At 40.2% G+C, this 144,179-nt stretch overlaps 3 protein-coding genes and 1 long non-coding RNA gene across 6 annotated transcripts in view; 3 read left to right on the top strand and 1 right to left on the bottom strand.

Moving 5' to 3' along the window:
• Positions 1-20,208, top strand: part of fbxo21 (F-box protein 21) — a 42,931-nt gene extending 22,723 nt beyond the window's left edge. For all 3 annotated transcript variants that reach the window (XM_039770940.1, XM_039770939.1, XM_039770938.1), the window contains exons 10-12: positions 4,489-4,670; positions 12,053-12,210; positions 19,543-20,208. In XM_039770940.1, coding sequence (XP_039626874.1) covers positions 4,489-4,670; positions 12,053-12,210; positions 19,543-19,778 — 576 coding nt within the window. In that variant the 3' untranslated portion in view covers positions 19,779-20,208. The remainder of the gene's footprint in view (positions 1-4,488; positions 4,671-12,052; positions 12,211-19,542) is intronic.
• A 7,521-nt stretch (positions 20,209-27,729) lies between these two features.
• Positions 27,730-54,277, top strand: tesca (tescalcin a). Its single transcript, XM_039771136.1, has 8 exons — positions 27,730-27,932; positions 36,656-36,725; positions 37,555-37,635; positions 41,270-41,409; positions 42,898-42,959; positions 45,473-45,586; positions 48,146-48,193; positions 53,547-54,277. The coding sequence occupies exons 1-8, from the start codon at positions 27,869-27,871 to the stop codon at positions 53,622-53,624; spliced, it is 657 nt and encodes a 218-aa protein (XP_039627070.1). The 5' UTR covers positions 27,730-27,868; the 3' UTR covers positions 53,625-54,277.
• Positions 54,278-59,244: 4,967 nt separating this feature from the next.
• fbxw8 (F-box and WD repeat domain containing 8) lies at positions 59,245-127,263 on the bottom strand. The gene is made up of 11 exons (XM_039770963.1): positions 126,863-127,263; positions 119,754-119,858; positions 118,888-119,052; positions 107,499-107,587; positions 91,316-91,473; positions 84,319-84,515; positions 81,998-82,207; positions 67,622-67,749; positions 61,504-61,677; positions 61,298-61,414; positions 59,245-59,977 (listed from the first exon to the last, which is right to left on the bottom strand). Exons 1-11 carry the CDS (start codon positions 127,169-127,171, stop codon positions 59,797-59,799), a joined length of 1,833 nt encoding a protein of 610 aa, XP_039626897.1. The 5' UTR covers positions 127,172-127,263; the 3' UTR covers positions 59,245-59,796.
• A 153-nt stretch (positions 127,264-127,416) lies between these two features.
• On the top strand, positions 127,417-140,268 carry LOC120540312. Its single transcript, XR_005635790.1, has 2 exons — positions 127,417-127,597; positions 139,733-140,268. It is a non-coding gene; the product is annotated as an uncharacterized LOC120540312 (long non-coding RNA).
• The last annotated feature ends 3,911 nt before the right edge of the window (positions 140,269-144,179 follow it).

Below are 144,179 nucleotides of genomic sequence, written 5' to 3'. Positions count from 1 at the left end.
ATTCGGTTGCTACCTATCACTAACTACATCATTGACAAAGAACAATGGGACCACTCCATGTTTGCCTAAACTATAATGTTACACTTATCATGTTTCATCAATGTAGTCATCTGCTGGTTGTTACTTTCACTTTGCTATTACTTTTCAAGAGATTTATCTCATTCTTCTGAAGTGCTTTGTTCCAAAACTACAGTGGTTCATCACAGGAGATTTTTCAGCTTATCGTGTGACTTTTTACGGTTTTTTCTGTTGAAATCTTCAGTAGATTTTTGACATCTTTCACCTTTGCATTATTAAGAGTTGTGATGAACTTGGCATCAGTGGGTTTATCATATTTAGTTGCGGCTCATTTAGCTTGCTATGGAATAATAATTTTCTTACTGTCTTCAAGTTTTGGAATACTGTGATTTGGTACTCTCATGTCTTCTGTTGTGTATGCACTGCACACTAGATCACAGGGTATTGTGACAACTTACTTTGTTACAAAATGTAAATAAAAGCATTGCTTTTTTACCATTATCAAGTTTAGGGAATTTAATATAAATCTGGATAATTTGGTTATATGGCAAATGCTTCAGTGGCTGTACATTTCTTTCATTGTCAATGGAATTGCGATTACAGTTTCATGTGGCAAGTTGTTGTGGTGATGTATGTGCGCTAGCTTAGCATCAGTCAATCACCTGTGATATTACCTGGAGTCTTTAAATGTTTTAAGTCTTTCAAATATCAGACACTTAGCTGAGGGTGATTAAAGCCTCTTTTTGTGCTCCAGCAGTAATATCCCACAAATCTGCTCTCTTGATCCAGAGACATCTAGTGGCTTCCTCTGCAGCTTCTGTGCTATTGCAGGTGGATAGCTCTTTTTAACACTGTGATGCTGATTGCAGAAAATGCCCTGTGGAGAGAGACTACCCTACAAAGCCTCTTCACCCAATTTTCTCTGGAAAACACTCCTTCCATGGTCTAGTAAGCTCTACCATGACCACGCTCCCTGTTGTCCCAGATACCTAGAGTATGTCTGGTCTGAGAGCGGTCTTTGTAATGTACTGTGGGAACTTAAGTTGCCTGCCTAAGTCTATCATCATCTGCCAGTCTTGTGCTGTGTTGAGCAGTCCTGATGGTGTTTTTATCCGCTAGCTGGTACTTCTTCCAACACCATGTCTGCCATTCAGCTAGTCTGCAGGCCTGAGACCACCCGATTCTCATCTGCTCACATTTCCATTCTGGAGGAAAAGGTTGCACAACCTGGTGGCTTTAGGTTCTGTGGAGTGGTTTCAGGCCCAGGTCCTCCTCTGTCTCATCAGGCATTGGACCCACATGTTGTGGTGCTTCTTCTGGCTCATCACATTTCATTCTTGACTCTTTAGGCTTCTCTTGTTCTTGCCCACACAAACACTCAGTACTCCTCTTCATTTGTCTATTGCTGTAAGTCAGTAATCTTGTAGCTGTCCAGCTGGGGTCCCCATCCCCCACCCAGAAACCTGCAATGATTTTCCGGTTGTTTTGGGCCCTTCATCAGTGAACGTGCAGTTAGGGCTGCCAACACACTTAGCCCCAGAAAGAAATCTTCGGAATCTCTGATCATCTTTAACACTAGAATTACCAGAGCCTACGAAAAAACTTGTAGATCCAGCCCACCTTAAATCCGTTCGCACCTCTCCGCCAGTGTCCTTTTGTCCTGTAAATGTGCCGATAAAGACAAGCAGCAAGCAGTGGTCTATTCCATCCCTCCCACTGACTTATAACGTACACGAACTTCTCCCAGCTCATTCCTTGATTGATTATCTGGGAGTGAAGTGGAGTTTTAGAGTGGGAATAATAGATCATTATTTGGAACACAAGCATTTCATGTGTGTTCTGTTTCTACAATAATCTGTGTAAAGGCATTTTTAAAACAGAAATGTTTTTCATATTTTAGTAGTAAATGACAAAATGTAGGCATAAACTGTATAATGTATGAAGCCTGAAGTCCAAAGATCAAATAAAAACTTTCACAAAAGGTTCAAGGAAAAGACAACAGTTTCCGTGGCATAGCGGTAAGATTTGCTGCCTTGTAATCAAGAGTCCCCGGTTCGATTCTGACTCACTCCTATATTTGCCGTTGTCAGTAGTGAGCTGCTCTTATCTATACTAATAAAAGGCAAAGCCCTCACTGACTGACTCACTCACTCACTCACTCATCACTAATTCTCCAACTTCCCGTGTAGGTAGAAGGCTGAAATTTGGCAGGCTCATTCCTTACAGCTTACTTACAAATGTTAAGCAGGTTTCATTTCGAACATTTACACGTAACGGTCGACAACGTCCGCCATGTTGAACTTTCTTATTTATGGCCCCATCTTCACGAAATTTGGTAGGCGGCTTCCCTGCGCTAACCAAAACCAATGTACGTACTTATTTCGGTGGTATGACGCCACTGTCGACCGCCATATTGAACTTTCCAACGGTCTTTGTTACCTATGGGCCCATCTTCAAGAAATTTGGTACGCGGGTTCCCAACGCTAACTGAATCATACTTGCATACATATATACATCCATAGCCTGCAGCTGGGTCCCCCATCCCCATGCCTCCCATGTTGTTGGCTGCCTGCCTATATAAGGCCATCCGTCGCTCCAGTCTCTTCATTCCCTTCCTTGCTTTACCACGGTATTCACGTCTCCCTGCTGATAACTGCAGCCTTTTTATTTAATCCACGGCTTCTCCGCTGTTTTATTGTTCATTTATTACGATTATAGTTATTGTTTAGGTATTTTAGACTTAGTTTACATTGTTCAGGTACCCATTTCCTTTATCATTCCAACCGTACCCCCATTAACATGTCTATCGAGGTGATCACCATCGATCAAAGAACTGTCACTTACTGAGTGGTTTCCATGCCCGGAGATGGCACCTGCCTTTTCCATTCTCTTCATTACATATTGCACGGCCATATCAGGCTGACTGTTGATATCCGGAGGAACATTATGTCTTATGTATTGAATGACTGGGACAGGTTCAAGGTGTGGACTGATGACGGTACAGGAGATAATTATACTACACAGGAGCACTATAAGAATGAAATGCTTAAGCCCTTTACCTATGGTTCTGCATGTGAGTTGATAGCTGCCGCTGAATTGTTCGGGTGTCGCTTTCAAGTGTACCGAAGTGGCCAAATATTTTACACCTTTGGACAACCGTCTATGCCTCTTAAACATCTTAGATTGACAGGTGACGATTTCAGTAGAGGACACTTTGATGTTTATGAATGTTTCAACTCTCAAAATCTGGATGCGAAGTTATCGATGAAACCAGTTGTATGCTTACAATGCTTGACAGATGCCGAATGTCACTTCAACACAAGTCCTACAAATACTGTCGTAATTGAAACAAACCATGAAACTCAAACCGATTATGACAGCAGCAATCCAAGCTGTGAGATTTGAGACAAGATTACTTTTCACATGGCCAACTGTATGTTGCATACTCAAGAGTAAGCTCAGTGCACAGCTTGGTCCTATTAAAACCGAAGGGCCGAAATGAGAACGTGGCATACAAAGAGATCCTTAACAAATAATTATTGGTATATTTTCCCTCAGTTTAAAAAGGTTTACTTTTCTTCTTAATAAAAATTTTAAGGCAGTACTCGGGTATTTTGCTAGTTGTTAAAATTATACAGTACACACACTTAATTTGCGTCTGTAACACACGGTGTACATTTACAGGACTTGTAAAAGTTACAGTTTTTTTCTTTTCAATTTTATTCTCTCTAAATCACGATCACGATACATACATTGCCAGCGTCTGTGTGTCAGCTTTTATCCCTCCAGATGAGAGTATGAAAATCATTTATGTTTTAAAAATGTGTTTACACAGATTATTGTAGAAACGAACACACATGAAATGCGTGTATTCCAAATAACAATCCATTATTTCCACTCTAAAACTCCACTTCACTCCCAGATAATCAATCAAGGCATGAGCAGGGAGAAGTTCATGCACGTTCTAAGTCGGTGGGGTGATGGAATAGCCGGCTGCTTGTCTTTATCTGCACATTTACAGGACAAAGGACGCTGGCGGAGAGGTGCGAATGGATTTAAGGTGGGCTGGATCTACGAGTTTTTTCGTAGGCTCTGGTAATTCTAGTGTTAACTATATATTATAGTTGGTTATACTTGGAAAAAGATGGACAGGCCTGGCAAAACTGAACACACCCTTATTGTCCAAGTGCAATCAATTTTATTATACACTGTAGGAATGATGTGTATTGCATCAACTAAAGCCAAAGTACATAACATAAAATAATAGCTCAAATTAAACAGTGACATAGTATTCGCATGCTTTTGATGACAAAATACATAAAATAAGAATTTTTTAAAATGTAAAGTACTACTGCTACTACTAGTACTTGTGTCTATAGGTACTTTGATTTCCAAATGTTTCTCAAGTTGATCATTGTATGGTGTAAGATGTGCTATGTTAGTGACCATCTCATGGATTGTTTTCTTTAGGTTTTAGATATACTGCAGCACATTCAGGCACTGGATCCATCCCAGCATGGTGCTGTGGGCTACCTGGTCCAACATACCCTGGAGCACATTCAGCACAAAAGACACCCACCCGAGCCTGAAGTGAAAAGCCGGACTGACCAGGAGGTGCTTTATTCTGTTGGACTCCTAATGAGACATAAAAGGTGGGCCAGTACTGTCTCTCAAATATTCCGAGGACATCTTGTTCAGAGAGGCTCATTCTCTATTATGCTTTGAACATAATGGTCCCATTGAAATATATTTTTGCTTTTAGTGTGTTTGGGATCAGAAGCTGATATTGACCCCTTTAGCAGAAGTGACTTCTTGTAGGCAGTCAAGAACAGTTTTGGTGAAATTTTTGATCACTCTGCCATACAAAATTCATTGTTTTGTAAGATGTGTTTTTTTTTTTGCATGTTCTGCCCATTTCAAAACAAAAAAAAATTAAATAGGATTCAAATTAAGGCTTTGATTAGGCCAGTCACATCTTCTGTTCCTTCTGTCTGAGTCATTTCTTGGTTTGATTTGTTACCGTTCTTCAGGTCATTATCATCCTTGAAGATCAATTTCTGGTTCAACTTCACCTTTTGAACAAATGGCCTCACATTCTCCTCCGGCACACTTTGAAATGATGCAGAATTTGTAGTTGAATCAATGACTCCAAGCTGCCCAGGCCCTGAAGCTGCAAAGCAACCCCAAACCGCAACACGTCCACCACCCAACTTTATAGTTGCTGGGGGGTTCTTCTAAAATGCTGACTTCAGTTTGTACCAAACAGGTCTACTGTAACTGTGGCTAAACACTTCTATCTTTGATTCATGTGTTCAGAGTAAATTGTCACATGAGGCCTGGTCTTGGCCTAGATGTTCAATGGCAAAGTGTAATTTTGCTCTAATGACCCTTTTGGCCAACAAATCCAAAGTTTGTTAAATCTCCTTTGGATTATAGATGCATACATTTTGACACCACCTTTTGTAAGAGTTATCTGTAGATCCTGCAGTAGGATTTTGGGGTTCTTGGAGACTTCTTTTAGTATGACATGGTCAGCTCTTAGCTGAATTTGCTGGGCCATGCAGTCCTCGACAAATTAGCAGTTTGGCATGATTTTCATTATAGTGGAATTAATGATTTCAAATAATTTTGTGATCTTCCTAAATTTCTTTTTAAGGCATCGACAACTTTCCTCCTGAGGGCCTTTCAAACCTCTTGTAATCTTAACATAACACCACACATGTCAATAGGAAAGAGAACTCCAGACCCAAGATATCTGCGCTTTAGATAGTCCCTAAGGTCGTTCTAATCTTTGACACCTTGTCTGGATCACCTAATTTTAATTTTATGGATTCAAAGTGGTGACTATTGATAGGAGTATACTTACAAATCTTCATTTTTGTTAATTTATATTATGAGGATGAATATACCATGTCAGTTTTATGTGATTTGTTCAAGTATATCACTTTAATGTGTTGGCACATACTGCACGAAGATCTAATGTTTGCATTTTCAAATACAGTGAACAGTACAGTGAGGAATGGTAGTATTCTACATCCCAGGTGTAAAAAGCAATCTTTTTAATATGAAACAGTAGGTGTGCAGGCTGAGGAAGAACGAAGCTTCATTAGGAAACACATGGATGGGACAAGAGAGAAGGGATTTTTAGGTTAGGATAAGAATTTTGAACTTGCACCTATTAACAAATGTGGAATTCTTTTAAAGAACAAATGAAATATGTATATTATGAGTACTGTGAAGAAAAGAATATAGCAGGTGGGAAGTCGCATCTTGGATGATTTGGAGAGGTCATATAGTAGATTCAGAGAAGTGCAGCAGTGTTAGAGTGAGCAAGACCATGTGTCCCACCAAGCATGTACTGTAGGTGCCAAATGCTGTACATGAGCAGTCTGTTCCCAAGAACAAAGTTTGGCTGTTTTTCATCTATTACAGTTTATCAGTTTACAAATTGCTGTTAATAAGGCAAATTCTACATGAAGTCCTCCCTCAGCCACCTTTCAACATATTGAAAAGGCTTCAGTGTCCTCCATGCAAACCTTTTGATTAGATCCTAATGCAATATGAGTGTTGACCCCGCATTACTGTAAAGGTCATGTAATATTGCTTTTCCCAGGAGAAATTAGACTTAAAGCTGCTATCCTTCAAATACAGTGCATCCGGAAAGTATTCACAGCACATCACATCACTTTTTCCACATTTTGTTATGTTACAGCCTTATTCCAAAATGGATTAAATTCATTTTTTTCCTCAGAATTCCACACACAACACCCCATAATGACAACGTGAAAAAAAGTTTACTTGAAGTTTTTGCAAATTTATTAAAATTAAAAAAACTGAGAAATTACGTGTACATAAGTATTCACAGCCTTTGCTCAATACTTTGTCAGTGCACCTTTGGCATCAATTCCAGCCTCAAGTCTTTTTGAATATGATGCCACAAGCTTGGCACACCTATCCTTGTCCAGTTTCGCCCATTCCTCTTTGCAGCACCTCTCAAGCTCCATCAGGTTGGATGGGAAGTGTCAGTGCACAGCCATTTTAAGATCTCTCCAGAGATGTTCAATCGGATTCAAGTCTGGGCTCTGGCTGGGCCACTCAAGGACATTCACAGAGTTGTCCTGAAGCCACTCCTTTGATATCTTGGCTGTGTGCTTAGGGTCGTTGTCCTGCTGAAAGATGAACCGTCACCCCAGTCTGAGGTCAAGAACGCTCTGGAGCAGGTTTTCATCCAGGATGTCTCTGTACATTGCTGCAGTCATCTTTCCTTTTATCCTGACTAGTCTCCCAGTTCCTGCCACTGAAAAACATCCCCACAGCATGATGGTGCCACCACCATGCTTCAATGTAGGGATGGTATTGGCCTGGTGATGAGCGGTGCCTGGTTTCCTCCAAACGTGACGCCTGGCATTCACACCAAAGAGTTCAATCTTTGTCTCATCAGACCAGAGAATTTTGTTTCTCATGGTCTGAGATTCCTTCAGGTGCCTTTTGGCAAACTCCAGGCGGGCTGCCATGTGCCTTTTACTAAGGAGTGCCTTCCGTCTGGCCACTCTACCATACAGGCCTGATTGGTGGATTGCTGTAGAGATGGTTGTCCTTCTGGAAGGTTCTCCTCTCTCCACAGAGGACCTCTGGAGCTCTGACAGAGTGACCATCAGGTTCTTGGTTACCTCCCTGACTAAGGCCCTTCTCCCCCGATCGCTCAGTTTAGATGGCCGGCAAGCTCTAGGAAGAGTCCTGGGGCCTCATGTATAACGCCGTGCGTAGAACTCGCACTATAACATGACGTAAGCACAAAAGCCGAAATGTGCTTACGCACAGAAAAATCCAGATGCAGAAATCTGTGTGTACTCCAACTTCCACGTTCTTCCGCTACATAAATCCTGATCAGCGTGAAAACTAACGCTCGTGCACGCGCTTTATGAAATGCCCCAACTCCTCCCAGAATTATGCCTTTTTGAATATGCAAAATAATATAAATCGCCCTTAAGCGCAGCCTTCTGTGAAAAGACAATGGGAAAAGCACGGGGGAAAATATAAGAATTTCAGCGAATACCAAGTGGAGGCAAAGGAAAAACATACTATTTGTTCAAATAAACCGTGGTATATTCAACAAAAGGAAGTTGATCGAGTGACATAGCGTGTTGGAGAAACTTGAAAGCTCACATCCACAAAATCGCACAGTGCCGGAAATAAAAAAGAAGTCGCATATCAAAGTCGCCGTGAAAAGCCGAGTTGTAAGCCCACTGTCTGAGTGTCATATGAAAACTTATTAGGGTACAGAGAAAAAAGGCACACGGTGGGGAAAAAGCACGAAATGTCAACTTCAATCTCGACATTTCCACTTTAATCACGTAGTTTATTTTGTCATTAAAGTAGAACATCATAAACTTCATCTTATAATCGTTTAATCAACCAGTTTCTAAAATCACATCGTAATTAAAGTAGCACGTTAAATGCTTTGTTTTGTATTTGATCTTCTATGTGCTCTGTGCGTGTGAATCACTACTTGCTTCTTATACCGGCTCTCTTCCTCCAACTGGACACAGAATCTATTACATTCGTAATATTAGAGTTCTCTGAATAACTAAAATACTGAGATGTATACGTGATATCATTTTCATGATGATAGGAGTTAAAGCACGTTATTAAACATGTGTTTCACTTCGATGAAATAATTTATTGCAGCAGTACTTGGGGGCGGCTCTGGGCTTGTGGTGGCACTGGGCAGAGGAAGAATCGGTGGCCCCTTCGCCCGCCAATCTCATGCACGGTGGATGGCCACGTCCGTGGCAGACACTGCATAGCCGCCTCGTGCTCATGACACAAGCATTTAACTTTTGCCGAAATTTGTCGCTGCGTTTTTTGCTGTGTTGTTATTTTCTCTTTCTATTTTATATTCAATATACTGTATATTGGCGTAGCCGTCACTGCAGTCAGTGCTTTTCTTTCCCCAAGTAACCGATCGCCATACAATCAGCTCTGTAATAGACGTTAAGCCTAATTCTTCAAGTTTAAAGAACATTAAAATATCTTCGTAGTACATGTTTAATTATTCTATCCTTAACGACACTCCCAGTGAAGAATATAGATTATTTAAATGAAGTTAAAGTTTTATCTGTATAATTTAACAAACATATTTTGCTGCATTTCACCTTAAAAATGATATCGTCATCATATGTAAATACGCGCTTTATAAAGTGGCTCAGGTTGTGCGATATTATAACTGTAGTGCAAGTTTACAGTGGGGTGATTGTACTTATAAGTACAAACAGTTCTACAAGGAGCAATTGATTGAGTGCGTTTAAAGTTCTTAGGATTAAACTGTTTCTGAACCGCGAGGTCCGTACAGGAAAGGCTTTAAAACTTTTTGCCGTGGCTGAGGTAGCGTGTGCCTGATGCTGTATACCGATAATTCCCTTTCCGATCAGCTGCTGCTGTGATTTACACTCGGATACAGTGATATAAATACTCTGCGTGGTGCAGTGAGAGTAATATGGAAAAAGATGATCCGCTGTGGCAACTCCTAACAGGAGGAGCTGAAAGAAGAAGAAAAATAAGAAGAAGAGGAAGGTGCAGCGAGAGTAACAAACGCTAAAGCAGTTATGGTATTTGGAATACTATGGCTGTTCCCTGGACCATTATATTGTTACGAGTTAATTACAATCAGATGCATTACACTAATAAACAATATGCAGTTCGTTTCGGTGTATTTATAAAGCCGTCATGAAAATAATGAGTAATCACACAGGAACAGTACCATTGCTTTGACGCTTGGTGCCGCCAGTCTGCAAAACCGAGCGGAGAACTTGCGTACGACAAGGCATGAGGTACCGTGGAAAAGTGTGTGGCTTTACGCCAAGTGTAGGTTTTATACATCGCGATTTGAATGTGGAAAAGTTCTTACGCAACATTTCTGTACGTACGCACCGTTTATACATGAGGCCCCTGGTGGTTTTGAACTTCTTCCACTTACGGACGATGAAGGCCACTGTGCTCATTGTGACCTTCAAACCAGCAGAACTTTTTCTGTAACCTTCCCCAGATTTGTGCCTCGAGACAATCCTGTCACGGAGGTCTACAGACAATTCCTTTGACTTTATGCTTGGTTTGTGCTCTGACATGAACTTTCAACTGTGGGACCTGATATAGATAGGTGTGTGCCTTTCCAAATCATGTCCAATCAACTGAATTTACCACAGGTGGACTCCAATTAAGCTGCAGAAACATCTCAATGATGATCAGGGGAAACAGGATGCACCTGAGCTCAATTTTGAGCTTCATGGCAAAGGCTGTAAATACTTACAGTATGTACATGTGCTTTCTCAGGTTTTTTTTTTTTTAATAAATTTGCAAAAATCTCAAACTTTTTTCACATTGTCATTATGGGATGTTGTGTGTAGAATTCTGAGGAAAAAAATTAATTTAATCCATTTTGGAATAAGGCTGTAACATAAAATGTGGAAAAAGTGATGCGCTGGATGCACTGTAATTTATAGTATGATGTTGTTCCTGAGTATTAACACAGTAATTGCAAAGCTTAAAAGGAAAGTAATTGACTACCTATGAAGAAACAAGAAGAAGAAAAACATAAACCTTGAAGATGGCATATACTGACACAATATTCAAGAAGAGGAATGCTTGAAAGTGCTGAGGACATTACCCAATAATGGTCATGGATATCCGCTTTGCTTAGAATGCTTTTGACCTCAAGTTGGCCCATCATATTTACACCCATAATGCATAACTTTCATTTCTTCTTTATATAGTGTACATTTTATAAGCCCAAATGTCCTTGCACATTTGCAAATATTTTCACTCTGCCTTTTCTTTTGGTAGCAACATGCTAAGCTGGACTGACCTGTTCTAGTGTTTTTTCTGAGAAACATATACAGGTACATGCTGCAAGGACAACTAAGAGATATGGTGAGCCCAGTGCACCGTAGACCTGTCAGGTGCCTTCATCCACAAATTTGCAGAACATAGCTATTCAAGTTTTGACTCACGTGAGGATAGAACCTGTCCTTGTAGAACTGGCCTTAAGGCAGGATTCAAATTTGGGTGAAACACTATCACTCAATCACACACACACGTCCTCGCTCATACTCTGCATGTTTAGAGTTAAAGACATGTATGTTAGGTTAATTATTGACACACTGATGGAAAACCAGAACACCTGAAGAAATCCCACACAGTCTCGGAGAAGGCATGCATGTTCTAAATTGTGAGCAGGCTAGGATTCCATTTATGTATCATGGAGTCTTCATGCAGAAGCATCAAAAATGATTCCACTGTCCCATGCAAAGCAGAACCTAAGATTCCAAAGACAGAATAGGGGAACTCTGAAAATTGTTAATTTCATCGTGGGCAAAACGGGTAATGATCAGTTGCTGCAAGTTTCTCACTAATAGGATAGTAATAAGTTTTATTAATCCTAAGGGGAAATCCAGATGCAACAATAGCAGAAACACACAAAACAAAGTTATAGACTCATGGGACAAATAATACAGCCAATCAATCAATAATATTTGTACTTTTGTCCTTGATCAAAGAAAAATCTAATTAAATTTTCAAGTTCTTAATTCATTTATGAGTCTCAGGAGCCTATCCTAGCAGTGTCAAATGCAAGGCAGGACCTCTCATGGTGTAGAGCAAGGCCTTCTCATGCACATATCCACACTCATGGTCACATAAATCATGCTTTGCATGTCCATTTCTTGTAGTGTGGCAGGAGAACCAGAATAGGCAAAAATAAAAAAACATGGACTAGAGGAGAGAGTGTATACTTCACAAGACCGCATGTTCCCTGAACGTCCACTAGATAGATGGTCTTAGCAGGCCTTTATACCTGTACTGTATATTGGTGGATCACCCCCAAGATGTTTTGTAACCGTTTTATTCCTTGAGGTTTGTTGCTGTTATTTAAACATCTAGTATTCTTTAAGTGCACACAGTAACCTGCAAAATTTGATTTTCCTAGACAATTCAGAAACAGAATTTCGACAGCTTTGACTTCTGTTTGACTTCTCTGTAGATCTGGGTACAACTGTGTGATTTATGGCTGGGATCCAAACTGCACGATGGGTGTGGAGTGGATTACCACTATGAGGGTCCACCAATTACCTAATGGAGCTGGTCAACCGTTCTACAATGTACTAGTCCAGGATGGCACATGTCGTTATGCTGCTCAAGGTAGGAGTTATAGTTTGAATGGGTGTGTGTGTGTGTGTGTGTTAAGTCGTGCAAAATATGAAATATAAATTGCAAAAGGCAAAATGTCAGTGTAATCTTATAGAAACATTAATTTAAAATAAATTACATATTTAATTAAAATTGTTCTTGGCATTTTCTGAATCTTTGCATGTCTTAAATCCTAATAATTGTTTAATTTATTCTCGGACTAAAGCCACATAACATATTGGGTTCCAGGGTAAAAGAAAAGTATTCTGTGCCCATATTAACTAAATGTAACATATTTATGGACAACAGTTACAATCAAATGGCCCCAACAGTGTTGATTGGTCTTTCACACTTTGTTGCAGTTCATACTTTAACACAGACTCTTAAGGGCCTTCTTCCAAGAGCTGATCACTTGACAGTGGTGTCAGTCGCCAATTTATCAAAGCGTTTTTTGCAGTGAATTTGTTTGTTGTGTGGTGGGATTAGGCAAAGTTGACATGCCCCCACGCCATCTTCCTCATGATGTTGTCTGAGGCCAGTGTGACGTCCCAGAACTGTTCCAACCTATACTGGATTCACCATCTCCATTCCGTCCTTACCATCCAGCTTGTTGAGGCCTACCGAATCACCAGCACATGTTCATCAGTGAGCTGCCCATAGCAGCAGCCATAGCCTGGTGGTGGCAATCTGATGGATGTGTGGAGAGAGTTTTTCCAACCTCGGTCACCCAGTCAGACTTACAACTTGATGGAAGCAGCAGTCACTGCCAGCAGCAGGAATACATGGTGGGCAGCAACTACCTGGGGTGCACATGAGTCTGACTCCATTGGGTTCTGGGTAACGAGGCTGAATTTAACCCACAAGCTTGCTCAGTAGGAAGTAGTATTGTCCGCCTTCAAGGCTACTGTGTGAGTAAGCTTTCACTGCTGCAGGCATGGGTCAGTCTGACATTTATAAAACTGAATGAATCCATAGTGATTTCCAGCCCCCTGTTGCTGGGTCCCTTGTCTGTCCCTCTGGTTTTCTGTAATTTGTATGTGCAGTGGGCTTGTGGAAGCCAAGGTTAGGAGAATTCATGCTTCCTGTTCCCATTATCCACAGTACATTTTATTGTTCTGATATTAAGCTTTCTCACTGTTAGCTCAGGTGTATATGTTTGGCCAAACCTCGGTGACTTCGTGCTTCTTGCTCCTGTTGCCACCTTCTAGTTATTTTATCTTGGAGAAACATGGTGCTTGGTGGTTAGCACTGCTTCTTCACATTTCAGGTTATAGTTTTGGCCACAATATTCAAGTCAAGTTGGGGAGCATGTACTGGTATGGTGCATTGCCGCACCCACTACATGACGAAACAACTCTGGATCCCAGTTTGCAACCCCACAGGCAGATGCACGGTCCAGTCCCACCCTCCGGAAATGACCCTCTATCTGCCGCAGCCAGGTGTTACGTGGGTGACCCCTCGGCCTGGTCCAGCCACTCAGGTCCCCAACAATGAGGATCTTATGAGCCGGATCACCCTCGGGGGGGGGGAAACGCACCACATGGCCGTAGTGTCGTAACTGACGCTCCTTCACAATGCAGGTAATGTGCCTCATTCGGGACTCCATGAGCAACCGCTCATTCGACACAAAGTAAAACCAACAGTACCCTAGGATTTTCCGGAGAGAAACCGTACCAAAGGAGTCCAATCTTCGTCTCAGGTCACTGGATAGTGTCCATGTCTTTTAAACAACCCGGTTAAAAACTCCACTGCCATCTCTCTTAAACGCCTCCATGCTTCCACAGGAATGTCATCTGGACCAACGGCTTTTTCCATTCTTCATCCTCTTCATAGCTGTCCTTACTTCCTCCTTGCTAATCAGTTGCACTACATCATTCACTATCTCCACGTCATCCAACCTCTTCTCTCTCTTGTTCTCTTCATTCATCCGCCTCTTAAAGTACTCTTTCCATATGCTCAACACACTCTTCGCTTGTGAGTACGTTTCCATCTTTATCCTTTATTATCCTAACCTGCTACACATCTTTCCCAGCTCGGTCCCTCTGTCTAGCCAATCGGTACAGGTCTTTTTCTCCCTCCTTAGTTTCCAACCTCTCATACAACTCATCATACACCTTTTCTTTAGCCTTCGTTACCACTCTCTTCACCTTGCACCTTATCTCCTTGTACTCTTGTCTACTTTCTGCATCTCTCTGATTATTCCACTTCTTCTTTGCCATCCTCTTCCTCTGTATACTCCCCTGTATTTCCTCATTCCACCACCAGGTTTCCTTTTCCTCCTTCCTCTTTCCAGATGTCACGCCAAGCACCCTTCTTGCTGTCACCCTTACTACATCTGCTGTAGTTTCCCAGCTGTCTGGTAACTCTTCACTGCCACCCAGTGCCTGTCTCACCTTCTCCCTAAACTCAACCATGCAGTCTTCCTTTTTCAACTTCCACCATTTGATCCTTGGCTCTGCCCTCATTCTCGTCCTCTTCTTGACCTCCAATATCATCCTACAGACCACCATCCAATGCTGCTTAACTACACTTTCCCCTGCCACCACTTTGCAGTCTTCAATCTCCTTCAGGATTGACTCTTCTGCATAAGATGTAATCTACCTGTGCAACATCCTCCACTCTTGTACGTAACCCTATGTTCCTCCCTCTTCTTAAAATACATATTCACCACAGCCATGTCCATCCTTTTGGCAAAATCCATTATTCTCTGACCTTCTTCATTCCTCTCCTTGACACCATACCTACCCATCACCTCCTCGTCTCTGTTCCCTTCACCAACATGTCCATTGAAATCCGCTCCAATCACCACTTTCTGTCCCTTGGGTACACTGTTCATCACTTCAACCAACTCGCTACAAAAATCTTCTTTCTCGCCCATTTCACACCCAACTTGCGGGGCATATGCACTGACAACATTAATCATCACACCTCCATTTTCCAGCTTCATAATCATTACTCTGTCTGACACTCTTTTTACCTCCAAAACATTCTTAACATACTGTTCCTTCAGAATAACCCCTACGCCATTTCTCCTGCTATCCAACCATGATGGAACAATTTGAATCCACCTCCGATTTACCTGGCCTTACTCCCCTTTCCATTTAGTCTCTTGCACACATAATATATCAGCCTTCCTTCTCTCTATCATATCTGCTAACTCTGCTTAACAGTCACAATGCCAACATTCAAAGTTCCTACCCTCAGTTCCACTCTCTTTACCTTCCTCCTCTCCTCCTGGATCCAGTCGCAGTACTTTGTATATAAATGCCAGATGAAATGTTATTTACCTATTTACCTTGACTTATTTACTTATCTTTCTACAGCGTAAAGTCACAAGTAGACTGCAGAGCTTCCCGTGTACATAAACAATGTACAGCGATGGCAAAAGTGCGACATACATTCTTTCTCTGATGGAGAATCGTCGTCATCATCTGAGTTCACCCCTGCTCTAGCGCATCTTTATGTGAAAACAGCAGTGTCAGATGGTATCCTTTAATATGGGCACGTAAATAAAGGCGAGCTTCAAAAGGGCAACCTCAATTTGGCGCAGCGAATAAAGGCAAACACAACAAAATTATTACATCAAAATTTATTATTATTGTTGCTTTTCACATATTCCAGAGCCATTTGAACTAAATTATCTATGAACGCCTTTATTCGCCGCGCTCAATTGAGGTCGCCCTTTTGAAGCTCGCCTTTATTTACGTGGGCCTTTATTCGCCGCGCCCAATTGAGGTCGTCCTTTTGAAGCTCGCCTTTTTGTGCGTGCCCTTATTGAATAGTGCCGTGTCAGACAGGGGGGAGTGTGACCATAACTGGGAAAATGAAAACTGAATAATAATAAAAAAAAAACGCCAACCTTTACAAGTCAATTAGTACTAAAACATGAAAAACGTTTCTGTTTTAACGATGTGTTTACATAGATTGTTGTAGACACAGAACACACATGAAATGCGTGTGTTCCAAATAACGATATAATATTTAGTCTAGTCTATACCACGCTAAGCAGCTGACACGCAGGTAAACAGACTTGAGCTGAGAAAACCTTGTGTGGCACTGGGGGGATGTGATAGCAGTATGTCAGACAAAAGACGCTGATGGGGAGGTGCGAAAGGATTTAAGGTGGGACGGATTTACGAGTTTCTTCGTAGGCTTTGGTAATTCTAGTGTTCAAGAGTAAACAATTTATGTGTAGATAGACAGAATCTTTTGTTCCTAGGGGGAAATTTTGGCTTTTTACAGAAGCTCATTAAATAAATAGCTAAATAAATATACACACACTACATTACAGTCTGAAAACACATCAGATTGCCTATGAAGAAAGAAAATTAAAAATGAAAAAAACTTCTGACTTGGTAGTCAGTCACTGTGACGCTTTATGCAGGCATAATGCTGTTGGTATAAAGGAGCCCCCGGAACCATTTCTTGAATAATTTGTTGTCTGAAAGTCCTCTGAGGATGTGCAGCACTGGTCATAATGACACTCAGTCTTGTTTTAATTCTTTCCTTTGCTGTGACCTCCAGGGGGTCCACAGTGCATCTCATAACTGAGCCTGCCTTTTTAATCAGCTTGTTCATTCGGTGGGCCCCTCTTGAAGTGATGTTTCCAGCCCAGTACAACACACTGGCCATCAGAGTTCTAAAAGATGTGAAGGGTATCATTACTTGCATTAAAGGAACTCAGTCTCTTAAGGAAAGAAGAGCCTGATCTGCCCTTTTTTATATAGTTCCTCTGTGTTATGAGACCAGTCCAACTTGTCACATACTTGTAGGAGTGGACCACCTCAACGTCCACTCCATGAATAGTGACCAGACATAGAGGCTGTTTGGGGTGGTGAAGGTGAATAAACTAATTCCTTGGTTTTTTATGTTAAGTTGTAAACAATTCTCAAAGTTCTCCACCTGGCTCCAATACTCCATGCCCCTAACTGATGTATCCCAATGTGCAGATTTATCTGAGAATTTCTCCAAGTGACATGATCTGCTGTTATAATTAAAAGAAAAAGAGACAGGACTGTTTATGGTGGCACCCCATTGTTGTTGTCGTCCCAGTCCTTGATCTTTACACATAGTGGCCTTCTGGACAGGTAGTCCATTACCGAGGACACCACAGGCTCATCCACCTGCGTATCTCTGAGTTTGCCCCTTAACAGGGATGGCGGGGTGCTGTTGATGATATGTTTGATGCAGTTATACATTTATTTATGGGCGTATTTCAGAGTGGGTCATTTTAAAGACAGTTGGAACAAGCAGAAAACTGTGATGGCCTAGTTTATTCAGGCCCACTTTAATTTGATCCCTGTGATACGCAACAAAAAATATGTTAAGATATTGTATTAATTTACAAAAGAAGCTCCATACTAATTCACAGTATGGTAAGAACATTCCAGCCCCAAGCCAACAGTGACCAGTCTGGGATGGGCAGCGTTGTTGCTCACTGTGCCACCCTCCTTGAACTTGAGTCTCGTTTATAAAGAGCTCATTATCTGCTGCAGTGGCACATTGCAAATGTCACCACTTAATCCTGACTCTTTGTGAGAACTCTAATGGCGTTCACAACTCAGACCGGAGCAAAGTGCTTACTCATTCAGACAGGGGCTTGGTTGGTTGGCACAGAGAATGTGTTTGACACAGCCAAGACACCTCTGCCTTTCCCAGATTGTGCACGTGAAATTCGACCAACATTTCAGAAATTTGCAACCATGATTCAGCTAAGCTCTTATTAACTTCATAATATGCGTTAAATCGGTAATAAGCCAGCTTAGAAACTTTTTAATTATAGTACTGTGTTAGACAATGACTAAAGCTGTAATGTAATCAGGCGGTGACGTGACGGTCCGTATGGCACAACGCTGTCCAGCAGGATGCCTAAGCTGTGTTTCTAATTTTAGAACGTGATGGGAAACTAAAGGCATGCTGGGTGACATGTGACCAGAGCAAATCGGCCATCTTGATTATTTGTTTGTTTTTGAGTATTCTAGCAGTGTGTTCAGGTCTGTTGTTTCTTTTAATGACTCCATGAAAATTTCTCTTGAATAGGCCAGGGATAGTGCAGCATGAGCCTCTAATGCTAAAGAAGGAGACCACTGTGTCTGTCGCTCTCTCTGCCAGTTTCTAAACCAGTGAACTGCACCATTTTAAGCCCCTTCTTGAGTCTGACGTGAAACACTTCGTACACCTCAATTTGAGGATTTTCTGCCATTCATCACTGCACATCGTCTCAAGCTGTTGTCAGCTATTTTCAAATCAGTTCAAGCCCAAGCTCTAGCCGGGCCATTTTTTGATATTCCCAGAGTTGAACCTTTGGCCCGGTCTGAGGCCCAAGGGACTCTATAAAGTATGATGGATCTCTCTGTACATTGTGCTGTTTGGCTCCCCCTCAACCCTGACTAGTCCCCTAGCCCCACAGCATGCTGCTCATTGTTCACTGTTGGGATGGCACTGCACAGGTCTCCTCCACACATGATGCTAATCGTGGGTTCACAAGACCACACAGTCTGAGAGTCCTTCAGATGCCTTTGTTGTTTTTTCTTCTATGTGTCTTTTACTGAAACGAGGCTGATTTTTGGCCACACTGTCACAAAGTGTTGTGGTGATGGTTGTCCTCCTAGAACTTTTTCCATCTCCACATATGTTCTCCAGACCTCAGCCAGAGTGATCATTGGGTTCTTGGTCTTACCTGTGGCCCTTCTCCCAGATTTGCTCATTTCTGCTGGGTGGTCAACTGTAGGAAAAGTTCTGAACTCCTTCCATTTAAGACTCATGGAGGCCTCTGTGCTCTTGAGATCCTTCAATGCTGCAGTAATTTCTTTGTGGCCTTCCCCATATCTGTACCTCGACACCTTCCTGTCTCTAAGCACTGCAAGCAATTCCTTCAACCTCATGGCTTGCTTTTGCTCCTCTGTGGGTCCTTCTATAGACGGGCGTTTGACTGACCTAATCACGTCCAGTCAAATGAATTGCCTTCTCCACATGAGGTGTAGAAACCCCTCCATGATGGTCGTATAGAGTGGGAGACACCTGAGCCACACGTGTCCTAGCAAAGGGTTTGAATACTTGTGGCACTTTGAGTTTTCTTTAGCAGAAGGCTGGAACAACATTGCGAAAAGTCTGAAAACGTCCTGAATCTGTGGGGTGTGTGTGTACCTATAAATTATAAGTGTAGGTCTATGTGGGGTCTGTATTTGCTCTTGCATAAATTCTAGTCTGTACACCACAAGTCAAAGAAGGGACATCTGAAAGGTTTCATGAAGTTTGAAGGTGTTGTATTGCCAGTAAAGGCTGAGAAGATGGACTTTGACTTTCAAAATTATCTGCTGCTAATTTTTGTTTATTTTTTCGTAGAAAACCTGGAGCTTCATCCTTCACCTCTGGAAATGGGACATCCTGAAATCGGCCGCTACTTTTCAGCATTTATGGACACCTATTATGTAGCAAATGAAGAGCTACAAGCTCGGTATCCCCTGGACATGCCGCACACCATCCGGACGGTTCAGGAGTTTTACGAGAAGGACACGCAGCAGCAGCAGCAGGAGGACAGGCCAGCAGATGCTCAGTTACACAGGGTGCTCGATGGCTAACAGACACAGACCCACCCTGGGCTGGCTGCCTGCCTGCCCGCCTGTCGCCATCTTAGAATGACCCGTGCCAAGTCAGAGCCAAGAACTGTCTGCACATACAATGAAGCCCCCCGTTTTCCTCTTTGGGAAGAATCTGGACAGGACCGTCCTCTACCTGCACTTACAATGCCGTAGCGTAACCTCAAAGAGGAGTTGACTTTTCTTTTTTTTTTTTTCTTTTCTTTATACGATTCAACAAGGGGGACAAACTAAAGGGCTTTTGTGTATTATTTGCATGGTATTAATTAGAAACGAAGCTAATACACGAAGCACTAGATTATGCCAGTATGATTTCAGATAACACTTGCACTATGCATGCCTTCCTATGGTAATAAAATGTGAAAATATAAAAATGCTACCAAATACTTCTTCCACTATGACTTTTTATCTTTTGTTTTCTTCATTCTTTGCAAAGATTTTAGTTAGATGGGGTATTAAATGGTCTTAATGTTGGATAATTTTTTTTTTTTAATGTATATGATCAGCAGTATACTATTATTTAGTCTTCCTGTCATAATTGTGGGACCAAATTATTCACCGAGTCAAATGATAATGAGAATTAGAAAAACGATATCTTTACGGGGGGAGAGACGGGCGACTCTTGGCATTAGGATACTCGTTTAACACAATTAGAGCGACTACTGGTGGACGGAGGCCTGCGCCTAACAATTGCGTTCACTTTCAGCGTCACTTTGTCTCTCGGGTTTCCCATGATGCACCTCCTGGAAACATTTTTTTTCTTCATTAACTTTTTTAACTGATTAATTAACTGTCAATCCCAATCAAAGTGTTTTTGCTGTAAATTACAAAACTTCATTATGATTTCAGTGTTTCTTCGTAGACACGTTTGCCAGATTCATTCAACTTGACTTCTTTTCTTAATGTGGTTGGCTGCAAAAACAAACCACGGGGTAGCAGCAAAGAAGCGGCCTCATTAATAGCCCTGTTGGTTTTAAAGCATACAGAAGCAACAGCATAATACATTTTATTTATATAGCACCTTACATGATGATAATGCATCTAAATAAAAATAAGCATTTTAAAATGTACTATTTTTAATAATTTTTTAAAATTTGGCTGCAGTGCAAAAACAAGCCACAAGGTGGCACCCTCATTAGTATCCCTGTTGGTTTTAAAGCCTTCAAATATGCAACAATATGTTTTATTTTTTATAGCGCATTACATAATAATACATGTTAATAAAAACATTGTTAATTTAAAATAATTTTAATAATATTAATGTAACGACTTTTTTTAATAATGTACTTGGCTGCCGTGCAAAAACAAGCCACAAAGTGGCAGCAAGTATAACAGTTGGTTTTAAAGCCTACAGATGCAACAGCATAATAATAATGTCTTTTATTTATATAGCGCCTTACACAATAATGCAGTTTAATAAAAATTTAAAACGTTTTAAATTTTAATATTTTTACAATATTAGCAACTTGACTCTTTTTCTTAATTTAGTTGTCTTTTTAGTCTTAATTTAGTTGGCTGCAGTGCAAAAACAAACCACAAGGTGGCAGCAAAAAAAGCACCTTTATTAGTATCCCTGTTGGTTTAAAACCTACAAATGAAACCACATAATACATTTTACTTATAGAGCACCTTACATAATAATAATAGTAATACATTTTATTTATATAGTGCCTTACATAATAATACATTTTAATCAAAACATTAATTTTAAATTTTAATAATGTTAAATAATTTTAATAATTAACTTTGTTTCTTAATGTGGCTGCAGTGCAAAAACAAGCCACAAGGTGGCAGCTAAAAAGCACCCTCATTAGTATGGCTGTTGGTTTTTAAGCCTACAGGCCATCAGCAAAATAATAATACAGTACATTCTATTTATATAGCACAGGGGTGCCCACACTTTTTCGGCTTGCGAGCTACTTTTAAAATGACCAGGTCGAAATGATCTACCTACATTATACTGAGTATACTTTATACATAAAATGTATGTTGTCGTACCTTGTATAACTGAATAACCTTTATGGCACAATAACAATTCAATACATTTATGAACACTACAGTATTTGGATTTAATAATCTTCATGTGGGAAAAGGCTGACTCGCATAAATAAGTAGAGCCGAATAATGCAGTCAAGCAGCTATTTGAATTCAGCCGAGTGAAAAATGACGGCTGTCCGATTAACTGCGATTTTAGTTTCCTCTCCTTTCTCTTTCTCAGATCGATTTTCGGAAGGAAGTCAGTTTCGTAGTTTTAATGAACAGTTTGAAAGTGCCTTTCCACATTTTCCTTCTTTGGAATAGCAATGATAGATTAACAGATCAGACAAACGCACTTCGATTGTGACATTGTGCGAAAAAAAAATCCTCTTCCAATTCCACATCCAGCCCATATCCCCCCCAAACATTTTTTTTTAATCCCTTCTTTAGTCGATCTAAATTGGAAGGCTAACTAGATCACAGCCGGAGTTTTGCAGTAGCTCGCGCGTTTGATCGTGCGTGCGGGATGACCAGCGTGAAAAGAAAAGAGATCTCAGACTGGCCGCCCTGCATGTCAATCAAGTGGCAAATGCCACCGGGAGGATATATGATAGACTAACGTTTAAAAAAAAAAAAAAAGAAAAGATTTTTGAATGCAACGCGATCAACCTGCACTACCTTTGAGATCTACCGGTCAATCACGATCGACGCATTGGGCACCCCTGATATAGCACCTTTATAGAATCATAATAATAATAGTAATACATTTTATTTATATAGCGCCTTACATCATTATAACAATAATACATTTTAATAGAATGTTTAAATAACCTAAAATTTTTATTTTAAGAATTTTAATAATTTAACTTTTTCTTACTGTTGTTGGCTTTCGTGCAAAAACAAGCTACAAGGTGACAGCAAGAAAAGCACCCTTATTAGTACCCCTGTTGGTTTTAAAACCTGCAAATGCAACAACAACATAATAATGCGTTTTGTTTTAGATAGCGCCTTACATAATAATACTACATTTTAATAAAAAATGAATTTTAAATGTTAATAATGTTAAATAATTTTAATAAAATTAGGAAATAGCGGGTTGGACCATGACTGACTGACTTAACTTTTTTCTTAATAATGCATTTGGGTGCAGTGCAAAAACAAGCCACAAGGTGGCAGCAAAAATCATCCTCATTAGTATCACTGCTGGTTTTAAAGCCCACAAACACGACAACATAATAATAATAATAATAATAATACGTTTTATTTACATGGCGCCCTACATAATAATAGTAATACATTATAATAAAAATATATATTTTTATAATTTTAATTATTTAACTTGATTTTCTTTTTATAATGTTCTTGGCTGCAGTGTGAAAACAAGCCACAAGGTGGCAGTAAAAAAGCACTCTTATTAGTATCCCTGTTGGTTTTTAAGTCTACAGACCAACAGCATAATAATAATACATTTGATTTATATAGCACCTTACATCATAATAATAATAATTATAATACATTTTAATAATAATGTTTAATTTTTTTCATTTTAAATTGTATTATTTATATAATGGGGCGGCACGGTGGCCTCGCAGTTAGGACACCTGGGTTCCCTGCGTAGAGTTTGCATGTTCTCCCCGTGTTTGCGTGGGTTTCCTGCGGGTGCTCCGGTTTCCTCACAGTCCAAAGACCTGCAGGTTAGTTGCATTGGCGATTCTAAATTGTCCCTGGTTTGTGTGTGTGTGTGTATGTGCCCTGTGGTGGGCTGGCGCCCTGCCCGGGGTTTGTTTCCTGCCTTGCGCCCTGTGTTGGCTGGGATTGGCTCCAGCAGACCCTTGTGACCTTGTAGTTAGGATATAGCGGGTTGGATAATGAATGAATGGATGGATGGATTTATATAATGCTCAATGCACTTGTTAACATGTTACACAAACTATTTCAAGCCAGCGCTTCTTGACTTTCTTTCCCCGTGCGTGTGTCATGAGAGGTGGCGTGTGCTCTTCCGTTGTTGAGTAATCCAAATGTAAATCTGGCTGTAAGAAGTCGTTTGTAGCGGGTGGCTGGTCCTCGCAGTGTGGCACTGAGCGGTAAGAGTTTGCCTGGACAGGGTGGCGACTGAAGGCAGCTGCTGCCACTTGTGGCCTCGTGTTTTGCACCACCATCACAGAGGGTCTGCCATGATGGCCTGCTCTTTCAGAGTAATAGAGAAGTCACTCACAAAGCATTGCCCTGAGCAAACGGGCACATTCTCAAGTGTCAGGTTGAAATACAAGAACGGTGGCGCGTGTGGCCGCGGCTCAGCCCATGGAGTCGCCACAATGAAGAGCGCTGAACGCTCTGGAGGTTTCAGGGCCGTTGTTGGACGTTTGGAGGTCCGGCCCGTTGTCTCTGCTCCTAATAATGAGAATTCTTTACGTTGCTACTCAAAGCGCTTTGCTCTCCATGTCTTTCAGGTTTATTTATACCACAGGTTCAAAGCGTCTGTGGGCAGGACACGCCAAGGTGGGGGACCGAAATGAAGGCATGGACCCCGACTGTGCAGACACACCGCGTCCATCGGACACACAGGTGAGCAGCTCCACGGCTTTCTGCCGTTCTCTGGTCTTTTCAAACACTGGCAGCTACAGCTGAGATGTTGGACTTTTTCCTGTTTTCCCTGACGTTGTGTTAACGTGACATTAAGTGCAAAGATGATTGATTGGCCATTCATTTGCTTTATCTGAAGTGAGACGTCTTCGTCTTCTAAATGTAAGGCTGCTTTCAATGCTGGGAACGGGTTAGTCAGGTCAGGGGTGGTGAAGCCCCCCATGCGCCAGCCGCAGCTACAATGTCTGCAATGTTGCTCTCTTTTTTTTTTTTTTTTTACAGGCAGGGGACCAACAAATGAAACAAGAATCCATGAGGCCGGACAAAGGAGTCGGTGAACAGTTGACGGCCCAATATCCGGTAAATCGAGTCTTTCACAAACGAAAAGGAGGCCCCCAGGCTCGCCAAGGCGTGTCGCCATTTGACACGTTTGTTGCTAACCAATGGTTTCATCTCGTGGTGTCTTGCAAAGTGGAAAGACGAGCGTTTCTGATATTTGTAGCAACCACCCGGTAACAGGTTTGGAAAGGAAGACCACAGCAGTACAAAGATAACGGGGTCAAAAATGAAGGCGACTGAGCAGAAACCGTTTACATTGGCCTGTCCGCCAGCCCCCTGCATGGAATCCCCCATACCACACCTTCTCGTGGCCCCCCAAACCAGCCAGAAACCCACCCCTTTTCTTCTTTCCAACGCTGATTATTTTCCTGACGCAGTCCGCCCTCCCCGCTGGACTCGGCCCCTCAGCCGCCAGGATACCAATGGTGGCCAATGCTATACAACGACGTCTGAGGTCAAACATGGCCGCTTAAAACACAAACAAACTCTTGCTGTTCGTCTCTCGGGTCACATGTCCACCGTCCAGTTGTGTGCTCGGCCAGGCTGTCATTTTCATTGCACTCCACTCCTGTTTGTCACCCTGTTGCTCCTGTGAGTGACACTGACGAACAATGAAGCCTCAGTCACAGTCATGGCGCTCTACGTCTAGGAAATCAGCTTCAGGGCAAATAATGCTTTGTTGTTTTTTGTATTCCATTTTTTTTTTATTCTTCCTTGGAGGCAAATGTTCGCCTTTAGTGTGTGTGTGTTGAAATATTTCTCTTGTCTCAGTAAATTCAGGACCAGGCCTCGGCGTGTGATTGATTGTTGTTTTGTGGTTGATACAGAAGGCCGAGTAGGATAAGCAATGCTGGGAATTGGAGGGATCCACGAATCGCTGCCAGCATCTTCAGCACTTTCTACAGGACCTGGTGGGCTTTTAGCATCATTTTTGTATTTGCAGCCGCCTTGCAGATCTATGGACGTGGCTTTAATACCCAATCGGGTTACTATGCATGATGGCTTTATGTGATCTTTAGATTCAGCTCTTTCTGAATCCACCACTTGCCTCCAAAAGACACTCGTGTTCAGTTAAGTGGGATTCTCATTTAGCCAGGTGTACGTGGTGGTACCCTCTGAAACCCACCTGCAGCTAAGCCTGCTTGGGCCTGGCCAGCACTCGGATAGGACGCCATTAACAGAAAGCTTGGTGTGGCCATTGGGATGGGGGGCACTTGCCGTGTGGTCTGTGTGTGGCTCCTAATGTCCCAGTGCAGTGATAGAGACCCTGTGCGCCGTCCTTCAGATGAGACGTAAAACTCGGGTGCTGACTCTCTGTGGTCTCAAAAGCTCCCTGGGCATCTTTTGAACAGAGGGGGCTGTACCTCAATATCCTGGATAAATTGGACCCTCTAATCATCCCCTTTCTCTGACCGACTATCTTTCTCACCCTTTCATTACCTCATAGCTAATGTGTGATGGGCATAATAGCACAAGAATGGCAGCCATCATTCATCCAGGTGGATTCTGCAAATTGGTGCTACTTGAAGTGGCTCATTGTCTACGAAGAGCGCTTTGAGTAGTTTAGAAGAGTGCTATAGCTCTGTTTATCGGTCATATAGTGCCTTTCATATCAATATATCTATCATATAGTGCCTTTTACATCTACAGTATCTATCTATTATATAGTGCCTTTCATATCAATATATCTATCATATAGTGCCTTTCATATCTCTCTCTATCTATCTATCATATAGTGCCTTTCATATCAATATATCTGTCATATAGTGCCTTTCATATCTCTATCTATCATATAGTGCCTTTCATATCTCCTATCTATCATATAGATACTGTAGATGTGAAAGGCACTGTCTATCATATAGTGCCTTTCATATCTTTATATCTATTATATAGTGCATTTTATATCTTTATATCTATTATATAGTGCCTTTCACATCAATATATCTATCATATAGTGCCTTTCATATCAATATATCTGTCATATAGTGCCTTTCACATCTATCTATCTATCTATCTATCATATAGTGCCTTTCATATCTACAGTATCTATCTATTATATAGTGCCTTTTATATCTTTATATCTATTATATAGTGCCTTATATCTATTATATAGTGCCTTTAATATCCTGTCTGTCTGTCTATTATATAGTGCCTTTCATATCTATCTATGTATCTATTATATAGTGTCATTCATATATATCTATTATACCTTTCACAACTCTTAATTGATCTATCTGTTATAGTGTCTTTCAGTTCTATCTATTATATAGTGCCCTTCTATCTATCTTAAAGTGCCTTTCATGTCTGTCAATCGATCTATCTATAATATGGTGCATTGTATATCTATCCGTTATATAGTGCCTTTCATATCTATATGCTTATCTATTTATTGTATAGTAACTTCTATATCTGACTATCTATCTAGAATACAAAGACTGTACAGTATATTTGCCTTAAAAGGAGCAGATGCAGGGATAGCTTGCTCAGTTCTGTCCACACGTATGCGTGCCGTCATACTTTTATAAGAGAAAATATTACGAAATACGAGCAAAGCTGTCAAATGTACGCTGAAGGAAACAAATCTGGGGCTTCAAGTAAACACAAAACACCTTCAGCATTCTAAAACCAAAACTATTTGATCTTTTGGAATTAATTTTAAAAAATGGCTTATGTTCACTGAATAGTCCATTTACATGCAGGAATGTGCTACTGACTACTAGACCGATGCCTACGAAAACGAGAAATACAGGATCGCGTGCTCAAACCCTTCCTAACTTCAGAAGTCTTTTTTTTTTTTTCCTCGACAGCTCCTTTGAAAGGCAAGTGTGCATTGCATCACACGTGTTAAAAGTTGAAAGCAAATATTTGAAATGAAACACTTTAAAAAAAAATCGCATATTGTATTGCAGGATCACAGACGCAGAACAAGTGCCTGGCCGGACACGCCTGAGAACACCGCAGACGCCCGCGCTGACGTCCATCGGAGGTTTCTTTGCATGTCGCCGATTCGAACCTGACTGGCACTAGGACCCGGGCGCTGATCGTCTGCTCTCAACTTGCGACTCGGAGAGTCCCAGGGAGCCGTGCAGTTGCGGATCACTCCCTCACGGATTCGCGACGTAGACTGGCATTCTCGTTCGCTGCTGCCGGCCGCCTCACACCCACAGTGTGCAATGGGAGCCTCTCAGTCCGGACCCGATACGAGGGAGCTGCGGGAGCTGTCCGAGAAGACGGGGTGTAAGTAGTCGGAGTGGGTCCGCGGTTACTCGACTTTTGGGTACCACTTTAGGGTGTCCTCAACCTGCCGCGCACCTCTCTTTATCTTGGCCCGTTTTGTGGAGCTGTCCAGTCCGAGTCGGTTCTGAAACGATTGCTGCTCATTATTTGGGAATTAATTGTCGCCCTCCGTTTATCGCTTTTACTTCCTGATTGACTTTAATTTAAATGTCGCAGGTAAACCAGCTGTGAGGTCTAATTCTGGATTTGCGTCCGGCTTTTGTGAAAATGTCAGTAAATGGAGTGTTTAGCTGAGTGGAGGGGAGAGGAGAGATGTTTGTTCCGTCTGAGGCATTTTAAAACCAAAGAGCGCCACAAAAAGCGGGAGTAGATAGCGGAGTCAGGACTTCAAGACATTGTGTTGGATATTCAAACTTTAACTTTCTCTGTCTTGTTTTTTTCCCCACTTCAACTTGCTATTAAAGTTATTTTCATTACTTTTCCAATTAGAGCACCGTCAGGTGAAGTGACTTCCTCATGGTCACACACACTGTCAGTAGTGAGATTTGAACCCAAAGCCTCAGGGTTTGAAGTTGAAAGCCTTAAGCAGTAGGGCACACTGCCAGCCTTAAGCAGTAGGGCACACTGCCAGCCTAATAAGTAAGTAATGAGTCTTGTCCAGTATCCTGGCCCACTCGCTAGCACTGATCACTGGAGAAACACTCACCTGCAGCGGGTGACCTGCCCACCCCTTACACCTGTTGGTGGGCTATTCATCCTTATGGCACAAGTAGAACTGTATTGTGTGTGCAGATCTAGTGTATCGCCATCCTGCTCCCCTCCCTCCATATTTAAAGAGCAAGTCATTTATGTTGATGAAATCAAAGCTGTTTGTTTTGTGGCGTAATTTTTTTTTTTTTTTTTTAGTGAATGGCTTTTTTATTTTTGAACTTTTAAAAGCATCCAGAAAATAAGTTAACATGAAAATTTTCTCGTAAAGGTTGTCTGTTTTGTTCAAATGTTCAATGCCCTCAGTCCTATTGTCGGGTTCAGTCCGATTCAATTTACAGTCAATCGGAAACCCTTTAGCTGGAGCCTGCCAAGTCTAACGGAGCAGAGAAAGTCGGCCATTCTTTAGGAAAGAGCAGCAGATAGACACAAGGACAACGACGGCAGCCTTTTATTTCATTTTATGCTTTGGAGTATTCACTTTTGGGCTGGGGAGACCTCTCTGCGTAGCCTGCATGTTCTCTGGTGTTTCCAGTCTCGCTCCGCTCAGACTTGGTATCATCTGTCTTTGCGCTCTTAAACTGAGTTTGTGTGCCTAGCGATGTGGTCTTATGATCCCCCAAACTTAGGGGTTTGAATGGAAGCACATTTAAATGGCGGTTCACTTTACTCCAATCCTGTTTGTGAGGATGATGAAGGTTATCCCTGTATCCATGGGTCCATTTCAACAAGTTTCCTTAATGAAGGCAAATGATGCCAGGCTTTTTGTTTACGGACCCACCACTCATGCCCTCATATTGTAGAGTTGCAGTAAAGATGGATTTGTAAAATCCTAATGGGACCCTAACTCCCATTCACTCCAACTGCCGGCAAGACTAATAACAATGCATGCAGAACAGGGACAGCGGTGAACACTCGCCAGAACAAGGCCTGGCACCCCAATCGCCTCCAATCATACGGGTGGTCTTCTCTCCTGTTTCTCCACTACCTTGCTAGGCAAGCCCACTGAACTCCCAACTCCAAGATTACCTGGCTGAGGGAAGGAGGTTTCTTTTAAGGCGTAGCTCTCGACTAGCAGTGGTGCTGGGTTATCCCTCCCTTTTGGGAGAGCCTATAGCCATCTCATTGAAGAGGATGGTCCACCCATATTTCACTGGTAACTGGAAGAGCTTCCTACTGCTCCCATGTGGCTGGGAGGACTAATAGTTGCTTTGGCCACCTTTACTACTCCATCCAAGACGACCCCTCCATCTCTCAGATAGGACACTGGGCACGGGTCCCACCCAAGCTACAAACGGATGGAAAGAACTCCTTCAGGACCCTGCTGACCTTCACGCTGCATGATAGAATAGCTTATGCCTGGTGGGACTAAGGGTCTATCATTGAGTTTGAATGAGCAACAAATTGGAAACATTTGGGGAGATCCAAGGAATGTACACTGATGATCTCCCTAAAAACGGAGCAGCTTTAAAGCCCTAGAGCAGAAACTTTGACAGAGTGGGCACTAAATTATAATCAATGGCAACAGTCATGAGCGTTGTTCACTGGTGGTAGGTACCTACTGGCCCATTTGTAAAGAACTGATAAGAACTGATAAGGCGCCGTTGATAACAAGCGTATCGGCTGCCCTTGCAGTTCCCTTTCTTCTCCTCCTCGTACATTAACACGACTGAGAAGGTTCCTGTGTAGGCATTCATATTTAGCAGAAGGGGCTGTTCATGCACTTCTGTTGATGTGGAAAGCCCCCACAGGATGAATTTCAGGTCCTTTAGGACAACTTGCATGACACTCAACAGGTACGCTGAAGTAGTAATGACAATATCCACTCTGTCACACAACAGATGCTTTAGAAGAAGACGGCTGGCTGATTGATTGATTGATTGTACTTTGGCAGGGAGTCGTCGGTTGTGTTTCACTAGACTCGAAGTGTTAACTTCACCCATTACTTTGCTACTTTATTTTATTTTTTAAGAACCGAAAATCACCTGTCACACAATCTCACGTCGATATGCAAGTGTTCCTTAGAACGTAAATGTTTTGATCTAATGGTGTCCAACATTTGTCACCGCTAGAGAGAGACACGTTTGGAGGTGAGCCCTAAAGTGCCCGCACCCATCACGTTTCCCCACAGCCACCTCACATTCATCAGGGTGCAAATCCATTTTAACTGGTGACATGCCCGAGTCCCAAGTGCTGCTGGGAAAGAGTCGTCCTCAGCCCTGGGCCTGTCCCAGTTACCAAGAGATCATACTCTTCCACCCACCTGGTAAAGCTCATGCTAGGATACTGGAACAGACACTCCTTCCAAAAGTTGATCCACGCAAATTGTGTCCTAACAATGAAACCAACTCCTGGATTAACTCATTGTTCTTGCACCGATCCTTGACGGGTCCAGGGGGTTTACGGCCAGGTACCTTCTGGGCTGCTGCTGTTGTTGTGGCATCTGGAGTCTGAATTTGTGGTCGGAGAGTTGTGTTCACATACTTGGTATTAAGTCCGAGCCATTCAGTATGAGTGTTGGACCAAAGGTGCAGCTTGTCTTTTTGCTTCTTTATGACTTTTCCTGTTGAGGACATCAAGGTGTAGCTGAATTTGGGAGGGGATGTCTGAGCTTTGCAGATGATGATGTCAGCAGGGTGTTTATCTCGGGTGTGCACAGTAACCGTGGTCAGCTCCTTCAAATCTGAAATTGTGGTGCCCTCCAGGTCAGGGGTGGGTAGCTGCCCCAAAATGGAGGAGTTTAAGCACCTTGGAAGGGAGTGGGTGTTGTGAGATTGACCAGCAAGTCACGGCAGCTGTAACAGTTTTGCAGATGTTATACTAGACCAGTCTATGAACAAGGCGTTCGATTTACCGTACATCATCAGTCTACGTCCCTAAAGTCACGTACGGTCACCAAAGGAATGAGATCTTGAGTACATGCCACCACATCCAGGTTCCTGCACAGGATTGCTGGACTTGCTGTCCATAATGGAGTGCAATGGGAGGTCCTCAAAGCAGATTGGGAGCAGCCCAGATGATTTGAGCATCTAGTTAGGAATCCTATGGATGCCTCCCTGAGGATGAACAAGGCGCACCCCCCTGGTTGAGCAGGACATGCTTAATGGATTGCTTGTCCCGATGGTCCTGGGCATTTCCCAGTTAGAACTTGCGGAGGATAGGGAAGCCTGGCCAGCCCAGCCTAGCGTGTTGCTGCTGCAGCAAACCTTACTAATGCAAATGGGGATGGTGATATGATGGGCACCAGAACAAGATGGGTACATTGCTAGAGGTTTGTAAATGCGTAGAAGTCGGGACACATTATAGCACCGTTTATTTTGACCGGCATCTCCTTATTGTAGTGGTTATTATTAGAAGAAAAAACTTTTTTTAATAATTGTAATTTTGTTTAGCATACGGCAAAAATATTTTTTACAATTACTCTCATACTGCATTGCCAGAGCATAATAATAATAATAATAAAGTCTGCCCATCATGTGGTGTCTTTTTCTTCCCTGGATCCTCCTTCTTGAGAAATATTCTCGTGGGTTTCGTTTTACATTTTGTCTAGAAATAAAGGTGGGATGAAGTTTATTGCTACGAGGTTACGCAGAATGACTGCGAGTGTCAACTTGTTAAAGTCCGGGGACCATCAAGAGCGAGTGCTAAAATTGCATGATGCCACGTCTGACTCCTAGCTATGCCCTGCCCTGCTTTCCTATCATCATCACGCCAGCTTGTGATGTGCCAGTGCGTGTTTCCTAGTGTAAAGTAAGTTTTTAACTGGCCTTGGTGGCACTACAGCCCTAACCCTGTACTGCGAGGGTAACCGCAGTAATCCTTTGCGTGTCGTCGTCATGATGGAGCGGACGCTTCCAGAACAGACCAGGCGACGAGTGGCGTGCTAGTCCTCCTGTTATACTTGGCTAGCTGCTGCCGCAGGTTAACAGATTTGCTTGGGGTCACGCAGTGTGCCAGGGGCAGCGATCGAACCAGCATCCCTGTGGTTTACAGTGCAGGTCCTTGGGCGTTAAGGCCTGGTGAGAGCTTTGTAATGCAGTAGGCGCGCTTGTGTGTCTTTTATCACACAGACAGCCTTTACTTCGGAGGAGCAGCATGCCCGATCGTCCTTGAATCACAAAGAGCCCCTAATTAGTTTAGAACTGAGAGCCTCCATTAGAGCTGGAGGGCCGCCATTTCATTCTGGAATTCTTCCAGTGCGAATTGGCATTAAGTGGACATGAACAGTAGCAGAACCAAGCAGCTGGCAGTTGGGAGTTAGGCAGACAGTTACGGCTCAGGACAAGTTATGGATGTGTGCTGCTTCTCCGCTGGGCAGGAGAAAGTGGATCACACTGCAGATTTCTGTTTAGGGGTGTCCTAAGATGTTGCGAGGTGGGCTTTATGTGGGGTCTGGTGAGGTTGGTGGCACCAACAAGCTGACCAGGGCTGACAAGACTAAAAGTGACCTCCTTAATCCACTGGCCACTTTTTGAAGCTTCTTGCGCCGGAGTGGTGTCAAGTCTGAGAGGTCTGCACCGCGACCGTCTCCTCCAGTGTTAGCGTGGCGTCCATAAGGCGTGGGCAGCCCTCAGGGATGAAGGAGGTTAGAGGTTGCCAGCTTAGCCCTGCTTCTGATCTGCACAAAGAGTCCCGCTGTGTAACTTTAGGGTGGTGTAGGCTGAGCGAACATTAAAGTTTGTGAGAAAACAAAGTGGTTGCTCCACCAAGATGAGACTCTGGATAACAGCAAGCTGGGGCCTGCCCAAGGCCCCGGGCCACGATGTCCCCTCGCTGGACGCTTAGAGCTTGTAACAAAGGGCAGAGGCGGCAGCACAGCGCGCCTTCAGTGTGGCGTGTGGCCCTTCTTATCTTTCATCTCTGTGCCGTGGGTGCGTCATTTGTTTAGCTGACTACGGGGAGGGTAGGAGGCGTGGTGGTCCCTTAACTGTCCCTTGAGAGCCGCTGTATTTATCACTGCCGTCTTTCCTTTTTCATACTGTATCATGTCACGTGCCGCCATTTTGGTGTAAGATTTCCGACCCACACGTTGCTTTACCACCCTGGTTGAGGTGTTTGTCCACTCCCAGCTCCAGAGTCCAACCTGGTCACTCATTATGTGGAGTCTTTGTTCCCATCTGGTCTCCTTCTTGCAGTTAAAGGAAGATTGAATTGACTCGGTGTGAGCAAGTGTCTCGTGTCCTGCCTTGTGCACAGGGCCATCAGGACAGGTGTATTGTCACGTGAGTGCTCATCAATTAAAAAATAAATAATAATAACCACAACAATAAATCAAATCATTCCAAAAGAAAAGTTCTGGAAAATAAGGAGCTCGAATGTTGAGTGTCACCATTTGGCCGACATGTTTAGCCAGGGTGACTTTCAGCATTTGAGATGCTATTGGTTACATTTCTCTTTTACAGGCAGGTGATGGTGCCAGTAGTGGGATATGAACAGACGACCTCAGTCCAAAGCCTTAACCGCTGCACCACACTGCCTACACACGTTAAGAACGTGAGAAAAAAAACTGGGGAAGTGCCACCAAGCCAGAGGGTGAAGCTGCAAACACCACAACAATGGTGACCAGGGTGGGCTTTGAACCCCATCTAGTGGAGCGAAGTGCTGGGCCGCGGTCATCACAGCCGCAGCAATTTTCACAACTGCTTGTGCTGCACAGACGCACCGTCGCGGAGATTCCCCAGCCGCCTTTATCTTGTCAGAGTTGTTATTGCGCCACACGCTTATCATGTGGTTACTGCAGCTTTCGGTGATTATGAGGAAATCGACTTCCTTCTGGTTTTCTTTTTAGTCTGTGATTTGAAATGTTTTGTAAAGACTGTAATGTTAGCAGACATTTGCCAATAGGTGGAAAACTTAGGCATTTGGATGGCAACTACATTGGTAGCCTCGCCTTGAGGCCAGAGATCTCTGGTGTGTGTTGCTCTGCTTTAGTCAAGTCAGCGTAAAGAGACAGAACGGCCATTTTATGTACACCTTAGGATGCCACATTGTGCACTAATTTGTGCGCTGGCCATTTCTCAATGACACTTCCCAACTGGAAGACTTGGCTGACACACTCAAGGACAAATGCCTTCTGGGAGTTGCCATTTATTTGTTTTCTATAAAATTCTTTCTTGAATTTTCCCCCAGTTTAAATAATGCAAACCTCTTGCCAAATGCATTGGATTGTATTACTACAAATGCTTGTGATGCGCCATCTGGTGGAGTGACAAACACACTACATGTGTCTCTGTTACATGCCATTCATTATGGGAGTCATGTTAGTGTGTGATGCGCCATCTGTTGGAATGTCAGAGACATAAGAGCCGGGCGGACACACAGACACTTATCCCTTTATAAAGGTGGATTGGGCATTCTAAACAAATAATTGCCTTACTACAAATGTTTGATGTGCCATCCGTTGAAATGACAAATTCATTGCATTTTATTACTAGAAATGTATACTATAGAGATACACAGACACTTCTCCTTTCCTTAAGGTGAATTGGGCAATGCAGTGGAAATCCAATAATTATGGAAGATTAAACAGTCTGTGGGCGGTGCGGTGGCGCAGTGGGTAGCGCTGCTGCCTCGCAGTTAGGAGACCCGGGTTTACTTCCCGGGTCCTCCCTGCGTGGAGTTTGCATGTTTTTCGTGTCTACGTGGGTTTCCTCTCACAGTCTAAAGACACGGAGGTGAGGTGCATTGGCGATTCTGAATTGTCCCTACTGTGTGTGCCCTGCATGGGGTTTGTTTCCTGCCTTGTGCCCTGTGTTGACTGGGATTGGCTCCAGCAGACCCCTGTGACCCTGTAGTTAGGATATAGCGGGTTGGATAATGGATGGATGGATAAACAGTCGATTAATACAATAAAACAGAAGCACCCATGGATGTCCATAATAAAAATGAAGAGGTGGGATATCCGCTGTACAGAAAGCATTTTGCAGTAACTTTACCACTGCTGGTTGATGCTTTGTGAACATATATTTTTAATTTTGAAAAAACCAATGCATTAGAAGGAATGTGAAGACACTCCAACTTTAAAACAATGGATTGTTTCTGCTCTGTGAGACAATATGAAGGTTAAAGCCTCTGGCAGAGGTGGTAAGTAAGTGTTTCTTATTTGACTGCCACATTTTAAAATAAATCTGTTTAAAGCACGTGTACATTTAGCCGCAGAGTTTATTGTTTTTTTATGGATGGTTTCTGTGTGAGCAAATTACGTTGTTTTTCACCCAAAGTTTGTAAACGTATTGCTTAGGTTTTGCAGCCTCATTTCTGTTACTGTATAGTGTTGTGTCCACGCTGTTTGTAAAAGGTGAGGGGCTCAATGTCGGTGTCGGTGAAAAGTCTAAACAGCCCAAGCGTTGATTTTCTTACCTTCTGTTCTTTTCAGAGTGGACATAACGCTGTAACTTTGCAGATGCACAGCGACATGACTTTTCAAGGTCTGTTATGCTGTTTTCACCTGAAAAGAAAATCAAAATACAACACATGCAGCCAAACGGGCTCCCTGCGCATTTTCTTTTCTACCATTCAGCATATTTATTTAAAGCTATTTGAGGATAAAAAAAAAAAAAAGTATTCTGGCCCCACCCAGTTATGCAAACTAAGGCCCAATTGGCCAATCAGAGGAGTGATGCTGCAGTTTGGGGGGGTCTCGAAAGGTGTATTTGGGTTGCCTGAAATGGACTAAATCAGTACTGGGTGGGATTTTGACTGTGACGGAGCTGCAACGTGCCTGTCAAATCTGAGGGGGTCTCAAACTCCACGTATTTCACTCCTGGCCACTTCCTCCATTGTCTCAGCAACTTGGATGTGAGGTGTAAAGAGTCGAGACGAGAGGCGCCTCTGGGGCTTATCTGTGAAATGAAATTGCTGTCACAGTCGGCGCTCTGTACAATAACCATAAATGGCCTCCTTCCAGCTTTTTTCTCGTGCTTGTCTGCCATGACGACTGTATGATGTTTGCATTCTACTGTCCGTAAACTAGTTTTGATAACCCTACTTTTATTTTTTCTTAACTTTTTCTGCAGTTTCCATCGACCAGATTGAAAATCTCAACCGGCGATTTCAACAACTCAGCAAAAACAAAGAGAATCTGCGGTAAGTCCAGGATGCCCACCCTGCTGCTCCACAACGAAAGTCTTTCTCGTGTCTAGCCTGCCCATGAGATGCTAAACTTCCGGTTGAACACACAAATTGGCGAGATGTTAATGCCAGATTCACACTCATTACTATCAAGTTTACAGTGAAAATCATACGTGCAACAGGTCGCCACCTCCGTCACCAAGATTAATGAGTGGAACAGCCTTAACTCAAACCTTGTGTCTTCCTTTCTAGAAAAGGCCACCTCACGTTGTAACTTCTGTTGTTGTGGTGTTGTACACTGAAGCACACACTTAAACGATCTTGGGCCACAGAGTGTCGATCAAGACAACAGTGGAAACGACCCTCATAGTCCCACACTGTTAAGCACAGACAAGCCAAGTGACACTGTGAGGCAGGAAGGCTGCGATTTCAAGGCTGGGCTCAGCCGTACCTCCCAGTGGTTTGGCTTTCTGGTGGATGTGAGTCTGGCCTGGTGCACTCCTGACACACCACAGCATAATGCAGAGACTGAAGGTAACCCTGATGGCTTCCCCTGAACCCTAGTGATATCAGTGCCTTAGGTGAAGTCCCATCTCCCTTTTAACATGCGCTCACAAGTATTTTAATATTCCAGTGTGCCCAATTTGATTACTTTTTTTAAGCCATGCCCAGCAAATGTCACTTTACACAAGGGCTGTAGCCCAGTAGCTGAGGTTTTAGGTTACAAAGCATAACGTTGTTGTAACTTCCCTGTGTGACGCAAGTTGTGCCCCAACTCTCCAAGCCATTGTGGTATTAACTTTTGATTTAGGACTTTCTTTAACATGGCTGTTTTTTCCTGCAGAAGAGAAGACTTTGATAAAGTAACGGACCTGGATGTCAACCCCATTAGGGCCCAGATTATCGAGGCCTTCTTCGACAAGCGGTAAGTCCAAGCGCTGATCGGTAGCTTTGTTTCTCATCTCCCTCACTGCAGGATTCCACTAATAGCATTGTGGTTGGAGATCTCATCCTGGCCCATTGACTACTGTTTCTTCTATGCATTATGCATCTGATTTTTAATGTCTTTACAGCCTCTTCCTCTTCCTTCTTTTAAAGTACAATTAGAGTCCCAACCAGAGCTGTTCTATCGATCAGCCTTATCTTTGTCTACTCCAATTTGCAACATGTCTAGTTTTATCATATTAAGATTCTGTTTCTTCCTGTCATCTTTTATGGTCTCCTCCTCCTCCTCCTCATCCTTTCCAAGGATCCCTCTCTTCTTGGCTTTTCAGATTGACTTGTTTTCGTTGTATGGTCTCTCCTTTACCACATCATGTCTTTGCCCCAGTCTTTCTATATCCATTTTTCTTGGTCTCTTCTTCTGATGGTCTTCATTGGCTCCATGTCCTGTGGCAGCTTGAACCGAGAACTGTCCCTCGTCATAGACAGAGGAAGAGCTGGGAAGATGTGGATGTGGTGAAAAGTGCTTTGTGATTTCATTACACAGAAAGGGCTCCAGTAATAATTAACCAAAGTGCAGTGCTCCAAATCTATATAATAAAAGCCCAGCGCGGTGTCCGTGTCCGGGTCCGCGTTCCTTTTGGCTGTATAGCCGCCCCCAGCCCGTCCTCTCTCAGAATTCCTGCTTACCCCCCTCCGTTCTTTCCCCTTTGCTTTTATTTTTCCTGTTCCCGAAAATCTTTTCACAAACAAAAGTAAACAAATAGACACAGCGTCACATTAACGTCTTCTCCCCTCTGCCTATTAAATAATCAATAAAATGAAATAAAAAAATCACGAAAGAAACAGAAATCACAACCTACCCTTACAGCATCCACCGAGCTTCTGGCGTTACAGCCAAACACGCGGTGTATGCAGGTTATGAGGTGTGACGCTAATTAACGCCCGTACTACAACAGATTATATTGTTCATATACTATTAACTATTTACAGGGATCAACTCTTTTGGGGATGTTCATAACAAAAAAAAATTAAAAATTTAATTATAAATAACGTGTGCACTTGAGTATTTCGAGCCCCGTGTCTGAGTCGGATGGTTCCCCTGGTCACCAATTCGTGTGCTTCACTATGCCTTTCCATCTTCAGCTACCCATATGCACTTGTACGGAGGAGACCTTACGGACCAATGCCGAAACGAAACGCAACTAAACCTGCTGCTGCGAGAGAGGACACATTACAGCGTGATCACGAAGCAAAGAGGCAATGGCGTGACAGTCGCTCGCAAGAAACGGACACTCAGCATTCACACAGATTAGCTTAAGGACGCGTCTCTGCCGCACAACGAAAGGCAACTGAAACGCCTACAGAGAGAGAAGACAGATTATGCCGTGATCGCGAAAGAAAGAGGCAAAAGCGTGCCAATGAGACACCCGACGACAGGTCCTTACGATTGCAAAACAACCGTAATATACAGAAACGTACGGTCTCGCAAGAAACTCTGAGTGAACGCTCTCAAACTGACACTCACCACTCACAGACATAAATGTGGTGCGATGAAGGACCCAGTTCACGACTGGCAGCCGCGTTTAAACAGGGAGTCCTTCAACTGTGGTCATCCAATGCGCAGCGTACGCCAAGTTGCTAGTAGTTAAATAATCTGGGGAAAAACAAGTGTGGGTTTGAGGTTAGAATCCATAAAACTACAATAAATAATCCTTAAAACCAAAGCAGTAATCTGGCCAATGAGCCCCAGCCCTTCTTTCTAAAAACCGCTCCCATCCGGGGTAAGCGGAGGAGACGTCCTTCTGACTTTATCTAGGCTTGGGGTCCCAGCAGGGTGCCGTAATGAGCCTCACCCCTTCAGCTCTCAATGCCACTCTTCAGTCTCACACAGCAACCCTCTTCGAGCACCGGATCACTCCTGAAACATCAGGTACACTCCGCCGGAGAGACCCTCTTCAGTCATCTTGAGCTCCAGCCACCCGCCCCACCATGGGGGCTCACTTTCCTGGCTCTACTGCGCTGGTTTCTTCCTTTCGCTTTCATTTTGCATCTTAACCTCCGATCTCTCCTCTCATTTCACTTTGCCTTTTGTTTTTTTTATTTTTTCTATTTTTCTCACTTGTTTCCTACCCAGGCCCCCTTTTACTCACCGATGGGGTGCAGGTGTTGTAATCATGAAACCTGGAGAGCTGACTAGGAAATTGACTGAACCATGGATATCTGAGTGTGGATGCACGGCCAGTGAATCCCAGCATTGAACCCCAGAGGTCTGTTGCATGCTTTCACGTACATCCACACCCACTCACAGCCAGAGCCGCACCATCTCTATTTAGTTACTTAAAAACTGCCCGGTGCTACAGACTCCTCATCCCGCTTTTAGGTGCATCTTACAAGCAGGATCGTCAATCTTTTCGGCTATTTCTAATGGCCTCAACTCCCTTTTTGTCTTTTCTGCCCTTTTTCTTATCCCTTTTTATCTCTATCCCTGTTCTATTATCTGTTCACTTGGTGATTTCACTTTACCTGCCCATCACTAACAAAGTATTACTCAGGGTGACGCTATCACTCTCTCCCTGTCTCACCGTCCTGAAAGTGAGACGAGACCGAAATCCCAATTGCTAGGATCAGTCACCAGTTCTGTCGCTCAGCCAGTCGCAGATCTGTCTCTCTTCCATTGCCGGTTATCACTGGCCTCATGGGTCTCCTCTGTCTTTTCTCAACGCTCTTCAGGTTCTCGTTACCTTTTGTCATATAAACCGTACCTCATCTTGTTACTTACATCTCTCCACGAATACTCTTTTCATCTGTCTTTTTACTCTCCACATTTTCTTTTTCTCATTTGTTTTTTTTTTTGACTCCTTTTTATGATCCTTTCTGTATTCCCCTCTTCATTAACCCCCCAGGACATCGTTCCTGTGACAATCTTAATTGACAACCTTCTTTTAATGATCTCACCATTGCTTTTCCCTCCTCTCCAAGAGCCAAACTCAATAATCTGTGGTGCTTCATCCTCTCCTCTCCTTTTTCTAACTCCTCTCTGTGATGTCATTGTCATTATTTCCTCCTATTAGCCAGGGGGGCTCATCTCGTCTCTCTTTTTACTCTCCCTCTTTTGTACCTCGTTTTGTCTTCACAATTTCCACCATCTTCTCTCTACTTCAGCCTTCTCCTTATGGTACCATCGTCTCCATGTTACACTCCTCTGTCTCCTAACCCTCACTGTATGCCCTTCACTTCTCCCTGAACTAATCTTGTTCATTCTGTCACCTCGACAATATTTGCACTTCCTATTATCCGTCTGTGGTCTCTCGTCATGAGGTTTTCATTTTCTGTAGGTGTAGGATCTCTTCTATCACCGCATGTGGCTCTTCTTGTCCATCTTCACACTCTCAGTGAGCTCCTTTGCACTTCTCCCCCTGCTACTCACATTCAGGTTGACCTCTCACTTACGTTTTCTCGACTTTAGTACCATCTTTGTTATTTTCCATTTCCTCTTTATGGTCTTGTCTCTCTTCCTCTCATGTTAGCCATTTGGTTTGTGTTGAATTCTTTCCCACAACCCTCACCGCCATACTCCATACAGTGCTGAGTAACTGTGTCTGCTATTCATTTAGAAACTTTGGTGGGACACAAACTGGTCCAGTGGAGGAGATCAACTTTGAGCAGTTCCTCACTGTCATGTCCCACTTTCGACCAGTGAAGACGCGCATGACTGAGGAGCAGATAGCCAGCCTGAGGAAGGAGAAACTCCAATGTAAGAAAAAGCTTTGTGAAACGTTTTGATTGGTAGCTCATGCCCATTGTGCATTTTTGTGTTTTCTCCAACTGCAGAACTTGTCTGTACATTTCAGGTTCGTGAAGAAATCATGACGAGTTGGAGTTTAAATCAGAAAAGGCCAAATTAGCAATATCTTTACCAAATTACATACAGTATCTATCTTTGAACACAGGCATAAATGCCTTATTTTTTTCTATATCTGTCACAGGGCACTCCACCTAAGAATCAAAGTCTTTGCGTAACAAAAGCCAGAGCTTCACAATTTGTTTCTTTGCAATGTCCATAGAGTTTGAATCGCAGCCTGGTCTCCAGCTCCACGGGGTGTAGACTAGTGAGTGAGTGAGTGTGTGTGTGTACTGCAAGGCACTGCCCACTACACGTAACCCCACTCCCCATCCAAATGCCCCGTAGAAAATAAGGCTTCGTTTGTGCTCTGAGTCTGATGAGGATGATGTCCTCCCAGTTGTTCCCAGAAATAAGATCCTTGGCTTCCTTCCACACAAGGTGCTATATATAATCGGGCTGTTAGAAGGTTTAAAACTACGTCCTAATGTGTCTCCCTCTCCTTGGATGAGACCTTACTGCCCAGTAAGCAAAGATTACGAGACCAATCGGCTTCATTGTCAACAACTGTAACGTAACAGGTGACACAATGAGTGAATGCATTGTTATGATACTCCACGATGCACATTGATGCCAACCGTATGATGAATATTAGAACGATGGAAACACGTTAGGTTCTTGTAAAGCTGGCATACTGTAACACGGCTTCTAGTTGGAGGGGGATGTCATATTAAGCGATGTCGGCATTTCCTGAGGATGGCGGATTAGATGACTCTGGGAGAACTTTCCAGCACACTCTCCCGTTTCCAACATATTGTGTTCTTGTTCTTTCTCAGACTTAGAACAACATGCTATCTGAGAGAGCTGGTGCTTACAAAGTTCAGCCGTGGTGGTCTTGGACCTTTTTTTTTTTTTTCCCCCTTACCCCATTTTGTTGCACTACGTGAAATGTCCAACACTAGATGGACGAGTATCTCTTCCGTTTGCGAGGTCCAAAGCATCCCCATTCCTTATACCTCATACAGTACCTGCTTTGTATGCTTTGTACTTGTGGGTCTCCTCACTGGTTGTCTGCTCTCGCATGCACACAAACCCACCTTGTGACCTAAGGCACAATCCAAGGGGTGAGTTGCATGCTGGTCAAGTCACTGGGGATGTGGGACTGTACGCCTGGCGATGGGAGTGTGACATGCCCGTTCCCAACCTGTCGAGGTAACAAAAAATGTAATGGGTGTGGGCCTTTAGCTGGGAGCCCATGGTCTTTCATTTGGGTATTCGGTTGAATCTGACGATCCACTGCTGCCCACCAATGTCATTTAGTTTGTGTGTGTTTCATTACTGAGAACAAACGTGCCTGTAGCTCCTGCTGTTTTCTAACATTTTCCTCTTCACTCTTCACAGTTCTTTTCAACATGTATGATATAGACGCCGATGGCAAGATAAGCCTGGAGGACTACAGACACGTACGGTACCATTTTAAACTGACTTTTGCTTCCGAGTTAGTTTATAAACTAAAAAACGTTTGTTTGCCAGAATAATATTGTTGACTTCATCCTCCCTATCCATTACAATGACTGGGTTGTGTGTTTTGTTTTAAATTGGACTCTTTTTGCTGATCCGATGGGCTGCTTGCCTGAGATGAGAGACCCATTCTGAAAGAGAAAGGACGTCTCGCAGTCTATCTGGGGTGGGTTTGGGGGTTTTACATAAAAAAAGACGACAATAAGAGTGAGCCTCGCTGCATGCCAAGTGAAGTTCCAGTGTTCTTCTTACTTGTGACAGGCACAATGTGAGACTCGCAGAAAGACACTGTCCTCTCGGGAATGCAGGGGAAGGAGCAACAGCCATTGTTCTGTCCGCCTCGCACCCTGTTGTATAATTGGACAGTTAGCCTAAACTCTTTCCCCCTTTTACTACACCGGAGAAGTTTGCTTAACTTGTTTAATGTAGCAACTGGGGGGAAAAGCTTCTTTTCCTGTTTCAAAGCATCCCCATCTACATTAACAAATCAAATTTTAAGAAATTAGGTTTAATCGTAACCTCATTTATTTGAAAATCTACACATCCACTCATCCAAAGGGTGACTCTACAGCGACCTAAAGCAGAAGGTGGCATGGCACTGCCTAACTTTCAAAGTTATTACGGAGTGGCAAACATACAGGCCATAAAGACCTGGACATCGACAAATATTGATGAATACAAACAAGCCTGGTCTGCAATAGAATTAAAATCTTGCAGTACATTATATATATGTATATTCCCTGCTCTAATCCAATTACCCTTCATTCACTCAGAACATGGAGCCAATGTAGGAAGCACTTTTTAAGACAGAGAAGCTCTTATCTATTGCACCTCTACAGGAGGACCACTCTTTTTCACCCTCTCAAACATCCACAATAATTCATGGGTGGGAACTGTCTGAGACTTGTACATCAATAAGGTTTTTTTCATCCTTTGAACAATTAAACTTCAAATTTAACTTCTCATCCACATAATTTGTCCAACACTTTCAAGCTAGAAACTTTGCTAAACTGAACCTGCCCAATTTTCCTAACCTTCCACCTATTTCTTTACCTGAAGAATATTGAAGACTCAGATAGAAGCTCCACAGTTTCTAAAAACTTCCAAACATCCCAGGGCACAATGGGGAAAGGATCTGTCACTCAACATTTCAGGAAAGGAGTGGACGGCAGCCATGCACAGAATACACTCGAGCTCCATAGGTGCAACGCACTCAATTACTCAACTTAAAATTTCTATTGAGCACATTTACTTCATTTAAAATTGTCCAAAATATTTCCATGGCAAGATTCAACCTGTCAACGTTGCAATCGAGCTCCAGCCTCACTGGGCCACCTGTTCTGTGAGTGCGCCAAATTAAACAACATTCTGGACCAAAGTCTTTGCACGTCTATCAGAGAGCCTTGGTGTCACCTGGTGCTGGGCGATATGACGATATATATCGTGGGGACGATAGAAAAGTGTCTATCGTCCTATTTCTCTTCTATCGTTTCTATTGTTTCTAACCCAATTTTATCAATTACTAAAGAAAATATTGCATTAAATAGGCTATGACAAATGAATGATAATGTCTTGTCGCTATGCAATGCATACTCTACCCTTTATATAAGTGATAATCAAGAATAAAAATGAACTTTTCAAAGAAACTCCATCTTGTGGTTTTGTGACAGTTCAGTTAAATGTCACTTCAAAATAAAGTTGCAAAAAAAAGTATGCAATGATATTTTTGTCAAACTTTTCAGAGAATAACTGGAAACGTACTTTATTGTGGGTGGTATATCGTGATATATATCGTTATTGTGATATAAAATAATCCATATCGTGATATATGATTTTTCGATATCGCCCAGCACTAGTGTCACCCATTAATAGCTGTGTTTGGTGGACTCCCAGACGGGCTTAAAGTGGAGGAGGACAGAACACATCGTTATGGCCTCTACCTCACTACTAACACGTAGACAGCTTGCTCAATTCGAATAATCCCACCCACCATCTTTAAGTCAGTGGGCATCTGAAATTGATAAACAAAGAAAAAAAATTCTCACTCTGAGGATCTGTTCAAAACATTTTTAAAATATGGTGGGGAAATGAGTTTTTGCTGCTAGTTGTATTATACACAGAAAAGTAAAATGATGACACCTTGAGTGGCAATGAACCGAAAACAAATGGCTGTATAAACAGAACTATACATCTTCCTACCAGTTCCTACTGATAGCATCAACTGATGGGGACAAGTAAAAGGATGGCTAACATATTTAATTACCATAAGACCAGTAGGTGGCAGCATTCTAATTAACAAACTGAGATGTATTTCACATTGTTCACCATTATCTTGTGCTATTAGTCTGGACGCAGTATGTCTTCACCAGTGAAGGAATGGAGTGCTGACAGGCACCATCTCACCACCTCACTATCCCTTCTAACACGTACTTTTTTTTTTTTTTTCCCCCTCCAGCTTGTGGAGGACCTGTTATCTCGAAACCCGCACTTAGGAAAAGAGTCTGCATCGGTCACGTCCATCGCGGATGCTGCTATGCTGGAAGCAGTGACCATCATTAAGGGCCAAATGGTGAAGTATCTTTTATCGTCACTAATTGGGTTTTCTTATTTATGTTTAAATAAAATATTCACTGTGAGCCAACACCAACAAGGAATCCCTTTCTCTATTCTGCTTTGACACTTGTTGTGTTCTGGTCCTGCTGTGTGCGTTATTTTGTTTTCGGTTTTGCAAAATTAGAACTGGTATGTGTTTGTCATCGTGTACGTCACCAGGGGGACACCTTTACTGCTTTAGTTGGGTTCTGTCACCCAGACTCTAAAAGCTACAAACACACTTCTACGTTTTGATTCAAAAATCTCCTTCACACATCGTTTAGTGATGTATTTGTGTTTATACCAAGACATCTGCATACACTAGGCACGTCCGTTGCATAACTGGGCACACACTGTCACAATTCAAATTCAGCCTGATTTGCAGTTGCCGACTAATTTTCCGAGTCTGAATTTAAGCTTCCTTGGCCTTCGTTTTACGCAGCAGGAGAGCACTTGTCATGCCCATTTCATTTTATGGTTGGGCTTTATGGATGGTCCCATCATGTCAAATTTCAGGCAGTTGTCTTGTAGTGGTGTCATAAGACGATTTTCTGATGCAGTCATCAGATTTCCCAGAATTCATTGTGCAGTGACCAGAGCAGGTGTGCATTATACACAAATAATCTGAGCAACCCAGTTATGAACTTGGAGTTCAAAGTATCAAAAATAGTTCCAAAAATGCCCACCAGGGAGAGTTACCATCAAACCTCAGGTAGATACATGGGCAAACACAGGAACTTCGTAAAATAAAACATTTATTTCACAAAAAGACATTGTGAAGCTCTGCAGAGCACAAAAGGCATACATACTGTATGTACTTAAAAAAAAAAAAAAATTGTGGAATAACAATTACAGTGGAGTACTTAATTATACCGTTACACTCACAGTCAGTGCGAGGTAATAACGTCTACAGTAGTCACTCTGTCACTGTACTGGTAATTCATTACATGGAAAGTACAGCATATTTGGGACACCTAATCGAAAGTGGATACCAAACAGATGGCTGAGATTGGGTGGGATTTCCACTACCCCGTTTCCCATACCCCCGCAGTTTCCTCAGGTCCCAGTTTGTGGCCTTGAGCGACTGCTTGACAGTGACAGGTGCAAAAACAATTCAACACGATTTTGTTTTTTTGTACCAGTTATTAATCACTCATTCCAAACAGCAGTTGTACCGAAGTATTAATTATAAATGTTTTTGAAATGACTCAATTTTTTTTATATAAACTCTGTTCCAATACAGTCTACACAGAGTCTCAGAGAGGGAAAAAAAAAAAAAGTGGGACCAATTTACTGTTTGATTCAGTCACCATAAATACTTGCGTATAAATCGGGTCTTGAAACCCAAAAAATCTATCATAAAATCAGACCCTGACTTATACGCCCGTTCAAAAATGTGACACTTATCTCTCTATTATAAAAAAAAAAAATCCTGTGGGAGGGAATGACTAACTAAGTCGATACGTGATCTTCACATTAAGATCACGGAAGACAAATAAAAGAATGGCCACGGAGCGTCTCGCGGGGATATAGAACATGAGATCCTTGCAAGACACGCCCTACTTAGAAGCAATATCAGAGCATGGCCAGCAAAATAAAATCCGTAGTGTAAAGTCACGCAGCACACACAGATACAGGGGTCTCAGTGCATATAAAATGTATAAAGGACAATATGTTATAAATGAAACGTCGATTGCTAAAAGATCGCATTATCGCAAACAAAAGGAAATTAATCATCAGGACCAGGTGTAATTGGGAAAAAAAAAAAAGCAGGACAAAGCGAGGTCAGAAATAAAAGGCAAAGAGCAGAAAACAAAGTCTTTTCGCATTCGCATCATCCAATACACAAAACGTAGATTTACACAATAATGGACCATACGCTATGAGAATCTGTGGTCCCGCAACAGTTAAGGCAACGGCAAGTTTAATTTCAAAGAAAACACAATTCGGTCAGCTGTATATTTATGATTACGGAGAAGCGATCACAACGCGAGCAGCAGAGACACGAAGTGGCAAAAAGGACAGCGGCTGTACAGAATTTAAAATGATCGACGCTGCCCCTCCTTCACAACGTGAGCAGCGTTATACGTCCTGCGAGAAAGAGATTTAACCACACCCGGGGCCGGAAATAAAGGACAAGTATTGTTTTTACAATGTCACGTGAGACCAGGCAGTGAGCCATCATTTAAAACAAGTCCACGGACATCTAACCTAGCAGTTGTTGGATTGCTTTTGGCAGACAGGCATCATGTGCTCCCACAAATCCTGTCATTCATTTCTTTTTAAATTGACACAAACTGTACCAAAATTGAATGTACGACACAAATAGGCACCATTTAATTTTGGCATGGATAGTCCCCTATAAAAGTGTGCATTACCTTGTGATTATTTTCAGGGGTAGGAGGCTGTGTCCACCATATGGGACTGCACCACTTCCTGAAAGTTTTAGTGATTTGCTTGTGTGTCCTTTAAAGGTAAGCCATTAACAAGTTACATTCTTTACCTCTTGAAATTAAACGTGTCTCCCTTGTTCTAGGAGCCTCACCAAGTCTATGAAGGAATGACCTTTGAAGATTTTGTGAAGGTAAGTTTCTCTTCTCTACATGAAAGCCATTTCAAAGACAAACACAGAATGACCAACCTGAACCTGCCAGCCCCAATGATTTGGATCACTATGAGTACGTTCTTCCTTCGATCTTTGACTTACTCGTGAGGTCTCATACACACAGGCCCAAACACGTGGGCGAGTAGGGTGCTGCACCCTTACTCCAGTGTATGACAGTCAGCTGCACATGCTTCATGTCATACCTTGCTTGGTCCACATCCTGTTATCCATTAAAGTAGGTCTGCCAACTTAGGCCTTAAAAATTGAAGTCTACATCTGTACTTGATACATTCAAAACCCCGCACCGCCACTTCTATTAATGCTCCTGAAGATTTAGGGACACACTAAGCGTAAATCAGAAAAGGTTGGTTCTTGCCAATAAACATCAGATTAATTAAAGACTCTTCTTTCTTCCTTCACTACATCTGAACTTCACCAAACTGGACAGAAAACAGAAGAGGTGATAACCGTCTTAGGAGAACGCGATTTAATGTGAACAGTGGGGTATTGTACAAATATATCATATGTCTTGGACCTTTAATCATTGTACAGTTGCCCACCACCACCAGACACATACTGAGCCCAATCCTTGTTTCATTACCCACCCACACAGGTCGATCTTAATCATTTAACAGTTCCAGGAGCTGCCATAGTCTCTTGTTAGTAGATTGTATTGGTGTGCCACCTTCTGCAAATTGTTCACATAACCTCAAGCCGTTGAAGTCCTCTCTCTTTACACACGTATACAGGTTTCAAGCGCAACCTGAAAGCAGAGAGTTCCTATGAAATCGTTTGTAAGCCAAAATGGTGTAAAGCCAATTACCATTTAATTATATGGGAAAAGACTTTGGACCCCCAAAAGATAACCAGCCAAATAATAGCAAAGAACACGTTAAAACTAAAAACAGCACCAGCACATAGTAAATCCGGAAGTGACATGATCAAAACGCACTCATATACAGTAGAAATAAAGCTTGTACAGTATAGTATCACTTATCTGAATCGGAAAGACTGAGAGCACACTGGTAGAGGTTGGGATGGTGGGTGGTACAGGATACTGGCGTGTAGAGGAAGAGAGTCCTTCATTAACCCTTCATTACTTGGGTGGGGTGTTGCACACCCCAGTTGCCAAAGTTATGCGTATTTCTCATAGATGGCGCAACGTGGAGCTTTGATGCCTTGAGTAGCTGCAAGTTGAACGTATTGCGCATACAAGAGCGAGCGTCAGTCGGAGGTGGACCCTTGAGCTGATAACGTTGTATTACGTTGTTCTGGGTGTTTAGCACCCCACCAGAGTAATCCCATGGAGCAGGGGTCCTCAATCTCAGTCCTGGAGGGCCACAGTGGCTGCAAGTTTTTGTTCTAACCCAGTTGCTTAATTAGAAAGTAATTCTTGCCAACAATTTAATTTCATGGCTTGTTAGTGCTTTAATTCTGCTATGTCAGGTCATTCTCATATCATAGATTTTCTTCCCCTTTCTAAGGATAACATCCAAATGATTTGAAGGCTAAAAAGGAGGAGTAATTCTCAGTCCTTCACTTTTTTCTCTTCACTTTCCTTCCAAGTATTTAATCAAACCCAATACTGCATGATAAGCACACACAGGTGTAAATGGTAACAATCTAAATGGAGAAATGGTTGGTCTCTTTTGCAGTTTGCATGTTATTGCTAATTAGGAGCAATTAAAAACTAAGAATACAGCTGTTTAAGACTAAAATGAGCAATAAGGGTTCAAAATCATAACGAGCGAGACAACTAAAGTGAAGCAGAAGTGTTACTTGAGCAATAAGTGCTTCTTATTAAGCAACTGGGTTGGAGCAAAAACCTGCAGCCACTGCGGCCCTCCAGGACTGTGATTGAGGACCCCTGCCATAGAGTAGCATTGGTATTTCACACCCCACCTGAGCATTGGCGAATGACATTTTTACGGTAAGCTTTTGTCGCTGGGTTCCGTTTATAGCTTATTTGCTTATGACGAAATTCCACCGTTTACAGATGAGTTACGAGGAAGCCCAAGATAGGCTTGTCAGACTTTTGGACTTTGTTCAAGAACAACTTTGCCGAAGACAGGCCAAAAGTTCTCATCTCAGCAAAGAGATGCAACTGAAGCTCAAAAGAACAACTGGAGAAAGTTCTGCTGCGAACCCACCACCAGAAATGAAACCAAAACAGGCAAGGTATGAGGAATGTCCAAGGAGTAAAGACAGAAAAACAAGATTTCAGTGCCATTCCTGCAGTAAATACATATGCATGGAACATTTGGTTCCAACCTGCAATCAGTGCACCACAAGTTCCCAACAAACACCGGAATAGTGGAACTTTCCATGAAGCTGTGAATGAACTGTGACCACTTTTGAAATAGACAGAATTAATGTATACTAGCCAACCCACGGCGTACCATACGAAAATTAACATTTGAAAAATCGGTAATGTAATAAATCAGCAAGAAAAGCAACAATGTAACAATGGTGTATAATCCACCAAGACACCCGACCACGGTAGTAGCGAGGTGGGAGGGGGGTGTGCACAAAGGGTAGTGACGCAACCAGTGGGAGCGTATGAGTCGCACTTAGTGGGAATTCCACGTTTTGCAGCCCGAATGGGGTTCAACGGCTTACCCACGCCTCTCTGCGCCGGGTAGACACACGCTCAATCTCATGAATAATTATTTATTGAATGCTAAACACTTCTGGAAAGACACAGTTGTCTAAAACAGGTTGGTGTGAGAATACAACAATAAGTGAATGAAAAGATGGAACTCTGGAGAGAGCAAAATACAACACAATAGTGAACCCGCGGCATAACAAACGCCGCATAATTATTTATTGATGGTTGAACACTTCTGGAAAGACACGGTTGTCTAAAAAGGGAGGGTATGAGGATACAACAGAAAGTGAATGAAAAGATGGAACTCTGGAGACAGCAACATATAATTGTCCATGAGTGAAGAAGACACATGTTTGTCGCGGATGCGAATTGCTGTATGTAGGGTGTAAAACACTTTGCTATGCTGCACGCAGTCGTGCGTCGTAACCGAAAACTCTGTTTTTAAAGACTGCTTACTTCATTGTGTTTTAACCGCAGTGGGAAAGGATTGTTTTAAGGATCCCACGGGATTTCACCTCCGCGAGAAACTTGCCTCTATGAACAGTCAACGTAGCTCGGAGGTGCCAGGAGTTGGTGGGCGTGGCTCCTTCCTGCGTAAGCCGTAGGTGTCTTACTTGTCGGCGGCTCAGCTTTCCATGGTTGTCTTGCCTTGGTGAATTATATATATAGATGGTAAAGAGACATGAACCTTTTTTTCATTCTCACCTGTAATTATTGAAAAGGAAATTTTACACTGATTTTGTAAACATGAAAAGCCACAGAATGCTACATGTCCTAGTAAAGATTAATTAAATGTATTTAAAATATTTCTTACTGTCATTTCTCCATAAATAACAGTGGGGTGCAATACACCCAAGCCGAGCACTTATGAGAGTTCACGAAACCCGAGTAACGAAGGGTTAACATCTCATCGTCGTCTGAATCCATCAGAGCAGACAGGACCACCGATGTTTACGCCTTCTTCATTGTCAAAGGTGGAGGTTCACGGCCTCCTGTGGCTGATGTGGGAGGCTTTAAATAGGACAGAATACTGGACTGCGTAGCCTCATCCAGTTCTTTGTAGACACTCAAAACATCCTGCAAACCTGCCCTAAACCTACTTGCCCTTTTAAAATTAAAGACATACTTTTACTTCTACACTGCAGCACTATCAAATGGTCCCGAAAATCTCATGCAACTGCTGCACGTTCAATTTGAAGGAGACTTCACTTTCTATCGCATGTGGTTTCAGTTCATATCCTTTCCTATTGAAATTGCATCAGCTCTTTAACTGTCAGTTCTTGTTCATGGGATACCAAAACTCCTTCAATATCTCAGTTAACTTCCATAAAATAAATGAAGATACTGTAAAGCTCTCCAACATAGGTCAGTGCTGTGGCGGATTGAGGCTGAGTGTACTTCTGTGGAGGGAGCTTGGCGAGCAGCCCGACTTGCAAGAGTGGTGCCAAGCTCTGCTATTGCTGCTAGGGGCACGTGCTCACTTTAGAGCGGCTTGCTTTTTTAGTAAAAGTGAAGATCCTTATTAGATAGTGAAAACCGGTAGGTGGAGTGGTGGCTCTGAGGCTAGGGATCTACACTGGCAATCAGAAGGTTGCCGGTTCGAATCCCGTAAATGCCAAAAGGGACTCGGAGCTTTTGGGCCCTTGAGCAAAGTCCTTAACCTGCAATTACTGAGCGCTTTGAGTAGTGAGAAAAGCGCTATATAAATGTAAAGAATTATTATTATTACTTGATGTAGGTCTCATGTAGCGAAGTGGCGTAAAAACCAACTTGTAAAAGGCAGAGGACGGCCGTGTGTGTTTATGTAGACCTACCATATACGTAATCTCTAGACCTACAGTGTGTGTATGGATACAGTCCATCCCTAAATCTCAGTCTATGCAGATTACATTACAGCAGCCCATGACTTGGCTACAGCGATTAGGAATTTTTAACAGTTAGAAACAGTAACCAAGAGCCCAAACCTATACTATAAAACTTAAAGTTTCACTTGTATTTCAAATGAAATGATTTCTATTCTGTGAGTGTGTGGCGGACCATTGGCTTGCTCTAGGCTGTGGCTCCCTCTGACCTTGAACCGGATTCATGACAGTATTTCTAACATGATGCCTTCTTCTGAGGACGGTACACAAATTGCCAAACAAGTCTTCATATCCAGGACTGTGATGATGGAAAAGCTGGGCCCAGAAAATGAAGAGAATGAACCCCGTTAAGTTCAAAGTATCAATGGCACCTACTGGTCAGGTGGTAATGGATGAGGCGTAGGAGTTGGGTAGAGTTGTGTGTAAATGTTTGGGCACCCCAGGTCAAATGACATGTTCTGTTGGTTTTATAGGTGAAAAAAAGGAAAGCTCAAAAGGGTGTCCAAACATTTCAACAGGACTATACGATTTATGCACACAGCTTTGTGCACATTTCATAACTGTAAATTTACGGATGTGTGTGCTGGTGACTCAGAAATGAAAAAAAAAAAACCACAAGGCCTTATCTCCAATCCCCTCAGGAGTGACTCATTTTTATTTATGTCCATACAAATGCTTTTGAAATACTGAGACCTTGACAGTGTTGTGTCATGTTTGTTTCTTGATTATTGTTTCCCTTGTTTCTTAAGCTAGCTGTATAATGGAAAGAAAAATGATTCTAACTAACCTGAGGCTGCACTGCCATTAACACAGCCAGGACCCCTCTTGTGGTCTTTTCAGCCATTTTCTTTTCCTTTCACAGATATGGGAGGGCATCGACATAGAGACAAAGATGCATGTCCGCTTCCTCAATGTGGAAACGCCACACTTCTGCAAGTGACTTCCGAGGCCAAAGCGCTGCACCGATTGGACCCTCACCCCTTTTGTTTTATTCTCAAGGATTGAAAAACCAATGAACATGGTTACTGACTCAGGACATACAAACAGAGTTGTTGCGCCTTTGGGCTCTTAAGCTCTTTCAATGTGTCGGGAATTAACGTGCATGTAACAGCTGCTCGCCTATCCTTGTTTTCTTGTTTAAGGGGATAACGGATGAAGATGACTTCATTGACAAATGCTGAGCAGATTCTCACCTCAGCTTGGTGGCTATACACCAGTCCAAGCTGGTGATTAAATCTTAAATCTTGCCTTGCACCGTTTCATCACAAGCAGGTTGGTTTCCGTAATTGTACAATGCTATTATAATGTTGAATAGCCTCTGAACCCTGGGAAAACTACTGCACCATTTTTATGTTTATTCCTTTTATAGCCAACCTGTGCTGCCACCTAGTGGAGAGAGTGGCACCCAATCCTACGTCAATTGCCAACAATTTAAAATTTTACTCCAGTTACGGTCTTGTGTGCGACTAGGTGGTCCAGGGTGTACTGAAATGCCTATAAGCCCTTCAAATGCAGTTTTCACACCTGTAACGGTAGTAATGACTCAATTTGTATTCTTCACTTTGAAATTATAAAGAAATGCTAAAACCTTTATACTTCTGCCTTTTTTTAAATAGTTATGCTCCACGAAGTAAAAAAAAAATCCATAATAAGATTAAGCAAACGGTAAAAAGGTAGAATACAAAAAGAAAAAGGGAAATGTGAGGACAGATATAATCACGTCGACTGTGGTCTGGGAACAAACGAATGAAGAACCAAAGTCAAAATGTAGTCAACTAGAACTCATTGGGCCTAACTCTGATGAACTGTGGGAGAAGTTGAATGGACGGTGGATCTACATTGGGCTAAAACATGAACTGCGTTTACATTTGTTTGATTGTCAGTTGCTTTATTCAAAGTGACTTACAAAAGAGGTCAACAGAATCAAGTAAACGTTTGGGAACAAGTGTTACAGGGCAAGGGTACAAAAATAATCGTCCATTGATTATCACGACTGTACCACACTACATCATAGCTAGGCGGTGAAAAAATACAATTCATCATGGAAATGGCAACAACCACATTGATCATAAACAACAAGGCCACAGTCAGGCAACATGGACACAGAAGTGTGGCATCAAGGTGACAACCAAAAATAACCACCGATGAATAAAAAAAAAAAAAATCTAAATCAGTCAAAAAATAAAATGGCCGGAGAATATGAAACCCGCGTTCATGACAACAGGCAAATACTTTCACACCTGGAAAACCAAACTGCACAATCTCAACATGACTTCAGAAATGAATTTGAGATAACATTCCAGCTACACATTTCTTTCACTATCTTCAAATCAGAAACAGAACTTTCCAGATAATCCTCATCTTGCACCCTCATCCATGCTGGAAAAAATATTGCTCAATCTCAAGGTCTTGGACTCCATCTCTACAATATATAAAATCATTTTACAATCCCTCCCTTTCAAAGATCCCAGAGGACACTGGGAAAAAGATCTCTCAATTAATATATCAGAAAAGGAGTGGAAAGTAACAATGCAGAGAATTCACTCGAGCTCCATATGCGCAAAGCATACAATTATACAACTCAAAATTATATATCGAGCACATCTGTCTCGACTAAAACTCTCCAAAATGTTTCCAGGGCATGATCCAACCTGCGAACGTTGCAACCAAGCCCCAGCCTCACTGGGTCACATGTTCTGGGCCTGCACCAAATTAACATTATTCTGGACAAAAATGTTTACTTACCTTTCAGACAGCCTTGGACTCACAATCCCTCCTAACCCATTAACAGCTGTGTTTGGTGTTCTTCCAGAGGGGCTTAAAGTGGAGAAGGACAAACAAATTGTGATTGCATTCACTACACTGTTGGCACGCAGACTCATTCTGATAAACTGGAAGAACCCAAACTCTCCTCTTTTAAGTCAGTGGGAAACCAATGTGTTATATTATTTGAAATTGGAAAAAATCAAATACTCAGAGGATCCGTACAGACGTTTTTCAAAACATGGCAGGATCTAATCAGTAATATTTTAAAATAAGCTCATAAAGCACAGAGAATTTATTAATTTAGGTATGTTTACAGGTCTTAAATTTCACGCCGTTTGGCTTGCTCGCTCTCTCAGGGGTGGGGTTTGATTAATTCTTAACTCAATTTTTCTGTTTTTAAAAACTTAATTGATGTGTATGGATTGTAATAAAATTAATAAAAAGGAAAAAAAAAAAAGAAATGAATGAGACAGAACGCCCACACTACCCTAGTATCATTTCAGAAGACGCAATGATGAACTAAATGTGTACAACAATGAAGAGTACATTGAAGACCTAACTTCCACTTCAGCACCAAATGGCCTGCCATTTTCCACCATGCAGCGATCCCCCTTGTTTAATCTTAGCTTAGCGTTTGGTTACAGGAGTGTCCGACTTGACAGTAAACACTAGCTTGTGCCCGCCGTTCTGTTTTCCTGGATAAATTCCGTCACTCTTCATAACAGAGCCCACCACTTTAGGCTCATAGTAGATGGCATAGATTCAGGGTTATTCTCACAGTCTCGCTTGTCTGGGGTTATACCACGGCTCTCCGAGTGCTATGAGTTCAACTGTAGGATCGTGTGATGGACCTGCTATACTAGATGCCATTCTGAGTGCTGGCTCCTAGTGTTCCCTCAGGTGGACGAGAACTTCTCAATTTAATTGAATTCTTTGCTTAATTTAATCTGTTGTTTCACGTTTATTCATTTCAACACAAAATTCAGTCCGTCTCTTCTGTAAGGATTGTTGAAGACTCAGACTCTTTGCCTAGCTGTCACATTCCATAAACAAGCATAAACGAATAGACATTATGAGAAACAGACACTTACGGAATATCCCATGAGTCCATGTCCACCATTTGTGCGACTGCAGTTTTTCAGTGGAAAGAATGGAAGCAGCCATCTCGATTCCTGTGTGTGTGGGGATACGAGAAGCACACTAAGGAAAGTCCACAGGATTGCAAACTTTTGTATTTGTGGAACAAGCAGTATTGGGGGCAAAAGTTAAGCCAACGCCATGTAGGTTTTACTTGGCATGTTTTTATTTTCTTTTATTTGTTAACGTAATTAAGAATTCCAATGGATGGGTTACATTAGCAAATACAACTTGAACACATTGTGACCTCTCATTAAGTGTCTTGCCAGAACTAAAAGAGTCCACATAATACCTGAATCAGCGTACTGGATCTACCATCTGGGTATGCAGCCCTTTGATGGCTTTTTTTCTTAACAATAACCCTCCCTCCTGCTAGTATCTGCATGCTGTCAAAATGGCCAAGGGGAGAAAAGCGCTTGATGAAATGATCGAGTATGAAATTACATGGGTCCTCGCAATGAAGCGATCGAGTCTCACGCCGAAATCAAGAGTGAGAAATACCTCGCGCCATTAAACGACCTGTTATTTGCACATTAAATTGTTGAAAGTATGAACAATTCTCCATTAATGGCTTTAGTCACCCAGGGCCTATGGGGGTCTTAATCCGTCCTTGGCCTGAATTAAGACACCTATGGATACTGCAGTTTAAAAGACACACAATGCCCATCGGCTAACACTGACAGCTTTCAGATCAAGAGTTTAAATTCCCATCTGTCTTATGTTGTGAGGGGGCCGGGGTCGGTGAGTCTCTATAGACTCCCCAAAATATATTTAAAACCTCCAGAATTTAATCCTCTGCCCCATTTTCTGCCATTTTACCTTAGCATAACGTCATTGTGCTTCATTCAATACCTTCCATATATCAAAGTAAAAGGCAGATTTATGAATAGACTAGTGACTGGGAACCTGATCGAAGCGGGCTACAAATTCTACGTTTGTGAAATCCATACTTTCTCTGCAAAGAATCATTTGTCTTTTTTTTTTTTTAAGACCTTGAAATGATTTTGTTATCATGACACTGATTTGTGCTTAAAATAGACCTTTTCGGCCGATGTAATGAAGAGCTTCCTGTTTAAACGGGGCTGCGAAACGTGAACTCAGCTCTTCTGCGCACCTCATTTGATTTTTTCCGGCAAACAAATTTTCAAAACAAACCGTATTTTACGACTCTAATCAGAGTCAGAGTAATAATTATGTTGGCGTGGTCATTTTAGATCTGAGATCGGATAACACTTAAACAATGACCGTTGTTAATACCCAGCCATCATTACTCAGTTTTGCCAACAGATGTCAGAAGGACGGATGCCAAAACCGAACTGCCCAAAGATAGATTTTGACGTACCAAGCAAATGGCGATACGTTTTAAATTACTTACGGTTCCGGAGCTGTCGAAGGGTTTAAGTCAGTCGACGATATTAGTCCTGGAAAGTACGCCCCACCAAACCAACGTTCCAAAAACCAAACGATCTTACTGTTATCTGCTCGAACAAACACCGACTTACTATACTCGGCCGTCCAGCGGCGTCACTAAAGCATTCAAACATTCTTAGCCAATCTTGCAATATTGCGTCCGCGTTTGCCACGTTATGTTCTAACTACAGAGGCAGAGTCTCATTGCATGGTTCTAACTTGTATCGAGTCGAGGTATTGACGCGACCACCATACATACGGATAGTATTAAATTATATATAAGAATACCTCTAGTGAATAAATAATGTTGTGTACTGTAATCACAGCTCATTAAGCAGTACACTTACCTTATTCTTGGAGCAAGTTCAAGTAACCCAAATTTTATCCAAACAGTTGTAAAATTAAACACCCTTAGGGGTGTAGAAGAATGCTATGAATTTCAATTTAATCCTTAAACATTACACATGCATGTAACCCATAACAAACAAACAAACAAACAAACAACAATACTCAGGGTCACAGCTCACCAAGTATATGAAGACACTACAGTATCTGGCTGCTCTTAAAAACTAAGAATGTGACTCTTACCTTCAACAAAGCTGAAAGATGACAAGAACGATAAACAGGCCATCACGCCATCCAACGTCTGAAGTCACTTCCCCAAAACTACATTTTCACAGCCTCTGCCTATAAAAGACAGTGGTGCACTGCATGGCTCTTTCACCCACTCTAACTCCTGCCAGATAGGTTGAGAGTTGTCAGATAACCGCAAATGCACATTTGGGATGTTGAAGGACACAAAAATTAAGACCAAAATGCAAACTCTACACACACATACACAAATACATCCACTAAAGCTGGGCCTAGTATGTAACTCTTGAACCATCAGCTAGCAGTGCAATACATTGCCCAGTCCCGCTACCCTAACAAGCGCACAAGTCCTTTTATTTGCCAGCCTATTCTGTGGCACAGGAACACTCGGTTTGACAACACAAATATTTGCTCAAACAGAAGATTTACCAGAAGACAAAACTGGACAATCCTCTTTGAGAACGCCCACGGAGACAGCATTTCCAAAAAGAAATAAGAAGACTTACCTACAAAAGGCCGACAGCCAATGCTGCATTTCAGATGGTGACATCAGGGCAGTTAGGTTGTGAGTGAACTTCCAGGGTGAAGGTGACCAGCCCTGGCTTGTCTGCAGTTGTGAGTGTGTGAATACAGCTAGACACAATAAGCCAGGAGGATTTAAAGACCAAACATAGATAATTAATGTTTTACTGACATGATAGGGGATAGACATTAGAACTATGCATTTACAAGAAATCCATCCGTCCATCCATAACAAGAAATAAATAAATCATTAAGGACATGGCAAAATACTGGAGTATGATACAATTTATATACAATATACACAAATCTCTGTGCAAGAGCAAAGCTGACGGGTAAGTTAACATGAGAACTGATGCCCAGATCCTCAACTTGAAGGAATAATTAAGAGATAATGATCGATAATACAAGACAAGAGCCATCAGTGAATCACAGAGCCCATCGTCCTGCTTGCACAACTCCACGCTGAACTGTGCCAAGTCCCCTGTGTATGACACATCTGCACTATGCAGTGAACCGTCTTTTGAGATTTAAAAAATGTTAACATACTGACAATAATAAAAGAAAACATACTAACATATTGAAAAATAAATATTAAAAGGAACACTTCCGGAAAATGACAAGAGGTGTTCAAATGTGTGCTCAGATCCATTAGAAATGTCCTCCTCCATGACTTTCTTTAGTCTTGCTCAAGACACGTGTGGCCTGGTCGCCACAGGAACAGCGAGGATGTTATCATATGGAACGGCCAGCCCAATGTTGTAGTTATAACCATGGGACTCAGCGTAACTTGAGCGGCAGATGGGAAGGATGTGATCGCCGTTGGACATGTCCACAGAAAAGTCGTACAGGTAGATGGTCCCTCTGTGCCTAAAGGACAACCAGCAGACAGATAAAGGATTAGATGCTACCTTTAAGCAGCAAAGTCACTGAGCATCAACACCCGAGGTTAATTCAGTCAAGAGCGACTTAAACCAGTGTCACATTACAAGCCATTTCCAGTGATCTTCAGTCACATTTATATAATCTGAGTGAGTCGGAAGCAGTCGTGGTACACACTCCTGTGACTGCTGGTCATGTCACGTGACAAAACCCCGCACCTCAGTTCAAGCAGTCTGTGACTCGGCCAACAAAATCAATTAGGTTTGTCTTAAGTTGTAGGGATGGGTGCAACCAGTGAGTGCTTAGCCAGCTACAATTAATTTGGAACCTCACAAATAGAAGAAAGGCTCATCTGTCTGATTTGACGTGTTTTATGTACCATGACAGAATGGAAAAAAAAGGGGAGCAGTGATTACAGATGAACTTGCCGTACCTGTAAGGCATTCATACAGGGCCAGCGCAGTCGGGCAGTGCAATGTCAGAAAAAGGGGCCAACTCCATACTCTGGAAATGTGAAATTCTGCTGGAAAGTCATCACAGCGTTGTGTAATTTGTCAAGCCGTGCAATTTTCTAGTTGTGTAATCTAATACTGCAACTGCTGTAGTCAAGTTTGACATCCCCACGGATAAGAAATCATGTAATGTGCGACCAAGCTTTACATGGCATCACATCATGCACAGGAGGCTCTCTACTGAATGACTATTTGGCTGCTGATTCAGTTTAGGATTCCAGATAAGCTCAAGTTTCCTCTCTTTTAGTGTTCAGTCAACGTTATATTAAATCAGTACAACATATGTCAAAAATAATGCATTTTAATGTACAGCCCAATACCATACAAGGAATGCCTCAGAGGGCATTATTAACAGACCCTGTTCTTTCACAGCCCCCCAGCCTTGACACTTTAAGAAGACAAGAAAAATACAACAGCTACATTTTGCCAATTGGGTATGTGTGGTTTATCAGCTTAGGGCAGCCAACCTAAAGTACACTAAAGTATGCTGAAATGCCAAAGCAACAAGGAAACAAAAATTTTAAAAAACTCAGCGTACTTAGTCTATTAGTCTAGTCAATCTGTGGAGTTCAACTGCTGTGAAACGCTACAGGAGAGTATGAACAGGAGGTTCTGCTAAAATGAATGCAGTGAAATACTTGAGCTTCAAGACACACTGTGTTAGCACAGTAAACGTGATCACAAAAGGAATTACCAGGACAAACTAAAGCTGTTTTTGTTGTGAAGCAGTCGCTGATCTCACCACCGTATTGTACCCAGACTATGGGAGTAGAAACAAGTTGAACTGAATTCTTACCGTCGATGTGCAGTGAGGTCATCATCTGTGATGCATGCACCCCTGGGAGTCTTCTCGTCTGGAATATTAGCTGTTACTAAGGTCTGGGTGTGGAAGTGGATATGTCGAACAGGGTGCCTTTAAAAAATCCAAAACAAATCTGTTCAGGGGTCCACACAGGATTGTCATCTTTTTGTCCCCGACTTTCAAAGGGAAAGAAAACTGACCTGTTGTGCATTTCCCAGAGCTTGGCTGCCATCCTCATTTCCCAGACGCAGAGCAGACCCTCCTCCCCACCGCTTACAATCTTCCAGTCATCTGCCTGCACCGCAGAAACCCCCATGTGATGGCCGTACAGAGAAGTGACAGACTTTGCTGTCCTCAGATCAAACACCCTCACTCTGCCAATAAAAAGAGGAGCAGTGATGCATAGTCCACTAACAATAAGGGAGTTTTGTCAGCCGGAAAGAGAGATCCGCTTACCTCTAAAGTGGACCACCTGCCACTACCGGTGGCACTTTAGTTTAGGTCCTACCTGGAGTGCGTCCATTAGTCACACACTGTATTTGAGAAGATGTTAGCAAAAGCCACTTTTGGTCATATGAACACCTACAAAGCATCAGTTAAGGGGATTTTCATCTCATGTGTGGCATATTCAGAGCTCGTGGTGTGGCATATAATTTCTTTTGAATATGAGAGCTTTATTAGGTCTCATTAAGTTAAGGGTACATAAGCCTTTAAAATAAAGTTTGCACCACTGAGATGATCAATAACTAAACTGAAGTTCTTTTAGCAGAGACAAAACAGCTCTTCTGCGAGGCTTTGTAAATGTCATTAAGACCAAAAGAAGACATTGTTAATTCCTTGTTGCATAGTGTTATGTGACCAATAGACATGTTATTATGCAAAGTTGGACCAGCACCAACCCCAGAATACTCCAGCCGTATCATGCTTTGGCCAAGTTGCTCTCCTTCAAGTACTAAATTCTTGTGAGAATTAACCCTATAATAAACAGAAGCTAGTAGAATTTTCCTTTAGTGTTACAGATTCGTTACTTCATTTGGAATCACTGCTGTACCTAGGAAAAGATATAACTATATACAGTATATTGTGGGGTTAATAATGGCTGCAATCTCTAACAAACCTCTTCCCAGGGTGCATGAGCCCCTGCTGGCTAATCGAAGGTTCTAACACGCTTGACCCAAGGCTACTAGGACATCGACTTAATTACTCACTCACTGCATTTTCCCCGCCCGCCCCATTGAGTCGTTCCCATCACAGCTTTACTTCTTCTCTGCTCTCTTCTACCCCCCACCAATTGAGAAGCAGACCACTTTTACATGTACATTATCATTTTTCAGCAATCAAGGTGGGTGCAGCAATGTGCTGCCTCAGTGCATGCTCCCAACCAAACAGGGTGACAGCAATAAAGAAGAACACAAACATGAGAGCAAGGCGGCTTTTAAAAATACAATTTATACATAAAGCAAAACATCAGAGCACTTTAGACTTCTGGCAGCTCCAGCCACAACTGGCAGTGAAATCCTTCAGGCACCAGTGTGTAACCAACACTTCTGATGACACATTGGGCCATTTTTCCCCAATTTGCAGAATGGCTCTAAATTATTAGATCCACACATTAAAAACATTAAATTGACAACATACTTTTAATTATACAATTACAATTTTACTGGAAATTCAATTGTCCAGTTACTTGTGCCCATCTGTAATTCGCTGATTTATCTCTTTCCTCCACACACACACACAGTGCTTAAAAAAAAAAAAAGTATTCACCCCCTTGGAAGCTTTCACATTTTATTTTTATAAAACATTGAATACTGAAGCATAATTTGTTTTTTCCGGATTCTGAGTTACACAAGTGACATGAAGAAACCTTCTTTTCTAAGCACAGTTTATTCTGGACATTGTAGAAACATTTAGGGTCATTCAACAATAAACAAAACAGAAAAGAAAACCTAATAAAGCTTCAATAACATTCAACTCCATTTCTGTCCTCCCTAATTAAATAAAACCCAAATGCGTCTTCTCCAGACTCGCTCTCCTTGAGACGGGTGGGGACACAGGGTCTGTCAGAATTATGTTTGTAATAAAAGTGAAAGCACAGCTTTGTCCTGTACCTGCTTCTTTAGATATACAGATAGAAAGATAGATGGATAGAGAGATACATATGCTTTATTTGTACTCAAAGGGATATTTGAACTGTAGCTCAAACAAGTTTGAAATATATATATATATATATTCATGGCATTCGTAGTCTGAATCACAATCTGACTGTATGCATAGTTACCTACCAGGTAACGCTTGTGGCTGGTTTGCGAGCCTGCAAATATCTGCCATGGTGCCCTCTACATACTGTCAAATAAACGAACCACACGCCGTGGCGCAACGCAAGAGGCTTTGCCTCTAGCGCTGACGTCCGAGGTTCGATCCCCCGAGAGGGGGTGCAGTGAGTATGTACACCTGATGAGCCCAGAATTGGGGCGAAACACGTGTCGTGTACTCTTTGCATTATTTGACAGTAAAACTATTCAACCATATTTATTTATATTTATATATATATATATATATATATATATATATATACATACATATATATATATATATATATATATATATATATATATATATATATATATATACATATATATATATATAGATAGATAGATAGATAGATATATATAGAAGCGAAAGTCTGTGATACAGTTTGCATATTTGCAGCTGGAGATCCACAAAGGGAGAAAATGAATCACGCGTCATAAAGTAGTTTTTATTCCTGAGCTTTCAGCTCCTGCCAGGAGCCATCACCAGAGGATAATGCTTAGACATACAAGAATCAAAGGCAATATATAGCAAAATAAGACAAGGGGGAGTAGGTGAGTGTGTAGGGGCAATGAGGTGGGGTTAGGAGGGTGTTGGATGTAAAGTTTTATTTATTATGAGAATGTTCTTCTTCTTAAGTTTGTAAATGCTGGGTTTGTGTCCAAATGTCTGTTAATGGCGTTTTCGTTTGATAGCCAAGATTCAGCCAGCATTCTGGCACTTTTAGTACTGGCCCTAAATCTTACTTGTACACTGTCCCAATTAAATGTATGTCTGGTTGAATTTGTGTGCATATAAATCAGTGATTGTGAGTCCTTCCTTCTGACGGCGTTTTGATGCTCCTGTATACGTGATGCAATTCTTTTTGAAGTTTTTCCCATGTATATTGCTGGGCCACAGAAAAAGTGCCAGAGAGCTGGCTGAATCTTGGCTATCAAACAAAAATGCCATTAACAGACATTTGGACATGAACTCAGCATATGCAAACTTAAGAAGAAGAACATCCTCATAATAAATAAAACTTTACGTCCAACACCCTCCCAACCCCACCTCATTCCCCCCACACACACACACACACTCACCTACTCCAAGTCTTATTTTACTATATATTGCCTTTGATTCTTGTATGTCTAAGCATTATCCTCTGATGACGGCTACTTTATGATATGTGATTCATTCTCTCCCTTTGTGGACCTCCAACTACAAATATATACAGTATATATATGTTTTTTACACAAAGTTTAAGATAATTAGAGCACCAAAGCAGGAGTCAGGAGTACATCAGTTAAAACGATTGTCGTTTTTTATTAAATAACAACGTTTAATCCATTCATGTTAATCGTGGAGCTGAAGAGTGCCGACATGTTGCATGTTAATGAGCTACACAAGTATGAATGCCACTGCACTGTGTGTATTTAACAGTACTACTATTACAACTTTAAATGGACAAGAATGAGCTGAAAAACAAGACAGATTCAGTGCAGGCTGGAGCAGACAACACGTTTATGAAAAAGTACAGATAAAACAAGCTATTCATTGAAAATTGACATGACCACTTTACATTGCTACAAAAAAAAAAAAAAAAAAAAGTCAATAGCTACGCTAATGTGAAAAAGTCAGTCAGGTCTCTGAGTTTTACAATTAGGTAAATCTCACCTCAAGGGACACACACCACATAACTGTTGAACTGTAGGATGTGGTGAGGACTAAATAATTGCTATGGTTTCATACTTAGAACAAAACAAGTTCATGGGAGCACTTTTTCTTTCTTTTTCCCCTGACTGCACTTACACTAATATTTCTACTGTACGTCAGACTCAGGCAGTAACCTAATCAGCCTTTTTAGTATCAGACAACTAGTTCCATGAATACCAAGCACTCCGGCTGTGACATTTCCTGTCATATGGTTAGGCTAATATGATCTTCTAGCTCAAGCGTATTGTCAGGTCTTACCCCTACTTTAGCTTTTATACTTGAGTGGCCACAAAAGACAAGTAAGTTCAACAGAACCCATTCTTGATGATCGTGGAGTTGCACAGAAGGGATGTGTTGCATGTTGGTCTGATACGCAAGTAAGGATTTTGCTGTACTATGATTAATACTACAGTACTTGTATGACTAGTGACAGCAGCACTGCACCAATTCCTACATAACACTGTTTGTGTGTGATATATACACTCGGAACAGAACAGAGTGGTTTATTTCAAACCCAGATTCATGCATCTTGATTTCTGTCAGTTCACCGACTGCACTTTGACCATTTGACTCTTTCATTACTTCTTCCTGGAACAGCCTAGCAACTGCATCACTTAGCAAAATGAAACTCTAACTTGGTATCTTGTCATACAAATAGAGTAAGTTATAAAGAGGAAGTGGCATAAATGGAAATGAGCTGTTTTCTTCATTTCCATAGCCATCTGGACTCTTCCCAAAACTTGTCTTGTGCCAGGTACATTTACATTTCTTTGACGGTAATTATTGTAAACCAGTTCACGGTGAGATCTTGTGAAATCTTTCAGCACCCTAGGGTGACGCAGCGGTTTTCATCGTTTCACTGTTCTGAGTATGAATCCCACACGTAGCTGTAGTTTGTGTCAAAGCTGCCTGTTCTCCCTGTCAATGCCTTCAGGGTACTCCAAACTTCCTACCACACTCCCAAAATGACACTCATGTTGGTTACATGTCAGTTCAAAATTAGTCCTGTACGAATGTGAAAGACAGAACCTTATCTCCCTTCACCCCACCAATCCATGGGATTTTGCATTTAGGAGGCAAGGAAAGAAGGCAGTATGTTTGTAACTGATTTTTGGATAACAGTTTATGACTTTTGCACACTTCTTTTTTCTAGTCCGGTTTTGGTTTTTGACCCCTGCATGATCAAAAACCTTTCTTTGTCTCTCTCCCTTTTACAACATTTCCTGGTCTACTTAGTCAGCTTTCTATTTCTACAGCCATGACACATTCAAACATACATCTTTAAAGTAACAATATATGTAGTAAATCTATATATTTTCTCATTTTTAAATTCATTATTTTATTGTGACTCACTCTTAGCGTATTTAATTTGTGTTCAGCCAATTACCAAATTCTCATGTCTGAATTGTACCAAAACATGTAAGATCTTGACTTTGTGTTTATGTGTCAAAGCACCACTATCTCTCCATATTTGTGCTCGTTACCCTGGGCTACAAATCCTAGCATCATGTGTGCCTTTTAAAGTGCCCACAATCAAGGCCTAACAAAGGACAGAAATTCTGAGAAGGGGAAGTATATTTATGATGACCACACCTTTGTGTCTGGGTGGCATGGTGGTGCAGTGGTAGGAGACCAGGGATCATATCCCAGATCCTCACTGCATGTAGTTTGTTAACTCCATGTGCTCCAGTTTCCATATAAAGACACAATGGTTAGGTCAGTTAGTGATCCTAAATTGGCCATAGTGTATGGGGGAGTGTGTGTGTGTTCGCCCAGCAATGGACTGGCACCCTATCCAGTGTTTGTTCCTGCCTTGTGCCCTATGCTAGCTGGGATAGGCTCCAGCAGATACCCATGACCCTTTTCAGGGCTGAACGGATTAGAAACTGACTGACTGACTGCTGTGCCTGGACACATTACCTCCTCTTTGTAGCATTCTTCAAATTTGCGCGAGAATTGGCAAGAAGAGTTTAATTTTCTAGGCAAGCCAAAAATTTCTTGCAGTGGACCTGTTGTGCTGCTAAGCTTTGCTTTTAATTTTCTCAAGCCTTTGCTACAGATGTTACAGGGGAAGCAGCTCAGCGTGTAAAACACCAGGCCACTGTTGAAAAGTAAGAAGCATCCGGTGAGGCTTTGTCTGATAACAGATGGGCATCTCTGTCTTGATGCAGGACATAATAAACAACCCTCCTGCTGAAGAACTTTCAGTCGTCACCCTCATTGAAAATAGGCAAAAGCAGAAAGTGTGATGGGAGCTGGTTATTCTGAACTGAGCTGATGTACAGGCAGTAAAATCAAACAATGGCTTACCTTCGGTCTTTGTTGCCAGACACCAGCAGATTTGGAGGACTGTCCTTCAAGTTGACACAAGTAAAATCTCCACTGGATGACCCCAAGGATACAACTGCCTGGCCAGTCTCCCAGCTGTACACGTCAATCTTTCTCCCAGGAGAGGAACAAGGCAAGGAAAAAAAAAAAAAAAAAAAAAAAGGAGGAATCAATCCAGGGTGCGTGTCTGTGTCTGTGTATACTACATTGACCAGCTTTGTCTTAAAGCACAGAACTATGCAACAATACAATGCAAGTAAATCACATTTTTAACCTTTGCTACTGTATCACAATATTTCTGATTTACGCCCTAATTTTCTTATTACTTACAGATGTATTAGAAGATTCTCCATATAAAAATTTGCTGAAAATTCACTATTAATTTTGGCCATGTTCACACCACTAAGTTTTGATTCAAAATGGAGCCTTTAACACAAAGTCTAACACCCTGGACATGCTATTATCGTTGGATGCAAAAAAATCATTTGATATGGTTGAATGGAACTACCTCTTTAGTACACTGGAGAAATTTGGGTTTGGCCCGAACATTTGTCCATGGATCAAACTACTGTATACCAGTCCAGAAGCTTCAGTTTGTATTAACAACATTAATTAAGACTACTTTAAACTAGAATGTGGTACCAGACAAGGATGCCCCTTGTCACCACTGCTATTTGCAATCTCCATTGAGCCACTGGCAGTTCACTGTCGAAATGCTTATGTGATAAAGGGGATTATCAGAGAAGGACTGGAACTGAAAATTTCTCTATATGCAGTATGATATGGTACTGTATATATCAGATCCACAAAATACTGTGCCTGCAGTCTTAACAGCACTAACAGAATTTCAAAAGATTTCTGGTCTCAGAATTAATTTGAATAAAAGTGTGCTCTTTCCAGTGAACTCTCAAGCATACAATATTAGATTGGACACCTTCACTTTTATCATCGCAGATCAGTTTAAATAACTAGGGGTAAACATCACAAGTAAATAAAGCTCTTTATCAACAAAATGTTGCTGTCTGCATGGAAAAACTTAAGCAAGACTTGCATACATGGTCTACCCTTCATCTCACTCTAGCTGGAAGAATTAACGTTATTAAGATGAATATCCTTCCTAAGCTTCTCTTTTTATTTCAAAACATTCCACTATATATCAATAAATCATTTTTTAAGAAATTAGATTCAACCATAACCTCATTTATTTGGAATTCAAAACATCCACGTTTCCAAAGGGCGATCCAACAAAGACCCAAGACGGAAGGTGGCATGGCTCTACCTAACTTTCAGTTTTATTACTGGGCAGCAAACATACAAGCTATAAAAACCTGGACATTGACAAAAATGGATTAACCCACACAGGCCTGGTCCGCAATAGAAATAAAATCCTGCAACATTTCTTTATAGGCTATTCCTTGCTTTGTACCCCAGTAAATACAAGTTATTGCAAATATACTAACAACCCAATTGTGCTTCACTCACTCAGAATATGGAACCAATGCAGGAAGTACTTTAAGATAGATAAGCTTTTATTTGTGGCACCTCTGCACGATAACCAACTTTTTCCACCCTCTCAAACGTACACAGTTTTTAATGTCTGGAATACATTCGGGATTAAATCACTTAGAGATCTGTACACAGACAACGTCTTTGCATCCTCCAAACAATTACACTCAAAATGTAATTTTCCAGCAACACATTTCTTTCACTATCTTCAAATCAGAAACTTTGTTAAACAAAACCTGCCCAATTTTCCTTACCTTCCACCTAAAATACTTATCAGTCTTGAGAACTCAGACAGCATTTCTGTAATATATAAAACCTTTTAACAGTCCCTCTCTTTCAAAGATCCAAGAGTACAGTGGGAAAAGGATCTCTCACTTAACATCTCAGAAAAGGAGTGGAAAGCAGCAATGCCCAAAATTCACTTGAACTCCATATGTGCAAAGCATAGAACTCAAAATTATATATTAAGCGCATCTCTCTCATTTAAAATTGTCCAAAATGTTTCCAGGCCATGATCCAACCTGCGAACGCTGCAATCAAGTTCCAGCCTCACTGGGTCACATGTTTTGGGCCTGCACCAAATTGACATCATTCTGGACCCAAATCTTTAAATTCCTTTCAGACAGCCTGGGTGTCACAATCCCTCCTAATCCACTCACAGCTGTGTCTGGTGTTCTTCCAGATGGGCTTAAAGTGGAGGAGGACAAACAAACTGTAATCGCCTTTACTACACTATTGGCACATAGACTTCTCTTGCTCAACTGGAAGAATCCTAACTCTCCTATTCTAAGTCAGTGGGTAACTGATGTTATATATTATCTAAAATTGAAAACAAAAAATCTAATTTTCGCTTAGAGGATCTGTACAAAGCTTTTTCAAAACCTGGCAGGATCTAATCAGTAACATTTTAACATAAGCATTTAAATTGTGGAAGCAGGTTCTCTCCCATCTTTTACTCCATTCATCTATATTAATTTATCTATTTACTTACTTTTACTAGCTTAAAGTTTTACTCTGCTGGCCTAGCTCTCTTTTTCAAGGGTGGGGGTTGATTTGTTTCGAACCTATTTTTTGTTAATAAAATCAATAAAATCAAAAAGTGTAGCATTATAATACCAAGAGAATGTATGTGTAAAGTGCCAGGACCAAGTACGGAAAGAGAAAAAAAAAAACAACCACAGTACACCTAACAGTTAAATAAACTAATAAAACAGAACAGCAGGTGCTGCATACTTGCGAGTACAGATAACTTCAAAAAGTGGTAGCATGCTGGTAAAATTGGCACTCCACAGAGCAAACCAATGAAGTTCCATCCCACTTAAACCATGGTAAAGGTAAAAATAAGAGTGACCGAACCCATCACTTATGGAGCCTGACAGCAGGGGGCATGCCTAGCTTTAGCTGTTATTGCAGTTAATCGAAGAGCAGGGACAGGAAACGAGTTCCCATGGAGTTTTGTGTCGATCGTACATGTATCTCAGAATGTATAACGGCAGGAAGCGGGGCACTAGGCTTTTAAAAAATTAGGGACTAGACACCTAAGATCAGCGGCTTAAGCCCCAGTAAGCCCAACCCTAACTATGCTACTGCCTGACATCTGCTTCATTGCCTAGTTTGACAGAGAATGATTCAATTTTCATGGAGAAACTCTTGAAAGGTGGTGGAAGAACAGTTGTACACAAGTAAAAAGGGCAGAGTGCTTTCAAGCATGGCCTCATAATAACAAAACCACCCTGATCCTCTTTCAGGATTAGAATATTACAGATAATCAAGGTGTACAATTTTACTACCGTTATGTGGACTCATTAAAAATGCAGATGCTTAAGACGTTCAAAAACCATTTGCATAGCCTGAGGGTCTCTCAAATGTTTAAAGTAATTCTCCACTCAAAAATGATTATTTTTTTTAATATATTAAACCACAGCAAACAATACAAGAATATCTGTGTGAAAAAAAAATCATTCCTACATAAATGAGAGATTTCAGTCTTTGATTTTAACAAATTGATAAGCCTTTTTGAAAATATGTTTTCACTTTGTCAGTATGGTTTGCTGAGTGTAGACTGATGGTCAAAAACTGCAAATTTATCCCTTTAAAGATAAATCTACAAATCTAAGTGTCACAAAAGTGAAGGGCTCTCAATACTTCGTGAGTCCACTTTGAGTACTGCACTTTGCCACTCTTCTTGTACTTTTGCAATCTTGCCTCTTAAACTAGCTTTAAAATGAAACATTCATTTTTTTTTCTATAATCAATAACAATCAAAACTACTTTAGAAATTAACAAAGGCAAATTTTGTTCCAGCACAGCATCCAGCAGCATTTCTTTTTTGCAGATGCACCAAAACCAAGTTTGTGTAGAGACAGGCAGCTGCATGCAAGATTTTTGTGAGTAGGATGCGGCAGTTGGGGAGATAGGACTATCAGCAGCGTTGATTAAATCTGTCGGTCTTAATCAGCAGTTAAAGAACATTTTCCTGTTTGCAATGTTTTTCTCACTGTACACATCAGGCCAGTCCCATAGCATTTTAATTAATGCAAATGTCTAGTTAAAGCAGATGTCCAGACTAAAATTTCACAAAGCACACAAGACAGCTTCTCTCATGCCAGCCTCTCATGTGTCTCCACAGAAACAAATTGGACTTGCCAAAGTTTCCATCAAGAAATAACAGGTGAACAAAACAAGACGGGGGACCATTCAGAAGCTCTTGAAAACCCAAAGCAGGAAAGCACAGACCACACTGAATAATTCATATTCAGTAATAAGAGAAAGAGAGAGAGAGAGGAAAAAAGGCCCAGCTTACATTCTGTATGATGCAAGTTTTGAAAATCTGCCAGATGTTACATCTCTCTCATCAAGGCCAGACTTGCCTAATTGTGTGCTACATAACCAGTGCCAAGTCCCAAAGAGCAGAGTTACACAGCATGGCAACTGGTCATTACAACTGCTCGCCATGTTGCCTTATTAGAGTGAAGCCAGACCAATCAACACACAGCAGGCGGAAGAACTTGATGAGTTTGTATGACATCCTCATAAATAAAATAAAACCACCTCTTCTCTTTCAGCTGCTATTTCTCTTTGTTTATAAAGATTGGGGGCTGAGGGGCTTGCAGCTGTAGGCTAACTAGCCAGTCACACTCAAGTACTGCATGGACTGCTACAGTGAGCAATTTAATATTTTTTAACAACACAAAGCTGTAAAGATAAATTAACTGCATAAAACAAAGACCATAATGAATTAATCTAACCACAAATTTTCTTAACCACTTACCCAGTTCAGGGTTACAGGGAGCCAGAGCCAACCCTGAAAGCAGCAAATGCTAGGTAGCAACCATAATTTGTTAGTCACCTGTGGATATGACCTGTATTCAAACATATGACGCAGCATTAACATCACAGTGGGTTTCTGGTCAGTCTCACAGGATGGTAGAATGTGCTTGGCAATATGGGAAGACCTCAGAGTAGAGGCACTGCTTTTGGTGATTACCAAGAGCCTGCTGTTGTGGTTTGGGCATCTAGTGAGGGTGTCCCCTGGTTGTAAAAGGCATGGCCCAAATGCAGAAGACCCATGGACGATTTACGGACATGCTGGAAGTATAGTACTGAATCTTTTTAGAATGTCTGGGGGGAACTAGGAATTCCCCAGAAGAAGATGGAGAGTGACACAGATACTTGGATGGCCTAGTCTGTTGTGTGTGGCGTGTTGCCATCCTGACCCTAACAGGACAACTGGATAAAAACACACTGCATTAACAGTTCCTCAATATACATGGGGAGGTTAAGGGGTTTTAAGCCTAAAACTGTACTAAAATATGTGACATTTCTAGCATTTGTGAGTTATAGTTTACGCGTCTTGTTTTAGAACCAAATCAACACAAAATTTATCATTTATCATGCTGTGATAAAATTTCTAATGCTGTGTTCACAAGCTCTCAGTCTGTTCAGAGCTCCGAGTTGTGACATTTCCCCTTCCCACATTAGTGCATTTATGTGGGTTTCCTGTCAGACTATTTAGAGAAACGCGAGGTCACTGTTGATTTGTTACTTGGTAAGCAAAAAAAAAAAAAGAAATTAAAGATACAGTAAACAACATTCTACATAGAAAATAAGAACACAATAAATGTGTATGACTTTGCTACAAATGAAGTTAGACCACAAAATAGCATTTCTGACTACACAGGTTATGCATTTTACTGTATACAATTGACTAAGGTGAAAGGTCAGCATTACCTTGCAACTTGGAAAATTCAAGTAGTTTTGTTTTTTTCCCCAAAATTGTCTGACTTGAGGCTCCAAGTTCATAGTGCATTCACATGAAATTTACGACTTGGAAACCTATATTTACCGTTTAGCCGATAGCATGTGAACGCAGCATAAAACTAGATAATAATGCACCCTTAGAAGTTCAATGGGCACCAAAATCAAGAGATGGAATGCAGAATTCCATTATGACAGAACATCTCTTGAAGATGACTCACACTCGGACTGCCATTAAATATTACGGCAGAGTACAATGCTTTCACAGTGAAGGCAATCTTAGATTGGCAGGTGACAATTTGAGTAGTGGACACTTTGATGTTTATGAATGTTTCAACTCTCAAAAGCTGGATGCGAAGTTATCGATGAAACCGGTTGTATGCTGACAACCCTTGACAGATGCCGAATGTCACTTCAACACAACAAGTCCTGCAAATACTAATGTAATTAAAACAAACCATGAAACTCAAACCGATTATGACAGCAGCAATCCAAGCTGTGAGATTTGAGACAAGATTACTGTTCACATGGCCAACTGTACATTGCATGCTCAAGAGTAAGCTCAGCGCACAGCTTGGTCATATTACAACCGGAGGGCCGAACTGACAATGTGGTATACAAAGAGATCCTTAACAAATAATTATTGGTATATTTTCCCTCAGTTTAAAAAGGTTTACTTTTCTTCTTAATAAAAATGTTAAGGCAGTACTTCGCTGCTGCGAAGCGCGGGTATTTTGCTAGTAATGAATAATCTAGTAGTGACTGTATGAGATAAAAACTGCTATAGGGATTAGTTATGGGTCAGCAGAAATCATCTCTCATGAACAATTAAACAGGAGCTAGCTCTGTGCATGTTTGCTGCCCAGAATGTGGACTCCCGAAATGAAGCACCACCAGATCCAAAGTTCCAAGCAGCTAATGAATTTGGATGAGGAGAAATTTAGGGAGCATTTCATAACTGGGCAGGAGGTTTGGTTTCATGCGCGACTCAAACAAGTTTAAGCAAAAAGAGAACAATCGAAGTATGGAGATTGTCCAACACTGAAGAAGGTCAAGGTCTAATCCTGTGCTAGCAATGATTATGCATAAAATTTATGATGATGAGGGTGAAGTCCATATTGATTACATTTCTCAGAAGGTCCACACAAGTGATCAATCCTATTAAGATTTACTCTGGCATGTGCGATAGTCAACCAGGGTAAAGCAGAGAGGAAAGCTGTTGACTTCTGCTTTATGACAATACCCTCTATCACACTGCTCGAATTGCAAAGCCTGCTCTAGGAAACCACTGATTCAAAAAAGATACCACAGTGACCTTCTTCTTCAACCCCAACTCCGTGTACTACCATCTGCTGCTCAATCTAAAAGGGCTGCTTCTGTGATATGTTCTATATCAATGGCAAATAAGTCAAGCAAGCTATAGAAAAAGCAAGAAAAAACATGAATTACTTTAGTAGAATAGAAACTCTTTGTGTTATGATAAATGGACCAGCACTTAAAGGGATTATGTTATGTTATAGACTAGCTTGGTGTAGACTTCTGAAATTTGTATGTTAATGGAATACCAAAATCCACCAGCCCAGGGTGAAATACAATTATCACTAACTAATTCTGGATCAGTATACTCAAGCTAGTAAAGATGTCACAGATTTTGTAAGGTAGGCAATGTTCAAATGTACACTGTGGCTTCCTCGTTGCCTTTTGACTGAGAAAAGCTCATGAGAATACCTATAACTCAGTCAATATCCAAACTGGACAAAATACACCGTCTCTGGATTTCTGTCAGCATCTCGTACTAACAGACTTTTATTTCCAATTTTTTCTGGTACTCTTGACACTTTATACAGAACAAGGTAGGCTCCCATTTATTGACATACACAACTAAATAGAAACTTCTTACTTGCATACTAAGTTAAGGCTCCATCATACTACATTTTTCTATCGATTTTGGGTCTCTGACTTAATTTACATTATCGTAGTTAGTTGAAGGCAGTTGATATCCACTCCTGGGAAAGCCAGTCATGTGATCTGATATACCCAGTGTGCATCTTGCCATTAAGTCATAGGGACGGCATCTCTACGTGCAAGACCTGACAACCAATAGGCGTTCACCCAGAAGTACAATGCATACAGTGAAGGCATGAGGAATTGGGCCATGCAAACAGATTACAGCTTCATCAGTCTGATGCCTTGCATTTATCATATCGTGACAAAAGGGAAAAAAGGAAAAGAGATTGAGATTACATCTGACATTGCTACACCAAGAAAGTCTTAGTATAGCACCACCACTGCCAGGCAGCACATTAACAAAGTGTCAGCATGTAGCGAGCCTGCAATATTTGGGAACTTTGAAACTGTGCTGGAAAGTCATCATGTAGTCCTCCAATTTGATATACCCTATGATTCTTAGTCTTGCAATCCAACATCTTGATGAGATCAGCAACGGTAGTTGTCTAGTTTGACATCTCTTCTGACTAAAAGTGGTATAATATGCTGCACGCTTTACTGATACAGCCAGGGAAACAAACAAAAGAAAGTTTAAGAACAGTTTAGACTTAACAGGACATCTACAGTATAGTAACAAATATATGCTGTACATGAAGTATAAATAAGAAGCATAATTCAAATCTTGATGAAAAGCTCAAATTAACAACCCGATGACGAACATTGAATTTTATCCTGTCTTGTGTGTTACATGTCTGTTTCTAAGTTAAAGTGAGTATTTCATGTTTCTCAGCTAAAAGTATTTTTGTCATAAGCCTCCCTTCCTTTAGAGCCATTTGATAAAAGTTCCCCTGTCTTTATTAACCCATTTGATTGTCTCCAAGTACAAGATAAATAATTAAAACAGAATATATTCTGAATATTCTAGGAGTTGTATTTCCTATGTGATGAGCACTGATCCTCCGGGTACCAAAGCTTTGATCTTTGTGTCAAACATCTGCGCCTTGTTAGTCTGCTCAGGATGAGCTGCACTCACAAACAGATACAAGATGGATTATTAATGCCTCATTCTACCTCCAAATCACAATCCTCAATAGAAAACAGCAACTCCCTGACACTTGCCTCACTAAGGCAAATTCTAAAAAAAGCTTTACTGTCCCTTCAAGAATTAATCATATTCTGTAATAATATGTTGTGAGTAATTTAACCGTTGTCCTGCTTTAACTAACAGAGCTCTTCGGGAGATGAAGCCATCACAAACTTTCCTCCTACACATTGGCTTCACTGCCAGCCCCACTCTCTCCATCCACATAACTAATCAGAAAATGAGTAAACGACGTCATGCCACTTGTGGAGAACTGCCAGCCCATTGTCTGATGCTGGGAGCAGCCATCTGCTCCTGTTCAGCTACATCCAGCTGATCAGATGCCATACACAAGCTCACTCAAAGGTGTCTTACAGTGAGGTGGGCTCCCTGCCCTAATAATATCAACTGGAAAAATAAAAAAGCTCAGCGGTGGTGGTAGCATGGGGGGTTGGGAGTGAGGAAGGAAAAAGCTTTTCCTTTCTTGGCTGCTTTTCATGTGTCATAGCAGAGAAGAGGTGTTTTTCTTTAGCAAAATGTCATTTTAAATTCTCTGTTGAGGTTCTTAAACTTGGCTTAAATACGTATTGTTCTGCCAGTGTACTCTCATTTATTATACATAGGCCTTAACTCAATTAAAATATGATGTAACAAATTGTTAATTAAGACACAAAACAGCCATAGACTTGACATTCAATTTACCAATCAATTTGTACACAGGACTTGTTACAAAGATCACCACTTTTGTGCAATTCTGACCATGGGCAAAAGGAACATAGCTCAGAGACTGACAGTGTGGGTATCGCTAAAATGAATGTGGACAGGACAAACTGGGTGTATGCAATTTGTGGGAGAAAGTTTGAAAGTCAATTCTCTTGTAGTGTTTCTGACGTCCTATGCTAAGATGGGATAGCCTGTCAGAAGAACAACCACATCAGTAGAACTCCATCATTAAGGTATATATGGTAGAGTGCCTAGATTGAAGCCACTCTTGCCGAATCACATTTCAAGGATTCCGGGAGAATAAGGGAAGAGATTCTCAGTCTGACTGACCAAAAATTGAACTTGTTAGGCAGAACTCCAAGCACTATTTCTGGTCTGAAGGGTACCAGGATCAGTTGGTGAAATAAAAAGCCTAAAAATTACCAAATACATCCACTTTGAATCAGCAAAGGTTTCAATGTAGCCTCCTTAGCATTAGACCCAAGCGTTACTCAGGCTGCAAAAATGATGCTAAAATCATTAGCCCCAAGTGTCACTCGGTCAAACTGTACAGATGCGTCTTGCGTAAACGTTAGAAGCGAGAATCACTCGGGCTGTAAAAGTGCTGTCAGTGCTGCCATTCCTTGGAGAAATTATGTTTAAGTATAGGTTTTCACTAATTATGAAATATTTGCACCTTACCAACAATGAAGACTTTGATGAGAATACCCATCCAGCACCCAAAATGAAGAAAACTTGAGAGACTTACCAGATTGCAGTAAAATATCAGAGCATTTATATTCCGGACAGCAATGTCAGCATCGCTGAAAGTCTCATGGTTTATAAGGACAAACAGTCATGGATAAAGTACATCGTGTCAAAAACAGCAAGATTTGGCATAAAGCTTTGCAAGCTTTGTGAATCTAAAATGGGATACATTTGAAATTTGCTTATGTACACAGGGAAAGGGACAATGTTTGATCAAAAATACAATTAGTACAGTGTTGTTATGTCATCGGCGTTGACTTTGATAGATGCTCTGCTGGATCAAAGTTACTGTGTAACCATGGACAATTTTTATACTTCGCCAGAGCTATTTGACATCTTGCTGCAAAGAAAGAATGATGGTATACGGAACAGTGCATCTCAACCATCGTGGCATGCCTGAAGACTTTGGCAGAGCTAAATTACAGCAAGGTGCGCTAGTAGTTTGGCAAAAGGGTAAAGTGCTTGTGCTGAAATGGAAGGACAAGAAAGATGTCTTATTGGCACTGTACATAATGCAGCTCCACTTACTGTACAGGCAAAAGGCAAGAAGCAGGTTACGAAGCCTTGTGCTGTGGTCAACTACAATAGTACGATGGGCGGTGTAAATCAAAAATTCACTTTCTATCCCATTATCAGAGGTGGGTAGTAACGAGTTACATTTACTCCATTACATTTACTTGAGTAACTTTTTGAAAAAAAAATGGTACTTCTGAGTGTACTGTAGTTTTACTGCACCATACTTTTAACTTTTACTTGGGTACATTTGTGAAGAAGAAATGCTACTCTTACTCTGCTACATTGGGCAACACTCGAATGGTTACTTTTTTTTCCCATTAGATACGCTGTATTTTTGCCAGAGAGAAGCCGCCAGTGGATGTACTGCATGGCTGCTTCACCAGTCCGACGTAGCAACAATAATCACAAGACTCTGTTTCACCCAATCAGATGTAGCAATGATAATCACAAGGCTCCGTTTCACAAATCAGACGTAGCCATGCAGTCACATGACCACATGCAAACTGAGGCGGCATAGCGGCACAAACTCCTCACAGACAGCGGACAGGGAAAGCAAGAATAAATGAAAAATGAGAGCCAACTCCTGCTGAAGCTTGACCATCACTTTACTGAGTGAAGAACAAGCATGTTTTAACCAAACATGCACAGACAGTCATTGTAAAGTGAGACTTCTTGTACATGCAGAAGCTGCCTTGTTCTAATGTTATTTTCTATCAGCTGTGCTATTTGGAGGGCAAGTGAATATGCAGTATTATACTGTCGCTGTACAGTATATCTTGCCACTGTTCAAACATACATCTTACCTACTGTAGGTATTCGCTTCAAGATCTTTGTTGTGAAAAACTGAGATTTGAAACTTTGTGTTATTTGTGCATCTTTATTTTTTAAAGATGTTATTTATTTTTACTCATTTTTTATTTTATTATTTGGAAATAGCAGAATTTGCACATTATTATATGTTTTTGTCTGTCTTATTACAACATTACTAAAAAATAAATCATTTATTATGATCAAACGGTTACTCAGTACTTGAGTAGTCATTTCACCAAATACTTTTTTTACTCTTGAGTAATATTATTTAGCAGTAACGCTACTCTTACTTGAGTACAATTTTTGGCTACTCTGCCCACCTCTGCCCATTATTCAGAGGCAATAAAAATACTACAAAAACATATTTCATCATCTGGTGGAACAATGCATTTGGAAAGTATTCATGTTATACAAAAAAAAGCTGGCAAAACTGTATCTCATGCAAACTTTACATGCCAGCTTGTAGAACAAGTAATTGCCGTACATTCACCATCCAAACTACTGCTAAAGAAACGTGGTCATCCCAGCACATCACGGGTCAATCCAGAGCATCTTATTGGTAGACATTTTATTGATTATATACCTCTAACAGGAAAAAAAAACGGAATCCAACTCACACCTGTGCAGTGTGGTGTTCAAAAACTAATAAATCTGGAAAGAAAATCCAAAAAACACACAATTACTGTCCCGACTGTGACGTTGGATTGTGTCTTTCATTGTTCTTTAATATTTACCACACAAAGGATTAATTTTGAGATTATATACTGTTTTGTCATCATTAGTAGTATTATTATTACTGCAATTATTGTTTTTGTTATTACTGTTCATTTCATATTTTTATTCATCATTACTATTATTTGTATCATTATAATACCTTTGAGATTTAATAAAAATGTAATTAAAAAAATATATATATATAATTTTTGGAATAAAATGCAATGCTAAGAAGGTTAATAAAACATGCGTTCCAAGTTTAGGGGGAACCCTTGTGATTATGAAAGGAAATTAGAAATAATTATTTTAATCACAGATTTCTTGAGGTTAGAATACATTTCATGTTTGCTTGTCTGCTCAAAGCCTCCGTCGTTGGTTGAGTTATGGCAACCTCAACAAGCCAAGCTAAATTCTGGTTATTATCCTGCTTTTGCTTCAGCAATTCTTTTTCTTTAGGGGTTATGTTCTGCTATGACTTGTAATAACAGGCGGTTAAATAGGCGATGCATGGGCAGGGCACACAGATGCCGCAGCACTTGGAGAGTGCTGTGGCTCTGTCACTAGAAAGGAATCAGGGAGAAAATGCAGATGGGCTGCCTTAGTCCTTGGGTGAGTAGAATGAGGCAAAGTTGGTTAGTGTTCATAAGTGAACAAAGGGCGAAAGCAGCTGGAGTGTGTGTTACTACCGATTGGGCAGCGCAGTAGGAGTGTCCACTGAAGAAACCAGAAAGTCCTTTTTAGGACCAACTCGCCAGCAATTGGCAAAATGTGGCTAATTCCTGTTCTCCATCTTTCATACCCCCTCCCAGTTCGTTACAATATTTTCTCTCACTGAAGCACAGAAGTGCATCATCCATCCAAAGAAAGCAAGGAATATCTTTGATATATAATGAAGTAAGCTTTAATATAGTGAAAGAATATAAACAATCTTAAATGTGACTTTTTCAGTTATTATTGCCTGGTTGTCTAAGCATAGAAACAGTGATTCAGATCTGGGCCTAAACACTCAATGTCAATAATAGCACTTGGTGAAGGCTTTCTGAGGCGAAGGATGCCTGCCACAGAGGAAGATGAACAGCAGAATAAAGTGCAGTCAGTCTCTTTCTGAGAGGGATGAATGTCACAACAATGTCTTGCTTTGTGGTTTATTCATGCTTATAATTACATAGGTACACTGTTTTGCAAAATGCATGTAACTTCAAGATATTAATCAATATTCCATAACATTTTTAGGTTGAAAAATAGATGTATTCCATAAGTTTTCAGTCTTTGCTACCTTTTACCACCTTTATAAAAGTACGGGCTAGTTACTTTTTACAAGCTGTTGTCACCCATGTGCAAACAGGAGGACGTTATATGGACCAAGCAAAGGTAATTCCACACCAGGCCAGGGGGTAACGGGGTGCACTAAACCTTCTCCTGTTATTTCTGCAGACCAGCCGCGGAAAAACCTATCTGATTCAGAGCAGATGACATCACTTCCAGTTCCGGCGCCCAGAAGAATATCACTTCCGGCACACAATCTGACATCAGAGGAACATCACTTCTGGTTCCCTTACGTCACTTCCTGTCTAATCCCTTAAAGCCACCATCTTTGCAAACCCTAAGCAGTTCTATTTTGGACTCCGTACTGATAACATCTCTGTGCTATTTAAAAGCCTTTTGCAGCCAGGAATAATATACGGGTGGCTGCCCCAAACCTTTTTAAGTGTGTTGAGTCTATTCCTTTTACACTTAAAATATGCTTCACTTTAGAACACAATTTCATGCAGCAAATTAATATTTCAAGAATGTAAAGAAATAATTTCAACTTAAAAAATACAAAACTTTTCCTTTAAATTCACAAACTCATAAGCTGATCTGGTCATACCATATGATCATATTTATATTAATTAATGCTGAAAAATCCATTGAATTGAGAGAATGACCAATTCACTTTATAATTTGTACAAGGAACTGCTTTGAAATTAAGGTTCAGTATTTTAGCCAGTGTAGTTAGAAGATAGAGACACCTTTTATTTGTCTGGAATTAAAAATAATTTTCATAAGGTACCAACCTTGTTTCCCATATTCATTGCCCACCCAAAGCTCTTCACACCCACAGCAGCCTGTGAGGAGGAGGTGTCAAGGCAGGTTATTGGGTGACTGTACACACAGTGAAGGATGCTGGGGTCTTTGCCAGGCTCTAGGAGATAGACTGTGTCAGAGGCAGCAACAACAGCCAGTGTCCGTGGACGCACTCCTGGAATGATTTGAGCAAAGTCCACCTGTAAAGGAAGAACTGGATGAACCACTGCTTGCCTTACGGTTTTCCATCTTACTGTAGTTTATTTGATAAAAGTACATTCAACCCCATTATAGGTGGACTAATCAAAGTAAATTAAGAATATGCAAAATAACCCACAAACACTGTTCCAGAACAACATTTAAAAATCCTTCTGTTTAAACTAAAAGCCATCATAGTTAGAAAAGTACATACAAACTGGGACAGGCGACTCGCCATAATCAGACTCCCCAAAGTTGTCAACCTTTACCTTTTACTTACGTAAACCCAATCTGCCAGTTCAGAAAGTATACCATCTCCTTCCACAGAAAACGTAAAGGAGGAATCTGGCTTGGGACAGTGTGCCAGGACATTTTCAGTCTAAAATGCAAGTCTTTAATAATGTGGAAGGAGAACCCACACAGGCACAGGGAAATAATGCAAACACCACACAGACAAAAACTGAATGAGGGATTCAAACCCTAGTGTGCTAAATCTGTGAGGAGGCACCAACTAATGTGATGCTCCAAGATCATCAAAGCAAAAACTACACTTTGAGACATGGAAAAATAATGATCAAATTAGTGTCTGCTCCTTTGCTGAGCTAAGCTTGTGTTAGAGTGATTGCTCATGGAAGCCTGTATCTCCTTCCAGGATAGGTTCTGGCCATAAAGGATCTGGAATTTGACAAAACTGGTAATGAAAATGAAGGAAAAGATGGAATCCATTGTAGCAACACAGTGGGTAAAAGTGCTGAATGGGAGTGTAGAATCCTAACATACATAGATAGACAGATAGACAGAACTTTGTCTCAGGGGGAAACTTGGCTTTTTACAGATTACTGTCTACATGAACATCATTGATGTGTTTCAGTGAATTTTCTCTGGCTAGTCATTCTGCATCCCAAATATACATCTCAGGCTTACACTGAAATGCCTGGTTAAAATGTGGCTGGGCCTTTTAATGGACTATATAGGCTTTGGCCTCTGGCAACCTGGAACTTGACTAAGCAGGACTGACAATGGATGGATAGAATTCATATTAAATGTCTTACTTTCATTCAATAAAAAAACTCATTAGGGGGTACGTTATCACTTTATGTACACATTTTGTAAAAAAGGATTTGAAAATCAACCTTTATTCCATATGTAAAGATGTGCTGTACTTAGGTCTCTTGTTTGTTTGAACACATTGTATTTCTCACTGCTGAGTTTCCACAGCCCAAACAAAAACCTATATGGAGAGTGGCAAAGGTTCACTTCATTGCTTACAGAGTACACATTATATTGCTATGCTTTTGTTTGCCCATTCCTTCATCATTTGAGCATTTGGAAGAGTGGTGCAAGATACCAGTGACAGATCAACAATGGAAAAGCAGGTCATGTTTGTGTTTCCTTAGTTAGTCTGGAACATAAACAATGACTGAATTGGCTTGTCAGACAGACAGACAGACATAAAAATGCTGCAATGGATCATCAGTGCACTCTCTCTTTGCCTATGTCTGTTTAAGATAACATCACCACTCCAAAAAGCAGATAAGTCTGGCAAATCAATCAATTTGTATTTTTATAAAAACTCTCATGATGAATATCATAACAAAGCACATTACACGAACATTCATTCAGTTATTTTCTTTTTTAAAAAACCAACTAATTACACTACAGAACATGTTCCAACAACATCAAGTATCAACCCAAATGTTATATCACACGGCACTAACTCATACTGGTGTGGTTTTTAGTGCCCATTCAACCTAATATGCTGATCTTTGGGAGAGGTTTCAAAGAGATACATATTCTACTTGAAGTGCAGGTGACTTCATGGAGAGCACTGATGTGTGCTAAAGGCGAAAATATATGCCTGGAACATTAATCATTTCAAGTCTGATTATTCATAACTAATTGTATGTTTTACCACACTGCTTCAACTCAAAAGAGATAACCAATGACCTTTTACCATTTAAAAGACAAGCAAACTTTATATACAGCATCTGATTTAGTGCATAAGCCTGTAATTACATCTACCTGCCAGCATCAGCATGGTGAAGCATGGTTTCCAATCTCCTTTCAATTCATAATTACCACAGAGACATCTGCTTGCCCGGAGTCTACTCACCAACTTCTCCAGCTCAAACTGGGCTGTTGTCTGCCAGTAGCCCTGCTCATCTGGCTGTTCCACTCGCACCTGCTTACCAGAGGCAGAGGCTACAGTGGTCCCCTCAGCCCCCAAAGCCAAAGCCTGCACCCGCTGCAGGTGCTGATAATGGTGGATGGGTTCCCGGCCAGCTTCAATGCTCCAGACATCTATGATGCCTGCAGACAGAGTAAAGGGACAATAGCCACAAGTTCACAAATATAAAAGCACAATTCAGGAAATTCTGCATGAGTCATGCTGAATAGTTCAAAGGTAAAACAAATTTGCATAATCAGCTCAGTGAAATAATAAAAATACATAAAACACTAAACAGTAATCAAAAGTTTACAGCATTTTAAGGGTTTATAATAAGTACTAGCTCTCACCTAGAATGGGATTCTGCCTTAACTCCGGTGCTCACTTCCACCGTAAATAGAACGACCGGGTATGAAAAACAATGGATGGTCAGGTGGTCTGCAGTATAATAAAGACCAACAGCTTTCCCAAATGATGCATGGTTGATGCGGCACACTAAACACCACAATTTTGTTTGTACCACTAGGTATGCAACATGTCAGTCACCAGACAGCCTTCTTTGCTTTCTTTTTAGATCCTGCCCTTATATGCTATGTAGTCAGGGTCACAAAGTGTTAGCCAGTTATCAAAAAACAAAGCAATTCAGAAAATATGCTTTAACACATTCCAATGGCAAAATACACTAAATTGCTGAGAAAAACTTGAGGGGGTCCAATCAAATAAAAACAGGCACAAATGGCACATTTAAATTTAAAAGCAGGCGACAAACACAGCAGAGTGAAATTGTAAGACTTTAATCCCCTTTACAGGGTTGATAGGTGTAAAATGCCCTGTAAGTGACATTGAATCCTGAGGAAGAAGCAGAACTGTACTCAGAGCCTGAAGTATGTCATATTTGCACAATGATAGTCTCTTTGCTCTTCGACATATGGCTTGTTTATTCTAGTCATAGCTATGGGATTATTAAAAAGACACATGGTTTTCTGCTTTGTTACCTGGCAAGGCAATTAGTCTTTACAAATTCTTAAGCAATTCTTTTACAAATTCCACAACCTTAGAATTGGGCGTGATGATTCTAATCCTAATCTTTAAATTTCAAGTTGATGATATTTTGTAGTTACCATGTGAATAAGACTGGAAAGCTTTATTAGGCTGAAAGGTCTGTCTTTGTCAGAATTTTTTTCTTATGTTCTAATCATTTGCAAAGAGCAGACATACAACCATCATATTTATTAAAAAATAAAACAAATAAGTTTAATCTCTAAGCCCTGGCTGTTTCTAGACATACAGCAGTCAACAGTGAGGCACTGTTATCATAAATAAAGTTTTTTTCTTCTCTTTTTCTTGTAATTATTGTATGGGGATGATTGTTGTTTGTTATAATTTTCATTGAACTTCTGCAAAAAGCTACATTTCCCCTTGGAAAAAAGGGATATCCATCTATCCTGTTCATAATACTTAGCAGCAACAGAGCGAAGAGCACACTTATGACAGAACTTTTCACTAATTTCTTTTAAGCAGATTCAAATTTATCTTATGTAAGCTAACTCAGCTGATACTGTATAAATATGGGTACTGAAAGGCATGTCAAGGATACGTTTGCACTCGCTCTCACAAGACATCATAGGAAACACGGCAAATGTCTTAAGTCTGCAAAACATGCACACAGGAATGGTAAACTTCAAAAATCCCTCTATTGGGGATCAAACATCTGATAGCACTCCTCTAAAGCCAGGCGAGAATCCACTTTGCTCCTCTTGGACCTGAGGTTCAACTACTGGGAGTAGTCTCTGTTCTTGTAACTTTTTTTCCTCAGGGTGGATGAGTAAAGTATATGTAAATGAAACACACCACTTTGTTCCCTTTTCAGAGCAGGGTCACGATCTCAGTCTTGAAACATTGCTCTGTCACTTCTGCCTAGGTCACATCTAGTCACAAACTGTGACCACTATTCAGCATTTTAAACAGACCTCAGCAATTAAAATGAACCAACACCCAACTGCAAAACAAAGATTCCCATGAGGTAAGTATAATCCATAGATTAGAAGTTCTTCCACCTCTACACACTGTACCCAGTCAAGGGCAAATACTCCTCAACTCTCAATAAAAACATTGTGACCAAAATCCCACCCATCCTTACCAAGGCCATCAATTTACCAGAACCGGTTTAAAGTAACCTGACAGCCCTTCTTCTTTCTTTTTAAAATACATGTCAGCCAGTTCAGCACAACATTTTTGAATATGAATTTGGTCTTCCTTCTTTTCACATCATCACAAAACAAGACCAAATCATTTTCAGTATTGGCTTACAGTGTCACTGCTGTCACATGTACCTTCTTACTTGTTTGTGCTATTCACCATGCAACATGTCACCACTCTCTGATGCTACTGTCAGAGAGAGTATGACTACCTTACCCCAAAACATTTAGTCTTTCTCACATGGAAAATCTCAGGACACAGTTTACAATATTATTTCCTTAGTGTATTGGAGTAAATGTATAAAAACGTATATACTGTTAAATACACTGTAAGTAAAACAACTTTCTATGAACTAGGATTACATTCATGAAGCACTGGAAAGCTTGGACAATAAGAACTTTATAAATACATTTTAAATGCTGTTAAACTATTATTTCACTCCCCAGAATGCTAAATTAGTCCTAGTTGATCAAAGTTTACAACAGGAAAGTGTAAAATAAGTGATCAAGCCTAAAAACTATCAAAAGTTTGCAACTGTTTGCAGATAATTATTTTTCTTGGTAATTACTGAAGTCACGTGTGTCTTTTGAAAGCATCACAACACAAAATACTGTAAAACTTCAAAACCTGCCATTCATTCCAACACAATGCTGAACTTCACAGATGAAGACTTAAAATATGATAAAAATATGACCAAACACAATGGACTTTACTAATAAAAGATGTTAAGGTAAGGACTTCTGATGCTAAGGAAAGGACCAGTTCAACAATTGTTGCACAATGAAAAAATTCATATATAATCTAACACCTGACACTTTTAAAGCTATTTAAGACACTAATATTCAAAATAATTGATAAGAAATTGTACCACATTTATAAAAAGATGATAAAAAAAAAAAAAGATTTTTGAAATTTGATTTTTGTAAGGCTTACAAAAAATGCTGTGAACCAAAAAATATTTTATCATTAAACGATCGCCTTTTGGAGAAAAACTACTAAAGGCCATTCTTTCTACAAGAGGACCAACTTTAAGGCACCAATGTCTCTGCAGCATACTTCTTGGAAGATTACAGTATAGAGGAGGGCTTATGCAGATGTCCATAAGTGCAATTCCATTTCCATCACAATAAACTCTAAAGTACGAATTGCCCAGTTGGGAAACTGACAACTGGAAAGTGTATGCAGCCAGGCACAGTTAATGGCAATTAGACTAATTACTCAAAAGGTAAATTATTGCTTCACAGAGTGAGGCCAAATGTATTTGGATTAGTTAAGACGATGGTGTTTAGGGACAGATGACATAATTGGCACCTGAAATCAAGATGCCTAGCTGGTTATGCTGGAGAAAACTGTTCCAGTAATTATAAAACGTGTCATAAAATTGTATTTTTCAACACAACTCAGTCAGACAGAAAGAGTGAGAATCTCTCTCGAGATGCACAGTCAGACTCTATGAATGATAATTTCTAATTAACCTTTTTAAAGCATAATGCTGCAGTCTCCTGCTGTCATATCCTTTTTCGTCAAGAATGTTTACAGCTTACCTTCATAACCTTAAGTACTTAAAATTATGGCATGTCACTTAACATCTAAAACAGTTAACAATAAACTCGGTATTATGATTATCCAAGGAGCAATCATTTTGTGGTCAGCATATCATTTCTTTCTTTTTCAGTATCTGAAATAAAACTATGTTTTTTATGCTTCTAGCAGAGAGCCAGAGAAAAAGAACACTACGGTGTTCTTATCAATTTACATGTGCCGTTCTTCAAAACATTAGTTATGGAAGACGTAAAGGGCACGGTGTGATTAAAGTGCACATCATTTTGTTCACGTTAACATAATTTAGGCTGCATTACTGTTCTGCTTAATATGGATTGAGAAGTACAAACAAAGCTGAATGTTTGGCCGTGACACTCCCTTGTAGACTGTTCAAAACTGTTCACATCAACAAAAGAAAATTCAAAAAACAAACCAATATCCTGAAGTGCACTCCTATGTTGTAAAGAGGGAATTAGTGGAAAATACATAGGCCAAAACATGAGGAACACAATTTCACATGTAAATATTCTAAAGGACGAAAAGGATGTTGGTGCATTTATTGGATCCACATTGAAGACAGGGATATTGTAGTGCTAAATGTTTTATTTTCTTATAATTTTCTTATTTTTCTTTCATTCTTACTGTTTTTCAGGCAGTTTCTTCCTACTTTATTATATTTATCCATGTACAGTTTCTCAACAGGTAGGAGCTTCCAGGTCATTTCAAGCATATTAACTGTCGCAAACACCACAAATTGTTCATAATTTATCAGCACTCAAATACACTCCATTTTGCACAAACCATACTGCACATAAATAAAACAAACACACACACAACCTAAATGAGTGTTTCAAAATTAGAACTGGGCTTTATGAGTAAAAGCTTCCAGAGGATGAAATTGTCTGGAACCAATTAGTAACCACATCATCATCATCACTATACCCTCATTGGCACCATTCCCAGTAAGACAAAGGTTCTAGATTCTAAAAAAGAACTACTGTAAATAAGATGTGAAGCTCTGTGTGTGGTTCCAGAAACTTCCATAAAATAGGAAGTTCAAACTAAGCAAAATCAAGACTTGGCCTGGTGCAACACAGTAGCTGGGTTTACCTACAATTCTGTATCCTGACTGGCTGTCAGCATGAAGCACAGCAGGCTCCAATCACTCCCATCTCCTACCTCAAAACCTCTGTTCTTTTCCATGTTTTCCAACATTTTGATATTTTCAAATCAGTTTTTCACCAAAACACTCCTTATCTTGTTTCCACCAGCCCTGGCTCCTCTCCCACGTTCATGGTTTTTACATACAAATAAAGTAGTGGTAACGGCACCCAAAGCTCTAGGTATAAATTTTTGTTTTCTACTTCTCTCTGCCATCATGAGCTGATGAATTCATGGACATCCTGCACTGAAAATAGTATTAAGTAGTTCAGAAGCTAGCATTCTGTTGGTGTTTCCCAACCATGGCCTGCAAAAATCAGGCAGGATCATGAAGTTTAGTGTTTCCCAACTGCCAGTCTGTGCAATTCTCTGCTCATTGATGTATTGGTAGAAAATGTGGACACTCAATTCTCCAAGAGAGACCACTCTCACTCTCTAATCCAATGTTACAAAATCTGGATGCCGCAAACTCCAACGGGATCCCATTTCCCCCAGCTCTATGATTCTATCAAATAATACTAAGATGGACAGGCTCTTCAATCTAACTCTAGTAAATCTGGATGCTCAAAATTCCAATTTCGCCAATTTCTACCAAAACAGTCCACAAAGAGTTGCTCAAACATCAGCTGATCCACAACTCAAAAAGGCTGAAAACCACTGATCTATTATATCTAATTGGTCTGACTGATAGTTTTCTTTTTTATTGATTTTCTGAATGCAGTACTCATTTAAGTTAGAAATCTGTACACAGTCATATCAGATACAGATCACTTGCAAAGTTAATTTTGGTAAAATAAAAACCAACAGCATTAAGTATTAGTAATGTAACTGTACAGTACTCTGTAAATGTTGTAGGTCAACCAAGAAAATTATTTGTAAAATTACTCTCATTTTAAAAGTACAATTTTGCATGGCCTCTCTTGTAATGCAAAACTACAGTAAAGCAATTTTCTGTGGTACACTGCTGTGCAAAGTCCATTTTTGTGATAAATTTTGTGATCAATTCTTCCAAGCAGGATTTGCCATCACCCTTCTTTTGACTTTTTTGCTTTCTGTTCTTTCCCCTGTCATAGCGATCCCACACTGCTTCAATTATGTTGAGGTCAAGGCCAGTCTTATACTCCTACTGATGAGCAAAAACTTAAATGATGTTTAGGAAACAGAAAGGAACAGCCATTCAAAATGAGAGATGCTAAAGTGACTTTTTAATAACATAACAGCCGGCAGGTTTAACTTCAAATCCCAAAATAACTAAACCTTTTATCTAGGTTAAAATGAACACAGTAATTAAAAAATAGCTTACCAAGTCTTGCTTGGGTTCAGTGAAAACCCATGCACAATGAATAATCCAAAAATGAACTTTAGGAATTTCTTACATCAAAAGAAACTTTTAGATATACTAGGGGGCTGTGCCCCCTGCTCGTTTCTCTCGCCAACTCCTTTCCCACTCCCTGCCAGTGTTACACGCCGTTGTGAAGAAGGGTCTGAACACACCCCTAAGGAGACATGGCCGCTCCACCGAAACCATGATACAATGGGAAACAAATAACAGTTTTATTTTTTAACCTCCTCTTTGCTCGATCAGCTGCTGGATTGCTGCTCCTGCCATGCCGGGTGATCTGCATTTTGTGCGGCATTGCAATCATTTAAAAGCCTGTACAGCAACTTCTTGTCCCCCAGACATCCTCAAATACTATGCATTCTCTTTTCGCTGTTCTGTTATTTCACCAAGTAATATTTTCCGTTTGTTTGCGCTAATGTGATCTTTACTCTCATTTTTTTGAGACATTCGAATTTTCCTACTTCCATTATCTCTAACCTGCTCTGAATGTGTATCACGAGACTTGCTTCCAAAGGTTGTAAGTATGACGTGACTTGTCCGGCTTGCGGGACCTGAAAGTGTCTCTCTGTCTCTCTTCCAAAGATCACGTCTCGTTGCAAGATTTTTTTTTTTTTTTATAATAGAGAGACAAGTCAAAATAACTGGGTAGAACACAGACACGTGACAACAGAGATGTACTAGCAACAGAACAATACCCACCATCCTCATAGGCAGCCACAGCCACATTTTCATTCACACAGACATGACTGACATGTGGCCGTAAGGCACTTTCTCTGGACACATGGCTAGGTCTCAGGTAAGGCGAACCAATATCCAAATTCTGAGTGTCCCACAGCCTCACATCTCCAGAAGTGTACCTAAAACAGACAGGGAAAAGGTACTTCCTTATACAATATTTTAGTGCTTTTCTGTGCACTATAAAAATGTTAAATGACTTAGCCGTGTTACCTATAGGCAACAAGGTGACTCACAGATAACAAAAATCATTGTCAACTACTTCCATAATTGATTATTATTGAGGACTTCAGTTAGCTGTTGTTGCACTGAACTTTAAGATATGTACATTTGCAATCCACTAAATACAATGATAATAACTCAGATACTGAATTATAATTATTTTGTCATTAGTGGACACGGCAACAAATAAAACTTTAATAAAATAAAATTTAAAAAATCCACTCAGTCTGCATGCTTTACCAATAAAGAGTCAAATCATGATATCTTCTTTGCTAATTTAATACAGTCACAATAAAATAAATTGGATTGAACACAGTAAATTAAACAAACAAAATAAAAAGTTAATGAGAACTAATGAAATCTCTCTATGAAGTGTTAAGAAAATTATGTGACCACCTTATGAACAAGAGAGTATGGGATAGTACTTGTAGTCTAAGTGTTAAAAGAGTGACAAAAAAAAAAAAAAAAAACACAAACGAAGTTACTCTTAATAACTGCTTTCATTGCAATATCAATAACATTAATCTAAAAAAGTTACTTTCGTATTTACATTTTTGCTAGTTTGATATAATTGCGGATCAAATGAATGTTGAAAAAGTAGCCAACTATGGTCAATGGTCTGGGTCTGCATTTCCTTTATTTGTGACTGTTACCCAGGTTACAACTTAACATGGATAACTGGAAGGGCAAATGGAGATCTGCTCCTTATGTGTGGCTACTGGCCAATAACATTTCAAATTAACCATTCTGCAATCAACCAAAGGTTCAGATTTTGCCTACCTATAATTAACCATTCATTCATTCAGAAATAATACTAATATACCTCTTTGTCAAGTCAATGATTGCCTGCCTGATAAACATCCTACATAGAACAAGAGAAAGCTATAGCATCTTACTTGTGAAAAAGACACAGCAGCTGTTAAATAAAAGGGACAATTCCACTAAATACGGTTTTGTTTTTGCAGAAAACAAAACTTAAAAAAAAAATAAATAATCAGGAGGGGTTTGTAAATTTATTAAATCATCTGTAAAACACACTAAGACTTGCCACTCTTTTCTACTCGTATTTGCTGCCTGAAATGTATACAGCTTCATAAAAATTGCACAGTAAGTGGCATTGGATTATTACATTGAAACTTGATTTGTGTGATGGCATTACAACAGACGATGAGGATTCCCCAGGGCCACAGACGCAATGAGTAAAGTAAGATAACAGTCCAAGAGGATGGTAAATTTTTGTTAATTCAAATCAGAATTAAACAGAAAGAAATGAAAAAAATGATCTCCTCAGAGTTTCCTTATCTTGTCACAATGGAAATCATACAGTGCTTTAGGGGATTAACTCAATTTTTGACATTATACTCTCAAGACCACAAATATCTTATCAGATACTGAATAAATGTGTGCATATTGGTGATCAACCTCACATGTTTTTCTTGTGCAAGCAGTTTAAATCTAGATTAAACTGAAATAATGACATTTACATAGTGCTACTCAAAGCTCTTAACATAGACAGTGAGGAGCCACTAATGTGTAGCAACCACCTGGGTGATATAATGGCAGCAATTTTTGCACAATTACTCTCTCCACACATTAGCTATTAGGTAGTGAAGGGGTGAGACAGATTGTTAGCCAATAAAGGGACAGGGGATGATTAGGGCGCCAGGATGGACAAGGTCATGGGAGGCAGTTTAGCCAGGACATCAGGGTACAACCTACTCTTTTCAAAAGATGCCCAGGGATCTTTAATGACCCCAGACAGTTAGGACCTCTGTCTTATGTCTCATCCAAAGGATGACACCAGGTTTTTCAGATCAGTGTTGCCATCACTGCACTGGGACATTGAGATCCACAACTATGACTACAGGGTAAGTGCCCCCTCCTGGCTTCACCAAAACCTCCTCCAGCAGCAACCCAAGCTTTCCCAAATGCACCAAATGTAAATATTAGGCTCACATGGAGTTTGTCATTGTTATTAAGAAAGAATGCACACAATGATTTATTTAAATAAAACATCTAAAAAAATTAAAAGAAAGCTATATAAAAAAGGAAAGCACTTAGAATCAGCAGTTTAAGAGGCTATTGGAAACACAGAACATCTCTAAGGCTGACATCTTTTGGTTTAGGCTCAATCATAGCATAAATTAAAATGTAACGGCACAACATGTAAACAGACAAAAGATGAATTTTAAATTAAAATACTTTGTATCCTAAGCAATATCTAAAAATCTAAATAAATATTATTATTAATAATAATATCAAGCTATAGCTGCTAGCCCTTGGGACCATGAACTGGATAGATGGATAAACAGACAGATGGATAATAAAACCACCACATGATCACAGTTATGAACTAACTACTAATAAATCAATAAAAGGCAAAATACATTCATACCAGCCCTTCAGCCCAATATGCTCATCATTGTAAAAGCTCAGTCAGTGTATGCATGGACTGAAGTCTTGCTGAAATGGATTGAACCAGTTTGAAAATGTTAAAATTAAAATTTTATAACATGCTAGACAACATGGTCTAGCCAAAGGATGCATTGGAAAATCTGATGGCAACTAAAATAAGAAATTGGTAGTGCTTCCTGTAGCATCAAGTTAGAATCTGCTGAAGATACGTCACCAGTTAGTTAAACAAGATCTACAGGATATACTTAGTTGCTAGAAAAAATATAAAATACTAATCAAGAGTATGCGAAGATTCGCAAAAGGCAGTATACTGGTAAAATCACAAGTAATAAATAATAGTGTACAGTGGTGCTTGAAAGTTTCTGAACCCCTTAGAATTTTCTATATTTCTGCATAAATATGACCTAAAACATCATCTGATTTTCACTCAAGTCCTAAAAGTAGATAAAGAGAAACCAGTTAAACAAATGAGATAAAAATATTATACTTGGTCATTTATTTATTAAGGAAAATGATCGAATATTACATAATTGTGAGCGGCAAAAGTATGTGAACCTTTGCTTTCAGTATCTGGTGTGAGCCCTCTTTGAAGCAATAACTGCAACTAAACGTTTCCAGTAACTTTTGATCATTCCTGAACACCGGCTTGGAGGAATTTTAGCCCATTCCTCCGTACAGAACAGCTTCAACTCTGGGATGTTGGTGGGTTTCCTCACATTAACTGCTCGCTTTAGGTCGTTCCACAACATTTCGATTAGATTAAGGTCAGGACTTTGACTTGGCCATTCCAAAACATTAACTTTATTCTTCTTTAACCATTCTTTGGTAGAACTACTTGTGTTCTTAGAGTGGTTGTCTTGCTGCATGACACACCTTCTCTTGAGATTCAGTTCATGGACAGATGTCCTGACATTTTCCTTTAGAATTCCCCAAAATAATTCAGAATTCATTGTTCCATCAATGAAGGCAAGCCGTCCTGGCCCAGATGCAGCAAAACAGACCCAAACCATGATACTACCACCACCATATTTCACAGATGGGATAAGGTTCTTATGTTGGAATACAGAGTTTTCCTTTCTCCAAACATAACGCTTTTCATTTAAACCAAAAAGTTCTATTTTGGTCTCATCCGTCCATACAACATTCTTCCAATAGCCTTCTGGTTTGTCCACGTGATCTTTAGCAAACTGCAGATGAGCAGCAATATTTTTTTTTGGAGAGCAGTGGCTTTCTCCTTGCAACCCTGCCATGCACACCATTGTTGTTCAGTGTTCTCCTGATGGTGGACTCATGAACATCAACATTAGCCAATGTGAGAGAGGCCTTCAGTTGCTTAGAAATTACCCTGGGGTCCTTTGTGACCACGCCGACTATTACACGCCTTGCTCTTGGAGTGTTCTTTGTTGGTCGACCACTCCTGGGGAGGGTAACAATGGTCTTGAATTTCCTCCATTTGTACACAATCTGTCTAACTGTGGTGGTGGTGGAGTCCAAACTCTTTAGAGATGGTTTTGTAACCTTTTCCAGCCTCATGAGCAGCAACAACTCTTTTTCTGAGGTCCTCAGAAATCTCCTTTGTTCGTGCCATGATACACTTCCACAAACATGTGTTGTGAAGAGCAGACTTTGATAGATCCTGTTCTTTAAATAACACAGGGTGCCCACTCACACCTGATTGTCATCCCATTGATTGAAAACACCGACTAAAATTTCACCTTCAAACTAACTGCTAATCCTAGAGGTTCACATACTTTTTGCCACTCACAAATCTATATATATAATTCACTAAGCCGCCCGACCATGGGATACGCACGACAGAGCCACGCCAGTCAACTCACAGAGCCCTGCCCACCAACTATAACCCTCCTCCCGCGTCATGGGGAACGCACGACAGAGCCCCGCCCGCCATCTCTAATCCTCCTTCCACGTCCACCGTTGCTCTCGAGGCATGCGCACTGCCTGCTCATGTGCCCACCCCCAACACCTCACCAAATGCATCCTCAGTCGCTTTGGTCTGTGCTACAGTCCACATGCACCTCTGAGCCACGTTGACTGTTCATTTTCTTAACATGGCCAACGCTTCACATGTATTTCATGGAAACAACACTTCTTTCAATGTTATACAAATTCCTGCATCAGGTAACTGTTTGTTTCTATCACTCGGATATTTCTGGAAAAAATGTCATCGAAGAAACTGTTGCTCTTGAACTTCGCAACATGGCTGTAACCTTTGTTTGCCAACATTGGGATAACTTCAGCGACGTGCTGTCCGTTGTTCTTAGTCACGGAAGCATAGTCATACAGTGTGCTCAACAATACGCTGACTACATGAATACTTCCGGAGTTTATGGTGGCGAGGCAGAAATTGTGGCCATGTCCCAAATGCTTCTAGCTACTATCACCATTCACTTCCAAGAACGTCCTCATGCCTCTCCTCGAGTTTACAATCCGGGCCAGCGTCTCTCCATATCCCTGCTCTTTAGCAGTCCTTTGGATCATGGGCATTACAAAGTTCTCTTGCCTCTCACAAACACACGTGATGACCTTCTGGTGCCATCTATTGACAATGTCGGTATGTGCACACAAAATACACAACCACCTGTTCTCCACACTGATGTGACGTCACCTTCTCACTATCCTCTTACTGAAAAACATTTACAAACGCATTTCACATCGGAATTTCAATGCAACATTTGCTCAAAAACCTTCACACTCCAGAAATATCTCGACGCACATTTAAAAACACACTCCACTGAACAAACTCATTCCACACAGGACTTTCAATGAACCATTTGTTCCAACACCTTCCGACTGCAGAGATATCTCAACGCACATTTAAAAACACACTCCACTGAAGGAATGATGCAATGTGAACATTGCCAGCAATTTTTCAAAACAACTCGCACTCTGAAGAAGCACTTACAAACTCATTCCACTAATCCCTCAATTGCACAGTTTGTAACGAAGACTTCACGGCTGAGATGGATCTCCTCAACCATGTGCAAATCCATTCAACACAAACATTTGTATGCAACATTTGCGACAAACAGTTTCACGCACGCAGATATCTTACTAACCATTTCAAAACACATTCCCTGACGAAATCCTTTCAGTGTCAACACTGCACTAAATAGTTCAAAACATCATTTCTTCTCAACAAACATACGAAAACACATTCCCATGACACATTCTTTGAATGTGTACATTGCAAAAGCTCTTTCAAAAATTCACATCTTCTTGCAAACCACATGCACAGTCATCACATTCAACTTTTCGCTGCTTTTCAAGAAGATACCGTCATTCCCGTCCAAGAACATAAAACGGGCCTACCTACCGCACAATGTACTTCTTGCAATGCTTTTTATTGGCCATCAGAGGTCAACAAATCCGGACATTACACTAAGTGTTGTCATACCGGCAAGGTGTCTTTGCCACCGCTATCTCAACCTCCTCTTTTATTAGAAAACCTCTTGACCGCTGTCCCGAAATAACTGTGATCATATCAGGGAATACAACTCTGCTTTAGCTTTCGCTTCAATGGGAGCCCAAATCACTCAACCATCTGGCCACGGACCGTATGCTTTCAGAACCCACGGTCAAATTTATCACCAAGTCTTTCTTTTATATACCAATCCTAACACGTCAACACAATACGGTCAGCTATATATCTTCGATTCTGCTGAGGCTACCACTCAACGTTTGCAAAAGGAATGTAACAGCGCTTGCAGTGACATTTTGTTGCTGCAACTAGACAAAATGATACGAAAGGTTAATCCCTTCGCTAAGTCTTACATGCAAAAGCATGACATTATCATTCACAGTAACCCTTTTGCTGCTGTACGAATAGTATTCATGGAAAATCCAAATCTGGATATGAGAAGGTATAACGCCCCGTCCTGTCAAATTGATGTTGCTGCTATCTTTGTAGGTGAAGACGGGGAACCTCCTGCACAACGCAACATTTGCATATACCCAAGGGGAGATGCTTGCAAGCGTATCTCTGTACTCAATATGAACTGTGACCCCATGGTTTATCCACTGCTATTCCCTTACGGAGATCCAGACTGGCACATACAATTGACCCATGTTGCGGAAAAGCGAATCGCGAAAAGAACACGAGTCACGCAACTCCAATTTTATGCTTACAGGCTTGCCATGAGATCTGCATTTAGCGTCTTGCATTCCAATGGCAAACTCTTCCAGCAATACGTCGTCGACGCATATGTCAGAACAGAAGGCGCGCGTTTACATTACCTACACTCCTATCAGCAAGATTTGCGTGTAGAGCAATACAGGGGACTGCTGGATGCTGTTGCTGCGAAAGCACAACACCATAACCTTCGCCCTGGACAATTGATCATTCTTCCCTCTACCTTTCAAGGCAGTCCAAGGTATATGCAACAACTACCAAGACGCGATGGCAATTGTCCGCAATTGTGGAAAGCCTGACTTATTCCTAACCTTCACCTGCAATCCTGCTTGGCCGGAAATCTCTAACGGCAATTCTCATCATGAGCGACCAGAACAGAATTCCTAACAGATATTCTGGAGAGGAATATTTTTGGCAATGTTCTCGCTTACATCTTCGTCATAGAGTTCCAAAAACGAGGATTGTCTCATTGCCATATGTTACTTACACTTGACTTACAATCAAAAATAAGGACCAAAGATGACATACACAAATATGTCTGCTCTGAGCTTCCAAATACTGAAATACACCCTCGACTTTTCCAAATTGTCACTAAATGCATGGTACATGGTCCGTGTGGAACGCTCAACGCCAACTCACCTTGCGTGAAAGGCGGCAAAACTTTCCCAAAGGACTTCAACGCTGAGACTCAAGAAAACACACAAGGATACCCCATATACCACCGAAGACAGGGGAAAACTGCCATTGTTGGCAAAAACGATATCGACAACCGTTGGATAGTTCCTTACAATCCCTTGCTTTCTCAGAAATTCAATGCTCATATTAATGTTGAAGTTTGAGCATCCATTCAAGGTATCAAGTATCTATATAAGTATGTCTACAAAGGACACAACGCTGCATCCATTGCACTTCACAGGGAGCCAGCCAATGGTGTTTTCCAACACGATGAAATACAGACTTTGCTTGACGGTAGGTATGTTAGTGCTCCTGAGGCTATGTGGCGTTTGAACGAGTACAGTCTTTCAGAAAAATCTCACGTTATTACATGATTACCAGTTCATTTGCCAGAACAACAAGTCAATTTCTTTCATGAGGGTCACGAAGAACAAGCGCTAAAAAGACAAGCCAACAACACAGATCCAGAAGCAGTGGAGTTACATTACAAAGATGTTCCTCAACATTACATATTCCAACAGTCCTCTGGAAAATGGAAAAAGAGAATCAGAGGAGGCACAAAAGTGATCGGTAGAATGCCTGTTGTTGCCATTAACGACACTGAACGTTATTACCTCAGACTTTTCCTTACCCGTTCCGTAGGCATCACAAGTTTCCATGAACGGTCAACGGCGTCCAATGTGACACTTTCAAAGAAGCTTGCCAGCAATTAGGTATTCTTAAAGACGACAAGATATGCCATGATACTCTTACAGAGGCATCCCAGATACGAATGCCACCATTCTTGCGAGAACTTTTCATTTTTGTCTGTGTCTTCAGCGAACCCCACAACATTCCACACCTTTGGGACACGCATAAACTCTCCCTTTCTGAGGACTTTCTCACAAAATATTCCACATACACCGCCTGCATGTAAGCTCTCGCGGAAATTAATGACATGCTGCAACCACATGGCCTCAACCTGCACAAATTACACCTGTTCCCCACTGACATTCCTCCACTGTGTCATTCATCTCCCACCTTCAATGCTCAGGCTGAACACTCACACGCTATGGAACACTACGACAAACTCAACACAGAACAGAAACACGCTGTTGACACTGTTTTACACGCTGCATACAGCGATTCCCATCCCTGAGAAACATGCTTCTTCTTAGATGGTCCTGCAGGAACAGGGAAAACCTTTGTGTACAAAACCCTGATTCATACCATCAGAGCTAGGGGAGACATTCCTACAACCGTTGCATCTACAGGAATAGCTGCAACATTGTTACCGGGTGGACGAACTGCACATTCCGTTTTTAAAATACCATTGAAGCTGAGTACTACTTCCACATGCAACATTAAACCTACTTCGCCACATGCTCAACATCTTCTGCAATCCAGATTGATAATATGGGACAAGGCACCAATGACACATGCATATGCATTCCAGGCAGTTGACAGGTTATTATGTGACCTCACGGGTGACATTCAGCCATTTGGAGGCAAAACAATACTATTGGGTGGAGATTTCCGACAAATACTCCCCGTCATTATGCGTGGCTCCTGAGCACTTACTGTCATCAGTTGCATTAACAAGCAACCTTTGTGGCATCACATGCATGTTCTTACACTGACAACAAATATAAGAATCTTCCTGAAAAACAACATTTTACAAAATGGCTCCTCGATGTTGGAGACGGGAAAAATGGAACACCTGTGACATTGCCTTCACATTGTTTTCCTTTTGTTTCTGATCCAGTTCAACAACTATATGGCGACATCGACTTCTCAACTGTCACTCTGGAATAACTCAGCGCATGAGCTATATTAAGCGTCACCAACGAAGACTCGCTTCACCTTAATGAACAAGTGCTGAAACTTATCCCTACCGATGACGTGACTTTCACCAACGTTGACTCCATCATTACAGACGACCCTGCAGATCAACTTTCATTCCCCGAAGAATTTCTTAATAGTCTTACTCCCACTGGCATGCCTCTGCATAAACTCAAAATTAAAAATGGTTCAGTCATCATGCTTCTCAGAAACCTCCTGCCAGCAAAAGGTCTCTGTAATGGCACTAGACTCTTTGTTACCAGCATTCACCGCAATGTACTGGAGTGTAAAACTATCGCAGCTGCTACCTCACACACTGTCCTTATTCCCCGGATTTCCCTCACACCATCAGATTTAAATTTGCCTTTTACTTTTACATGCAGACAATTTCCTGTTAGATTGGCCTTTGCAATGACAATTAATAAGGCACAGGGCCAAACTTTCAAAAAGATATGCCTGTATCTGTCAAAACCAGTTTTCAGTCACGGACAATTGTATGTTGCTCTCTCCAGAGTTCCATCTTTTCATTCACTCACAGTCGTACCCTCAAACCCACCCCATTTGGACAACTGTGTCTTTCAGGAAGTGTTCACCCATCAATAAATAATTATGCGGTGTATGCTACGCTGCGAGTTGGCTGGTATGTAATATTCGATCATTTTCCTCAATAAATAAATGACCAAGTATAATATTTTTGTCTCATTTGTTTAACTGGTATATACTTTTAGGACTTGAGTGAAAATCTGATGATGTTTTAGGTCATATTTATGCAGAAATATAGAAAATTCTAAAGGGTTCACAAACTTTCAAGCACAACTGTATAAACTAAGTGTCATTTAATACTATGTTAACTTTTCAATTTATTGACATACTAAAACACATTTCCATTAAAGATGTGTGCAAAAAAATTCAAAAACTAAAACTCTGATCTCTGTTTTTATATTCATTTTTTCGTCACACACAAACGTCTTCAGTGCACAGTAAAAACAAATTATTTGGCCTTGCTATTCCAATACTTTTGAAAAGAGCTGTAAGTTGCAAGTTTACCCATTTATACAATTTTTCTTTTCTCCCTGCGACAGCTGTGGTATTTTCTCTTAAGAGTTTCTCTTTTAAACAGTTCTATTTATGTCAACCATTGACCTTTCACATAACCCTATGAACAAGAAACTTACATAAAGCCTTCTAAGTATTATACAGCACATTGCATTAAATGGTAGAACTCCAGTTCAAATGAATAAATATAAAAATATATTGTCAGTTTTTAAAATTAACGGTAAGGCATTATTTCATTGACAACAATTCATACATTCATCCAGCTTGTGGGGGAGGTGAAGCCTTACCCAGCAAGCATAGAGCACAAGGCAGGAATAAACCCTTGATAGTGAAAGTAAAAAAAAAAAAAAGTTATTCACCTGTAACATTACATCTAGAATTTAAAAGTTTCAAAATAAAACCAATAAAAGTGGATTTTAATTAAATAATGTATACTTCTAGATGACTGGCCACCTTGTTCTCTGACTAAAGTGTACAAGTTGATTTGTGACAGCAGGCTGTTATGCTCTGTTGGGACGTATTCAGTGTGAATGCTTTTTGTAATACATGTAATAATAAAATGCATTATATTTTTCATTCCAACAGATGCCTCACAAACATGAGCACTGCTTTTGTGAATGCCATACCAAAAGGCATATAACAAAGAAACAACAACCGGACACTTGTCCTTTTATTAAGGTGGATGAGAGCTTAAGTATAAACTGGGAAGAAACTATGTCCAATCGTTGGAGCTAAAATCCAGTCCTACCAAAAAAAATTCTAGTAAAGATGTCTTAAAACAAAGTTCTTCAGAAACAACTCTCCTCTTCTTTGAAGGAAACAAGTTTAAATGGCCACTGAAGTACAGAGAGAGAAAAAATATATATACTTTAGTAAGGAACTGAACATTCTTAATCTTCAAGGCAGAAATATATGATATTTATTCTCCTTCCTCTTTTCAGGTCATACAATAAATAAATAAATCATAATCTTAAATATCCAAAACAGCACAGTATATCAGACTAAAAACAACTCAGATGAAGCAATCAGGTAATGTTTTTAAGTCCTCCATCCTTGTCATATACACAATATCTAATTTTTCATCACTTCCTACTTCTCATAAAAACAATCTAATGATCAAGTCACCAATATTGGCTACTGTAACTCTGCATATAGCTGGAAAATGTAATGCATGCTCTTAACCCTGACCAACCTTCCTTCATCTTAGCAAGTCATTGCCCTTATTTACCACCTCCTCTTCCTCACTGCCTGAACACATCACTTTTGAGCCAGGAACAACAGGACTTGAGCCCAGTTTCAGTAGTGACTTGGCTTTCTGTTCTGTTTAGAACAGATTTACAGGTTACGATTCCAAACTTTGAGTCCGCCAGCAGTTCTATTTATCCTACTGACTCACGTCCCAGTTTGTCTTCTGGGATATAAGGATACACGAAGTCTGGCAATCACAACTTCCATTAATTATTTTTATTTCTGGATTGAAAGTAAATGCATTCTCTTTTTATAACTTAAATGTTACAGATTATCTCATTCTAATACATTGCGTCTTCTTCCAAATTATAAGATAGATTTACAGACAACCCTCAAGAACAAAAACAGCAAGAAAAATAATTTAGCCTTTAGGCTAGTGGGTTCAAATCCTGGCCTAGATATTGTCTATGTAGAGTTTGTTCTGTGTCTGCATGAGTTTTCACCTGGAAGTCCGATGTCTTCCGACATTGTATAGAAATACATTAAAGGCAAACTGGGGACTCGCAACTGGTACCAGTTGCGAGTGAATGTGTGGTCCTGTAACATATTAAAACCAAACTTACTGTCAAGATAGGCTCCAGATCTCTATAACCTTGCTGTAATAAGCTGGCTAAGAAAATAAGCAAATGCATGAACACACTATGATTTATTTCGTTCACTTAACCAACTTATTAATTTTGTACTTAATGCATGTCCCAGAGGAGTGCATTTTACAAGAAAATTAAGTAGATTCGTTCTGTCTTATTATTCTGAGATGCACTTGTAAAATCACTTGCCCCCATTTTCTTCATTTCATAAAGGCTGACATATTGATTCAGTGCTGGCACTCGACAGGAGCCAAACTTGCTTCCTCTCCCGGTCATATCCAGTAAATATGCTTTATTAGAGACATTACTTTTTACTGACATTGGACAGTAACATAAAAGGACTAAAGTGCACTTGAAACACAAATACAAAAAACAAATCGATGCATGGACAGAATTGCTTGCATAATCTTGATGCTTGCAGGGTGCAGACAACAATGTTGGGCCATAGTGATCTCAATTAGTGCTGTGCTATATAAAATCACAATGTCAAAAGAATCTCATTAACAAGGATTCAAGACAAACTGTGACAATCTTTTATACCTCTGCCCTGAGTTGCTTCTACCTTTAAGAATTGTTCAAGAAATCTGTCAAATTAAACTAAAACCCATGTTGTGGAAATGTTCAGCACTACTTTTGTGTTTTAGATGAAACAACCTCACTTTGCATTATGGTCTTTCTTTATAGTCTACATGCCGGGTCACCAGAATTTGCCAACACAACCTCATGTTCCTTACATATGCTTCAATTACCCATCCCTCAAAAAATTTCTCAACCTGACTGTTAGGAACTCGACATTTTTTTTAGACAAACAAACCAAACAATTCTTGTACGACAACATCAAAAATCATGTTTCACTTTTGATGGATGTTGCAGTGGTTCACTGCTCTAATTTTTGATAGCTAATGAACCTTTAACTCTTTCTAGCATCAAGAAAACATTTTTACACTTGTAACTCACAATAAAAAGGTTTTCTGACACACTGTCTGTTATCAAGAATAACAAACCTGACTATATGGTAATTGCATTGATCTAAGAAGATTGTTAAAAAAAAAAAAAAAAAGATTAGTTTCAAAGTGAAATGGCTCTTGAAGTACAGAATGAAAAGCTATTTTAGAAAATCCCAAAATTGAATCTAATGCCATAATAGGTTTTGATGTGAGCATTAGAAGCAAAGGCATATTTCTAATGGTATTTCATAAAGGATTTATGGGTCAATAAAATTAAACTAGATGCCCTGAATAAATAATATGTTGTCCTCATTATCCATAGGAGATTTGTGATGGATTAGACCCAGCCCTCTGTCATTTTAGTGATGCGTTTGACAACCTCTTCTCAGTTGGCATACATTAATATTATTTAACTGTTTAGAAACTAAAATTTCCCTCTTCTTACTATATTGCTCAAATATAATAACTGACATTTTTGCAAAGTACTTTTTATTCTTTATATGACAAGTTTGATAACATTTACTGTCTTTTCTTTTCATGTTTATTAGGAATGATGCATAAAAAGACTGACTGACTGCTGAGCAAGTGTATGGGCTGTAATCAAAAAAATGTAACTTAATAGAATAAACACTGGCAAAATGTGCCTGTAAATATGAGATCATAAAACTGGCAAGTGTCTTTTGTAATATTTATTTTAGCATACAAAAGTACTTCATTACATTAGTCACTAGTTTAAGTACACTAAATATGAGAATCACGTTTCAATAAACATCTGTGTACTAAACCTTGAACTGATTGAGTCACCATCTCAGCCTGAAGATCATTCATTCATCCATTTCCAAAATTTCCTATTAATTTTTTGAAGACAACGTGGGCCTGCTGGCTTCATTGGGTTGTGGCCTTAGACACATATTGGGGTGGTTTGCTGCAGAATGTGAAGCATTCAGGACGAGGATCCCAACATGGTTCTCAGCCACAAAAGCATCGGAGTGCCCTCTTCGAGTTGGGAATGATGTGCTGCCTGACGTGAAGTAGTCAGGCATGTTATTCATGAGTAAGGGAGGAGAGAGTGGGAGAGCATCAGGTGGACTGGAACAGTGTCCATAGCCAAACAGGTAGTGTACTGGTCAGTTGTGGTAAAGAGATTCACCAATTTGCTGGTTGATCCACGTTCCTACCTTCATGTATAATCACAAGCTGTGGGTAGTGACCAAAAGAGCTAAACTGCAAATATAATGGCAGAAATGAACTTCCTTCTCAGGGTGTTTGGGCTTAGCCTTGGAGATAGGGCAAGGATCCCAGATATTTAGAAGGAGCTCAAAGTAAAGTCGTTGCTTTTCTCCATCAAAAGAAGCCAGATGAAGTAGTTCAGGTATCTGATTAGGATACCTTCTTTACACCTTCCTGGGGTAGAGTTTAAGGCATATCCAACCAGGAGAAGACCTCAGAGTAGATCCAGAATATGCTAGAAATATTATACTTCTTAGCTAGCCTGGGAAAGGCTTGGTATCCCCCTATTGGTATTGATGGGGGAAAAGGGCCATCTGGACATCTTTGCGTAGACTGCTGCGCCTTTGACTGCTCCACAAAAAACCACAGTCATAATTTATACACCAGGCCAGATTATGACACCAGTTTATTGCAGGGCAAATTTACAAACACATCAGCACTCACTCACATGAAGATTACCTGATTATCTCCAAAGCCTTCCTTCCAACTTAAACCATGCCTTCTTTTAAAGAACTGCATTATTTTGGATGCAAGTGCAATTTTATTCATTATCATATTGTTTTATGCATTTATCGAGTTTGTGTACTATTTTATCATTTACAGCCACTGTATATAATGTTGTGATGATGATATATTACATATTGCACTGTTAATTATATTTTACAATTGAGATATACCTGTACATGGCTCTAATACCAAAACAAATGCCTAGCAATTACAATACTGGACATTATAGCTCAGATCAGTTCAACCCAATATGGGAGGAAAATCAGATTATCTGGAGAAGATCCCATGAAGAAAGAGAGAATGGGCAAACATAAACACAGACCAGGCTAAGATTCACAATCTATTTCTAGGATCTGTGAAATTTCAGGACTAACCACAGACTACCAGCATGATTCATTAATTTACCAAACCTGTTCATCCCCACACAGGGTCACAAACAGCCAAAGGTTTCTCTTGCAGGATAGAGCCCAAGGGTGTGACCATACCAGGACGAAGCATCAGTTCAGTGCAATACACCACAAAATATAAAATTAGGTGTGGTTGTCTAGGGTTGATTTAGGGTTGCCAGTTAGCTTAACCTTTTAAACCTTTAAGGTGCAGGGGAACAAAAAACACCACACACAAACTAGACTCAGATATAAAGTTATGTTTCTTGTAGTTTAAGCCCAGCTGTGCAAACTTGCAGAACATTAACTTCCTCTGTAAATAGTGGTAAAATACATAAATTGGCTGAGGGAAAATTTTAGCAAAGAAACCCACAAACACATCAGCACACAGGAACTGCTACTAACTTCCCAGTTATGTTGCTGAAGAAGACACCATTATTTAACAACTGGCGAAACTCAGAAAATTTGGCAATTCAATTTAGAAACGTACTGAAATGTCCTTTTTTGTTAAAAACTTAAAAGTATTTCCTTAACTGTTTAAAGTACAGTGCCATAATGAATACCACTGAAATAAATGGTAGTTTGTCTTCTGCTCGTTCCCATTTCAATTAGTACAATATTCACTTTAGCTTGAAATCAATCTGAATTAAAACAGACATTTTAGACATTTGCTGGCAGTAGAAACAGACAACAGAAGGGCAATTAATAATTTCATATCACAGTTTCTAATGGGGTGGGTTGAAACACAGCCTGATAAACTCCTCTTTATATTTAATCCCATGAAACATTTTAATACACAAAAAATAGGAATGAGCACAACAGTTCGAACTATTGTTAAACAATCCTCAGCTTCATGCACCTAAACTTGAAAATGAACCAGAAATTAGTCAGAATGCTTCTTACCCAGCTATAACATGTCCGGCACATGAGTTGACATCACACAGCACCTTTCCCAGTTCATACTGCAGCTGGCTGATGGCCCCGACACGGTTCTGTTGAAAAACAAAACCAGTTTGTCAAAACGTAGTCAACTGTAGACACTTAACACAATAGTTTTTAAGATCGAGTTGTGCCTTTTCTCGTCTTTCTCTAAGAATGCAGAAGACGGCAAAAGCAAAAATATTTTCAATCATTTAAAGAAATTCATACATACACGTGCAAAATTCTTTGTATAGACCAATTGATATAAAACAGATGTTAATACCATTCTGTTGGGAATCCTATATCATTAATTTTGCAATATTGCATATTCGGTTCTAAAAGGACTTAATGCACAAATGAAGAAAGAGGGCAAAACTATTCTGGACATTATAACAATTGTTCTCTCTCCAGATTGAGTTAAAAACATTTTATTAATATTTTAAAATATAACTACTGTGTAAAGACAAACCATGCTGAACCACTAATGCCATGGAGAATCTGATGCAAAAGGATTGATTAAATACACACACACACGCACAACTCCCCATTATAGACTAAATATATAATTCCTTTGTTTTGGCTTTGGAATAGGAACTTAATCAAAGGGTCAGTTGTTTTGCATTCCAATTTTATTGTAACCTGTCCCAATGTGTCTGAAATCTATTAATTTCTTGTCACAATGCACTTGCGTACAATAATTAATAGCAGTTGGTTTCGATATCCAAAAAAGTCATTATATCTAATATATAAAGCAGAGTCGATGTGTGTATGTATGTTTGTTTGTCCACCATACAAATCTGCACCGGGCATCCGATCAGCACCAAACTGGGGATGGTGCTCCATTGTTACCAGGAGAAGGTCATGGGGTATGTATGGTTGGGAAAAATGTTCGTGGTGACCTGCAGGGTAACTTTTCACTGACACAACATTCGCCACACGTCCCCGTACTTATCATCGACAAGATGGCCGCATGTTACAACAGACGTTCACCACGGCGCCATCTACCGGCAGCTTTGGTCTCTGTGCGTCACTCTTTACCCAATGTTTCTTTAAATTGCCAAGTGATGGCGGAAGTGTCAAGTATGAGAAGGCCGACTGTTTTGATCAGATGAATGGGAACTGCCATATGGATGTAAAACGTGAACAACCCAGTGCGCACGACCGGCTGACACACCCCCGTTTCCACACATCACACTCCCACACACACTGATAGTACTGTATTTTCATTCGCCAACGTGCGTTATATAAAACCACGTTTGAACAGAGACTCGCCTTAAAAAGACAGCATCCTTTCCCCATCATTTTCCCCAAACGCAGCACCGGTTGTATATCACTTCTCTCTGTAGTTACCATCGCCAACTTCCGTTAGATGGCATCACGGTTCAACACAGATGCTCCTTAGAAACAGAGCACCCCTCCCCACCATTTTTCCCACTACGGTTTCAGTGCTACTCTTTCTCACTGACTTTCCGTATTTGTGGTGCTATTTGCTCCCTTTCCGACTCACAGTACGATTTCAGCGTTGCTCTTTCTGACTTACTGGTGCTAGTTGTTCGCTTTCCGACGTATTGTAAATAAGGTAAATTCATCTCACTGCGGTGCTTATTCCATACATAATACCATGTAACACATTATAATTGTCCTGCTTATTCGCTAATATACCCATGCCATCGTAAAAAAGACGTAGAATTGGAAGGTCCACTTCAGATGCCACAAGAAAGTCTATTTCAACGCCACAGCAGACAGAATCTAGAGTGGAGGAACTTACAATAAAATGTCAATCAGAAAACTGTTTGTTCTATTTCTATGTTCTGTTTCTTTCATTTGGGAAATTCACTGGTTATTGATTCCCAGGCAATGCCGGGTACTCCTGCTAGTATTTGATAATAAAAGGAAAAGTGTTGGGGGTGGATGTGTGTTCGTCCAGTTGCAATGTCTCTGCTATATGCCATTTGCTACAGGATACGCATGAGTGGTGCTAATGTTTGTGAAACATCATCTGTTGTAATGAAAAATGCAATGCTTTTTACTAATACATGCGTAACAAAAATTTAGAATACAATTTGTAAAAGCAGTGCTAATGTTTGTGATGCACAATCTGTTGGAATCAAACATGTAATGCATTTTATTACTACATTCATTGCAAAATACATTTCAATAGATTGTGAACTGCAAATTTAGACTTCAACTCATCTTAGATGGGTAGCACAGCTAGTATTTGTTATTTGTAAATGCCCTCTAGAATCCAGTCATAAAAACTCCTCTCCATGCAAAGCAATGGTATTATATTACAATAAAGAAATTTAAACAACAATGTTCTAATTTCTCAAGCTAACTCTTCCCTCACTTTTGACTGATGACTTGTCTTAATGGCCACCAGCTACTCCCTATAACATGTTGGCACACACAGCACACAATTTACTCTACTCAGTGAGGTGCAAACTCCATTGCTCACAACACTGTAACAAAGGTTGGGTTTACCTTTAGCCTCTCCTTGAGTCATTGGGACTAAACTCTGCATCTTAAGCATAGATTTGCCATGTACTGAACACACAAGTAATGTCACCAACTAATTTAAACACAAACTTCTCTAGCCCATTTAAGTATCATGTATATTAACAGGGGTTGGTTTAGTTCCTGGACCTTGAATAAACAAGGAGAACAGAAAAAAAACACATCATGATCAATTTTTGGGCACACTGTAAGCATGACACTTGCTGTGACCCGATGCTGTTATGCAAAGCAGAAAATCAGAATATGCAAAACGTTTTTCCAAAACATTCTCAGCAAGGTATTTGCATTGTTAAAATTCAATCCTACAAACTAAACTATACCTCAGCTGTGGAAGCTTGCCTCACTTAGACAAAACTGATAAATAACTGGCGACAGACAACCAACATTAACCACCCTCTTAGAAATGAAGAAAATTAATTTATGTACAAAACTGATCAGTTACTTGTAAAATATGGAGAATGTCTTCTGAAACAATGGATTATTGTTCTATATTGGGCCTTTCACTTTGTGTGCCACTACAACAGAGAAGGCAACTCTATTATAACTCACGCAACCTAGAACTTGTGTAATGCAAGAACAAAAATATTAAGGTTTATAGGGCCATTTTTGTCACAAGTATAGAGTTCAGTGAAAGATTTATTTGCCTGTGCTAATCAACATTAGAAGAATGTAGAAGGCTTTTTGAAAAAAGATGGCTTTTTGGGCATTTGACATACCCACGAAGGGAACATCTTCAGGGTTTTGACCTGACTTATAATTTGCGCTAACACCCTCTTCCATTTTGCCTTCAAAGTCAATGACAGACAGATAGAAGAACTTTATGTCACATCCTTGGACACAGCAAAACTCTTCCTTCTTCCTCCCTGACCACCAGATATAAGAGGCAACATCCAGAATTCAGCACTCAGTTAGGAAAAGGCAACTGTGTGGCGGCATTTCTCCTGGTGCAGTTGAGAAGACAGCAGACTCATGAAGTTCATGTTACCACCTTGTCAATGATTTTTGCTTCATTTACTTAACAGGTGTGCCTTTCAAATGGGATTCACCCACACAGTGGCCAAAACCTTTACATTGTTTCGTTTGATTCTATTACAGGGTTAAGGAATTAAAAATATCAATGGGCTTAGACCATTACTGTGCAAAATGACACCATGCTCCCTGCCTCTCCTTCCCATTTATCTGCGAATAATCTGCTCTCTTCCACAGATATGGGCAAAGATCACATCTGGCACAAATTTAGTCTTGCTACAATCTTTATGCTTTCAATCAAAAAAATCTTTCACAACTTCAAACACAGGAATCTGTTTCAGTGTTTATGACAGAAACAATGTGTTCTATTAATTACATAGCAACAAATATTTCAGTCATTCATTAGAATTTCAACACCTTAAAATAGGTAAACTGAACACAACTGAACTTTATTCCTTTTTATTCTTGGAAAGCAAGTTGAGATAATTAAGGAAGTTTAAATTAAGAAATAAAAGAACATTCAGAAGAAACACAGATGCTGAAGAGCTGACAGAACTGATATAGGATAGGAACAAGCAACCCCAAAAGCAAACAATTATTTTACCAAAGCCCAGAGTGAGGTGACACTTTATTTCTACAGTAAAATCTCTCTGTTACGTTGCCTTCATCCCTGTTGTCTGACCTTACTGACAATGACAGAACACACCACACAACACAGTATAAAATGGCCACAAAATGTGTTCTCACACATTTACTTACAAATCACTTAATTACAAACCTTTAAAGCAAACTGCAGGGTTTTAGACTCTGTATGACATTTTTGTAAATTTTGTAGCATACAAACAATATGCCTCAGTCATATTTAAGCTATTTATTCAGCATATTGACTTGTGTTTTATTGTACTTTATGATTTGCCATTCATAGTGCACATCATCACAAAGTATTCACAGAAATAAAGGATAAAGCAGTAATACATTATTGTTTAGCCACTGACAAACAGCACACTGGGAATTAAATTAATGAGCCCCACTTCTTTTGTACTTACTCATTCATGTCCATATAAAAACACTTTGCTTTTATTTCCTTAAATATAATTGTATTTATGGTTTCTTGCATAACAAAAGCTTAAGGAATAATATTATGCTTTAGTAAATATAACAATTACCTGCCTAATTCATTAAAATAGAAAACAAAAATAGAAACACCTTAGGACATACTAAAATGAAATGATACAAACCAAATGCATTTTTAAAATATCATCAGTTGTTGTGTGTATAAACTATAAAAATATGATTTAAAAAAAGGCAATGGCAATAGTGACAATGAAAAGACAGTAAAAATAATATTAGAAAAGAAAATCAAAAATGTTTCTTCCATGTCTTCAATCTGGAACATAGAAGGCATAGTTTCATACATCCCATACAGTATGAGGCTAGCATTGTCATCTATTCATAGTTCTTTTTAAAATGGAGGGCACAAGATACAAGAAACTATTTAATATTGCCACTAAAAAAACACCATTAGGGAAATTTTAGCCTCAAACAAAAATTTCACTGTGTAAATCCCACACCATGATGAGCAACTTGTCTGCATACAGTCACACGACTGGGGCGCTTTCCCTAATAAGGTATATACTGTATTATAACTGAATACGAAAATATCACTAGAGATAGAAAAAAATTAATAGGCCAAGTTTATAAAACAAGAAAATATTTCTGTTCAAAACCCCTGCCCTGTCAAAATGTTTCTTTAAGATACACAACAGACACTGAAGTAATTTTCAGGCTGAATAAAGAAACAGGAAATCAAAAGGATTAAATTAGGTCAAGAATCTAATTACACCCAGGAACAATAATCATATTATAATAATGCCTAAAACCAGCAGTCACTGAGGCCCCAAAAGCAATTAGCAAATGTGTGGCAAGGATTATGGCCGTTTCTGCCATTGTAATTTGTTTTCTATATTCAAATAAATACCTTGATTTAAATCTTTGCAAAAGAGACGTCTGAAAACCGGAATATCCTATGCAAATACATTTTCCACAAAAACAATAGACAAAAAAACAAACTGCTTTTAAGTTTTCATGTACAGAAATATATGTCAAACAATGATTTAGTATTTTCACCTAAAATGCCATGGTGGGACATCATAAAACCAGCACCCGGAGGTCAAATTCCATACCTGGCTGATGCTGAATTAGAAAATATGTCAAATGTCCATCTGGTTTGTTTGGCACTATTATAAAGATGAGCATGCTAAGTTAATGGGAATTCTGAACTGAGTAATTGTGCACGAATGGGCCCAACCAGGATTTGTTTTTCTTCATGCATCCATAATCTAATGCCACCCACAACTCTAAATTTGATTAAGCAGGTTTGTGAACATTATGAATTGTTATACTGTATATGTAGTTAAGAAATATGTAATGGGGCACAAACGATAATCACTCAAGAAGCCGTAAAGACATTGTAAATAAATCAACTTTCACTTTATATAGAACTTTGCATATTACGTACTGATACTCCGTCAAAACTGCTTACAAAAAAAAAGTCTGTATGCTGGTCACTCCTTAAAATATGCTTTGGAAAAACACATTTTTAAAGTTTAAGAACAAACTGTGAATGTTCATGATGGTGGGAGCATTCAACTAAGTAATGAACCTTGATCTAGATAAGACTCCAGTAAAAGTAACCAAATTATATAAAAATGCAGTGGTTAACTCAAAGTTTATTAAGGATTATAACCCGCCCCAATGGAAAAGTTTTAAGCCCATATGCAAGGCAATATTCTTTCTTCTTACCAGTATACTGTACTTCTTCATGGACTGATTACTCTTTTGATTGTTAGTAGTTTGCTATTTGCATGTTACTTTTGACCACACTCCTCTTATTCATACCACTCCAACGTAATCCATTATTGCTAGCAGATGAAGAATTTATACAATTAATCTCCTCATAAACTGATCTATTCTTAGAAACCAATACATTTCTAGAGATATCTGCGGAGAACTTTAGGAAACAATGAAGACACTTCTAAAGGGACAAATTCTCATCTATATATATAATTCACTAAGGCAAGACAACCATGAAAAGCACGCCAGAAGGGGCGTGGATTCACTAAGCCGCCGACAAGTGAGACACCTATGGCGCACACAGGAAGGAGCCATGCCCACTAACTCCAAGACCATTGGATACGACGACAACTCGCAGGGCCACGCCCACCAACTCGGACGCAACAACACAGAAAAAATGGCGTCATTTATGTTCGTCTGTCGTAGAGGCCACATGCAGTGCAGGTCGGGTTAATGTCATGTATCTCCGAGCTACGTTGACTGTTCATAGAGGCATGTTTCTCGCGTAGGTGAATCGCCATATGCAGCGTGTGAAATGGTTTGCGAGGGGTATCCCATGGGATCCTTAAAACAATCCTTTAAAACTGAGGTGAAAGCACAATGAAGGAATCAGTCTTTAAAAACCAATAAGCCCTGTGCCTCTGTTTCATTACCGTCTCACCTGCTTCACCAATGCAGGGCCTGCAACAGTCGAGACGCTCTGTCAGCAGCTGACCTTCTCTGTGCCTGACCGGTTCACACAAAGGCAGCGCAAGAGAAAGCCATGCCAGAGACAGACAGCTGGTGGGCGGCTCTCCGTGAGTTTCTCTTGCGAGCGGACACATGACCAGGTGGTGTGTATGCTTCGAGAACGAGGCTGGACGCGGCTTGCGACCAAGCACATGAGCAGGCAGTGTGTATGCTTCGAGTGCGAGGGTGGACGCGACAGGACCACCTAGGAAAAATCATTTTGCGGATGTGATTCGCTGTATGCAGTGTGTAAAACAGTTTGTTGCAGATGTGAACCGCTGTATGCGGCGTGTAGAACAGTTTGCGAGGGGTGCCCCTCTGTCTTTCCAGAAGTGTTCAACCATCAATAAATAATTATGCAGCGTTTGTTATGCCGCGGGTTCACTATTGTGTTGTATTTTGCTCTCTCCAGAGTTCCATCTTTTCATTCACTTACTGTTGTATTCTCACACAAACCTGTTTTAGACAACCGTGTCTTTCCAGAAGTGTTTACCATTCAATAAATAATTATGCATGAGATTGAGCGTGTGTCTAGGCGTGGGTAAGCTGTTGAACCCCATTCGGGCTGCAAACCGTGTAATTGCCACTAAGTGCGACTCATACGCTCCCACTGTTTTCGTCCCTACCCTTTGTACACACCCCCCTCCCACACGTTGACTGTTAATAGAGGCATGTTTCTCGGAGGTGAATCGCCATATGCAGCGTGTAAAACTGTTTGCGAGGGTATCCCATGGGATCATTAAAACATTCCTTTACAACTGAGGTTAAAACACAATGAAGTGAGCAGTCTTTAAAAAACGAGTTTTCGGTTATGACGCACGACCGCGTGCAGAATAGCAAAGTGTTGTACACGCTACATACAGCAATTCCCATCCGCGACAAACATGCGTCTTCTTAGATGCTCCTGCACTTTGTACACACCCCCTCCCACCTTGCTACGCCGCACGGACGATTGTGTGTTGGTTCGTTCCGTGCATTGTTACAATGTTGCTTTTCTTGCTGATTTATTACATTACCGATTTTGCAAATGTTAAATTTTCTCCCTGTACTTAAAAATTATTTAAAAACCGGCCTGATTATGCGGCGTATAGGTACGCCGCGGGTTGGCTAGTATACTATATTTTCCATTAAAAGAAATTGAAGAATAGAAGGATATCAGAGTTGATCTCTAAGACTGGTTATAATAAATTCAGAATGAAAGAAGAATCCCTGAATAACATTCTTTATGAAAAAAAGAGGCTGTGTGTTACTATGCGTGTTTTGGTCGGCCAAATCCTACCATCACCTCCCTGTTGTGCTGACTGGACAACAAGGTCCACGGTCCTTGGCTAACGATGGAGGTCCAATGTCAGATAAAGAGACAAATCCGTTGGTATTTTCTAGTCTCATCTCATGGCTTTAATGTCTTCTCAACACTTATTCTGTAACTCAAGGGTGTCCCCGCCCTCGCCGGAGCAGCGTGACTAAGTCACAAGGTGGAGGTTGGTGGAGGAAGCAGGCAAAAGAAGCTAGTCCAACACCCACATTTAGCTATTATCAACATTGGCACGCTCATTAGTCACACCCGTGAACTGGCTACTGTTCTCAAACCCAGGCTAGTGGACATTGACTGCATCCAAGAAATGAAATGGAAGGGAGCAGAAAGAAATTGACAAAGGCTACAAGCTTTACTACAATGGCCAAATAGAGAGTGGAAAGGGAGTAGCTATAGTCGTCAATGAACATCTGAGAGACAACATCACTGAAGTTGTGCGAAAATTGGACAGGGTGAGGTCAATCAAGATCAAATCCACTTCAACAACCTTGCGAATGCTGCAGACCAGATGCTAAGAGGAGGAAAAATAAATCTTGTAATCATCAGCCCCAATCAAAGCAGTTTCATGAAAGGATGTGGAGCCATTGATGCCATCCACACCATCCGTCTGCTCATGGAACAACATTGGGAGAAAAATAATATCAACCACATCACATTCCTTGACTTGGAGAAGGCCTTTGACAGGGTACCACATGCCTTGATCTGGAGAGCCATCCGAGAACATGGCGTACAAGAAAATTGGATCCAGCTACTTTTTGCCAATGTAACAAGTACAGTATGATGTCCCATTGGAGCCTCACTGCCCTTTTCCAATCCAAGTATGTGTCCACCAAGAAGAAGCACTATCACTCCTGCTCTTCATCCTATGTATAGACACAGTTACAGCGGATATCCAGACCCTGGTACCATGGACATTGCTGTATGCAGACAACATAAGTATCACAGAGGAAACAAGACCCACCCCAGAGTGGCAGATGCAGCAGTGGAAAGATCGGCTAGATGAAAACAGCCTACGACTAAACCTCAAGAAGACTGAATACCTCGAAAGAGGCCTGCAGATAGAGGGAACAATACGAGTAGATGTCCACAACCTGAACAAGATCACAAACTCAAATACCTGGACTCTTGTGTAAGCACCAAAGGCAGCACCCTCCCTGACACCCATTCACGCTTTGCAGTGGCATGGCTCAAGTGCCAACAAGTCACAGGCATCTTGTGCAATCAATGGATTCCGAATTACATCAAGGCAAAAGAGTACAATACCGTAATTTGTCCAGTGGCTCTCTATAGTGTTGAATGCTGACTAACCACTGCACAGCAAGAACAGAGTGCTCCATACGATGGAGATGAAGATACTCTGATGGCCTCTCAGACTTACAAGGTGTGATCACACCATGAACATGGACATTAGGAGAAGAATGGGAGTGGTGCCGATCATCGAGTAGATGAGAGAGGCTCGACTGAGGTGGTATGGACATGTCCAGCATAGCAGAGGACAGTGGCCAAAATCACCCTTCGACTCAGCCCAGACAGCAAGCGACTATGTGGAAGAACCAAAAAGTGATAGCCTGACAGAATCAAGGAGAATATGCGACAGATTAACATCAACCCAGAAGATGTCCTAGATTGTAAAACGTGGAGGAAAGCTTTGAAAGCACCAGACCCTAAATTAGTGTGGGACAAATGCTAGAAAAGAAGAAGCTACTGTGTGTGTTTTGTACAAAAAAAAAAAAAAAAAAAGCTGTAAATAATTAAGGCATGCTTGTGCATTTCATCCTGCCTCAAATTTTCAAAGAACAGTGGACACTTGAATGTAGTTTTGAAGGTATAGATCATACACCTAAATCATGCAGATTCAGTTAAATGTAGTGTGGTAGGGTAGTGTAGTGGTTTCTAAAATCAGCCAGGTAATCTCTAAGTGAAATCTGCACATTCCCATTATGCTAACACGGTTTCCGCTCCTACAATCTAGAAAATGTTGTACAGATAACTGGAGGCTAAATTTTGGTCCAGGGTAGATGAATGCAAGTGTACCTTGTAAACATACAGCAGCACATTCAGGATTGCTTCCTGCTTTGTATTGTAAAATAAATCATAAACTTTGCATGTTTAAACATTTTGTCTGTGCAGAATGTCCTAAAATGCAGAGAGACTAGAAATCCCTTCTTAAGCTTCTGAGACACCGAAGGAGGTCTGGCCAGACAAAGCCAGACGCTGCACACATAGCTTTGGAAGCGTTGGATAGCAAACAGACAATAAATTTCATACATGCAGACCTGAAGCTGACAAGGGAAAGCAGCAGCTGCATGTGCCCATATGTGCCCATATGAGGTGTCTTCAGCCTAAACAGTTAAACAGCACGCACACAGGAAACTGTGAAGGTTCGTGGGCCCTGCATGGGGAATGAACTTTAACCAATTACAATAAAGGATATAAAAGTGTACAGCTCATGCTTTTTGTGATTTAACAAATCAGTGAAGCCTTATACTATATGATCAAAGTGCCTTATTTTTGTAGCCTATAAGATATATGCTTTTATATTATAACTGAGATATGCAAATCTGTTACATGAGCTGAATCAGACTCTGTGTCTTTTTTCTGCGACTATCCCTTCTGCCAATCTGTTAGCTGCAGGGATCTCCCATTTTGCAAAAAGAAATAAAGAAAGATGACAGGCCTCCTCCTGCCTGGTTCTTCAAGTTGATTATTTATATTAATTCTACCACAGCATCTGATGCACACAAAATAGGTGTAGACTACAAGAGACAAAGCAAATCCACAAAATTAATAGATGTAATTTGCCACTAAATTTGGTGTGATTAAAAGGTTAGATGGAGAAAAAAGAAAGAATTGTAATTTTAAGCTTTTTTGTTAGGTGGAAGAGCAAATGCTATAATAATCATATTCTAATACAAGACAAGGATGCAACTAAATTATGGTACAGTCACTTCAATAGCTGTAAATCTCTAATACACAAGAAGCATTGCACACCTTCCAATTACTCCGCATCGTGTGTTCCATCTGCCGAAAATCACGCAGGGTACTTTTCCAGCAGGGCGAGTCTGATATACTTGACCCAGTCAAATGTCCTTCCTTCAGGCAGAGTCTGTACCAAAGCAGCTCATCTTCAGCAAGTATCTTCCAAGCCTTACTCACCTAGGCCAATAAAAGGAATCTAGTAAACTTACTTATATGTGCTCTCTGGTTTGTACCAGCAGAACAACGAGTTATTAATCAACAGTCTATACAAATATATATTAATATCTGATATAATGGCCGGATATTTAATGACTAAAAGAAAACAACTACTACAGTGACTGAATATAACTTTACTGCTAGGCAATAGTCATGGTAGTTCAGCCACCAAAATATTAGTCTCTCTCAGGTTATGGAAACTAAAGGCCCTCAAACCATTTAGTATTTTAAAAACACTTTAGTTTTAGGTACTGCAAAAATGCATTTTATCATGCATTTACTCTTATGCAACAAGACATTAACAAAGGCCTCTTTAGCTCTTCATAACATAAAAAATACCAGTAGATAGGTTATTTATCCCTGTGCAGTGTGGAAAATTGACAAGATTTTTATGGTAAAGCGAAGGATTAATATGTATTTTAACTAATTATGTAATATTAAGAGAAATGTGCCTCAGTTAAGCCATCTCAGACCACTCCAAAGTGAAGCTATATTAGTAGGTCACATTGCAGGGATGAATAAAATCTTTACTGATGCCTTGAATGTGTTATGAAGACCCACAGGAGTGTATGTTATGTTCTTGTTACAGAAAAGTAAATAAGTACCTGAGGCATCTTTGCAGTACATAAACTAGTGTTAACAAGTGTTATCAGAAATCTTACCTGGGCACACCTTCCAAGCTCAGTTGTGTTCAAATGCTGAAATATTTTCAGGGCTAATTCATATGGCAAATCCATGTCAAAAAATGGTATCTCATTAATTTCATTCTGTGGGGAGAGGAGTAATGAAATAAAAAAAAAAATATTGAATATGAATATCTTTCCATTGGCTTCCAGTTAAGCACAGAACAGATTTCAAAATCCACCTTCTGACATATAAAACCTTAACCCCCAAAGCGTTGGTTACTTTCTGAACTTACTTACTGTTTCTTACAAACCACAGAGCACATTAACATCAAGATGCCAACCTAAAGATTTCAAGGATTAATAAAATAACAGTGGGAGGTTGAGCTTTTACTTAGAGGACCCCACAGCTGTGGAACGGTCTGCCTGCTTATTCAACTTACCTTGGATGATTTTATCACAGTGACAGACGGTTGCAGGTAGCTAAACATGCAAAGTTCGCTTGTCTGTTCTAGGTCAAATGGTTTTATTTCCTCAAGGAAAGCTGCAAAAAGTGAGTATTTATTTTCTCTTGTGGGCTTACCTTAAGAGTATTTATTATAAAATAAAATGCACATTGCAAAGATAAACACAAGTACTGTATAACAAAGTACCAAAATAAAGAAAAATTGATGCAAATACAGTCACCAGTCTATAAGGTGAGAAAGCTGGTCCACTTCCCACCTCAGTACCATACTAAGAACTCCTGCCTAGCTTCCCATACTTTGTTCTTCACAATTATCAGGGTCTCTTCTTTTGGACAGTTGAGTTCTTGCCGTCTACCTGTCCTCCAAGCTTATCTGGCTAACAAGTCAAGCATCAGCGGTAAACCCCTTTCTCTAGGGTCAACCTCTGTGGTCAGGGAGTGTTTCATTTACTCCATGGACACAAAACTAGAGATTTCTATAACAGGGTAAAGTGTTCCTGCACTCCCTTTAATGTGCCTGAAGTCCTGGTCTCCTGGTCCTGCTTAAGCACATTCCCCACTACATTCTCCTTTGAATGAAGCTGGCCTTATCTTCTCTTATCACTGTTTTCTATATATGAGTTTGATTTATCCTCTATTCATAAATGTTGCTTAATTCATTAAAACCAGGTTTCCTAATTTTCCTCAGAGGGAGAAGTTGAGGCAATGTATGCAATCGTGGACCATTTTATTATCCAACTAGACATTAAGCCCGTTACAATAACGGGCGCTAGAACAGTAGTGCATAAACATTAGTATGAACAGTCTATATTAAATGGCAAGGGACCTTGTATGTGGCTGTAATATGTGTCACTGTATTGTGTGCCTTTAATTTTCTCTCTCAGTAATACTGGTTTGTATTTCCGTAAAATGCCTGTAATTTTGTCTGACAGTAATTCAGTGGAACCTCAGTTCACGACCATAATTCGTTCTAAAACTCTGGTTGTAACCCGATTTGGTCGTGAACCGAAGTAATTTCCCCCATAGGATTGTATGTAAATACAATTAATCCATTCCAGACCGTATGAACTGTATGTAAATATATATTTTTTACGTTTTTAAGCACAAATATAGTTAACTATACCATAGAAAGCACAGCGTAATAGTAAACTAAATGTAAAAACATTGAATAACACTAAGAAAACCTTGAACAACTGAGAAAACTAAGACTGGAAGAGTTTGCGCTATAGCCTTGCGACCCGCTCGCTAAAAACACCTTTTTTAATGAGTTTTAAGCAAAGGGAAAAAAATGAACAGTTGAAAAATTAATAAACAACTAAGAAAAGTAACACTGCAACAATGCACGCGCACACCTGTGCGTGTGTGTGTGTCCCGCGCGCACCTGTGTGTGTGTGTGTGTGTGCGTGCATCTGTCGCGTGGGCGCCTGTGTGTGTGCGTGCGTGCGTGCGTGTGTCGGTCGCCTGTGTGTGTGTGCGTGCGTGCGTGTGTCTGTCGCGTGGGCGCCTGTGTGTGTGTGCGTACGTCTGTTGGTCGCGTGGGCGCCTGTGTGTGTCCGTGTGTCTGTCGTGCACGCGCCTGTGTGTGCATGTCTGTCTCTCATGCGCCTATGTGTGTGTCTGCACAGGGAATGCACAGGAAGAGACTTAACATGTGCCGTGTGACCCCACGCATGAGCACTTCACCAGAAGACACACACGGACACTGGACGCACACAGGGCTTTTATTAAAGAGGATTACTTTAGCGTGAAATACAAACGGAGTAGATTTATTGGGTTTTTATTGTCACGTATAGGCAGTACAGTGAAATTCTTACTTGTAAATGCTAACCAACTTGCAGCATTTTTAAAATTTTTAAAAAGAATACAATCTCTTACTAATGAAGGAAATCATAGCCTTTTATTCCAGATCTAAAGCCATAAAAATATAAGCTGACTTGAGCCAAACTGAATTTGAATCATCTTCTTGTTTTGTGTCCCCATTATACCTGAACAGGTTCCAGCACCCTGTAACCCTAATTAAGCTAGTCCATGAAATATATTTGGGCAATACCAACTCTTTACCTTTTGAACACATCACCAGGTCCACTCCTAACACTTCACCCATCTGCTTGGTTTTTATGCATTCAAAAATTTCACTCTTCATTAATTTGCAATCATTATTAATCTGTCTGCTTTCTTTTCAGGTAAACACTGCTGCTGCCACCACCTGATTACAGTAATGCACGGCTGCCTGTAATGCTCAAATAAACGAGGATTCTCCAACTGTTGGTGAGACCCACTGACTAGACTGAAGCTTAATAAAAAAGTAATAAACTATGCAATTACATTTATGTTAGGTAGAATACCCAGTGGGGGCCAGGAGGTCTTTTGGCCTTGGAACCCCCTGTAATTTTTTTTCCCCTCCAGCATCTTGCACCTATGGAGCGATCTTTCCTGTCCTCCCAGGCCATCGGACCATAGCATGAGACTTCCTATTAAAGACTTGAAAACAAACCTACTTATAAGGACTCTACGTTTCTCTGTGACACATGTATCTGTGTTATGTGAGTGCATATTGACTTATTCTGAATTACCAACTTTGGCATGACATTTATTTCATCCTATTGTTATCCATTCTTAATCTTTCTTTGACATAAAGCACTTTGAGCTACATCCTTTTTATGAAAATAAGCTATAGAAATAAAAAACTGTTGCTGTTGTTATCAAAGCCTTTGTAAGGCTACTTTTACCTGAAGGTGCTGCATATTGCAACTGTTCAGACACAAGATAGTAATCTTCATTTTCATCCGCAATTTTTGTCATGAAAAGTGTCATCTATATACTGATCTCTCTCTCTACCTATATATATGTAAATTAAATACAAAGGTGACTGAGTTGCTCACTCACTGACCGACTCACTCACTCTTTAACAAACACATTATTTCTGATTTAGTTAAAAAGCTGACAATTGGCAGGATGGTCCGTCTAGGCCAGTACCAACAACACTTATTTCTATAGGATAACTTCATACAACTGCGGTGGGTTGGCACCCTGCCCGGGATTGGTTCCTGCCTTGTGCCCTGTGTTGGCTGGGATTGGCTCCAGCAGACCCCCGTTGACCCTGTGTTCGGATTCAACGGGTTGTAAAATGGATGGATGGAATTTCATACAAACTAAGTGCTTCACAAGATGTCAAAGACAAAGCTACAAAAACAGAAAAACAAGATTAGGCAAGAATATTAATAGTAATAGTAAGTAACCAAGAAATAAAATCTATAAAAGGAGGTAAAAAGCTTAGGGGTAATTGTTGACTGTAATGTGAATTTTAAATCGCATATTAATCAGATCACTAGGACAGCATTTTTTCACTTAAGAAACATAAGTAAAGTTAGACCGCTTATATCACTGAAAGATGCTGAGAAATTAGTTCACGCGTTTGTTTTCAGTCGACTAGATTACTGTAACGCACTCCTCTCAGGACTACCCAAAAAAGACATAAATCAACTGCAATGAGTGCAGAATGCAGCTGCTAGAATCCTAACTAGGAAAAGAAAATCCGAGCACATTTCTCCAGTTTTGATGCCACTACACTGGTTACCTGTGTCATTCAGGATTGACTTTAAAATTCTGCTTATGGTTTATAAAACCTTAAATAATCTCGCTCCATCTTATATATCGGAATGTCTGACACGTTATATTCCAAATCGTAACCTCAGATCCTCAAATGAGTGTCTCCTTAGAATTCCAAGAACAAAACTTAAAAGAAGTGGTGAGGCGGCCTTCTGCTGTTATGCACCTAAAATCTGGAATAGCCTGCCGATAGGAATTCGCCAGGCTGATACAGTAGAGCACTTTAAAACACTGCTGAAAACACATTACTTTAACATGGCCTTTTTATAACTTCACTTTAACTTAATCCTGATACTCTGCATGTTCAATTCATCATAATAACTATTCATGGTGGCTCTAAAATCCGTACTGACCCCAACTCTCTCTTCTGTTTCTTTTTCCGGTTTCTTTGTGGTGGTGGCCTGCGCCACCTCCACCTACTCAAAGCTTCATGATGCTCCAACAATGATGGATGGATTAAAAGGCAGAAGTCCACGTGACCGTCATCATCAAGTCCTTCCATGAGAACCCTAAATCCAAAGAGGACTGTTTCATTTATGTGAGGTAGAATGCCCAGAGGGGACTGGGCGGTCTCATGGTCTGGAATCCCTACAGATTTTATTTTTTCTCCAGCCGTCTGGAGTATTTTTTGTTTTTTCTGTCCCCCCTGGCCATTGAACCTTACTCTTATTCGATGTTAATTAATGTTGATTTATTTTGTTTTCTTATTGTGTCTTTTATTTTTCTATTCTTTATTATGTAAAGCACTTTGCGCTACTGTTTGTATGAAAATATGCTATATAAATAAATGTTGTTGTTTTTGATGATCGTGTCCCTAGTGTGTGCTTGGTGTGTGAGTGTGTGTGCACCCTGCGGTGGGCTGGCACCCTGCCCGGGGTTTGTTTTCCCTGCCTTACGCCCTGTGTTGGCTGGGATTGGCTCCAGCAGACCCCCGTGACCCTGTAGTTAGGATATAGCAGGTTGGATAATGGATGGATGGATGATCTGATAACTAAGTATCAACTATAGATAAACAAATTACCCTCAAAATCTCAACAATACTTTGACTGACTTGATTGAAATTTGGTGACAATACAGAAAAAAGGGCATTAGCCACCCCTGTTTTTTAATTCCTTGCTATCTAAAGGTAATAAAGCTGTAGCGATTGGTGTATTCTTAGGCAGCACATCCTTTTTCTGACACATCTGTGACCATGTGGAGAAATGAGACTTGCAGCTCATATGCAGGAATGCTGAAAGCAAAAAGAGAACTACTGACCAAGCAGAAGCTGTACAGAAATGGGGCAGATGGTGAGAGAAAAAGAGATGGTGCCCTACACAGAAAAAAAAAAAGATGACGTGGAGAGGAAAATGAGATGTGGACAAAGGAAAGTCTGGCGCAGCTCAGAGAGGCCGTAATCAACAAGTGACTTCCTTGGGTACAAACAGTACTCCCTATTCTTTTGGCTTCTTCTTACTCCTTGCAATGTGGTATGACTTTAGTCTGACAAGAGCTTTCATATACTATGTAAAAACTTCAAAGGACGGGGCTGGGGCAAGGGTGGCTTGGTGATAAAATACGTGCAAACCTGTGGAGAATTAAGGTGTCCCCTTCGAAGTCAGACCATGATGCACCATTACACTCCGGTTTGTAAAGCAGAAGCAGAGAACTGCCAGGACAACAGACTGGCCCACTTGAATATAACAAAAGCCAGGAGCAATGGAATGCCTTGTTAAGTTTAAATGATTCTGCAGCTCAGTAAAAGGGGTCCCCCACAGGCAGAACACAGAGGAGGTGGACACTGTACATAATCCTCCATATTATTTATTTTCAGCTATTCATTTCTGTGTAACACAACGTTCAGTTCATTCCACTGGCCATGTAAATGCAACAGCAATGTTGTATGTAATAATGATTAAAAAAGTAAGCCATGATTCAGTGCGTGTTGCGTTTGATGCAAACCCACTAAATCTTTGTAACTGTACAAGATTACAGATCAAAGTGTTACACTCAAATATGATTGAAGTTACCATTTTGAAAGGATGTGTTGCGGGGTGAAATTATAGTTACACCCAAAATTGCAATTCTTCTTATTAATTACTTGCTTGAATTCAAACGAATACAGCGTCTTTTAAAACTCTATTTTGTAATGACCATCAACAAAAGCCAAGTCACTAGGAAAAGCAGGAATTGATCCACAGCCGGAATGCTTTAATCATGTGCAATTTATACATAGCATGTTCAGGTGTATGGGGCTCCCGTGAACTAATAATAATAGCTTTGGTGAAAATATATAAACACATAAATAAATGAATAAAGTATACAGAAAACTACTTAGTTACACAGTTCTGATATATCTAGCAACACTATAACTGACACCCATTTCTCAGTAGACTTCCTGGGTGAAGCCAGGCCATCATTCAACATAAAATATGCATGAGGCAGGAAAGCCACAATCTCAGGATGAGATGCTGGCTCATTGGCCATTTCAGAACTGCCAATCTGCTAGCAAATAAATACCAGGTAATGTTTTCATTCAAGAGCACAGCAGATCAGCAATGATGCCAACTGTACCACCATCACACTCTTATGGGATCTGATCACAGGCAAAAATAAAATTGTTTGGCTAATGCAATCATAAATATGTACGTACTTATTTAAAAGTTCTAAATGTGTCTATTAAAATAGCCGAAAAGCAAATTAGTGAATTTTTACTACAGTGCAAGGAGAAACACTGAATAGTTCGGGAAACCGATAGAGCAGAATGGCTGGTACTACGAATAAAATGCACTTAACCTGTATGTGTGTGATACAAACTAGAACAGTTTTAAACGTGTGCAAGGCCAAAACCAGAACCAATCAACCCTGGACTGGACGGGACGTCACGGAAGCCCATCGTTGTGTACAATTACTAACTGGGGAACAACGTGGAGTATGGCCGGGGTAGCTCTGGGAGTTGCCTGCTCTCAGTTTTAGCTAACATGATGTTTAATTAGGGCTTTCATGAACAGAAGTTTAGAACACTTAGTTCTAGTTTTAAATAAAAAGCGATACAGTATATTCTCTAATGAACATGTGTTAGTTCTTGCATTACCAAGTCTTGGATTAACAGATCCAGCAAACGCCCTTCCCGCGGCACTTTCCGCAGATGTTGCGGTCGATCTCCGTGTGGGTGCCCCCTCTTTTTCGCGGGTCTGTCGGGCAACGAGCCCGTTCCCGTCTCTGCGTCTCTAGTTTGTTCATTAACGAGCTCCGATTCATGCTTAAATTGCCTGTTTGTTTTCAACACCTCAGGACGAGGACTTTCTTGAAACCGTCGTGCCTCTTTCCGGCTGATACCGATAGCATTCCGCTGCACCGCTAGTTCTTTCTTCCACTGCTCTCTGAATTGTTCCAACTCCATTGCGCACGGTGCCGCAAATATTTATTTACAGCACATCCATAACAGACGGGGAGTTAAGAAGTGATGCACCGCCTTTTCCGTCACCAAAAGCGTCCGGCGGGGAAACGCGTTGATATACAATTCGAAGTGAAATTGGCAGCACATTAACTTGGATGCGGTAAGGATTTTTGCGAAAAGTATAAGGCTGCTGTAGCAAAATTATTATTATTATTGTTTTTTCATTTGACAGCGAGTGGCGCCCAGAATATTCACGGATAGGCATTTCCGAGGCTTGACGGAGCCCATCTGCAATAAGACCATCTGACACACCCGGGAAAAACTATCGATAGATGATAGAAGTAATGCAAGGAATTCTGGTCGTCTAATTCATCACAAATTATAGTCGATGAAACCGGGCAAAGTTTGGTTTTGCGATGCAATCTAATAGTATGTATTTACATTTTTTAATGATTGACCTTTTTTAAGCATACTGACGTGTGACGCGTGTCTTTGCAAGCGGACCCATGGGGAAGCGGACTGCTGTTGTTGTGCGCACATGAGGAGCATGCGCAGTCTCCGACAATCGCTGAACTTTGAATAGATAGGTTCAACGATTGTTCAGATCAATTAAACCTACTCTAGAAGTAACAACTGTGCATTAAGGGACTAGTTGTTTTTTTTTTTCTTTTCAGATTGCGGATGGCATTATTGTAATGGGAATGTTCGCCCCGATCCAATAGCCGATTTTTGCTGAATTGTAATTAATCTTCTTTTGGGTGGCAAGATGGTCTGGGCCGCGATCTGAGACCTTCAGGAGACTGGTTTCTAAGATGTGCACTGACAAAGGCAGGTTAAATTAAAATTAAAAAAAGATGTACATTGGTTGCACATGATAGCATTATTTCAATCAAAGTTAATTAAAATTCTGCTTAATACTGTACACTTAATCAATCCGTACAGCAACAACGTAATACGGTATTTTATGTGAAATGAATGAACATTTTTCATGTTCTGTTAAATTAACTACAGTATATTATGTTAAACCAGCAATACTCATGTCAATACAACATTTTTTTACCCTTTTTATTTAAAAAAATACATCACAGAGTTATTAAGCTATTTAGTTTGTCTGTTATACTTGATTCGTTATCATTTTTACAAATTTGTTATAAAGATCATGGAAATGATTTGTGCATGAAAGTGTATTTTGAATGTAAGTAAAATACATTAACTATAGTATTGATATACTATCAATATTTCAACACAGGTAGTTATAAATATAGGACGCTTGTATATTTATTTTAGGCTTAATAATTAAAGTATCTATCTATCTATCTATCTACATTGTATTGGAAGCAATGAAGAAGATGCTTTTGTAGTGTATGCTGGGCAGCAAATTTGCCAGCGTATCACAAAAAAAGGGTCATAAATTAGTTTCCAGTATCACACACAAAACCCATGACATACACATATGGAAAAAATGAATTTACTGAAAGTCTTTAACTTTCTTTCCAACTGTACAAAGGTATGGAGATGTCTTGGGGCACAATGTAACAAAGGGGGCGGGTCTTTATGCAAATATAGGAAAGTCAAGTAAATCTAGTTTAACTGTTTATTTCTACATGATTTGTGTTAATATGACATTAAAAAGCATTATGTCAAGGTAACTCGAAAAAGCTATGTAATATCAACAAAGATGACTACTGTAAATAAAGTGAACAGCGTCATTAGATCATTTTCGTTGAGTGTGTCTGGATTTTGCATGTGCTCTTTGTGTGCACGTAGGTTATCTCCGATTTATCTCTCTCATCCTAAATAAGCGCATATTTGCTTGATTAGTGAAACTAACGTGTGCATAGCTACACTCGGGTTCATACTAATGAAATATGTGGGTCTAAAATTAAATGCAACCTCTTTCCGTGCCTGTTTTAGCTTAATAGCGTGTAAAGGACTATTTGCCCTTGCTGCACTAAATGGACTTCCGTTTGCGACTACACAGGCTTGCCATTTTTATAGACACACCTGCCACTGGCTCTAAAGCTGCTCGTTTGCATGATGGAATGCGGTATTACAATACTAGAACAAATGGACTGCACAGTCCTCAAATAAAAGAAGTGAAGTCCAGCAATATAATGATAAAGTTTAATATTAAGTATGAACATATATGCACCAAGTCCTGGGGGAGAAGAGACTGTCACAGACAATGAAATTGTGCTTTATCAAGCAATGATTCAACAAAGAACCACGCAACCCAGTAAAGAACCATCTGTAAAACTGTAAATTTCCCCCTAGGGATAAAGAAAGTTCTATCTGCCTCTTTAAACTGCCATTAAAGAACCATTATTTTAAAGAATGAGGACTGTAATTGTTACATCAGGCCGTGACAATTATATATAAAAAGATGTCCCTGGAATTAGCTTGAAGGTGTATCTTTGACTGTTATATTTATTAGTTGTTATTTTTCGAAGCCATTTATTGCAGATCAGGATCCAAACCGAATCTCAGCAGCTTCGGGGGTAAGGCGGTTAACATCTCTAAATCTAAAGTCCTCAACCAACCTAATAGAAAGAAAAAAAATCTGTTTTCGTACAGCGGAAAACGCAGCCAAGTGTACAAACGGATACTGTAAGCGGGGCTGGAATTCAGCCCTAACCACTGTATATGAAACATTATTACTATTGTTTTGTAAAAGTTTTTTTTATTAGAATCCCAATGTATAAATGAGAAATTTAGTAAAAGGAATATGTGAAGTTTACAAGGATTTTAAATTAGTATTGATGTCTTTGTGAAAGGAAACGGCTTTGGCGAAAATGCATTGCTTCATTTACAGGGTGGTCCAAATCTAATTATGCAGATCGAGATCGTCTGGATGACTGATTTATGCGGGAACGATTCCAGTTCGGCGCAAAGACGATTCTTCATGTCGTCAGTTCGCACACTTCTCGATGGTCCGGGATTTTTCAATGTAACAAACTTAAGTTATGGCGTTATGAAAATTGCATAATTAGATCTGGACCATCCTATATATTGCATAACGATTTTCAAGGTGTATTTTTTGTGATCAACTTTTTCTTAAAGACAAAATGACAGGATATAAACAATAAACAAACATGAACATTTTATGAGCATTATGTGCAAAATATTGTAAACGTTTCTGAAGAAAATGTACCTTAAATACCGGAGACGCACTATAATAATAAACCTTAACCTCAAGACGTGTGATTTCAGTATAAGTATGTAACGAGATTTTTGTATTGCAGTATAATACTGGGCTGAGAACAGGCGTTGTTGAAAAAATGTGTTAATAACATATCGAGATTAAATTTTAGAATAACGTTTTATTGAAACTAAAAAATTTGAAATCATTTTTGAGAAGACTTCCAAACCTGTCCCATGAAACGATCAATTTTTTATATAATTAACTGTAAACATTAATTCCAAGAGAAGACGAGTAAGTTAATGGTGTTAAATAATATTTTGACTAAAACCAGCCAAATAGTGAAACTAAGAACTGATTTGCAAAGACCCTGCAGCAAGAGTGTTGAGACTTTTTTTCCTTTGGTAAACGCAGTGCTGCTCGTTAATTTAAAAGCATCGCTGGTGTGTGTGATACACGTGCGGGTACAGGGCAGTGCGCCTAGAAACAAAGAAAAGCTCGCATTGAAAAACGAGTTGAAATTACCGTTAGGTTAATGGGCGGAGTTCGACATCGAAGTTCGGGCAGATAAGCCATAAAAATATAGTATTGTAATTGCATTTGTAGAGTGACAACCGTATTACATCCTATTCCAAGCCATTAATAAAATGTTCAGAATACAAAGTTATAATATAGCCTAAATAACGCTTACATAAACTCGTTTAAAACTTTTATGAAAAGGTACAGAAGTTCCATTAACGATGTTGAAATATCAGAAAACGTGGCGCACGATCCTTGTTGGGTTAGGCTCCAGCTTCCCCGCGTTCCTGCTGTGGATATGTGGGCTTTATTAAGTGGATGGATTGATTGAAAGCGAAAGCACTTTAAATTTTTAACTTACTTCATCAAACAGAGGTTTCTGTTTATCTCATATTTTGTCACGGTGGTGTTTGTGTAGTTTTACAAAGGTTTACTCAGACCATCCCTGCTTGGACAGGCTGCACGTTCACGACGCGGTGTGCGCGTTCGCTGGACGTTGCGATCAATTTAATACCAGAGGAGCTATCCGACGTGTAAAAGAGGAACATACCGTAAACAAGCTATACAAGTTGAAGTAACATTTCTCAAGATGAATTTGAAATAGTAAAGTAATCCGTAGCACAGAATATTTCTCTTAAGTTAGGTGACGTTAATTGTGTCCGTTGTATATATTTAATTTACATTAGCTGTGGCCTTAAAAAAAGGGGGTCAACCCTTGATATTTATTTTAGTAAGAGAGTGTATCCGTTAGGTGGTCAGGCCCTCAAACTCCGCCTTTTGGTTGTTTAAGAAGAGAAGCTACAGGTAGCTCTTTTTCATACACACGGGACCGGTCACCTGATGCACGAAAGGAAAAATTACAGAGCTGGTGCAAACTATCGTAACACACTATGAGCTGTTTCATCACGATAAGTAATAATTAGTAACAATACGTTATTTATATAGCGCGTTTTCCATGTTGATAGTCAATTTCGAATTCAGAACAAGTCAACCGACTTACCGTGTACGCGTGGCACTTGGTTCGTTATCTGCTTTTATCCACAGAGAGGATCTAGCATCCTGTCCAGGATTTATACCTGCCTTGCCTCTAAACAGGATCGGGGAGTTAGTGGATTCTTATGTATGATGAATGGTTCACATAATGGGCAAATTAGTTTACGTCATTCGTTCTTCAATCATATTTGTACTCGGTGGGTATTATCAGTTATTTTATATATGATGAACGAGATAATGATTCTCAGGCCGTGGGTTTTCCAATCCCTATTTATTTATTCACTGGACGAAGTTTACAGACACTTCTTCAGACGTCTTGTCCCCCCAACTCCACACCCTCGCCTTTTTATACTCTGTTCCTATACAAAATGAACGCGTTTGCAGCTTCCCATGCAGGGAGGAAAAAAAACCAGATCACATTCGAAATAACTCAATTGTTCGTATCAATACTGAATATTTTACTGTACTTTATAGGTGTGGAAGTGTTACTGTTAGAAGTACCACTATAATTATATATAAAGTATAATTATTTCGCGTACTTTCAAGTGCGTTTCCAGGTAGCCTGTAATTTTGAAGAGTACCTGCTGCTCTTACTCTGTTCCATGTATGTATCGCAATATGCGCCTTTTAAAAGGACAAATTGCACAAATTAACCGCAAAAATGACATGGACGTCAGACATTTAAAAGTCACTGGAAAGAGCCTTTTTTAATATATAAAAACTTTTCAGCCAAAAACGTGTAGTTCAAAACACATCAACTCATTTTTGGCTGTTAGCAAATTCCTTATACCCTGCTTTCACTGGAATAAAGTGCACATTTACAAATATAACATATAGAGGCAAACTAACACGCCATAAAATGCAAACATCATGCTCAAAATAAAATAACCCTGACATTTTTGCATAGCATTATAGATTTGTAGTATTCATTAGTAAATTTAATAGTATTTATAATTCTTTTGAATAAATTATTCACTTGTTACAGGTACTTATTTATGTTCTATAATAGTTTAATTAGTCTTTAGGTTCCCTTTTGAGGTGTTCCAATAATGTTTTCTTAAATCGTTTTCTACTGTTCTGTCTTTTACTGACTTTTAAATGCTTTTGCAAGATTTCTGAACTTTTAGAGGTTGAATTAGTAAATTTTTAATTTATGCTTTCCGTTCTGCTCGTTTTGCAGCGTTGATTCCCTTTATAGTCCGCATGACTTTGATGACAGGAAAGAAATACAGGTTGGTCCAGATCTAATTATGCAGATCCAGATCGTCTGGATGACTTTGATTTATGCGGGGACGATTCCAGTTCGGCGCGAAGACTTCTCGATGGTCCGGGATTTTTTGGGTGATTTTCTATGTAATAAACTTAATAAGTTATAGCGTAATGAAAATTGCATAATTAGATCTGGACCACCCATTTTGGATAAAGATGAACCTGTAAAAGAAAATATAAGCCAAGAGTAGACATTAAAGTGTTCATCGAGAATTAATTTTTGTAAAACTTTAAACTGCACCGTAGTATCAGTGTTGTTACTGGACGGGAATAATTCGGAATGAAATTCTGCTACTTCTAGAATTTTATTTTAATCGTCTCCTCACTTTTCATACTGTTATTTTCCCTATCACCGAAGGGTCTTGCACTTTGGTTGTAAGATTAGCAGCGCATTTTCTTTCAAGTAAAAGTCCACGGAGGATGCGTAAAAAATAACTTTTAAGAAGCAAGTTAATTCAAAGAACGTCGAAATCTGCGGAGTTTTGGTTAGCCAGTTTAATATATGGGCGTGGTTAACTGTTCGGTTTATATAGAACCTTTCAGTATGGAATGGACGTTAACAGTGTGCATCTTCCTCTTACATAAACGAAACAACGAAAGAGGGCGTGACTGCAGTATAATACAATTACCACTATCCCGGACTAATTACTAATCACTCTCTCGCTGTTCATCGATGGATGGACGCTGAAAATTCTGAAAACCGCAGAAAGATGACACGGTGTCTGAACAATGCAACTGTCCGGCATGCTGGGCAAAAACAGTTAGGACAACTGGCTACCAGCTCCTAAAGGTAAAGTGGGAAGTCACACATCCAAGTGTATAAACTCGCAAAGGTAATCTATGAGCCAACGATTTAAGAAGACATGTGAATGGAGCGCGCATACCACACGCTTATCAGGCAAACTGTAGAGATTCGGACCTGTTAGGAAGCGGGTATTCGAAAATCGGCAGTGGGCGGAGCCAGGCGTACTAGAGCAGCATAAAAACAGCAGCGCGCAAACCGACACACTACCAAACGAAGAAACTTATCTAATACTTTGTAGTGCTATCATCTAGTCGTTTGTAAAGAAGAGGTATTTATTAAGACATTGGTGACGTATTTAAATGATACAGGGAAAAAAAAGAGTTATTGAGAGAAATAAGATAAAATAATGTAGAATTCATGGGTCGTTTTGCTCAGTGGATGAGTGGCAGCAATATATCACGGGAGTGATTTATGCCTGCCATACGACTGGATAGTTACACAAAACAATTAAAGGAAAAGAACACCAAAACAAGTAATAGTACCACATAATGTGATCCAATACAAAAAACACTAACACCACCAGGCAATTGTATCTAGCAACATAATCGCGTTTTATTCTTGCCCATAAAGGGTTCAAGGAGTTTTTCGCCGTGTGGTGAAGGTCCGAGTACATAAGCGTTTATGGGCGTTTCAGTATGGACAGGAATCCTTTGAAAACGAATAACGACGAAAACACTAGTGTGGACATAACTGTATACCATTTTAGGTTAAAACTGTGTTTTTAAATGAAAAGCATAAAAACTCAACAGTCATCAGATCATAGTAAATTCTTCCAAGGAGCCACTGATGGTTACCCGGGGTCACTTTAACACGCGTTTACAGTTTTAAGTCTTTAGAACCTTTTCATTAAATGAAAAATACAATGTTTAGCTATATATTAAAATGCTTTATTATAATAATCTGGCAGCAATCAAAGTACATTCTAGAACAAAACATTTGTAAAACTCAATAGCAAAGCATGCTGTAATGACCAACTCTACAGTCTAATAAAAAAGACACTTGCACCAAGGTGAAGGTTCAAAAGACGTTTTAACTATTTATTCAAATGTAACAGACAAGATGAAAAATAATACAGTAACAAATTTCTTGTTAAATCGAGGTATTGTACTCGATTACCCCCATTGTTATTGCCCAAGAGGGACGCCCTACTTGTTCGGTGTCGTTGTCCCACAACACAATGTAAACGCTACGATACCGTAATGCTTTCCAAATTGAAGCTATACCCGTATCAGAGCTCAGGAACCCGCTAAATAGACTCATCAAGAGCTACGCACTAAACAAATATCGTAATAAAGTACTTGATTCATGTTGAGTGTTTCAAGCCCATAACGCTAACTCAACAAATAACTACCCTAAACTCCATCGCTTCCTTCACACAAATAAACAATCACTTCCTGCTGGCGAGCCTCCGTTTTTATACCTCTTCGGGAAGAAACGCCCCCTGCGACTTCCATCTGCCTTCTTTGCATCTCGAGCCGGCCCCTTGCTGGCTATGTGACGGTGATTGGTCCGTTTCTGTTTACATGTCGGCTGCCTCGTTTGACATATTTAAATAAAGCAGATGCACTCCTGGGATTGTTTTGTAGTTCGGCCGGTAACTATCGCCGTAAAATTTAATCTTTCTATAGAGTCGTTACAATACAAACATATTGTAGCGACGGACGGCACTGATGTCCCGGTAGGCTCTGCGGCGCTGCACCTAAAATTAAACTGTCCATTATGATATATTTCATGTTGGATTTCGAATACTGTAGTTTGTTTAATGTTGGGTTATAGCTTTTGGCAATGGGAGTGTTTTATTCAAGTTTAAAGGGGAGGAGGGGGTTCATGGGGTTGGAGTTTGCCTACCACCACTAGCCTGGGGTATGAGTCCGGGTATCGGGACTAAAGAGATAGGTTTAAGTGTTGGCTGGGATTGGCTCCAGCAGACCCCTGTGACCCTGTGTTTGAATTCAGCGGGTTGGAAAATGGATGGATGAATATTGCTGTTTTGTAAGTGTTACTTGAATGTACAATTATTACAATTATTATTACTGTACTATTATTAAAATTAAAGTGTTTCCTTTATAAATTGAGTATGTATTTGTCACGATATATACATACGTAAATACTGTATGCGCATACTTTCGGTTTACTTCCCTGTGTTTTCTTGTCTCACTGTTATGGGAAAAGATGATACGAAGCAGCCTAGTTTTCTTGTCTAACTGTAATATTGTGAGATCGGCTGCATTATAAGCAAATTCACGTCGTTAAACTCGTGTTATTAATTCTATTGCGGATTGCACTCCTCCTCAACAGATTATGAGTTCATATTAAGCGTTGCTTAAAGGCAGTCAATTAAATTATTTACAATCTGCATTTTTTCACTAACGCCGCCGGCCACAGGATTTGTCGCATAATTGAAAGCAACTTGCATTTTACACATTTTTGTAGCTTCAAACTTTACAAAACTTGGTTTAGATTCATGCAGGTAAGCAGCAGCAACATAACAAGCGCAGTGGAAAGCATGCCTGCTACACTGGAAAATGTTTTTCTTCTGTGAAGGGTGAGCAATCAGCGAATGAGCCGTTGTAATGTGCAGAGTCCTGTCGGGGAAGGGCCAAGAAAAAAGCACGAAACAATCCGAGAGCGACTAGAGTATCGTTTTCAGAAAACCGCGTTTATGTCCATTCACACCAAAGCTGACACTACGTTTTCCGAAGTGCATGGCGCTGGAGAGCATTAAAAAAAATTCGTTTTCAGGTTTTGAGAACAACGTGCTAGTGTGGATGAAAAGCGAAAACGCAGATAAAATGTATCCGTTTGTAAATGAAAATGCATTGCTATAGACAGGGACAAAAATCTCTTAGATTAAATATTGAGATTAAGCCATGCCAGAGGCATTTCTTCGGCCCCCACAGGAAAAAAAAAAACCCGATTCTAGTCAGTAGTTTCAAATATACAGAGTCAGTATCAATCCAGAAAATAAAATAGCTCTACACAAAAGCAGCATCAGTGCCCAGTTACTCTATGCTGCATCAGTATTAGGGATATGCTTCCAAATCACTTGTCTGGCAGATTCAGTTCTTCCAAAAACGTCTTAAGAATGGCAATAAAAAAAAATCACCATGGTATGCAACTAACGACTAGATCATCCAACAACCATTAAGAAAATCTCATCACAGAAAACGACACCTCCTGAGTTAGAGTCAGTTGCCAAAAACTGAAGGAAAAACAAAAGCCCTTTCCTAGGACCGTTAACCGCTGCTTGTGTCTGTGTCAGTCCTTCTCCACCACATCTGGAGTTGCTTTATGACTATGTTCTGTGTGGGTTTTGAACAACGTTGGCATAGCCTTGTACCCAGGGATGTCAGGATAGACTCCAGCTCCCCTGTGGTATAAGAATTTAATGTCTTGTAATATCCATATTAAGTTACAGTTGAGAGCAGGCATTATATCTTTATGAAGTTAAATGGGCTCAGTCTAGTTTCACTGAATTGTGATTTCCTGCCTTGTGCTCAATACTGATAGGATATGCTGCATTTCCCTGTGCAACTATAATGGAATAAAAAAGGATAAATGAATACACACACATGTACTATAATAGACTGGGTACTGTACATTTAATTTCACCTTGATGAAAAAGCAAAGAAATGTTTAAGTTGTTTAAATTGTGTAAACTTATTAAAATTTCCAAATTTTCTGAAATTGAAGGTATTCCACCCATCCATTATCCAACCTGCTATATCCTAACTACAGGGTCACAGGGGTCTACTGGATCCAATCCCACCCAACACAGGGCACAAGGCAGGGGTAGGGCGCCAGCCCGCCGCTGGAAATTGAAGGAAGTTTAGTTTAAATAAACAATTGTATTTGTGTGTGTTGGGGCTTGAACCTATCTTAGCAGCATGGTTAAAAAAAATCCTGAAATCAACCCTGGATAGAGAACCCATTCATGCACACAACCCATATTAGGTGGATTTAAAGTGACCAGTTAATCTAACATTTACACATTTGGTTTGAAGAATGACAGCAAGAGTATATGGAGATAAAACCCCACAGACACTTAGAGAATTAGCAGATTCAATCTAAGCAGCACCTGGTCTTCTATGGTTTCCGGCACACCGTCATGATGGAGATGGATCTTAGCTTTGATATTCCCAACTTGTCAGTGAGTTCCCTCTGGACTTATTGCCAACTATTGCTAAAACCTGAATATAAACAGGTAGAGCCAAATTTCCGGCAGTCTGTCTTGCTAATTGCCAAGGTCAACTCAGCAAATAGTTTTAAGAGAATGGCTCTTGAAAGCCTAAATTGGCTCATAAACTAGTCATCGTCATGAGCAAAAGCAAAAATAAATCAATCAGAACAGTCCCTAAAAGCTTGTTCCCTTTGTATATGACCAGCAGTGCCAAATAAGCCACACGTTGTGTCAAACCATTAGATTATGAATAGGCTGTAGGACATTATAGGTACAGTTTTCAGTACACAGAAAGTAAATCATGTCCGTGTTTTTATTAAGCTTTGGTTTCTAATCCTTAGAAGTGACAACAGGTAGCTGACAAACTGATGAAGAAAATAAAAAATTTTGTTCAGTGGAATTACACAGCTTTGGACCCTCTTAAAAGGGAACTAAAGTTAATACATCTTATTAATCACTTTTGAGATTTTACTTTTTTTGTTTTTTATTTTGCCTTATACAATTTCTCGTATTAGGACTTTATTAGTTTTCGCATACCCCTTGGGGTCAGAGCGCAGGATCAGCCATTGTATAGCGCCCCTGGAGCAATTACAGGTTAAGGGCCTTGCTCAAGGGCCCAGCAGAGTAGGATCTCTTTTGGCAGTGACAGGGATTCGAACCAGAAACCTTCTGGATACCAGCACAGATCCTTAGCCTCAGAGCTACCATTCTGCCCTAATATGTCTGTCATGTCAACGCACATTATAATAGCTACTCAGTAATATGCATTATTTTACACACAAGTCATCAAGTAGCTGACTTGGCTTCATTTCCCAGTTTCCCTGAAATGTTGCATATAGAGGTGGGTCAGAGTTCCAGTAAACATACACACACTTTCTCGTCAAGTTTTCTTTTATAAATCCTGACATTTGTGTGGGAAGCTGCATATACACATTTCAAGCCTCTTTTTGTGCGTACGCAAGTTTAATAAATCCAACCCCTGCTCATTAGATTTGAACCCAAGATAAAATGTTTGTGCTGTAGCAATACTTTGCCAAAATGTCACTTTACAATTATATTTTGGAACAAACTAAATCAAAAGAGCAGCAGCACAGGGCCATAGTGGCTGTCATTTATAACATTGTGCTAGGACTACAGATAGATAGATAGATAGATACTTTATTAATCCCAAGGGGAAATTCACATAATCCAGCAGCAGTATACTGATACAAAAACCAATATTAAATTAAAGAGTAATAAAAATGCATGTAAAAAAAGACAATAACTTTGAATAATGTTAGCGTTTACTCCCCTGGGTGGAATTGAAGAGTCCCATAGTGTGGGGGAGGAACGATCTCCTCAGTCTGTAGGTTTATCTATTAACGTACCTTTTGTGTTAAACAAAGTCATCTCCTACAGTCCATCACACTAGTAGGATGATTAACACTGAAACTAAAGAGCCAGTTCTTTGCCCTTGAATGTCATCCTTTTTTAAGTAGGATGGCCCCTACCTCTGTGCAGACCTGAAGAAAGATGTGTGTTCAGAAAAAGAAAATGTTATTAAAAACAATGTATGGTTTGTTTGAATATCTCAAATGTATTTCAGTTGTACTTTGTTGACTGGAAAAAGAAAAAAAAAAACCTTCAATTTATACATTTTTTTGTGTTTTACAATTGCAGAATTACTTGCAACTGGAAAGCAAACCAGCCCACCTGGAGAACATGAAATGGAATTTTGTGATTTTATGGCTGTGAAAACATTTGCTGTCAAATTAGAATACAAAATAAAAATTAACCATATTTCATCTTGGGTGAAGTTTTCAATTAACAATAATCCTCCCCAAACCAAAGAAGTTATACATGTATAATATTGTGGACAGTGTTACCAGAGGAAGAGGAAATAGGGAGTATTGCCACTTCAGCAACTGAGCTAAACTGAGTGAGGCATGGACTCAGCATAAACAGTTGTTATGCATTTATGGAGGGGAACTAAGAAAGAAACTGGACTCTTTAAACAAGTCTGATTACTATGAATCACTAAAGCAGATGACTGGCAGTCTTTTTGCACTGCTATAGAGTGTTATGTATTCTTGTATACTGTATTGTTTGGTACATTTTATATTGTACAACTTAACATGTTCTTTTTGATATGTGATAAAAATAAGAACTTTGATATATTGTTTACATATGGCAAATAAAACTTACATGAACAGGTAGATATCAAGTTCAATTTTCTCTTCCTTTATTTCCTAAAAAAATTAGAACACATAAAGCAGTATACTATAAATGAAACATAAAGATTATTTTGTCCATTTAGTTCAGGCCCAGATCTAACTTTGTAGCATCATCAATTGCAAGGCAGGAAACAGACCTTCAAACTGAGGTAGCCCATTCACGCGCAGATACACAATATGAGTGACGTAAATAAATACAAAATAGACAATGTGTACCTTCATCCATATTGACAGGGCTTGAGATTTGAGCCTGATCTTGGCAGACAATGGTGGTAACCACTGCGTCAATCTTATGCCCTATTATGCTGACTTTAACAATGTCATGAAGTTATGTGTTTACCTTCAGTATATGAGAAGTTAACAAAAGACAGCGTTGAGTTCCACACTGGAAAGCACTATAGTGTCAAAGTGTTGCTCACATTGGCCCATGAGTGCAGTGTCATCTTCATGTCTATTTGAAAGATGATTTAATAAACTCTTTCAAATGGAAATGACCAAATAGCGAGAGCTGCGCCGCTCAGCTCCATCATAACGTTCTTCCAGCCTCCCCTTTCTCTTTCTTTTTTATTATCATTGACAAGACAGGTCAGATGTCCAACTTCAATTTAATTGGGATAGATTTAATCAATACAGACATAGTATTTTAATACTGTAAAAGATCTGCAATAATATAATAATATAAATAACTATTATCACATGCGGCTTGACGGCGTTCAACCAGGCGCAGGCGCACTGAATCTGCAGGCCCGCCATAATAATGCTGCAGCCATGAGCATTGCAAGAGTTAATGATTACGTTTGTCTGTTCGGAGAAGATGATGTAAACCCCATCATCATGTGACATTTTAATAAATAATAGAACAGCGGGCCACAGACACAGTGTCTCCAAGCTGCAGGGTCGCAACGATGTGTCGCCTCCCAACTAACGGGAGCGCGTGCGCGTGCGCTGGGACTCGTCTTCTCGCGGCGCGCTTACGGCTTATCGGTGATCAGATGGCGAAGAGAAACGAGACCAAGGGAACTGTAACTTTTTGGGCCACATCTGGGGTGTTGTTCAGTCTGGTCCGCGGCGTGGGCTCTGTCTGTGCGACTCTCCACGTCGCAGCAACCGCCACGCTGCTTGTACTCGGCAAGAGATACCTGAAAGCGCGCACGCGATCCCCTTCGGGAGAAAAACTGGACAGGTGAGTTTAAAAGGCAAAACTGATCCAGGCATGCTTTTGACAGCGATTCCCTTTATTGGTGAGGGTAGTGCAATTAGCACTTCCTAAGGAGTGTGGCAATAGTGTTTAGCTGCCTATGAAAACGTAAGGCGCAACAGGTGTCCGAAATGATGTGCGACTGGCCAGCATTTAATTCATTTTCAGAAAATAAATGGAGACGGTGGACATAGTTCAACCTGGGCATTGTAGTTTTAAACGATCATCTGTTGATTTCCTAGCCTTCTTTTACAGTCCAGGATCACAAAAGAAATGAATACTGGGCGAAAGGTGGACGGAATGATAGTCGCTTGCAAGGCATGTTCTCACACATCCACTTTTGGAGAGGTGAGGAAACAAGAATATCCGGTTGAAAAGGTATAGGCATAGGTAAACCACATATTGCAAGAGATGAAACATGTTCAGCATTATATATTGCGGATTCATTTGCTTGCATGTCATTGATGGGTCATCCATTTATGTACAGTTGGATAGTACAGTAGATGTTGGGGAGCCTATCAGAGCACCTAGTGCCAGACTTCACTCCTGTATACTTTTTGACTCATTTTCATATACCCATTTATTCATCTTCTGAACTCACTTAATACAAGTTTAGGTCGGCAGGGTTCTGGAAACTGTTGGGAAACCCTGGACACAATAACCAATCATGGTTAGTATGCCATAACCATAATAAAAGGAATAATTAAAAGTTGCTAATAATTGCTACAGCAAACCCTCCCAAACCATTGCCTTCTGAAGTGCAAATAGAATAATGAAACCTGTTTTATTTGGCAAGTGCAATGTAAACTGAAATATTCAAAATTAACAGATTTAGTTGTCTTTTTAAAATTTTGATAAAAGCTGTGCAATGCTTTCACAATATCTTCTCCAAAATACCTGCAGTTCATGATTCCTACTTCTGCTCCTCAAGCACTACTCTTTGATTTTGTTACATGATTTTAAAAGAATCTTTTCTTAAAGCCATCTTTTTCCTTAACCATAGTCTAGAAAATCAAAATCACATTAGTTAGAAAGACGATTACAAAATTATCACACAATGGTAAATGTGATATGTCTGTTTCAAATACAATTGCCAATAATCTTAACACATTTTAAAAAGTCTCTTCATAAAAACATTTCAACACCTTTTACACTGTATAAATTTATACGACCCTGCCCTGCATAAGAGGTTTTGGAAGATAGATGGATGCATGGATGGAAAGTAGTCTAATAAAAAAAAAATGGTCTTGCTCTCAGCGAAGGTCATTGGGAGTGAGTATGTTAGGAACCAGCTCTGTCAGGAAGAGTCACCAGTTCTGAGCAGGGAACACTCCTTACACACCTACACAATGGAGTAATATAGCGTGGTAGCCTTATTAGTCACGGGATGTGGGAGGAAAAGTGGAATAATACACAAGCAGTTAATGCTAGGTCTCCTGGAACCATGTGGTAGCAGCACCGACCACTATGCCAACAAGCCGTCTGATGATGTGAATGTGATTTCTTTCACCCTGCAATAGGCTGGTGCCCCTGACCCGACGCTTGCTGGGATATCCTCCAGCTTCCCAGCAATCCTGCTGTACATAAGTGGGTTCAGAGAATGGATGGATGATTCTCTCAGTGTGAGACAGGAATATTAGGGGAATACTTTTAAGAATAATTTAATTTGTATTCTATTTCAAATGTCTGACTTAATACAGTAGTAATACAGTAATGCTTGCTTGCTAAAAAATTCTTACATAAAGTGACCAGAAGCATCATCATTGCTTTAGCATAAAATAATTGTATAGTAGCTTCCAAAAAGATTACATTTTAACCTTTATTTTAAAATAATATTAAGTGTAATGAACTTTCCCTGGGAGATGCCTAAACAGAGTAAAACATCCCACACTCAATGAAAGACAATATTTACAAGTCTATATTTCTAAACAATGCAAGATGAACATAATGGTAAGAAGATGGGTGGGTGGATGGATAGTCATTTTTATGAACTTTCTGTTTAATTCAAAACTAGACTGTGTGATGATCAGCCATTTTAAACTATTAAAATCACACATCTATAGAAAATAGACATTTCAATCAGTAAATCAATTTTCAATAACATATTTAAGTGTGTGCATCATCAGATGATTTTTTTTCCCCCATCTATTCATCCACTAACTTTCCACACCTGCTTATCCAGAGCAGGTCTGCAGGGAAGCTGGAGTCTATCTCAACAAGCATAAGGAGCAAGGCAAGAACAATCCCTGGACAAGATACTAGTCCATCGAAGAGTAAACACACACACACACACACACACACACACACACACACAAACTAGTGCTAATTCAACATCGCCAATCCATCTATCCTGTACGTCTTTGGACTGTGGGTGGTAATCAACACACCCAGGAAATCTACGCAGGCAGAGGTAGAACATGCAGACTCCACAAAGGGAGGATGACAGGACATGAACCCTGGCCTCCGTGTTATGAAGAAGCACAGCTACCACTGCACAGCCTATGAATATTAATAAATGATATTTTTTTAAGAATTTGTTTACTATGATAATCATGAGTGATCAATACTATATTATACAAAATATAAGCGTAGATTAAAAACTAGAATAAGAGTAAGTGCAATTTATTTGGCACTAAACATAGGTTTAGAGGGGGATTATTGTGACGTGTAAAGAGATACTTGCATATCTTTTTTG

This window comes from Polypterus senegalus, chromosome 12, assembly GCF_016835505.1.
Source record: "Polypterus senegalus isolate Bchr_013 chromosome 12, ASM1683550v1, whole genome shotgun sequence".
In the NCBI taxonomy this organism is placed as follows: domain Eukaryota; kingdom Metazoa; phylum Chordata; class Cladistia; order Polypteriformes; family Polypteridae; genus Polypterus; species Polypterus senegalus.
This window is presented reverse-complemented; position numbering and strand designations above follow the sequence as displayed.

Bases quoted from the DNA above. Each gene is read 5' to 3' on its own strand.
- tesca (XM_039771136.1), top strand. From the start codon at position 27,869: ATGGGAGCCTCTCAGTCCGGACCCGATACGAGGGAGCTGCGGGAGCTG. The intron at 27,933-36,655 runs GTAAGTAGTCGG...CTTTTTCTGCAG, and splicing joins GCTGTCCGAGAAGACGGGGT to TTTCCATCGACCAGATTGAA. The intron at 48,194-53,546 runs GTAAGTTTCTCT...TTCCTTTCACAG, and splicing joins CCTTTGAAGATTTTGTGAAG to ATATGGGAGGGCATCGACAT.
- fbxw8 (XM_039770963.1), bottom strand. From the start codon at position 127,171: ATGGAGTTGGAACAATTCAGAGAGCAGTGGAAGAAAGAACTAGCGGTG. The intron at 119,859-126,862 runs GTAATGCAAGAA...CTCTCCCCACAG, and splicing joins ATCTGTTAATCCAAGACTTG to AATGAAATTAATGAGATACC. The intron at 61,415-61,503 runs GTCAGTTTTCTT...GATTTTTTAAAG, and splicing joins CTCTGGGAAATGCACAACAG to GCACCCTGTTCGACATATCC.